The sequence below is a fragment of the Dromiciops gliroides genome, chromosome 3 (genome assembly GCF_019393635.1).
Source record: "Dromiciops gliroides isolate mDroGli1 chromosome 3, mDroGli1.pri, whole genome shotgun sequence".
NCBI classification, from domain to species: Eukaryota; Metazoa; Chordata; class Mammalia; order Microbiotheria; family Microbiotheriidae; genus Dromiciops; species Dromiciops gliroides.
This window is the reverse complement of record NC_057863.1, coordinates 513,111,187-513,255,365: the sequence shown is the minus strand read 5'-3', so window position 1 is coordinate 513,255,365 and position 144,179 is coordinate 513,111,187. Positions and strand designations below refer to the sequence as shown.

General features: G+C 39.3%; 1 protein-coding gene across 1 annotated transcript; it reads right to left on the bottom strand.

Annotated features, from left to right (window-relative positions):
- Window positions 1-57,221: 57,221 nt before the first annotated feature.
- On the bottom strand, window positions 57,222-94,852 carry ENDOD1 (endonuclease domain containing 1). The gene is made up of 2 exons (XM_043995391.1): window positions 93,801-94,852; window positions 57,222-62,721 (listed from the first exon to the last, which is right to left on the bottom strand). The coding sequence occupies exons 1-2, from the start codon at window positions 94,305-94,307 to the stop codon at window positions 61,534-61,536; spliced, it is 1,695 nt and encodes a 564-aa protein (XP_043851326.1). The 5' UTR covers window positions 94,308-94,852; the 3' UTR covers window positions 57,222-61,533.
- Between the last annotated feature and the right edge of the window lie 49,327 nt (window positions 94,853-144,179).

Genomic DNA, 144,179 nt, shown 5'->3' with positions numbered 1-144,179 from the left:
GCTTATAGGTACATAGAGTTAAAGCTGGAAAGGACCTTAGATAATTTATCAGAGAAGAGACTAAACTTCAGCAACATATCAAAGATTTAGAGCCAGGAGAGACTTCGTTTTTGTTTTTGTTTTTGTTTTTGCGGGATAACAAGGGTTAAGTGACTTGCCCAGGGTCACACAGCTAGTAAGTGTCAAGTATCCTGAGGCTGGATTTAAACTCAGGTACTCCTGAATCCAGGGCTGGTGCTTTATCCACAGAGACTTTCAGTGTGACCAAGCCCATAATCCTTTCTCTACTGTGGAGAAAACCAGGACTGAGAGCTTAAGGGACTTGCCCAAAGTCACACATGAAATAAAGGGCAAAGTCAGGATTTGAACTCAGTTCCTATGACTCCAAATCCAATGCTCTTTCTCCTGCAATGCACCACCTCCCATGTAATGTTAAGTGAAAATTATAGTGTAGGGGGCAGCTAGGTGGCACAGTGGATAAAGAACTGGCCTTGGATTCAGAAGGACCTGAGTTCAAATCCAGCCTCAGACACTTGACACTTACTAGCTGTGTGACCCTGGGCAAGCCACTTAACCCTCATTTCCCTGCAAAATAAAAGAAAGGAAGGAAGAAAAAAAGAAAGAAAGAGAGAGAAAGAAAGAAAAAGAAAAGAAAAGAAAAAAGAAAAGGAAAGGAAAGGAAAGGAAAGGAAAGGAAAGGAAAGGAAAGGAAAGGAAAGGAAAGGAAAGGAAAGGAAAGGAAAGGAAAGGAAAGGAAAGGAAAGGAAAGGAAAGGAAAGGAAAGGAAAGGAAAGGAAAGGAAAGGAAAGGAAAGGAAAGGAAAGGAAAGGAAAGGAAAGGAAAGGAAAGGAAAGGAAAGGAAAGGAAAGGAAAGGAAAGGAAAGGAAAGGAAAGGAAAGGAAAGGAAAGGAAAGGAAAGGAAAGGAAAGAAGAAAAAACCCAAAATATCAAGAAAAAGAACTAAAACCATATTTCCCAGGCAACATATCAGCCTCAGATGGGGAGAGCCGAGTGCCTCTCGGATCACAGCATTGTTTCTCACTGGAATGCCGCCCAACTGGAAAAAAGTCAAACCAAGAGAAGGGGTCAAACCAAGAGTGAAGACGAGGTCGAGCAGTGCCTTTTGAATGACCTCCAGTTCTGGCTCTAAAACCACAGCTAATCAAAGAAGCTGCTGTTCCCCATGTGGTTAGCAGACTGGATCCAGTTACAGAATGTCCTCACTGGCTTCACATCTCACCAAGGTACTTTCATCCCAAGTCATCACAACTCTCCTGGAAGCAGGCTCCCCATCCTCTTCCATGTGGGGAACTGCACTGGTGGGGCTTTGTATATGTAGGGATTGATCAGATTCATTGGCCAATTCCCCTTTGGGTTGGTCTTAGTCAAAAAGCTTTTTTGAGTGCCTACTATATACCAGGAACTGTGCTGGGCATTGAGGGTATGAAGACAAATTATATAGTCCCCCTCCTCAAGGAACTTATAGTCTATTAAGGGAATATAATATGTGTGTGTATATATATATATATACACACATATATATATGTATATATATATATAATGCTCTGTAAGAGTAGGAACTATATTTTTTAATCTCTTTTTTTAGACCCAACACTTAGCACAGTGCCTGGCACATAGTAGGCACTTAAATGTTTATTGAATTTATTGAATGTATGTATGCACACATATATGTATGTTTTCATGCATTTATTCATACATGGGTTTATATGATAATATGTCTATACACACATGCATATTATGGGTGCACGGTACAATATACATACCTTTACATTCATGTGTGCCTATTATATATACATACATATATACATAACCACACATATATGTAAATACAAGGTCATTTCAGGCATTAGCCACAAGCAGCTATAGAGTTTGAGTCTTAATTAGCTGTATGGCTTTTATCAAGGCACTCAACCTTTCTAGGTTTCTTCACATGTGAAAGGCTGATGATCATATTGGTGCTGCTCATCTCAGATGGTTGTTGTGAGCAAAGAACTTGATAAACATTAAAACATCATAAAAAGGAGTTATCATATGGGAATTTCTGCCCTTTCCTCTCTTCCTCAATCCTGTCTATCCTTCAAGGCAAGGATTCTGAACCTTCTTTGTGTCATAGACCCCTCTGACAGTCTGGTGAACCTTATGGACCAACTTCTTCTCAGAATAATGTTTTTACAAGCATAACATAAAATACAAAGAATTGAAAAGGAAATCGATTATATTGAACTATATCAAAACTTTTTTAAAAATTCACAAATTCCTTGAAATCAACTTGAGGTTAAGAATCCCTGCTTTAAGACTAGGTCATATGCTATATTCTCCATGTAGCCTTCCCAGATTATCCTAGCCTGAGGTGATTTGTCCCATTCTCATAGTACCTTGTCTGTATCTTTCCTTGGCACTTATCTTCTGTCTTGTATTTAGCTATTTATATACATGCCTTAGCACAGAAAAGCACATAGTAAGCATTTTTAAATAGTGTTTCTCTCTCTCTCTCTCTCTCTCTGCCCCCCCCCCCGCATTTATCCATCCATCTATCCATCTATCTCTCTGCCTGCCTGCCTATCTCTCTATCTCCCACTTGACTATCAATTCCTTAAGGCAGGATCTGTCTTTCTCATCTTTGTATTCCTAGGGACTAGCACAGTGACTTACAAATTTAAAAAAACAATAGCAGGACCTATGATTTTGCCTGCTCTACAACTTAGAGTCTGGGCATTGAGAGGCTGAAGTGAATTACCCAGGTCCACACCAGGAAGAACTTGAACCCAATCCTTCATGACTCATAGGCTGGACTTCTACCCATTCCACTACCTCTTCTCAAATGTCTTGCACAGAATAGATCATTGATGATGATGACAACAATGATTAAGAACGATGATGATGGTAGTTATTATTTATATAGTGCTTTAGGGTGTGAAAAGAATTTTATATATGTTATCTCGTTTGAACCTCACAACAACCCAGGGAGGTAGGTGCTATTATTACCCCCATTTTATAGATGAGGAAACTGAGGCTGAGCAGGGTCAAGTCTCTTGCCAAAGGTCACACAGTTAAACTGTGTCTAAGGTAGGAATCAAACTTGGGTCTTCTTGATTCCGAGTCCAGTGCCCTATCCACTGCTCCTCTTAGCTGCCTGATTAGTAATTGATTAATAACTTCTCTGTTGGGTTGAGTTGAATTGAATTGAAGGCCATGCTAGTGCTCGGCCTTGTCTTTAAAGCCCTGGGCTCCCTGTCCTGGCCCATTGGACAGGTTTGGATTCCAGCTCCCTGTATGCCCTGGCTTCCTCTCTCAGGCCTCTGTGGTCCTGGAGAATGCCTTGAAGCTTTCAATGCTGGGCCAACCAGGCCAAAGGCCAACAGCTTTGAAGTTTTATGGAAAACTTCGGTGGAAAGATTGCTTGTGGGGGTTTGCAGAGCAGACACTGAAGAGCCCTAGACTAAACTACATACATCGGGACTGGTTAGAAGCAGCCCTTGCTCTGCCAAGCATAGCAATTTTCCTGCCTCAGGCTTCATGGGGCTCTGCAGTCAACTTGGGACTTAGGCAGAAGTTTCAAAATCAGCTCATTGGAAAGGCAGTGGTTTGTGCCTGTGCCCCACCCTCTGATCAAGTCCTTTCCAGAACTGCCCTGATGACAAACAAGTTCCAAAAGATGTTTCCTTCCCCAGAGACCAGGCAGCTTGAGGCCATGTCGTAGATGAGCCCAAACATAAATGATTCCCATGAGGAAGGAAAGGGGAAGCACTGCAAGGGGATCAATACAGACTTATGAGGGGCTCAAATACCAACTTAGCCTTTTAAAAGATATGCCTGCCCAGAATATAGTTACCAGGTGCTTGATCTTGGCAAGTTACTGAATTCTTCTGTGCCTCAGGCAATTGCCTCGGAATCATCTTTGAAGTCAGACTTTTGGGTGAAGGGATCATTCTCACACTGTTGAAATCATAGATCACAGGATCATAGATCTAGAGAGAAAGACCCAGAGAGACCATCTAGTTCAATCCCATTAGTTTATAGATGAGAGAGCTGAGGGCCAGAGACATTGACTGGCTTAACTTTTTGTAGGTAGAGAGCAGGAAGGCTGGGATTTGAATTAAGGGTGAAATTCAAACTAATGTCTCTGACTTCAAAATCAAAGTCCTTTCTATTATGCTTTAAGTGGTATTACCACTTTATGGTTTACAAAGCACTTTGCATGTATTATCTCATTTCCTCCTGTGAGATATAAATTGGATATTAGATCATAAATCCACCCTACTTAACCTTTCCCTTAATTTAAGGTTAAGTAGGGTAGATTTATGATCTAATATCCAATTTATATCTCACAGTTTGGCGACCCCTGAAGGGATCTTAAGGACCCTCCCACCCTCCCTAGTTTGGCCATGAGCCACCTAATTTAGTGGACTTTCTCTTAAATACCCCCACTGACTTTGCCTCATTTGCCTAATCTCCCTTGCTTTAAGTCTCTAAAAGCCTTGCTTTAAACAGAAAAGCCAACCCAGTTTAAAGGGCAAGATGCTCGAATATTCTACTATCCCTTCGTGGTTGCCAAACTGTGAGATATAAATTGGATATTAGATCATAAATCTACCCTACTTAACCTTTCCCTTAATTTATCTCCCAGACTAGTAAATGGAAGAAGCTTCTGGTTTTCTAGATAGACCTTTTATTGTATGGTAGTCACAAGGTGATGTTGATTAGAAGGATAGGAAAGTAGAAATACAATACAAATCGTCTTAAGTCTAGGCTTAGTCTATATTCTGTATAAAACTCACCAAAACCCAAGGCCACCTTTGGGGAGAGAGACCGAGTCAAGCGTGTGCTGTTAACCGAGAGCCGGGACGAGTCAAACTCCAGTTCGCGTCTGTCTGTCTGTGCAGCGCAGCCAGGAGACCAGCGGAGCAGGAAAAAAGGCCCCACTTCCGTTCTCTCCTTGCCTTTTAAGCTCGCACCCCGGAAGTCGAGTGCTCAGCAGGCAATCTGGCGTGCATCGCAGGCGGACTGGTGTGCGTAGCTCATGCTGTTGGTCTCCTCCCCAAAAGGGTGGTCCTAAAAAAAACTGGCGTCTCTCCATTATCTAATCGACTGTTAAAACTTTTTACCACACTCCTCAAAAGCAAACAATGTAAGAACTACAGGTTTCATTATCCCCATATTAGAGATATGGAAACTATGACTGAAAGCAATAAGTCATGGGTGGCAGCTTGGTCTGGTGGAGAAAATAAAGGATTTGGAGTCAAAATATTATACCTGAGTTCAAACTCTTCCTTCCTCACCCATTGATGAATTCTTCCTACAGCTTCCATTTTGTGAAGGGACCCAAGCTAACTTTCATTCCCATCCTGCTCCTGCTCCTGACTTTGTCTTCCAAACCATGCCCCTGCCTCTGGCTCATCCTGGAGCTTTCCTCATAGTTTGAGTCCTCCTTGTCCTAAAACATCCAACCATACCTGTAGCCTTAATATCTCTCTGCAAGGCCTACCCCCTTCTCCCATTGTTCATGAGGCCTCCATTTTTGGAGGGGCCCAAGTCAGCCTTTATTCCTATTCCTGTCTTGTTCCCGAATTTGTCTTTTTTTTATAATAAATATTTTTATTTATAGTTTTGAGTTCCAAATTTTATCCCTCCTCCCCTTCCTCCTCCCTGAGGAGGTAAGCAATCAGATGTGGGTTATACATGAGCAATTATGTGAAAAAAATTACCATATTAGTCATTTTGTATAAAAAACTTGAAGAAAAGAAAAAAATGAAGAAAAGTGAAAATAACATACATACTTCATTCCGTATTCGATTACTATCAGTCCTTTCTTTGGAGGTGGATAGTATGCTTCATCATTAGTCCTTTGGGATTGTCTTGGATCACTGTATTGCTGAGAATAGTTAAGTCATTCACAATTCTTCATCAAACAATGTGACTTCAAGTCTGTAAAGCCATGTCCTTACCTGGGCACCTTAATCTCTAACCTCTCTCCCCTACCTGCTTTTCATATCCCTTTTGGGTACATTTCTCCCCATTATAATACAAGCTCCTTGAGGGCCAGCAACATATTTTTGGAGGATTTGTATTTGTCTTCCTAGCACTCAGCATAGTGCCTGGCACAGAGCTTAATAAAATCTTCCTCCCTCCCTCCCTTCCTTCTCTCCTTCCTCCCCCTTCCCTCCCTTTTTCCTTCCTTCCTCTCCCCCTTCCTTCCTTCCTTCTTTCCTCCCTCCTTTCCTTCTCTCATCCCTCCCTCCCTTCCTTCCCTCTTTCCTCCTTCCTTCCCTCCCTTTCTTAACTTCCTTTTCTCCTTTCCTTCCTCCCTCTCTCCCTTCCTTCCTCCCTCCCTCTCTTCCCTTCTTCCTCCCTCTTTCCCTCCTTCCCTCCCTTCCTGCCTTCTCTCCTACCATTCTTCCTTTCTTTTTTCCTTTCTATCCCTTACTAACACATGACTGATTGAGCAAATCGCTTAACTTCTTGAGGCCTCAGGTTCCTCTTCTGTAAAATATAGGAATTGGCCTAATTGACCTGTAAGATTTCTTCCATACCTAAAACTGTGTCTACAAGGTTATGTCACATAGGCATTGAAAGTCTTAGGAAGGATTCAGACTTAGGTCATACTGACTCCAATCCAGCATTCAAGGATGGAAGAAGACAAGAAACATATACAGAACAAATAGAGAACTATGCTAGACAATACAGAATGAGTTCTAAGTTGTCTGGCTCTGGGTTAGAGTGCTTGGTATAGAGCTTCTTCACTTTGTCAAAGAAAATCAGAAACAAACAGAAGTCATTTAACAGTTCTGAGAAGGGTCGAAATACAGAGGAACAACACTTTCGAGAAATGATTCTTTTGTGGGAGGTGGTTAAGGCCTGGTCTGCAATTGTGGCTAGAACTCTGGCCAAGGAAGAATCAGTGAGATTTGCTGAGGGGCCTGGATTTGGGGCCCAAAGGAAGAGAGGAGGTACAGAGGGCAAGGCCTAACGTTGGAGCTTGTGTCTCTGGGAAGATTGTGGTGCAGCTGGCAGTCATGGAAAAGGTGGAAACAGAGGGGTGAGGTCTGAATTGGATGCTTAATTGTAAGTTGTGGTAGACCATCCAAGTGAATGTTCCACAGAGATTGAAAAGTATGAGGCTGAGAAAAGACAAGGGAACCAAAGAAAATCTGGAAATCATCTAATTCCAGGTGGAAACTTAATCCACAAGTGGCCAAACTACCCCCTGAAGCAAGTGTTCAGGGAGGGAGTTAACAGCTTATATGTGTGTATCTATCTATCTATCTATCTATCTATCTATCTATCTATCTTTCTATCTATATATCATCTATATCTGCATATCTATAGCTACATATCTATCTATCTATCTATCTATCTATCTATCAGTGGTCCAGACCAAGTGATTCTACAAGTATAAATATTGTTTAGGAACCACACCCCCTCCTCCACCAATAGACAATGTTCTTTAACTTACAGAGAGTAGTCTGAGATCCTGAACAGTTAAGTAATTTGTCCAGGGTCCCACAGCCAGTGTGTATCAGAGGCCTAACTTGAACCCAGGTCTTTTTGTCCCTCTCTCCATTATACTACGCTGTCTTTTATAACACCTTAAAATTCACAATCACTTTTCTCACAAAGATTTTGAAATAGGGGGAACATGACTTACCTACTGTCTTCATTTTACACCAAAGGAAACTAAGACTTAGTTTAAGTGATTTGTTAGAGTCTTGAAAGCTAATTAAGTAAATTAGAGCTCTGCCTTGTCTGTCTTCAACTTATCACCCTACTCCAAAATCAGGTCACTATGTGCTCCATTATGACACCCATATGATAGTGGTCACCCTAAAGGAATCATTTGGAGGAGAGGGGGAGAAAAGAGAGAATACAGTATCCTGAAAAATGAATTTTTATAGAGAGTGATTGGTGGAGCCCCCAAAAGCAGGGAGGCTGAACAGGTAAGACCTGAGTCAGAACTCTTTAAGGAGTAAAGGTAAAAATAAAAGCCTGGTCATAGTTCATGGATAAGAACTAGAGGCAGTAGGCACAGGAACCATGCTCCATTCTATTTAAGACTTAGTCCCTGCCTTTGTGGAGCTCACATGGGGAATATGATACTTAGATAAACTGTAATACAAAACTGGAACCTGAGAGAGCATAGGAGAGTTCACATTTCTTTTCTCCTTTTTTTTCGGGGGGTGGGGGGTGGGAGGCAATTGGGGTTAAGTGACTTGCCCAAGGTCATGAAGCTAGTAAGTGTCTGAGACCAGATTTGAACTCAAGTCCTCCTGACTCTAGGGCAGATAATCCTTCCAATATACCACCTAGCTGCTCCAATAGTTGACATTTCTAAAGCACCTTTTAGTTAGTTGTCAAAGCATGGTGCTGTGATAAAATAATGGAATTTGGCAGATGCCCAGGGGTCCCACCTGATTGATTTAGTATTGTTTGAGAAATCGACTAAGTACCTACTTGGGATGATTAGCTATAAGCCACACCTGGCCTGCCCTGAGTGACTGACATATACTGCTGAAGTCAGCAGGGGGACCTGTCTCTTTTCTACCTTTTCTCTCCCTGAAAAGGGAGGTCCTTCAAGCTGGATGGCAAGCTGGATGGATACTAAATCAATCAGGTGGGACCCCTGGGCATCTGCAAAATTCCATTATTTTATCACAGTGCTCACAACAACCCTGTGAACTAGATACTATGAATGTTGCTATGACCAGGTCCAAGATGATAATACTGAGTCAAAGTAATTTAGTTGACTTTGATAGGGTCAAATGCCCAGGAAGTAGAAGAGAAAGGATTTGAACTGAAGTCTCCTAATACGAGTACCAGTACTCATTGCATACTTCCTCATTACACATAAACGATGGCAGGCAAAGTCTGATGAAAGGAAGGTGGAGGCAATTGAGATAGGTTTTGAAGAATGGAGTAGATTTCAACAAATGGAGGGAGATGTTAGAAAGAAAGTAAGAAAGGCAATATAGGAAAAAGGAACTCTGTGAAGAAAAGGCACAGTGTTGGGAATAACATGGAAAGTGTTTGTTGTCCATCATAGCTGAAGCATAAAAGTTTATGGAGAACAGTGTGTCATTAATTTGCAAATGTAGGAAATTTCTAGATTGTGGAAGAACTTGAAAGTCAGCCTAAGGAGTTTGGATGTTAGAATTAAAGCATTTTAGAATTGAAAGGAATATTGGTGATTATCTAGTCCATACCTCCCCACTCTACCCCACCCCCGCCTCCCAATCCCATTTTATAGATGAAGTCAAGGCCAGAAGACATGAAGTGAGTCGATTAATGATGATAACTATTCGGTGTCAGAACCAAACTGACCTTCTCCCCAGTCTGATTATGTGGGTTCTGTGGTGATTGGCAGGACAAAGTAAGTAGCACACTTATGTAACTTAAAGGGCACCCCTAAAAATGAAAATATCTTCCCCAAAATGCCTGAAATCCTGCCACTAAGAGTTAATTCCCATGGAATATTCTTTTTCTTCTCCTGAGTTCCTCTTTTAAAAATACAAGTATTCCTGAAAGACTAACATTCTATGATCTAAGTGTCAATTAATTTATTATCCAAGAGCTCACTGGGAGGATGATGGGGATGGAGATGAACTGGTCACTAAACGGGAGGCAACACAGCAAAGAAAGGGGAGATAGGGAAAACTGTTTCCACTGGAGGCAGTGCAAAAGGGTGGAGAGCACACTGTGAAATCAGAGTGCAGCATTCAGATGCTCCAACATTTATTAACCTGTTTGACTTTGGGCAGGTCACTGAGACTCAAGTTTTCTCAACTAGATGGGATAGGATTAGAAGTCCTCTAAGGTCCATTGTAGCTCTAGATTTATGCTCCTGTGATTAAATTGATTATTATCAGCAGCAGCAATAAGCATTTGTTAAGTTCCTACTCTGTGCTAAGCACTGTGCTAGAGGTACAAAGAAAGGCAAAAACACCACCCCTGACCTCAAGTTTACATTCTAAGGGAGGCAATATGCAAACAACTATGTACATGCCATGGCCGCTAGGTGGCGCCATAGCACATAGAGTTGAGGGCCTGATGTCCCTCCAGAAGACTCATCTTCGGGAGTTCAATTCTGACCTCAGATACTCACTAGCTGTGTGGCCCTGGGCAAGTCCCTGTTTGCCTCAGTTTCCTTATCTGTAAAATGAACTGGAGAAGGAAATGGCAGGCCACTCCAGTATTTTTGCCAAGAAAACCCCCAAAATGAGGTAACAGAGAATCAGACATAGCTGAACAACAAAAAAATATACCCACGAGAGATATATAGTGTAAAGGAGAGGTTAAGTTCAAAGGGAAAGCACTAACAGAAGGTACGGTTTGAACTGAGTGTTGAAGGAAAAAAAGGAGGCAAAAGTAAGGAGGGAGATGATTTGATGCTTAAGAGCAGGCAGTGAAAGGTGATGAAGGAGAGTAAGGAAGAGTCACAGGTGAGAAACATCAAGGAGGCCAGTGTCACTGGACTGCAGAGGGAAGTAAAGTGTTAGCAGAGTGGGAAGGTAGGAAGGGGACGGTTTGTGAAGGGCCTTAAAAGCCAAACAGAAGACTCTATTTGGTTCTGAGGTACTAGGGAGCCACTGGAATTTAATGAATAGGGGAATGGAGTATAATGATGAGGGGTCAGGGTCAGGGAGGGTGAGGGAGGGGACCCTGTACTTTAGGAGGATCACTGACAGCTAAGTGAACAGACAAAAGTGGGGCCAGGAGACCTATCAAAATGTCACTGCAATAGTCTAGGCATAAGATGATAAAGACTTGGGGCAGCTAGGTGGCGCAGTGGATAAAGCACCGGCCCTGGATTCAGTAGGACCTGAGTTCAAATCTGACCTCAGACACTTGACACTTACTAGATGTGTGATCTTGGGCAAGTCACTTAACTCCCATTGCCTCCCCCCCAAAAAAAAAATAAGAAAAAAAAAAAAGATAAGGAGGACTTGCACCAGGAAGACTGCTATGTGAATGGAGAGATTTGGACATATACGATAATAACAATACCTGGTATTTATAAAAATGCTTTAAGGTTTACATTCCGAGGCTAGATTTTAATATAGATCTTCCACACTGCAGGATCTCCTAGTTGATCAATAGGATGGTAAGTGAAGTTGTAGGGCTATAGATTTTCATTCCCTTTGTAGCAGCAATGTTAATACTGATTTGATTATCTGAGCAGGAAGTGGAAAGTGTGTATGTGTGTGTGTGGGGGGGAGTAGTTGGCAAAATGTCTCCTCTGGCTAGACCCCAGAGTGATATCGGATGATTGGATGAGATGAAGCATGATCTAGGCTTTAGAAGAGACATCTGATTGATCAGAAGGGTTAGATCTAGATCTACTGCCCCACCCAGCAGTCTCTTGACATTAACATAGAAGTTTGGAAAAGGAGTGGGAGGGGGAGGGAAGATAATAAGTTCAGTTTGGGGCACACTGAGTTCGAGATATCTCCAGTTTGAGATGTCCAATAGGTAGCCAGTGATGCCAGGCTAGAAGTCAGGAATTTGTAGTTTCACCACAGAGTAGATAAGAATTCTAGAGATTTTAGGACTCAGAACAAGACAATGGACACGGGGATAGAGGCAGAGCCTGAAATGACTATGGTGTTATTGAACAGTGAGATAGAAAGCATGACCTACTGAAAAAGATGTGAGGCCTAGAGACAGAAGACTGGGGCTTTGAATCCTAATGCTTCAGCTGACTAGTTGTGTATTCTTGGGTAAGTCTCTTTTCCTGCGTAGGTCTCAGTTTGTTCATCTGTCAAATGAGGGAGGTGGACAAAAGGACTTCTAAGGTTTCTTCTGCCTCTGACATTCAGTGCTGTGAAAAACACTTCATTGTTGCAGAGAGAACTTTTGGAATTTAGCCCTCACAGGCTGCCAATCCTGAAGCCAGGGAGTTTGGCCAGAGCACAATTTCTGCTAACTTGGTTGTTTTCACGAAAAGTTTGACCATTTTTTCTGGCTGGGGACAACCAATCTGTAACCATCCCAGCAAAAACTGGCTGGGAACGGCAGGAGAAAACTTTGATGTCCAAGAATGTTTTGAAATAAGACTATTGGTTCCCTTGGGGCAGACCATATTAACTCAAGGGGGAAGTGAAAGGACCATAGACTGGTGTGAGGAAACTTGGGCTCTAGGTCTGAGGCCACTCACTGGCTGTGTGACTTTGGATAAGTTATTCTACCCTGGATGTGCCTCAGTTTTATAATCTATAAAATGGGACTGGGGCAGCCAGTTGGTGTGATGTATAGAGTGCTGGGCTTGGAGTCAAGAAGACCTTAGTTTAAATCTGGTCTCAGATACTTACTAGCATTGTGACCCTGTGAAAGTCACCTAACCCTGTTTGCTTCTGTTTCCTCATCTGTAAAATGATCTGGAGAAGGAAATTGCAAACCACTTCAGTATCTTTGCCAAAAATAACCCCAGAAACCCAAATGGGGTCACAAAGAGTCCAACACAATTGAACAACAAGAGGAGTAGGGAAAATTGAACAGCACTCGATGTCTACACTCAGCCCCTTACTCTTTCTCCCCTCACCCCTATCCCAGGCACTGCTACATACTCTGAACAAAATATAAGTGGACAAAGATTAACTTACCATATTCTTTTTGTTTGTTTGTTTTTGTTTTTGCAGGGCAATGAGGATTAAGTGACTTGCCCAGGGTCACACAGCTAGTTAAGTGTCAAGTGTCTGAGGCTGGATTTGAACTCAGGTCCTCCTGAATCCAAGGCCAGTGCTTTATCCACTGCACCACCCAGCTGCCCCCCAGCTTACCATATTCTTTACTTAACCAGTTCCCTCATCCTACCTCACGAGACCAAAATGTCTAGGTTTAAACTTCAGGAATCATCAAGGCTACCTACCCAGGGCAGTATTCTGGACTATGGACCTCTTTCCTCATCCTATCAGAACTTGTTCACCTGTCTGACCCTCTATCCCTTTCCCAGGGGGCAGCTAGGTGGTACAGTGGATATAGCACTGGCCCTGGAGGTAGCAGGACTCTGAGTTCAAATCTCACCTCAAACACTTACTAGCTGTGTAACCCTGGGCAAGTCACTTAACCCCAGTTGCTTTAAATATCCGTGGCCATCTTCAGTCATCCTAATAATATATATTGCCACTGGACCCAGATGGCTCTGTAGGAGAAAGTGAGGCTAGTAAACTTGCACAGCCCTCCCTCACTTAAAAAAAAATCCAATTCAGTACAAGTCTTGATATCACCCTGATGTCATGATACTCTTCGAGAATGAAGGACAAACAACAATCTCTTTCCCATGCAGTCCTGTTCTCAAGAGGCTGTCATGTTGAAAAAGATCTGGGATGGTGGAGGAAAGGCAGTGAGCTCCCGAACTCATGACACTATCACTCCAAAAAACATCCAAATAACGCCATAGGACAATGTCTGGAGCAGCAAAACTCACAAAAGAATTTGCTGAAATCATCTTCTAACCAAGAACGGCTTGGAAGGTCGGAAGGAGGGAGCTGCTGTGCTGATACAGGAGTTGAGCCCAACCCCACAGTCACCCTGACACAGATCCAGTCCCAGGAAGGCCTCACCAGAGAAGCAGACCCGCAGAGCCTCTGAATCAGCTGAAGCACCAGTGTCGTCTGGAACTAAGCTCACAGTCTGGTGAGTGGGCTGAGCCCTGGGCAGGGGAGAGACTACAGGGGTCTATGCTGGTGCTGAGGCAGAACTTGGGTTTTTCACCCCTCCTGAGAACCAGGAGGTAGGCTCGAGTAGCAGTGGCCCAGGTCGGGGAGGGGCACAGGCTCATCGGAGCTAACAACCACAACACACAAAGCTGGTTGATTAGCAAGTTGGTCTGGGGTCATCTAGGACCAGGAAACAGGCTGGGCAAGGGAAGAACCTGATTCTCCTTAAATCATACCACCTGGGACTTCTTAAGCTTGGGATACTGCAGCCTGGAAACAGTGCCCCACTTTAAGGAGCTAAAAGTCTAGTAAAAGAAAGGCAAGATGAGCCGACAGAGAAAGGTGAGGACCATAGAAAGTTTCTTCAGTAATAAGGAAAACCAAGGGGCACCCTCAAAGGAAGATGTCAACATCAGGGCCCCTATATCTAAAGCTTCTAAGAAAAATATGAATTGGTCTCAGGCCATAGAGATGCTCAAAAAGGACTTTGAAGATAAAGTTAGAGAGGTAGAGGAAAAAATAGAAAGAGAAATGAGGGTGATGCAGGAAAGACATGAGAAAAAAGTCAACAGCTTGAAAAGTCAAATGGAAAAGGAGGTATAAAAGATCTCTAATGAAAATAATTGCCTAAAAATTAGGATTGAACAAATGGAAGCCAGTGACTTTATGAGAAACCAAGACACAATAAAGTAAATCCAAATGAATAAAAAAATAGAGGGCAATGTGAAATATCTTCTGGGAAAAACTGCTGACCTGGAAAATAGGTCCAGGAGAGATAATTTGAAAATTATTGCTCTACCTGAAAACCATGATCAAGAAAAGAGCTTAGACACCATCTTCCAAGATACTCTCAGGGAAAATTGCCCTGAAATTCTAGAAGAAGTTAAAATAGAAATTGAAAGAATCCACTGATCACCTCCAGAAAGAGATCCCAAAAGGAAAACTCCTAGGAATATTATAGCCAAATTCCAGAGCTCTCAGGTCAAGGAGAAAATGTTGCAAACTACCAAAAAGAAAGAATTCAAATACTGTGGAGCCCCACTCAGGATAGCACAAGATCTAGCAGCTTCTACATTAAAGGACTGGAGGACATGGAATATGATATTCCAAAGGGCAAAGGAAATGGGATTACAACCAAGAATCACCTACCCAACAAAACTCAGCATTATCTTTCAGCAGAAAAAATGGGACTTGAATGAAAAAGAAGAGTTTCAGATATTTGTGATGAAAAGACCTGAACAGAATGGCAAATTTGACTTACAAATACAAGACCCTAGAGAACCATAAAAAATTGGAGCTGGGGGACATACCTGGGGTCATACAGTTGGTGACTGTCTTGTGTCTGAGGCCAGGTTTTGGCTGGGATCCCCCTGGGTTCAGGGGTGCTGATTTGTCCACTGTGTCACTTAGCTAGATGATAACATCTTTAGGGTTAAATTGAGGGGTGAAAGGAATTCATTGGGGGAGGGGGAAGGGCAGAAGTGAAATCCTACATGAAAGTAACAGGAAAAGACTTATGGAGTGGGGGAAGAGATGGGAGAGGATCAGGGCAGTAAATGAATTTTACACTCATCAGAGCTGCCTCAAGAAGAGACTAACAGACACACCCAACTGGGTGGAGTAATCTATTTAATCTGGGCAGTAAAAGAGCCTAACACTCATCAAAATTGGCTCAGAGACCTCAATCTCATTAGAATTGGCTCTAGGAGGGAATAATGTACAAACTAAATTGGGTAGAGTAATCTCTCTAACCCCGCAGGAAAATAGGAGGGGAAGGGGATAAAGAGAGAGGGGCAAAAGAAGGAAGGGCAGAGTGGGGGAGGGGACAGCCAGAAGCAAATCCCTTTTGAAGAGTGATAGGATGAAAGAAGATGGATAATAGAATAAATACCATGGGGAAGGGAATAGGATGGATGAGAAACAGTTAACAACAGTAATCATGAAAAAGAGAAAAGGGGGAAAAATTGTACAAAAAATTTTTTATAGCAACTCTTGGTGGAGGCTAAGAATTGAGAATCAAGGGAATGTCCTTCAGTTGAGGAATGATGGAAAAAGCTGTGTTATGTGATTGTAGTGGAATGGTCTTGTGCTACAGGAAATGACTAACAGGATGATCCCTGAAAAACCTTGAAAGACCAATGAACATCGATGTATAGTGAAGTGAGCAGAGCTGAGAGGACACTGTGCATAGTGACAGCAGTATTGTTCAATGAGTAATTGTGAATGACTTAACTACTCTCAGCAGTGCAATGATCCAGGACAATCCCAAGGAACTAATGAGGACGCATACTATGCACCCCTATAGAAAGAACTGATAAAAAGAACACTTGGGGATTGTACATATATAACCTGATTGCGATCTTGTGGAGGGGGGAGGAAAGGGAGGGAGGGAGGGAGAAAAATTTAGAACTCTAAATCTTATGAAAATGAATAACTGGAAAATAAAATAAATGTTGCTGAAAAAAAAAAGAAAAAGAAAAAGATCTGGGTTGGAGTCCTGGTTCCATTCCTTACTAAGCTCTGAATTATTGGGCAAATTATGGAATGTATCTAGGCATCAATTGAAAATCTTTGAACTAGATAAACTTGAAGGTTCCTGCTTGCTGGCTCACTATTTGCTTCCCATTAAGGTATTAATGATTGATATAACACATTCATGTGTTACTCTAGTCCAGAGGCATTTTCATTTTAACAGGAAGTTACCTGCAGGCTAGGCTAGGGAGCTGGGGCCCAACCTTCCTGAACATCCCTCCAATCACATCCCAACATGGTATATTAGAATTGTCACTGGTCTTGAAGCCTGAGTTCACATCTTTTTTCCGTCAGTTACTGTAGTGTCAGGCAAAGCACTTAATTTTTCTAAGTCTCAGTTTCCTCATTTGTAAAGGGGGTAATTATTGTAAGGCTAGAACATAATGTCTGTAAATGTCACAAAGTGCTATATAATTAGTTGCCGGCTGCTATTCTTATCACCCAGGCAATAGGTGATAAGAATAGTAGAGATTCTACAGGTTGGCACCATTTCCCAAGGCAGCCCATCTTTTGACCCCATCTAAATATACGATGTCATATAAAATAAATATAATATAAAATGATTTTTTAGCAAAGCCTGAAGACTCATCTGTGTTCCAGAAGCAGACATCAGATGTAGTTTAACTGTTTTTAAGCTGCTGGTGAGTCAGGCTTCTTTAAATATCATGAAAGACAAGGTGGGAAAAGATGTCAGGATTATTCAAAAGTTAACTTCTTGCACAAAGGTGAGTTCAAACCTCAAGGTGCCTTTACATCTCAGACCCTCACTAATGGACTTTGCTTATTGCCTCTTTTCTTCCAACCATTATAATGGACTCTCCCTTCCTTCTTCCCTTTCCATTCCTTCCTCTGAGGAAGCATGCCACAGAGGATACAGTTTTGATCACAAGTCAGGAAGACTTAGGTTCACCTGCCCCATTTGTTCTCTACCTCCTGGATCCTAGGCAAAGTCATTTAACCCCTATAAGCGTCATCTATAAAATGGGGATGATAAGTCTTCACAGGCTTGTTACAAGGATCATATGAGAAAATATATGTAAATCACTTTGCAAATCTCAAAGAGCCAAATAAATGAGTTGCTGTTGTTATTACTATTCTCACCATTAGATAACCTCATTCCTAAGAAATACTTGGCCACCATACTCTACCTTCTCTGATCAGGAGCCCCTTGTCCTGTGGACCACAACTTAGAGGCTAGCATTTGTCTCCTCAGGGCACAGCCATGCTTACAACCCTGCTTACAACCCTCTGCTTCCCCTGACCAGGCCTCTGAGTGCCCATATTGTCTCCATATCAGTTCATCCCTCTTCCCATTTAACCTCTTGGGGCCATGGTTGCCTTGGAAAATGTCATGTCTTGGAATGATGCCCTCCTGCAGAAAAGTGTTAAGAAAGGTAGATGGGGGCCTTCCGCAAGTATATGGGGCTCACCTTATTTCCGGTCACTCTCCTTGTAATTATGGGAGACATCTCAGATATCATAGATGGCCACACTGAATAGCGATAGGTACATTGTTGCCTGACAATGACTGGGAGTAAAGAGATCACTCAATTTATATGGTATTGTGCAGTCATCGAATGCTCAGGTCATAGATTTAGAGCTGACCTCAGACATCATCTGGTCCAATCCTCCATTTTGCAGAAACTTAAACTAAGGCTGAAATGAAGGGTGTTGCCTGTGGTCACATAGAGAATATATATATATATATATATATATATATATATATATATATATATATATATATACACATATATATATATACACACACACACACATAGAGAATATATATATATATATATATATATATATACACACACACACACACATAGAGAATATATATATATATCAAGAGCCAGGACTGACCCCAAGTCTCCTGATTCTGATTCCGGAGCTCATTTAGTGACCTCCCCAGGAAATTACTAATGCACTGCACTGAGGAAGACATTGTGGTATAGTAGAAAGGTTCTGGACTCTAGAGTTAGGAGGTTTAGATTCACGTTCTAGCTCTTCCTTTTACTAGCTCCATGACCATGGGGGTCATTGGTAAAATGACCCCTACTGTCATTTTACCAACCAGAGCCTCAGTTTTCTTACCTGGAAATTGGGAGATCTTAATAATTACATTAATTCACTGTTTCATAGGACTATTGTGAGGAAAGTACTTTCTAAATCCTGAAATGCTATATCATTATTAAAATGCATGAACATTTATAAACCCATCTTCTCCCACCCCACAATATCTCCTCACCTACCCTATTCTCTCAGACTATCTGACTTATATTGTAGGAAATAGAGACTGGACTAGGGATTCAACTGGTCCAGGGAAGTCCTGGATGAAGAAACTCTATCAGAAGATGCACATTCTCTACAATTTCTAGTCACAGAATTTGGCCTGAGGGACAGAAAGATTAAGCATCTTGCCCAGGGTCACACAGCCATGTATCCCAGTGACAGGATTTCAACCCAAATCTTCCTAACTCTGAGGCCAGTTTTCTATCTATGAAACCACTCTGCCTCTCATGTTATACTACAGAAAAAAAAGTTAGGGCCATCTTCTTCTGTTAGGCCTAGCTCAGCTTGTACAGTCTTGGACACTGAAACCTTTGTGAGACTGACAAATAAATAAATGGCTTCTTCCAGTAAATTCTTCTTCAGAAAAGGTAGGCAGTTTCTTCCCAAAGAGAAGCATCCAGAGCCTAATAATAAACAGTGACTTGTGTTTTTAATGGCAACTGGTCTCTGAATATCAGGAAGGAATAGCCACCTTCTATAAAGAGAATGGGAATAACAGAACCTAGAGCAATGAATGGAGTAGACTAGAGTAGTCTCTCGCTGATCAGGTCGCTCCCTGTCAGCAGCTGCCATGTCAGAGGAAATCTCTAAGGAGGGACCTTTTTCAAGGTACTGCTACATGCAACAACTTCCTGAAGGGAGCCCCCAGCCAAGATGCTGCTCTTCTCTCAGAAGAGCTTTGCCAGAATGTAATCTGGATGTGCCAGAAACTGCAGGCACACCCAGCCCCAAATGTTCAGGCGCTGGCAAAACCCAAAGGATATTTCATTCAACCTCTTTTCCAAACTTTCTGCACTTGAAGAGAAGCGTAATGGGTGTGTTTCTGAATTCTTGGCTTTTGCTCATTAAAGGGGGGGTGGGGGTGGGGGGGGGGAGGGAGATGGGCAGAGACAGATTTAAAACCAAGCAGGTCTTGGACCCTAGTTATGAAAGCACATTAAGTCTCTTTTTCTTAGAAGTGGAAGGTGGGGCTGCCAAGATTGGAAGGAAAAAAAAGTTACCCTTCAAAGGTTGGCATGCGAATTTGTAATACTCAGCAGAAGGCTGGGGGAGGTGCTGGGGCAGGTTCATAGAGCAAACCTGCTTGGTAGGATGAAGGCCAGAGGATGGTCCAGGACCATGTAAAAGCCAATTCCATTCATTGGGCCCAATAACATTCTGTCCCTAAAACTTCCAGGCCAAAGCTTATACCTGGGCCAGAACATCAGATCTGAAATACATGTGGGGAGAAATCTGGGAACTGATTATAGGGGGTTCATGGGAGAGGGGGAATGTGAAAGCTTCTTCCCTCTGCCTCCAGTTCAGATTTACTAAATTCATAAATGTGTTTTCCCTTCTTCAACCTATGTCAGTCAGCAAGTATCTGGTAAGTCTCTGCTAAATGCTCCACTTGCTAGATTTGAAGACGCTTGAAGAGACAATCTTATAGGAGTAGTAAGTACATGTAAAGGTGACCACCAGTCCAAAGGGTCTTCCCTCGACCCTGTCTATTCAATGTTTTTAATCCCTGGAAGGCATAGACAGCATGTTTAAGAAAAATATGTGGAGAACACAAATCTGGAGATTTGTGTGGAGAACAAATATTTTGGATGATAGAATTGGATGGACTAAAATGAAAGACAGAAAAAATGGAACAAATCTAATAAGATGAAACTTAATAAGATGATTCTACATTGTGGCATGGTAACCAAAAGAGTCAGTGTCAGTTTAGGTCACATTGAAAGAAATAGACTATATATAACAAAGGAAGCTATAATTCCATTGTATGATGCCCTGGGATATTCTGTTTAGTCCTCGGAACCACATTTTACGAAAGAGGTTGACAAATTAGAACAATTCAGGAGGATGGCATACAGAATAATTGAAAAGTTGGAAACTTATATAAGGATAGGTTTCAGGAACCAAGTATGCTTATAAAAAGAGAAGAATCACTGTCTTTAAATATTCGAAGGATTATAAGGGGTAAAAGGGATTAGTCTGGCTCCACTTAGCCCCTAAGGGCAGAACTAGAGCAAGGGTGGGAAGTGAAAGGTAGATTTGGTTTTGATATAATGAAAAGCTTTTTAACAACCAGAGCTCTCTAGCAGTAGAGTGGGCTGCCTCAGGAAGTAGCTCTCTATTGCAGGAGATCTTTAAGGAGAAATCAGATAACCACAGGCTTAGTATGTTATAAAGGAGAACAGAGACAGATCAAGAAACTCAATAAAGTCTTTTTCAATTCTGAGATTCTGTGCTTCATGAAGAAGATGACAACAGAGCATATTTTTAAAAAATGAGTCAGATTTGGCAAGGTGGAAAAGCATCCAAGACAGGCAAGATATCATGAAAAATGGAAGGAAAACAGAAAGTGCAGGGTAGGTACAGGGAACATTGAGTTGATTGATGCAGAAGGTTCATAAAGAGAAGGAGAAGATAATGTTGGAAAAATAGATTCAGTGGATGACCTAAAATACTAACTAAGGAGCTTAGATTTTATGCTGTAAGTAATGAAAAGCCATTGGAAGTTCTTGAACAAGAGGTTTAAGATTATGAAAGTGTTCATTTGGGCAGATCAATGTAATAATGATATGAGTGTTAAACTGGAAGTCAAAGAGAGTGAGAGCAAGGAGACCAAACAGGAAACTATTTCAAAAGGCTAGGTTTAATAAGATAAAGTCTAAAATTATACTGGTGGCAATGGGAATGAAGGTAAGAGATATTTTGAAATAAGAATCAATAGGACTTGAAAACAGATTGAATATTGTCTAAGAGGTAAGGAAGCACAAGAAGGCAAAATAGAAGGAAGAACTCCAAGATCTTAAAAATGTATGACTAGGAGATATGCAACAGGCAATTATATGTAATGGCTCTACTAACACCCCCATGTGCTGACATCAGCTTTACTTGTCTGTCTGGTATCCAGAGATGTACAGATGAAAGTAAATGTCAAACACCAGACCCTAATTTTAGATATTCATTCAATGTTTTGCTTTCAATTTTATTCATCTCTTCCTTGATTTTCAGAATTTCTATTTTGGTGTTTATGTGGAGTTTTAAAATCTATTGGATTCCTCCTCTCCTCTCCTGTCTTATCTTTTCTCTCTTCTTCTCTCCTCTCTTCCCCTCTTTTCTTCTCTCTCTTTCTCTCCCCCCTCCTCTCATTCTTTTTTTTTTTTGATGAGGCAACTGGGGTTAAGTGACTTACCCAGGATCACAGTTAGTAAGTTGTCAAGTGTCTGAGGCCAGATTTGAACTCAGGTCCTCCTGACTCCAGGGCCAGTGCTCTATCCACTGCGCCACCTAGCTACACCCCCCCCCCCACCTCTCATTCTTGCTCTCTTTCCTGCTGCTGCTGCTGCTGCATGCCCAAATCGTTGATCAGTTGTTTGTCTCTTTTGCCGATAAAAGAGTTTAGAGATATGTTTTCTCTTAAGTACTGCTTTGGCTACATATCAAACATTTGGCTATGTTGTTTCATTGTTTTCATTGTCTTTAGTGAAATTATAAATTGTTTCAATGAATTTTAACCCACTGTTCTTTAGGATTAAGTTGTTTAGTCTCCAATGAATTTGGAATCCTTTCTTCAGTGATCCTCCACTGGATTTTATTTGTATTACATTGTGGTCAGTAAAATATATTTTAAAATTTCTGCTTTTATACATTTGTTTATTAGGTTTTTATGTTCTAATATATGTTCAATATTTCTAAAGGTGTAATGCACAGCTGAAAAAAATTATGTAGCCTCCTTTCTGTTCTAATTCAACAATCACCAGAGATCTATTATATCATTTTTTTTTCTGAAACACAACAGGTTCTTAATTTCTTTCTTGTTTACTTTTTAAATTAGATCTTCCTAGATCTGAAAGGGGCTTATTGAGGTCCTCCACTAAAATAGTTCTACTGTCTATTTCTCCCTATAACTCATTTAGCTTTTCCTTTATATATTTGGATGATATGTCATTTAGTATACATGTGGTAGGTACTGAATTTCATTTTATGTTACTCAGCAAAAAAAGTAGTTTCCCTTTTAATCTCTATTAACCAAGTCTATTGGGGTTTTTTTTGCCTTGTCTGAGATAATAACTGTTATCTCTGCTTTTCTAAGTTCAGCTAAACCATTATAGAATTTCCTTCAACTTCTTATATTAACTCTGTGATTCTTTATATTTAAGTACACTTTTTGTAAGCAACACATTTTTCTATTCTGCCTTCAAATCCATTCTGCTACCCTCTTCCATTTTATGGGTGAATTAATTTATATTCAAAGTTATGATCATTAATTGTGTATTTTCCTCCATCCTATTCTCTTATATTTTTCTCTCTCTTTTCTCCTTGTTTCCTCTTTACAAAGAAGAATAGGGTTATGGGAAGGAAGTATGCTCAGATCAGTGCTCTATGCTTTCAGTGAGTTTCTACTTCCTCATCCCTCTTTTCTTTTCCTTACCCAAACACCAATAACAAGTTCTTACCCTTTCTTTCTTTATAAAAGTCAATTCACAATTACCACCCATCTCTCCTTAAGCTTAGTTTGTTTTGCTCAAGACCAAGCCCTCCTTGAATTTACTGTCCCTTTTATTTACCCTTCTTGTTCCCTCCTGTTTCCTACTAAATTGAATGTATTTCTAAACAAAATTCTATATATGGATGTCTTTTCTACCCTCCTTGTCCAGTTCAGATGAAAATGAAGTCCAAATGACACCCACTTTCTCTATCCTTTTTTTTGTTTGCATAGACTTCTATTTATGGAACCCAATTATGTGAGATAATAAGTTCTTCTATTCTTTGTCCTTATTTTTTTCCTACTCTATCTCTTCCCTCTTCTCTTTCTTCTTTTAAGATCACCAAAACATAACAAAACCACTCCTAGGCCTTTTATTTTATTTGACTTCCTTTATGACACTTGATAACATTAAGGTTTTAAGGGGACACCAACTATTCCATGACAACTATTTGTAATATATCTTTATCACTATCTTTTTGTTGTTCAGTTGTTTTCAGTTATGTTCAACTTTTTGTGACCCCATTTGGGGTTTTCTTCACAAAGATACTGGAGTGGTTTGCCATTTCCTTCTCCAGCTCATTTTACAGGTGAAGAACTGAGGTAAACAGGTTTAATCAATTTGCCCAAGGTTACAAAGATAGTAGATGCATGAGGCTGGATTTGAACTCAGGTCTTCCTGACTTCAGGCCTGGCATTCTATCCACTGTGCCACCTAGAAGTTTTATATCTGTGTGTGTATATATACACTAAAATTTTAATGGTTAGTGCCCTTTGGGGTACTAACAAAACTACTCTCAGGCCTTCTGTCTAATTAAACCCCATCTATGACCCCTGATGGTGATAAATTCAAAGGGGATAAATATATTGTCTCACCATATTAGAATTAACCAATTTTTCCTTGTATTATCCTTTATCATTATTCATTCATGTTTACATTTTTATGTTGCTCAACTCCTGTAATTGTACTTCAGAGTGTCTATGCAGCTCTGGTATTTTAATGAGGGATGCTTGGAGGTCTTCTATTTAATTAAAAATACATTTCCCCCCTATAGGATTATACTCAGTTTTGCTGGGTAAGCTATTCTTGGTTGTAAACCTACATTCTTTGTCTTCTGGAATATCACTTTCCAGGCTCTCCATTCTTCTATAGTGGTGGCTACTAAATCATGTGTGAACCTGACTTTGGTGCCTTGGTTTTTTAGTTATTTCTTTCTAGTTGCTTGTAGTATTTTTCTTTGCTCTAGAATTTCTAAACTTTCCTGGAAATTTTCATTTGGGGGCTTCTTTTTGCCTTCTGTTTCCAATAGATTGGGGCAATTTTCTTTTAATATATATATTTTTTGAAATATGAAAAACAATATTTTTAGTCAAGTCTTTCAGGTGTTTTAATGATTTTTAAATTTTTTATCCTCAATCTGTTTTCCAGGTCAGTTGTTTTACCAAGAGGTAACCTACATTTTCTTCTTTTGGGGGCGGTGGGGTCTTTTGACTTTGACTTTTAATATTTTTTGTTGTTTCATGAAGACTTTGACTTCTATTTGGCTCATTCTAATTTTTAGAGAGTTTATTGCTTGGGAAAGGTTTTGTACCTCTTGTAGCAAGCTATTTTCCCTTTCCAATTCTTTGATCCATTGTTCTCATTTCTTTTCCTCTTTTTCCCTCTAGCACTCTCACTTCATTTATTAAATCATTTTTTACTCTTAAAAAATTATTTGCTTCATGTTTTCTTGAATTTGTGCCTAAGTGGTGTTTTTCTTTGAGGCTTTGCTTCTAGATGTTTTGGAATCATTCTCTTCTTCTAGATTTGGGCCTTGAGTGTCCTTGTCATTATAATAGTTTATGATGGGATTTTTTTTTTTTGCTCATTCTTCAAGCCCTAATTTCTGATTTTGAACTTCATGTTAGGTTCAGTATCTGTGTACTTCTGGAAGGAAAGTCTGGGGTGGTTCTGGTGCTACTTTGTTGGGAGTATTGAGTGATTGCTGTGTTTTTCCAGGCTTTCAAAGACAGAATAGGCTGGGGATCTGAAAGTTTTTCATGCTTCCCAAGTGATCTAATGCAAGGCAAAAGTCTGATTACTCCCCCCAAGTTTATTATTAGTGATTTGGATTAATTTTTCATATAGCTATAGAAAGACTGGTTTTCTTCATTTTGAAAATTGTTTTTTATATTTAGAGCCTTTAAAAATTGGGACATGAGTCATACACTTATAAACCTGAAAGATTTCCTTATGTTTCTTGGAAAGGAGAGCTATTACAGAAAAACTTGCTACAATTATTTTCTCTAGTTAATAGTTTTACTTTTAATCTTAGCTTTATTATATTTCTTCATGCTTTAAAAATATGTAATCGAAATTACCCATTTTATCCTGTAAGATCCTATTTAATCCCTTGTTTGATCATAAACTTTTTGTTAGTCCATAGATCTGATAGGTAGTTTTTCCTATATTTTTCTTATTTGTTTATGATATGATCTTTTATATCTAGGTTACCCATACATTTGAATCTTATCTTGACATAAGGTGTGAGGCATTGGTCTAAATCTAATTTCTTCTATGCTGCTGTCCAGTTCTCCCAGCAGTTTCTATCAATCAGTAAATTCTTAACCCTAGGTTACTAGGTTTGTTTACTTCTGAATGTTGTGTACCTAATCTATTCCATTTATAGATCTATTTTATTAGATTTCTTGTTGTCTTGGGGAGTGGGAAAAAAATTTGGTGGAACTCAAAATCTTACACAAATGAATGTTGAAAACTATCTTTACATGTAATTGGAAAAAATAAAATATTTATTAAAAATTTATAATTAAAAAAATAGTATCAAATTACTGTGAGAATTACTTCTTTGTAGTGTATAGCTAAAACTCTGGTCCTGCTAGATGCCCTTTATGGCCACTTCTTTTCATTATTTCCCTTGAGATTCTTAACCTTTTTTGTCTCCATGTGAATTTTATAATTTTTTCTAGTTCTATAAGATAATCCTTTTGAAGTTTGATTAGTATGGCATTTAGCAAGTAAATTAATTTAGGTAGAAGTAACTCATTTTTATTATATTGACTCATCCTATTCATGAGTAATTAATATTTTCTAATTATTCATATTTTCATAATTTGTTTACCCATTACCCTCAATTGATAGGCATCCCCTTAGATTTCAATTCTTTTGCCACCACAAAAAGAGCTACTAAAATGTTTTTTGTACAAATAGGACCTTTTTCTCTTCCATCTCTTTTGGACATGGGTCTGGAAGTGGCAGAGCTGGGTTAAAGGTCATGTCTGTCTTTATTTCTGTAAACAGTGACTTGTAGTTATATTTATATAGTTCTTTGCAAGAATCTTGTATCTTGGTAGGTAGGCTCCCAAGTATTTTAAAATTCAATTTCTCTTTCATTCTCTTCCTGCTGGGTCATATAAAAATACAAAAATTCTGATGATTTATATGGATTTAATTTATACCCTGCAAGTTCACAGAAATTATTGTTTCAGTTAATTTTTAGTTGACTCTCTTGAGTTTTTCAGTTACACCAACATATCATTTTCAGAAAGTGATAATCTTGTTTCTTCATTATCTACCCACATTTCCTCAGCTTCTTTTTATTGACTATTTACTAAAGCCAGCATTTCCAATATTATTATCAAATTGAAAGGGTGACAACAGACATTCTTGTTTTGTGCCCAATTTTATGGGAAAGGATTCTAGTTTATTATCCCTGTTATATATAATGCTGGCTCTTGATTTTAGATATATCTTATTTTTTCCATAAAAGTATTTTATTATTTTCCAGTTACATGTAGAGATAGTTTTCAACATTTGTTTTTATAAGATTTTTAGTTTCAACATTTTCTCCCCAACCCTCAAGACAGCAAGTAATCTGATATAGGTTACATATGTACAATCACATTAAAAATATTTCTGCAATAGTCATGCTGTGAAAGTAGAATCAGAGCAAAAAGGAAAAACCTCAAAAAAGAAAAACAACAACAAAAGCAATAGAAATAGTATGGTTCAATCTGCATCTAGATTCCACAGTTCTTTTTTTTCTGGATTTGGAGAACATTTTCCATCATGAGTCCTTTGGAACTATTTTGGACCATGGTATTGCTGAGAAGAATCAATTCTATCACAGTTGATCAACATATAATGTTGTTCATACTGTGCACAATGTTCTCCTGGTTCTGCTCATCTCACTCACCATCAGTTCATACAAATCCTTCCAGGTCTCTCTGAAATGCACCTGCTCATCATTTCTTATAGCAAAATAGTATTCCATTACATTCATATACCACAATTTGTTCAGCCATTCCCCAACTGATGGGCAACCCCTCAATTTCCAATTCCTTGCCACCACAAAAAGAGCAGCTATAAATATTTTTGTACATGTGGGTCCTTTTCCCTTTTTTATGATCTCTTTGGGAAAAAGACCTAATAGTGGTATTGCTGGGTCAAAGCATATGCACAGCTTGATAGCCCTTTGGGCATAATTCCAAATTGCTCTCCAGAATGGTTGGATCAGTACACAGCTCCACAAACAATGCATTAGTGTTCCAATTTTTCCACAGCTTCTCCAACATTTATTATTTTCCTTTTTTGCATATTAGCCAATCTGATAGGTTCTGGTGGCACCTCAGAGTTGTTTTAATTTGCATTTCTCTAATCAATAGTGATTTAGAGCATTTTTTCATATGGCAATAGATAGCTTTGATTTCTTCATCAGAAAACTGTCTGTTCATATCCTTTGACCATTTCTCAATTGGGGATTGACTTGGTTTATTATAAAGTTGATTTAGTTGCCAATATATTTTAGAAATGAGGCCTTTATCAGAAATATTGGCTATAAAAATTGTTTCCCAGCTTCCTGCCTCCCTTCTAATTTTGGATGCATTGCTTCTATTTGTACAAAACCTTTTTAATTTAATGTAATCAAAATCATCCATTTTGCATTTCATAATATTCTCTGTCTCTTGTTTGGTCATAAACTGTCTATTCCTTCCTCTCCTAATTTACCTATGGTATCACCTTTTATTTCTAAATCATGTATCCATTTTGACCTTATTTTAGTATAAGGTGTAAGATGTTGGTCTATGCCTAGTTTCTGCCATACTATCTTCCAGTTTTCCCAGCAGTTTTTGTCAAATACTGAGTTCCTATCCCAGAAGCTTTATCAAACTTCTTTGGCTTTATCAAACAGTACATTACTAAAGTCATTTACTACTGTGTCTCCTGTGCCTAACATATTCCATTGATCTACCACTCTATTTCTTAGCCAGTACCAAATAGTTTTGATTACTGCCGCTTTATAGCAAAGCTTCAGATTTGGTACAACTAGCTTTTTCTATTAGTTCCCTAGATATTCTTGACCTTTTGTTTTTTGGATGAATTTTGTTATTAGCTTTTCTAGCTCTATGAGATAATTTTTAAGTAGTCTGATTGGTATGGTACTGAATAAGTAAAATAATTTAGGTAGAACTGTCATTTTTATTATATTAGCTTAGCCTATCCATGAGCTATTGATACTTTTCTAATTATTTAGATCTGATTTGATTTGTGTGAAAAGTGTTTTGTAATTGTGTTCATAGGGTTCCTGGGTTTGTCTTGGCAAATAGACACCCAAGTATTTTATATTGTCTACTGTTACTTTAAATGGAATTTCTCTATTTCTTGCTGTTGGACTTTGTTGGTCATGTATAGAAATGTTGATTTATGTGGATATATTTTATATCATGCAACTTTGCTAAAGTTGTTAATTGCTTCAAGTAATTTTTGAGTTGATTCTCTAAGTATACCATCATATCATCTGCAAAAAGTGATAGTTTTGTTTTCTCTTTGCCTATTCTAATTCCTTTAATTCTTTTTTCTTCTCTTATTGCTAAAGCTAACATTTCTAGTACAATATTAAATAATGGAGGTGATAATAATTCACCCCTGATCTTATTGGGAAGGCCTCTAACTTATCTCCATTACATATAATGCTTGCTGATGGTTTTAGGTAGATACTGATTATTATTTTAAGGAAAGCTCCACCTATATTCCTAAGCCCTCTAGTGTTTTTATTAGGAATGGGTGTTGTATTTTGTCAAAAGCTTTCTCTGCATCTATTGAGATAATCATATTTTGGTTAATTTTCTTATTGATGTAATTGATTATGTTGATAGTTTTCCTAACGTTAAACCAGTCCTGAATTTCTGTTATAAATCCCACCTGGTCATAGTGTATTATCCTGGTGATCACTTGCTGTGATCTCCTTGCTAATAGATTATTTAAGATTTTTGCATCAATATTCATTAGGGAAACTGGTATATAATTTTCTTTCTCTATTTTGTCTCTGCCTGGTTTTGATATTAACACCATATTTATGTCATAGAAGGAATTTGGTAGAACTCCACCTATTTTTCCAAATAATTTGTATAATATTGGAATTAATTGTTCTTTAAATATGTGGTAGAATTCATTTGCAAACCCATCTGGCCCTGGAGATTTTTTCTTAGGGAGTTCAGTAATGGCTTGTTCAATTTCTTTTTCTAACATGGGCTTATTTAAAGATTTTATTTCCTCTTCAGTTAACCTGGACAATTTGTATTTTTGTAAATATTTATCCATTTCATTTAGATTGTCAAATTGATTGGCATACAGTTAGGCAAAATAGTTCCTAATTATTACTTTAATTTCCATTTCTTTGGTAGTGAAATCACCCCTTTAATTTTTGATATTGGTAATTTGGTTTTCTTCTTTCTTTTTTTAAAAATTAAATTAACCAATGGCTTATCTATTTTATTGCTTTTTTCATAAAACCAGCTCTTAGTTTTATTGATTAATTCTATAGTTTAGATATATCTTATTTATCACGTTAAGGAAAGTTACATTAAGTCTATGTTTTCTAGTTGATTTTTTAAAAATAGATGTAGGTTTTATACATTGTTAAAAGCTTTTTTCTATAGTATTGATATAATCATCATGTTTTGTTTTTTGTTATTAATATAGTTAATTAAGCTTATAGTTTTTCTAACATGAAACCAACTCTGAATTGCTGGTATAAATCCAACCTAATCAGAGCATATAATCTTTGTGATATATTGTTTTAGCTTAATAGTTTAATTATAATTTTTGCAATAATGTTCATGGGGGATATGGGTTATGGCTTTCATTCTACATTTTGATTCTGTTTGCTTTATGTATCAAGACAACATTTCTGAGATAAGAGGAATTTGGTAGGATGTCCTCTTACCATTTTTGCAAACAGTTTATGTAATATTGGAATTGTTTTTTGAATGCTTAATAGAATTCACTTATAAATTCATCTGGTGCTTTTAAAAAAAACAGGAATCCATTTATGGCTTATTTAATTTCTTCCTTTGAGACTACATTGTTTAAATTTTCTATTTTGTTCATTTTTGTATTTAATATTTTTAAACTATTTATTATTTCACTTAATTTGTTGATTTCACTGGCAAATAGTTAGGAAAAATAGTTTCTAATATACTTAAATTCTTCTTTATTTGCTGTGAATTCTTTTAAATTTTTGGTACTGGTTTTTCACCTTCTTTTTAATCAAATTCACTAATGGTTTGTTTATTTTATTTCAAAAACAGCTCCTGACTTTATTTACTAATTTAATATGGGGTTTTTGTTGTTGTTGATTTTGCTTTTAATTTTGTTAATCCCTTCCTTGACTTTTTAGGATTTCTATTTTTGTTTTGTTTTGGGGTTTTTTTGTGGGGCAATGAGGGCTAAGTGACTTGCCCAGGGTCACACAGCTAGTAAGTATCAAGTGTCTGAGGCTGGATTTGAACTCAAGTACTCCTGAATCCAGGGCCAATACTTTATCCACTGTGCCACCTAGCTGCCCCCAGGATTACTATTTTAGTATTTAATTAGAGTATTAATTTGTTGGTTTTCTAATTTTTTTTATCTGCACACCCAATTCATTTATGTGTTCCTTCTCTCTTTTTATAAATAAAAGTATTTAGAGACATACATTTTCCCTGAATGGTTATTATGGCTTTCTCCAAAATTCTATATGTCATCCCATTTCTAGCTCTTTAGCATCAGGCTATTTCATCTCTACTTAATTTTTAAACGCTTTTTTCAGTGACTAGTTAATATCATTTTTTTACATTGTGGTCAGTTAAGAATGCATTAATATTTCTGTTTTACCACATTTGTTTGCAACATTTTTATGCTCGAATAAATAATCAATTTTGGTAAAGGTGCTATGCCCAGCTGACAAAAATATGCATACTCTCTTCTGTTCTGATTTGATAATCACCAGAGATCTATCATTTTCAACTTTTCTGATATTTTATTCAGGTCCTTAACTCCATTCTGGTTTATTTTTAGTTAGATTTATCAGGGGCTGGTAAGGGTATATTGAGGTCCTCCACTATTATAGTTTTATGGTCTATTTCTTCCTATAATTATTTTACTTTTATTCAAATTAAATTAATTTTACTTTTACTCTAAATGCTATGAGATATACATATATATGTCTCTATATATGTATCTATGTATATACATATATATATATTTACAGTGCTGGAATTAATTCATTGTCTATGGTACTTATTAGCAAAATGTCGTTCATTGTTCTTTCTTTGACACAGATATGGTCTTGATTCGTAAATCAGGGTAAAGTCAATATAGAAAAAGAAAATCTTAGACCATATGCCAAATGAACACTGAACCTGACACTATTCTTGTAGAACCTGGCCACTTTTTTGTAATCAATCCCAGTTGTATGTCCTTGTTTTAATAATCTTTTAAAATTGGAGTTTAGTATAGGACTATCCCATGAAGTTATATACTTTTCTTTAGACATCTCTTTTTTCTCATCAAGAGCATCATTCATTGTAGGATCATCAGAATTTCTTTTTAATAAGTCTCCCATTCCTCTTAAACTAACTTTCCTTTTAGAAACTCAGATCATAGAGCCACACCTTCCTCTTACATCATTTTTAAAAAAAATGTAATCCCTTAAAGTCTCTGGCTCGGGCAAGACTACTCAAAGAGTTTCTTTTCTTTTCTTTCTTTCTTTTTTTTTTATCAGAGGCTAAGATAACATAGTTGCCTCCTTCCATTGTTTCCACTTAAGCAACAAGATCCTCCTTGTCAGTCAGAACCAGGATCAGACTAACAATTTCCAAAGAATAAAATGATGTATAGGCAAGAGGAGAAACAAGATTGTAATCCTACATCATCATCATCATCATCATAACAACATTAAACAGCTCACTTTAACATTTCTGAGGAAAAGGTCATTGCTTCAGGTGACTAGAAGGTCACAAATAACCTTTTGAAGTGCTCTCTGCATAGTGGTGGGGACTGGAGCTCAATTGCAGGGTATTGTGGGGAGACTGAGTAATGTCAAAATAGAGCTAGTGGGGGATCCTCACAGTGGAAGGAAATAGAAACAAAGCAGGAGCTGCAGAGGAAGCCTCGGGATTCAATGAAGCTTTTTCAAACTATTTCCTGAATAAGGTCCAATCAAATGAGAGCTCTCTGTCCCCTAAACACAGCCTGTACTTTTCCTAGGGTCTGCTCTGATAGTATTCTCTATTTCTAGACGGCCTCCTTGGCATGTTGAATTCTCACCCATTCTTTTTAACCCTTTATAAATGAGAAATAATTATATAAATTATTGTATAATTTATGGAAATTATAGAAATAAATTATATAATCATTCGTATTATAGATATAATCATACAAGTTATTTAGGTAATTATATAAATTATAAATAATCCTTAATGAATTATAAGTAATTTATAAATGTTATCTCTTCCAGGAAGCCTTTTCTAATCCCTGGCCCTTCATCTCTTGATAATGGCCTGTTCCCCTCAGGCCTTCCACAGTACTCTGTTCTGTATCTCTCTGAGGTAGTTATCATGTATTTTGGATTATACTTTTCTGTATAATATTTTCTTGCTGGACCTTAAGCTCCATGAGGCCAGGGGAGATTCATTTAAATTTTTTATTAGCCCTGGTATCTAGCACAGTAGTCTGCAGACAGCACATACTTATGTGAGAATTGGAATGACACCACCTGCTGTGAGGGATATTGTGAGCTCTGGCCTGAAAAGAAACCATGTGACTTTAGCATCCAGAAGTAACCTTTCTGGGGTTTCAAAGGTCAGATCAACTTCAGGAAGAGATGTGTGCTGCCCATGAGTCCTGTCAATCAGAGATACCAACCAATTAGATTGGAGCTGTGTGTGTGTGGATGGCTGTTTCCTGTTTCACAGGAGGCTTCTGGGAGGAGCGAGGCCTTTCGTTTTGGGGGACCTCAGCTTGGCGGGAGGAGAGATGCTGGGCTCTCTTAGATAGTTCGATGAAGTTTGCTTTTTACCTCTCTTTCTTCACTAACTTCTGATGTATTTTAATAAATACTTAAAAGTCTAAACTCTTGCTAAAGCTTGTAATTTAAGGCAACCACTTATTAGATTTTAGACATCACAGGTAGAATTTTAGTCCCTTACAGATTAGAAAAAATTATTTTCTAAATTAATATCACAATTGTCTTATCAATTTATCCTCCATGTGGGGGAGTGAAGTAATATTAAGTTTTAGAGGAGTCTAGCAATATTAAGTTTTAGAGAATGTTTCAATTTTGTTTTTATTACATGTTTCATGTGTAACAACTAAGATTCTGAATTTCCTTAGACATGTTTTTTTGAGAACTCTCATTGTTTGATTTGATTATTAACAGTTATTTAAAATTGTGTTAAGCTCAATTTTGTAGGAAATTTTCCTGGCTGATTACTAGCATCTGAAACACCTGAAAGACTTCCATTCCATGATTACACCCAGAGGACATCCCAAGAATCATCTGAGAAAAGACTTCCAAAGACTTAAATGGATGTTTTCCTGTTTTCCTTTTCCACGTTGTATACACTGTTTATAATGTCCACTTACTAAAGGGGAGTGCCCCCTTAGTTTTTCTGTTTTTAATGTCCACTTGCTAAGAGGGGAGTGCCCCCTTTAGCCTTTGTCAATGCATCACTCAATTTCTTTTTCTCTCTTTTCATTCCCTTTACTTTTTTAGTAATAGGCATCTATAGCATTATTGCTTCATGTGAGGAAATGATGTTTCTTCACATAAAGCACAGCGGGGACTGTGAGAAGTGGAATGACACCCCCTGCTGGGAGGGACATTGTGAGCTCTGGTCTAAAAAGAAACCATGTGACTTAGCATCTGGAAGTGACCTTTCTGGAGTTTTGAAGGTCAGATCAGCATCAGAAAGTGATGTTTGCCACCTGTGGATCCTGTCAATCAGAGCTACCAACCAATTAGCTTGGATCTCTGTGTGTGTGTGTGTGTGTGTGTGTGTGTGTGTGTGTGTGTACGGCCCTATTTCCTGTTTCACAGGAGGCTTCTAGGAGGAGCGAAGCCTTTCATTTTTGGGATTTCGGCTTGGCGGGAGGAGAGATGCTGGGCTCTCTTAGATAGTTAGATGAAGTTTATTTGTTACCTCTCTTTCTCTCTTCATTAACTTCTGATGTACTTTAATAAATACTTAAAAGTCTAAACTCTTTCTAAAGCTTCTAATTTAAGGTGACCACTCATTGGATTTTAGACATCACAGCTAGAATTTTAGTCCCTTGCACTTAATAAATATGGTTGAATTGAATAAAGGGAACAAATTGATGAAGAAAGAAGAAAGTTAAGAAGCATGAGATAGATAAAATATGTGAAAGGCTTTGCACTTTATGTCCTAGTGTCTTTGCATGGATTTTCCTGTTCTTTCCTCTTTTGCACCAGCCTTGAATGAATTTCCTTCTCACCTCCATCTCTTGGCATTCCTAGTTACCTTTAGAGAGTAGCTGCAATGCCACCACCTACATGAGGCCTTTCCTCCCTGATCATGCAACTGCTAGTGCTCTCTCCCCAAATCACCTTGAATCTATTTTGTGTACATTTCTATACAGACTTCTTATCTCACCCAGCTAGATTATCCATCCCTAGAGGGACCGGTTCATTTTTATTTATTATATTCCAGCACTTATCATAATGCCTGTTATGGCCCTTAATAGATGTTTATTGATTGCTATAGCAAATCAACCAATAATCATTTATTAAACACCTATGTGCTAGTTGCCATGTTAAGCATTGAGATACAAAAAGAGGCAAAAGATAATCCCTAACCTCAAGGAGCTTACAATCTAATAAAGAAGACAACATGAATGTGTATGTGTGAAGTGGTATACAAGATAAATAGGAAATAGCAGAGAAAAGGCACAAGGTTAGGAAAGGCTTCCTGTTAAGGGTGGGATTTTAGTTGGGACTTAAAGGATGCTAGGGGAGTCAGTAGTTGGAGTGGAGGAGGGAGAGCATTCTAGGTATAGGAGACAACTTGAGAAAAAGCCCAGAGTCATAGAGCACCAACCCTGGATTCAGGAGGACCTGAGTTCAAATCTAGCCTCAGACACTTGACACTTACTAGCTGTGTGACCCTGGGCAAGTCACTTAACCCCAATTGCCTCACCAAAAAAAAAAAAAGAAAAGAAAAAGAAAAAGCCCAGAGTCAAGAGGAGGAGCATCTTGTTTATGGAATAGTTAGGAGGTCAGTGTCATTAAGGATTAAGGGCTTTGAATGCCAAACAGAACATTTTGTATTTGATCCTGGAGGCAATAGGCAGCTACTGGAGTTTATTGAGTAGGGAAGTGACACAATTGGATTTTCACTTTAGCAAAATCATTTTGGTGGCTAAATGAAAGGTGGCTTGCTGTGGGGAAAGATTTGATGCAGGTAGGCCCATCAGCAGGCTATTGCAATAGTCCAGGCTCACCCTGGACAGGCAGCAGTGTCAGTAGAGAGAAAGGGACATATCTGAGAGATACAACAGTGACATTGACAGACCATAGCAATAGATTGGATATTGGGGGCAAGGTGGTTGAAAAATAGAATGTCAGTTCTAATTAAATGTCAATATTATTGTTACCATCGAAAAGTTCTTTCTAATACCAAGTCAAATCTGCATCCTTATAACTTCCCCATAATGGTCTTGGTTCTGCTGTTTGTAGACAAGCAGAATAAATTTGGTCCCTTTTCCCTCAGACTGGAGATCTGTAGTTCTTGAATATACTGCAGTTCCATCTGAGCACAGTTTAGGGACTGCTAGATCTCTTTATTTTAAGAGCTCTCTTTTCTATGAGGGAATTGCATAGCTGGAGCTCAGATTAGGTGAATTTCTAAATCCATGTTTTGCATAGAAAAGGGTGAACACACTCAAAGCTCTCTCTCTCTCTCTCTCTCTCTCACACACACACACACACACACACACACACACACACACACACACACACACACACACACACACACTCCTCCCCTCCTCTCATTATGCCACTTTCTTCTGGTCCTCTATGAGATCATAAGCTAAAAGTATCTCCTGTAGTTATGTGGTATCACTCCTCAGTCTCTGCTACCACCTACAGGATAAATTCAAGAGACTTTACAGAAGAGATGAATACAAAAGACAACACAAACCTACTTGGATAGTGTGAGGCGCACTACAGCTCAGAATAAACTGAGCTTTCTGAGGAACATTAAGGACAACAAAAAGGGTGGCCCGGGCAGCTAGGTGGCGCAGTGGATAAACCACCGGCCCTGGATTCAGGAGTACCTGAGTTCAAATCCGGACCGAGACACTTGACACTTACTAGCTGTGTGACCCTGGGCAAGTCACTTAACCCCCATTGCCCCGCAAAAAAACCAAATAAACAAAAAACCAAAAAGGGTGGCTGCTGTTTTGCTTACCCATTTCAGGGAAAAGAGAATGATCAAAAAAGGGATATGACTACTGTAGGGGTAAGTGGGACAAGACTTATTATTATTAGAAAACTAACTCTTATATAAGCACTTACTATGTGTCAGGCACTGCACTAAATACTTTACAATTATTATGTTGCTTGATCCTCACAACATCCCTGGGAGGTAGTGAAATGACTTATACAGGGTAACAAAGCTAGTAAGTATCTGAGGCTGGATTTGTATTCAGATCTTCCTGACTCCAAACCTGGCACTCTATCCACTGTGCCACCTACCTGCTTCATGATGGATGAAGGAGAGAAAACAGAACTATTCTACTTTTATTTTACTTTTGATTTTTTGCCAAGGAGAAGAGAACACTCTTTAGATCAGAAAGGACAAAACAAAAATGGCTTATGCCAAATCAATACCCAAAATATGTAGGGAAATAGAAAGTGTCCAGGTGTGCTTGACAAGTTTAGGTCACCAGCCCCAGATAAACTACACTGAAAATACCAAAGAAAAGTAGGATGTTATTGTTAAACAACTGTGTGTGATTTTTGAAAGATCATGACAAATTGAAGCAGTAACATTGGACTGGAAAAGAATTAACATCATCCCATGGTTTTAGTCCACAGACCATAAGCCACTGAACTTCACTTGGACCCTTGGCAAAATTCTAGAAGGTATTGTGAAAGGGACAGTTATTGAGCATCTAGAAAAGAAAGTTGATCGCAACAAGTCAGTATGGCATTTTTGAAAACATGCACGCCTGATTAACCTCTTCTCATTTTTGAGAGGATTATTAGATTGATAGATAAGGTAAATGGTGTAATGTAGTTTGCCTAGATTTTAGCTAAGTATTCACTATTCTGGAGGGAAATAATGGAGAGGTGTGGACTAGATGACATATTGGAGTCTTCTATAAAGAGGTGGTAACTTAAATAATGAAAACAAATGACATCAAAAAGCTAGAGAATATAAAAAGAAAAGAAGACCATGGATAGACCCTTGAGGAACACTGACATTAGGGAATTGTGAGGAGTATGAGGAGCTAACAATAAAGAGTAATTAGAAGAACAAGGAAAATTATTCTGTCCACAGAGCCAGACACCATTCTCAGCTCTTTAATCAGTATCAAAGAAATCATTTAGTGGGGGATAAGCCAGGGATGATGATTTGGAGGCTAGAAGTGATGGAAGCTTGGGGCCCAAGAGATTCTAAAGTGCTAGCTAGTGAGATATTAAAGTGGAAAGTCATGAAGTTATGGCTGGGAGCTTGTCTCAGTAGAATATAAAATCCTTGAGGGCAGGAACTACCTTGTTTTTGTCTTTTTATGACTAGCAGAGTGTCTGGCATTAATAAATTTTTGTTGAATGAATCAATAAATCAATCACTTCAAATAAGGAGACCAGACAAATTCCAACCAGGGGTATGCTGGTAAATGTTTAACATTCAGCTCTCTATTTTAAAAAATGTACGGGCATACCTTTAAGTTTAATCTTCATGACAAATATTTTCTCCATTCTTTAAGTCTAGACATTCAACAAAACAATAATCAAGTACTGATTGTGGTGCTTGTGGATTTTCAAGGTGTAAATATTCATACTAAAAATTTAATATCATCAGTCTTCTGGAATTGTGGTTGTTAGGTTCAGAATTTTTTTTTTTAATTGAAAAAGGAAACATTGAGCTTGGAGTCAGAAGACCTATTTAAGCTTGGATAATCATTTAACATCTGCAAACCTCAGTTTATTCATCTGTAAAATGGGGGCAATAATAGCTCACATTTCTATAATCCTTTACAAGGTATTTTCCTCAAAACAATCTCCATGAGGAAGGTGGTGTAGGTAGTCTCTTACAGAGGAGAAAATAGACTTGACATCAGGTAGACCTGGGTTTGAATCTGACATTTCTGACATTGAGTCTGACATCTTCAGACATTTACTAGCTGTACAATCCTGTGCACATTATCTCTCAGCTTCAATTTCCTCACAGAGGTCAAAGCACCTGTCTTACAGGGTTGTGAGGATTAGATGAGACAAGATGCATAAAGCACTTAGCAAACTGTGAGTGGTTCTGGAAATGTTAGCTGCTATTGTAAGGTGCTGGCCTCAAAGTCAGGATTCAGGTCCTTTCTCTAACACCTACTAGTTGATCCTAGATAAGTCATTGAATACCTCTCAATCTCAGTGAGCTCATGGATACAACACAAATGACAATACCTGTGTTACCTATGACTTTAAAGGATTATCTTGAGATTCGAAAGAAATTATCTGTAGAAGACCTCTGGAAACTAAGGCACTAAATAATTGTTCATCATTATGATCACTGTAACCCCTTTCATATTTGGAGGCTCTATACAAATGCCAGTGATTATCACTATCTATATTAAGTGACTTTGCCCTAGGTCACATAGCCAGTAAATGCCTAATTCTGGATTTGAACTCAGATCTTTCTGACTCCAGGCCTAGCACTCTATCTACTGAGCCATCTAGCTGCCTGTTCTGTGTTGTGTCTTATACAAAGCAAGGATTCTGTAAATATTTGGTTAGTTTAATGGAATAATGTAAATTTTAGCTCAGGCCCGTATGCCTGAGGCAAAGATACTTCTGGTTGAAATGTCCCTCAGGGCAGGCATCTGCAGAATAATCTTTGGGAGGAGAGTAGGTTGGAGGATTTAGGATGTACCTGTGTATGTGTATAAATGTATATATGTGTATATGTATATGTGTGTATATATGCATATATACATAGATAGATAGATACATATGCTTATGTATCTCCCTCTCTGTGAGCTGTAAAGGCGGAGGCAGAATAGGCTGGTGCTCTGATGCAAACAACAGCTTACATCATTGCGAAAAAGAGAAATGAGATGACCTAGATTCAGAGGCTGCATCTCAGCACAGCCCATCACTAACCTTGGTGACAGTGCCACCTAGTGGATTTCTGGTAGCAGCCACTGAGAAGAGGGATGAAAACAAGAGAAGCCTCAGAAAGAGAGGATGAATAATAAATATGGATAATATTGGATGGATAAGATGGATAATATTGGATGGATAATAAATAATTCTAGAGCTGGAAGGGAACTCAGAGCTCATAAACTGAGGTGAGAAATCTGAGACCCAGAGATATAAAGTCACTTGCTCAAGATCACACAGTAGGGACAAAAATAGGATTTGAACTCAGATCTCCTGAATCCGAGTCTAGTGCTCTTTCAGCTATGCTAAACAACCAAAAAAAATTATTAAGAGCCTGCTCTGTACAAGGTATGGTACAATCAATGAACAAGCATTTATTAAGTGACTATAGACGTGATATAAAAATATCTGTGATATCATGTTTTCAAGAACCTTACAATCGAATGGGGTAGGAAAGATGAGTGAGTACATGAACAACTATGATACAAAATAAAATATGATAATGGTCAAGGCAATCAATGTGCTATGAGAGAGAAGAAACAGAGACAGAGAGATAGATATGCAGACAGAGAGAGATACAGAGAGACACAGAGAGGGAGGGAGATCACTTTCAGGTAGAAGGCAATCAGGGAAGGCTTCAGGAAGGAAGTAGAATTAAAAAAAAAAATCTCAAAAAGACAGAAATGAAGGGAGCCTCAGAGTTACTAGGATGAAAATGAGCTAACCAACTACTGGTCCAGAGGCAGCCAGATGGCTCAGTGGATGGAGTGCTGGGCCTGGAGTCCAAAAAGATCTGAGTTCAAATCCAGCCTTAGACACTTACTAGCTGTGTGACCCTGGGCAAGTAACTTAACTTCTGTTTGCCTAGGAGGCAACAAGGTGACTCAGTGGATAGAGTGCTGGGCGTGGAGAGAGGAAGACCTGAGTTCAGATTTGGCCTAAGATACTTACTAGCTGTGTGACCCTGGGCAAGTCACTTAACCTCTGTTTGCCTTAATCCACCGGAGAAGGAAATGGCAAACCACTCCAGTATCTTTATCAAGAAAATCCCATGGACAATATTGACTTGCTATGGTCCACAGGGTGATGAAGAGTCAAGTATGACTGAACAACAACTATTACCTATCTATCAGCCTAGAACCTAGAATCTTAGTAAAGGCAGCAGGAAGGTCCAAGGCAGGGTATCAGGAGTCAGTGTAATATGGTGGGGAAAGCACTGAATTTAGAATTCAGTGTTCAAATCTCAGGTGGGCTGCTTACCATCTGTGCAACCTTGAGCAATCACTTAAGTTATTAGGGCCTCAGTTTCTGGTCTGTAAAATGAACAATTATCTTCTAGCCTCTTGACATCAAGGAATTGACCCATGCTTAGGGTGTGGCCAGTGTAGACACAGCTATAGACTGTCCATGATGGAGAAGGGAGAAGAGAGAAGGGGAAGGGTTACATCACGTGCACAGATTTGCTCTCAGATTCAACAATGTGTTTAATTAAAGGTAGGGAGCTAAGACCTAGGAATGAGAACAAGGTATCAGAAGGCTTTAGTAATCACATCAAGTCAGATAATTTGAGTGGTGACTCTGTGACTAGACACATATATAGATACATAGTTACATGTATACACAGTTATATAAAAATCTATAACTACATATACATATGCATGTCTATAAGGCATTACTCAGGATGCTCTGACACCACTGAAGGAGACAAACTGAAGTGTGGCATCTTCTCCTCATGCTGGGTTTTAAAAACTTGTTTTTCCACAGGTTGGAGAGGAGGAGGCAGCACATGCTGCTCTGCCTCCTTGCAGGGAGCACACCTGCCCACACACGCCGCTGACTCAGCAGCCTGCCTAGCAAAGCCTTCTCTGGGAGAAGAATGGCTCTTTGTGACTTTCTCCTGGGGAGCCTGATCTCCCCACCCTGCCCACTCCCTCCTCCCACTAGAGCATTCCAAAGATAGACACAGACCTTTCAACTCCTTTGAGGTTTCAGAGGACAAAAGCAAAGCCACCTTCTTCATAACTGTGACCTGATTGGCCGGTCATGTTTCCACATCATCCCTTCTCTCCCTAGAGAAGCTTTTCAGAATAATCACACTTCTTTTTATTGCTTGTAATTGCTCCTTAAAGCATCTTCTGGGATCATAGATTTAGAACTGGAAGGGACCTCGAAGACCATAGAATTCAGTCCCCTCATCTAACAGATGTAGAAACCTACACCTACAGAAGTTAAGTAACTAGCCAACGGTAGAAATATTGGGATCAGAATTTGAACCCGGGCCCTCTGATGCCTGAGTCAATGTCCTTTTCTCAGCCCCCTTACTTCTTTAGGTACTTAGCCTTTAAGATCCTATTTGGCTATGGTTACATAAGATCCGTGGTCATTGTATGTATAAGCAGTCTCTCACGAGCATCCACAAAACCTTTGTGTAACCATTTGGCGATGTGCAGAACTCACGTGGATGTCCTCCCTGTTCACCTAATTACCTTTGGGTTGAAGGAGATGTTAAGTGGTCAGTGGCTTCAATAGTAACCCCTGTTGAACTTTAGTTTTCCAAGCAAGGAAAGAGCAATTGGCATCTATGTATTACTGCCAAGGACCTTCTTTCTTATTTAATAAGCATAACAATCTTGTGTCCAGTTTCATTGGCTGGTTGTATTGAATATCATCAAAGATAGAATAATCATTCACGGTAGGTTGGCTGACCTGATTGACAGCTCAGCCAGTGAAATATATGGGTGGAAAAGGGGAGAGGGTACAATATCATTCCTTGAATAAATTTGAATGGATATATATGTATACATACACACATATACACACATGTATATGTATATGTGTATATGTCATTATAGATTTATATTTAACTATATATATGTAACTATATATGTATATATTGTGTATACACACATATGTACTGTTTTTTAGGCCACATTATCTCAGATGTATAAGATCTGGGGAGGGGGGAATGTGGAAATCTACAACTAAAGAAGAGAAAGGTTCTGAAAATAATAGCTGATATTTATTCAATACTTTGAGGTTCACAAACTACCATTCAAGTGTCATCTCACTTTATCCTCACAACAACCCTGGGAGATAGGAGCTATTGTTATCCCCACTTTACCGATGAGGAAACTGAGACAGACAAAGGTTAGGTGACTTGCCCAGAGTCACACAGATAGTAAGTGCTGAAGCTGCATTTAAATACAAACAGGAGGGCAGCTAGGTGGCGCAGTGGATAAAAGATGGGCCTTGGATTCAGGAGGATCTGAGTTCAAATGGGGCCTCAGACACTTGACACTTACTTGCACTGTGACCCTGGGCAAGTCACTTAACCCTCATCGCCCTGCAAAATAAATTAAAAAAATGAAAGAACAAATGAATGAATGAATAAATGAATGAATGAATGAATGAATGAATGAATGAATGAATGAATGAATGAATGAAAGAAATAAAATAAACACAAACAGGTCTTCCTGATTTCAGGTCTACCATTACTATCCCTAATTCCTTTGTAAAATGAGGGAGTTGGACCAGAAGATTTCTAATTCACTTCCAATCTTGATAGCCTATGTCTCTGGGATTCTTGTTGTAAAATCAAGAACCACATGCAGTTTTCTCACCCTTGTGCACCCAAAATGAAGCCAGGACCAGTCATCCTTTGGGATCATCTCCACAAGAGCATCTTATCAGAGACAAAATCAGAAATGAGTGTTTAGGATAACATTCAAGAGTCAATTGAACTGACTATCAATGATCTCTTAATTCCCAAGCCCTGGGGCTTCTCTCAGTCTTCATCCTTTTGGACTTTTCTGCAGTGTTTCACACTGCTGACCACCTCTCCTCCCGGACACTCATTCCTTTCCAAGTTTTCTTGCTGATATTCTCACTTAGTTATGCTCCTGTCTGGTTACTCCTTCTCAGTCTCCTTTGCTGGACCATGGTCCCACCCCATAACTGTGGGTCCCCTTCTCTCTCTTAGTGTTCTCATCAGCTCCTATGCTTCAATGATCATCTCTATGAAGAAGACTCCAAGTCTGTCTTCTCAGTTCTGGTCTCATATCCCAAAATGCCAATTGGACTTTCCCCACCGAGTGTCTCCTAAGCACCTCAAACTCAAAGTATGCAAAACAGAACTCATTATCTTCTCCCCAAAAACTCATTCCTCAAACACATCACTTCCTTATTTCTGTTGAGGGCACCATCATCCTCCCTTCCTGTCAGTCAGATTCATAACCTCTGAGTCATTCTTAATATCTGAATTTCCCTTACCTCTGATATCCATCCAATCAATTGTCAAGTTTCATAAACTCTACTTCTACAACAATCTATCACCTTCATTCCAGTCTCTCAACATACATGGTCACCTCCTCAGTTCAGACCCTCATTACCTCTTGTCTTGGAATATTACAATATCTTCCTAAGAGGTTTCACTGCCTCAAATCTTCTCACCTTTTCCAATCCACCCACCACACAAGTGTCACTATGTCATACTGCTGTTCTAGAAACTTCAGTGTTGTTCAGTCGTTTCAGTTGGGTCTGACTCTTTGTGACCCTGTTTTGGAATTTTCTTGGCAGAGATACTGGGTGGTTTGCCATTTCCTTCTCCAGCTCATTTAACTGATGAGGAACTGAGGCAAACAGAGTTAAGTTACTTGCCCAGTGTCACACAGCTAGTAAGTATCTGAGGCCAGATTAGAACTCAGGAAGAAGAATCTTTCTGACTCCAGGCCTGGTGTCCTATCCAATGTGCCACCTAGCTGCCTGAAAAACTTCAGTAACTACCTACAAATGCTTACTGGCTCTTAGCACATTTCCTGTCTTTTGGCAGGAATCACTGAATCTGACATTCTATTACTAATTTAATATGGATATGTGTTTTATTTCTTAATAATATTCCTGAGAGAAGATTCTTTTGCAACCTATTCAAAATGTAGAAAAGGTCTAGATCTTTTCTATACTAAGGGATTGGAGTAGAATGAGGAATGTTGGGGAATGAATAGTGTTAGAGGTAAGAGTTTCCTCATCCTCTTCTGTCATTCTGACAGTAGTACCTCAGCTTGAAGGAAATTGTATATTATCACCACCCCCAACCCCATCCCATGTTTTAGTTGGCTCCAGTTAAATCTTCTCCCTTTCTTCCATTTCTCTCCTCCTCTAATTTTCTTTTCTTCTAATCCCCTAGCCTCATATAATTCTCTCTTCTGTTTCCCCCTTTCCCCTTCTGCACATGTCACCCAAAGTGTCAGAGATGTTGGGGGTGGGTAAAGGCCCCAGTTAGGAGTAGGAGGGAGGGATAGAGCCATGATGAGAAATTTTTGCACCCAGAGAAAATAGCATTTAAAAGGGGGAGGGAAAGTTGACACTGCATGGAAGGAAAACGGACACCCTAGGACACTTGCATCATGGGAGTGAGAGAGTAGGGTAGAGTTGGGTGGAAAAGAAGCTCTCTATAAGTCTACCATCTTGTGCCTTCCTATTTTAAGTAATTATTCTTACTAACTAGAAACAAAGCTCTTGTTTATAGCTGCTGAAAGACATCAAAAGATGTTAGTTGCCCTGAAATCCAGTGCCCTGGGGGAAATTCCCAGTTGTCCAGCCCTAGTTAAGTCTCTGGCAAAGAATGTGGGCAGGAAATTCCATTTCCTTTATTTATTTGCCCCACTTTAAATTCTCCCCCAGAAGATTTCTATCACTGGTGTAATTTACTTTCACTGTGTGGTTAGCTGGCACTTATCAGCTAAGAAAAGTAGCCTCAATTCTCTGAGAGAGGGACTAACTGAATTATTTATATTTTAAGAACTGCTCATGAGGTATTGTGGTAACAATTTGGAATCCTAGAATGAATAAAGTCAATACTGTAAATTGACTCAGTTTAGTGTGGTATCCATACTGGGCTCTATTACAGATGGGGGTTGGAGATGTGGGGGGGGGGGGCCGGGTAGGGGAGGGACAAAGGACTCCTCACAGGCTTTCCTGAAAGGTAGCATATCCTTTCTATCTTACAGCTCAGAAACCCAAACTGGATCTTTTTCAGATAAGAACAACCACTGCCACCAAAGAAAAGGCTAGCATCTTTTTGTTTTCATTGTTAAGTAATGATATTTTTGACTGTTGTGTTGCTTTAGGAGGAAATCCATCTCGTCTTATGAACCACCGGGTGACCTTTCTCCACTGTTACATTTTCTGCCCTTGGTGTTTGAATCTTCATTTATTCATCCAGGGAATATGCTTTGCATGCCTCTGGTGTACCGAATGCTACAGGGGTCATGGACTCCTTCAGTAAACATTTTTAAGTGCTTGCTTCATGAATAAAAGGTATTGCATTAGGCACTGTAGGGGGAATCAGATAAATAAGACACAGAGAAGTTAATAATCTCATCAGGGAGCTATGACACAGATCTAATCAATTCTAAGATGCAATGTAGTGAATGCCAAATGAGGGAGACAAGGTGCTATGAGAATTCAGAGAAGGAAGGGCTGTCTTCTTCTCAGAGGAGGGAGAAAGCCCTCCCTACTGGAGGTATCAGTGAAGACTTCATGAAAGAGCTGGGAAGTGAAGACAGGGCCCGAGGACCTAGCAAACTGTGCAAAAGAAATGAAAAAGTATGGAATCGAACGAACTGGCCTCATTTTCCTTTTTAATTCTAAACCAACAGTCCTATTTAGCAAGCATTTATCATTCAGCATCTTCCCTGCGAGGCAGAGACATGAACCAAAGAGGTCCTGGCTTTAAGGAGATTGCATTCTGTTTTGCCCCTCTCTTCCTCCCCTAATCCCTGACTCGTGTGCCCAGCATATTGATTGGTATCAAGGAATGAGAGGTCAAGTGGAGACAAGCACACTTTCGGGTTTGGTTTGGTTTGGTTTTTTGTTTTTTGTGTTTTTGTTTTTGTTTTGCAGGGCAATGGGGGTTAAGTGACTTGCCCAGGGTCACACAGCTAGTAAGTGTCAAGTGTCTGAGGCTGGATTTGAACTCAGGTACTCCTGAATCCAGGGCTGGTTCTTTATCCACTGCGCCACCTAGCTGCCCCCAAGCACACTTTCGAATCAGGAGCCTCCTTGATAAATCATCAGCTAGTCTCTGTTTAAATGATTCCAGTGAAGAAGAGCATATCACTTAGTCAGGAAGCACATTCAACTGTTGGGCAATTCAGTTCAACTTACATTTGTATATGCCAGTGATTCAATTTTTTTTTTTTTTTTTTTTGGTTTTTGCTGGGCAATGGGGGTTAAGTGACTTGCCCAGGGTCACACAGCTAGTAAGTGTCAAGTGCCTGAGGCCGGATTTGAACTCAGGTCCTCCTGAATCCAGGGCCGGTGCTTTATCCACTGTGCCACCTAGCTGCCCCCGAGTGATTCAATTTTAAAAACCAAAACCAAACGAAACAAAACTACACCTGCCTTCAAGGAACTTATGCTCCATTGGAGTTGGAGCAGACAGGATATGACAGAAAGAGAGCACAATACAAGAAGGTAGGGCATGATGAAGCCAAACAGGAGATAGAGGTGTGTTTTAGGAAATTTGAGGAGGGGAAGTACTTTTAGGCAGGTATGGGGAAAGATTGGGGAAGACTTTACATACAAAGAGACATCCGAGGTGAACCTTAAAGGAAGAGAAGGATTTGAAAGGTGGAAATGGCATGTGATTCCAGGCATGGGACATAGCCTTCCTGTATGCACAGAGTGAGGTGATGGCATGTAGTTTGAGAAATAGCTAATGGTCCAGTTCAGCTGAAACATAGAAGGTATGAAGGGTAACGATATAAAATAATTCTGTAAATGAAGGATGAAGTCAGATTGTTGAGGGCCTTACTTGCCAGACTGATGTTTTTAATTTATGCTAGATGACACAGTGGATAGAACACCGGGTCTGGCATCAGGAAGACCAGAGTTCAAATCCGGCCTCAGACACTTACTAGCTGTATGACCCTGGGCAAGTCACTTAACCTTGTTTGCTTTAGTTTTCTCACCTGTAAAATGAGTTGAAGAAAATGACAAACCACTTTAGAATCTCTGCCAAAAAAACCCCGTGGATGATATGGTCCAGAGGGTCACAAAGAGTTGGATACAACTGAACAACAACAATGACAGAGGCTATAAGGAGCCACTGATGGATTCAAAGCAGTCTGGATCGTAACCACCCGAGTTGTTTCATTTTATTGAGCAAAACAAGCCACCTTGTGCTACTAGTGCCTTCATATTCATCTACTTGGATTTTTTGTTTGTTTTTTGCGGGGCAATGAGGGTTAAGTGACTTGCCCAGGGTCACACAGCTAGTAAGTGTCACGTGTCTGAGGTCGAACTTGAACTCAGGTCCACCTGAATCCAGGGCCGGTGCTCTATCCACCGCACCACCTAGCTGCCCCCTCATCTACTTGGATTTTGAATAATTGGTCTTTGCCTCTCAGGTATTGCACTTGATACATGCAATTCTGTTCTTTGTAAAGCAAAATCTGGTATCACTCTTATTGACAAATTACCAGTAAAGATGGAGTGCATTCTCTTTTCCTTATGTGCTTTCTCCTGTCAGAAACTTGGAGGGCAGTATGGATGGGAGTATGTTTTGGGGATAGGAAGAGATCTTGTTTTTCCTGTGAAAAATCTCATCATACATTTACTGCAACTCTGTCTCTCTCTGTCTCTGCCTTTCTCTGTCTCTGTCTCTCTGTCTCTGCCTTTCTGTCTCTCTGTCTCTGTCTGTCTCTCTGTCTCTGTCTGTCTCTGTCTCTCTCTGTGTCTCTCTCTCTCTCTCACACACACACACACACACACACACATATCTCCAATCACATTTCCAGCAAGCTCCAGATTCTCAGTCAACTACCACCTGCTGTAATAATGAACAGCCTGGCTCCCTGCCATCACATCCCTGCAGGTGGGCCACTCAGCCCCCACCTAGCCTTAGCCCACCCCCAGATCTGGAATCAGTCCAGCCCCGTGGCAGGAGCCACAGCAGGCTCTCTTGTTTAGGCAGCTCCCCATAACATCATTCTTGCTGCCAGTTATTGCCCTAGGTTCTTACCTTGTTTGCTGGTGCCAGGACCCTCTCGAGGATGGTCATTCGGATTTTCTTCACTGCTCAGAGTTCTTTCTCCCCTTGCCCAGCCCCTTCTCCCTCTTCTTTATGGAGATAACAGAGAGGTAAGAAATTTGTCATTCAGATAAAGGCTATGACTGGGCTTCTTCATCACCGACCACTGATTCTAGTGATGCCGCCTAATAATGGACAACAGGGCTCAGAATACAGCACAGCCATCTGTGGAAGGCTTATACGAAAATATACTTATACTTATACGAAATCCCTACTCAATTCACTATCCCGCTCACCTCAGGACTCTTCCAAACCTTCTATTCCATCCTCACATAGTTCCATTCCTTCCCACACTCTCAGCTCAGAAGCTTGCCTCATATTTTACTGGGGAAAAAAATTGAGGCCGTTTACTGAAATTTCCCTTCTCTCAAACTCTTCATCTCACATGACTCAGCTGTCTTCTATTACTATCTCTCCTTCACCCCTATTTCCTATGAAGAGGTGGCTCTTTTCCTTATCAAGGCAAACCCCTCTACCTGAACAAGTGTTCCTATTCCATCTTCTCCAGCAGACGGCTTCCTCTATCATCCATTATTTCTCACTAATTTATAGTCTCTCCTTATCTACTTGCTAGCTGCTTCCCTACTGTCTGTCTACATATCCATGTCTCCCCCATCCTCAAAACCCCCTTATTTGACCTAATCATCCCCTCTAGCTATCATTCTAGATTTCTCCTCCCTTTCTAGGCTCCTGTGAGATATATCAAAGGTAACCTGTTCCATGTTCTCGACTATTTGGCATAGTTAAAAAAAAAAACAACTTTAAATCCCATGTAGTTATTCCCTTGTCTGTATTTCCTTTCCATTCCATAGGCTCCTCCCTAAGCTCTGACCATTGATGTCACTGCCTTCTCTTTAGGTTCAATCAGTTTCCACAGTATTGAGCTAAGCTCTCTCATTCTCCTAGTCCTCTAGGGAAGCGAAGTATTTTTTCTGGACCTTTTTTTTTGTATAGATATATAGATATAGATGTAATAAACATTTTTATTTACAGTTTTGGATTCCAATTTTTATCCTTCCCTCTCTTCCCCCCTCCCTGAGACAGCCAACAATCAGATATGGGTTATACAACCAAAATATTTTTTTCAGGTCCACCCTTTTCAGCCTCAGGTCAAAACATCTCCCTTCATGGTCCCCTGACCTGTTACCTTAGCCCCTCTCACCCTGGATTTCACTTGGCAAACCTCTGATTAGCCTTTTCTTGGACTTGGACATTCAGCTTCCTATTCAGTTTCCCTGAGCTAAGTCACATTTGTCCATCAGCTCCTCCTGGGTTCTCATAAGCCCTTCTCTCAACTCACAGTTTCACAGAAAAGCTTCTTTGGTTTCCAAGTCCTGTGACCTCAAAAACAGGCAGACAGAAGAGAAAAGTCTCAGAAGCTGTTCCCAAGGATAAAGCTGTTGTTGACCCTATAACACAGGTCACCATCACCCAGCACTTTGCCATATTCTGTTCCTCAGTCTGCCATATATCCTGAAGCATAAGACTTTCCTAAAGCCACAGAGGAACACAGACATTTAGGGAAAACCCTCCAGATAACAAATCTTCCTAGGGCTTCCATGGCTACAAGAATGCCCCTTTTGCTTCTTGTATTCTCTTTCCTCACAATACTCTTAGCTGTATAGCCACAGTGCAGGACCAATTTAAAGATCTCAGCCCAGAGGCCTGGGTTATTTCTGTTTTTATATAGTGTTGACTGGAAGTCTCAGAAAGAAGCTGCTGATACCCTGACCTGGAGCAATTGCAAAAAACGTCTGCTGCCTTTCTGCCCTATAGGGACTGATTCTTTAACCAAAAGGAAGAATTATTAAATGAAAATTTCAGGTTTCAGAGATTGATAGAAGGGGACAATTTGGAGATCGGTACTTATTATTGTTTCTCAAGATGTTCCAGGAGCTTGGGGTAAAAGTGGATTCCTAACCATTTCCCAGGAGAAACAACTTAACACAACTAGGCAGGATTCTCTCCAATCCAAATGAAACTGAAGAAGAACTTATTAAGAAGACATGGAGTTCTAGTGATAGGAAGTTAGAAGTGGAAGAAATCTGGAAGATGATCCAGTCACAGAATTTCAGAGATGAAAGGAACCTCAGAGGCCCTTTATGTCTGTAGGTGAATCCGCAACAAGTGATCCTCCAGCCTTCATTAGCAGATTTCTAACAAGGGAGAATTTTCTGCTTTCTCAAGCCAGCCCATTCCAAGGGCCTTCCATTATTTGCACTTTCTCTTTTCCCCAACATGCCTTAAAAAAGCCCCTTTCTGTTGTCTTTATTACATATTCTTAGTTTCTGCTAACTCTGAGATTTTTACTGCTTTGTTATTGTAAGCCCATGACCCCCTTTTTTTCTTCTGTTCATCTTCCTGAACCTACCCTTGTTTCCATCTATACATATGTTAAAAATCTAAGTTGGTCATTATACATCAACATTATTCTCTTTAGACAGTTCCCCCCTTACTTCTCCAATGGAACCATTTCTTTTTTTCCTTCTTTTTTCTTTTTTTTGCAGGGCAATGAGGGTTAAGTGACTTGCCCAGGATCACACAGCTAATGTCAAGTGACTGAGGCTGGATTTGAATTCAGGTCCTCCTGAATCCAGGGTCTGTGCTTTATCCATTGGGCCACCTAGCTGCCCCCCGTTTCATTTTTTCAGATTTCATTCCTGAGAGCTATTCATCCCTCTTAGACTGACTTCCCCCAGAGAATTTTAGTCTATGGAATCCTCTCTATCCTTTCTCCTTCTTCACAATCTAGAATGTACATAAGATTGCCCACCTTTGTGTCCCTTCCCTCCTATCTGGCTGTTCTTTCTCAGTACTCATTGCTAGATCATCATCTTTTGGCCATTAATTGAAGCTATACTCCCATAATAATAATAATTATTATTATTATAAGTATAATTTATAGAGAGCTTTAAGGTTCACTTTTAAGCTTAGATTCATTCATGACCTGAATTTAGCTATCCCTTTAAGACTAGTAAGAGATTACTGGAGAAGGAAATGACAAATCATTCCTGTATCTTTGCCAAGGAAATTGTACAGCCTATGGGGTCATTAAGAATTACACACTGGGGCAGCTAGGTGGCGCAGTGGATAGAACACCGGCCTGAGTTCAAATCCAAACTCAGACACTTACTAGCTGTGTGACCTGGGCAAGTCACTTAACCCTCATTGCCACCCCCCCCAAATTACACGCAACTGAATGACTAAACAACAAATGTACTCTGCAGTCCAGTCAATTTGGCCATCTTGATTTTCTTAATATACAATATTCACCCCATCTCTATGACTTCATACAGGCTGTCCCCTGTCTGGAATTTACTGTCTACTAACTTCTACTCCTTAGAATCTTGACTTTTCCTCAAATCTCAACTCTGGTGCCTCTCTCAACAAAATTGCCTCATACTTACTGTCTATGGAACCTGAGAGGCAACCTGGTGTAGTAGAGAGAGCACTCACTGGCTCTATGGTTAGGAAGATCTAGGTTCAAATCCTGACTCAAACACTTAATAGCTGTGTGTCTCTGGGCAAATCACAAGTCTGTGGGCCTTAGTTTCTTCATCTGTATAATAAGGCGATTGGGTTTAGAGACCTTTAAGATACAGCTACATTCCTAAAACATAAGCCAAGTCACATCCTTTCTTGAAGCCTACTTTTCCTCACTTGTAAAATGGGGGTGGGGGGGGCAGGACTACTAATTGATGTCTAAGGTCCTTTCCAACTCTAAATCTAGTGATTCTATTTGTTTGGAAGGGTTGAGTTTGTTGTTGTTGTTGTTGTTGTTGTTGTTATTGTTGAGGGGTCCTGGGTTTTGTTTGTTTTGTTTTGTTTGTTTTTATGAAAGGCCCAGATAGATCCCAAGTAGAATACAAAGTTGGGGAATTAATATATAAGTACAGTTTATGGGAGAGTACTTCTGTAGTTAATGTCTCCTATTCACTGAAAGAAGAGCCTTGTGGCAGGTTCACATCTCTAAGATGCTGGGGCAGATAAGCATTTCATTTGCATGGGTTCAGAGGCGTTCATGGGACTTTCTATTTGCTGGCACTAAATTCTCACTTAACTGGTTATTCACATGTGTCACATATGTTTTCTCTCTCTCTCTCTTTAATGCCTAGACATTCCAGTAACTCAGCCAAGCAGTTAATCCATTTGGGAGGAATATTAATGCACATGAGGTGGGTGTGGAAATAGGCTTCTTAGCACCACATCTTGGTTTCTCTGTTTTTCCTCAAGATTCAGTTCAAATCCCACCTTCTTCAGAAACTGTTGGTTCCTTCCTTTCTGAGATGATCTTCTAATGTATATGGGCAGCTTGATGGTGCAGTGGATAGGACACCAAGCCTGGAGTCAGGAACACTTATCTTCCTGAGTTTAAATCCCACCTCAGATACTTATTAGCTGTGTGACCTTGGGCAAGTCCCTTAACCCTGTTAGCCTCAGTTTCCTCATCTATAAAATGAGCTGGAGAAGGAAATGGCAAACCCCTCCAGTATCCTTACCGAGAACACCCCAAATGAGATCACAGAGACTAAAACAACTCAAGGACAGCAACAAATCTGTATGTGCCCTTGACTTCCTCATTAGAATGTGAGCTCCTTGATGGCAAGGACTATTCTTTTTTGTCTTTCTTTTTAAAATCAACAGCACTTTGCACAACATTTATGATCCTTTAATAAAATGTTTGTTGACTTACTGACTATAGTGTTAAGAAAATAAGGATAGTGGGGCAGCTAGGTGGAGCAGTAGATAAAGCACTGGCCCTGGATTGAGGAGGACCTGAGTTCAAATCCAGCCTTAGACACTTGACACTTACTAGCTGTGTGACCCTGAGCAAATCACTTAACCCTCATTGCCTCACCAAAAAAAAAAAAAAAAAAAAGAAAGAAAGAAAGAAAGAAAGAAAATAGGGATAGCCTTATAGCAAAAGGAGAGGAAAGACTGTAAGGCAATTCAGGGCATGGCTATACTACCTCCCAGAATCCCCCCACTTCCATCATTATCCCTGCCCCCCCCAAACAAGTACCAGGTTTTTCTGACAAATCTACTTTGGGGTTAAGCTCTCTCCCCTAATAAGATAGCATGCTTAACTTCTATTTGCAGCCAGGTGGTATGGTGGCTTATAGTGCTAGGCCTGTACTTGGAAAGACCTGAGTTCAAATCCAGCCTTAAACACTTGTTAGCTGGGTGACCCCGGGCAAGTCACTTATTCTCTGCCCTCCTCAGTTTCCTCATCTGTAAAATGAGGATAATAACAGCACCTACCTCCAATAATATTTGTAGAATGCATAGTGTCTGGCACACAGTAGGCGCCTAAGAAAAGCTTTTCCTCCCTCTCCTCCCTCCTCCAAGAGTGGCATAGTGGAACAAGCATCACAATGGAAGTCAGGAGGGGCAGCTAGGTGGCACAGTGGATAGAGCACCGGCCCTGAAGTCAGGAGTACCTGAGTTCAAATCCGGCCTCAGACACTTAACACTTACTAGCTGTGTGACCCTGAGCAAGTCACTTAACCCCAATTGCCTCACTAAAAAAAAAAAAAACAAAAACAAAAACAAAAAAACAAAAAAAACAATGGAAGTCAGGAGATCTGGATTTTAGTCCTGGGTTAAATGTTCTTTAAGGGACCCTCAGGCTTTAACATTTTATTCTTCTATGAAATAAAGGGATGAGGACTAGACATTGATTTCTTTTAAGTAAGGAAGTCCCAGATGAGGAAACTCCCTCTACCAGTGCAGATCAGCACCTTCTCTGTAACTTAGAGTGTTAGAGGGTCGGCTAGAGCACTGAGAAGAAAGGAGACTTGCCCAGGGCCACACAGCCAGGATGTGTCAGAGTTGGAACTTTAACCCAGTTCTTCTTGGCTCTAAGGCCTTTTTTCTATCTACTATGCTACCTTGAAGCCTCAAAGAAATTATATCATGGGCCAATATCTTCAAGTACAGGTGTTGTTATTGTTGAGTTATTTTTTACTTATGTCCTACTCTTTGTGACCCCATTTGGGGTCTCCTTGGCAAAGATACTGGAGTGGTTTGCCATTTCCTTCTCCAGCTCATTTTACAGATGAGGAAACTGAGGCAAACAGGACTTACCCAGGGTTGCACAGCTAGTAAGAGTTTGAGGCTGTATTTGAACTCAGAAAAATGAGACTTCCTGACTTCAGGTGTGGTGTTCTATCTACTGTGCCACTTACCTTCATACTACCATGTTCTTATATGCCATGGAGTTGATAATGGTGACGATGGTGACGATGATTGATGATGATAGCAGTAATAGCAGGTTGGTCTTGGAGTCTGCTCAAAGTTGTTGCTATAAATATTTGTAGAACCTCAGTTCAAGTCTTGGATTGTTATTAGCTTTGTGGCTTAGGGCAAATGACAACCTTTCCTAGCCTCAGTTTTCTTATCTGGAAAACGGAGATGATAATATTTGCATTCCTGACCTCATAGCACTATGAGGATATAATGAAATAATGCATACAACGAGTTTGCAGAATGAATGGATGAATGGAAATGTTTTATTAAGCACTTACTATGTGCTGAACAACACACTAAAACACTGATGGTACAAATACAAAAGCAAATATAGTCTCTGCCCTCAAGGAGCTTACATTCTAATAAGAGGAGACAAAAGAGAGATACACAATGGAAGCAATTGTTCTTATTATAACCTTGGTCCCATGGTATGAGATGCTCAGAAAATCATCACATCAAGCTTCAAAAATAATTTTAAAATGAGCTCAGTCCTGGTCACCCAAACCCCTGGATGTACCTCCTTTGCTCCAGGGAAATGAACAAAACAAAAAAAAAATCCTCCCATTTATCCTGAAAAGTGATCCACACTTGTGAGTAGGCCCAGTTGAGATCACTGAATCCATGCAGGCACTTCATTACACCACAGTGAATAACAACAATAATAGTAATAATGATGATGATAATCCATATGAGTCTTTCTTCATAATAACCCAGAAGTATAAATGGTATATCATAGATGTAATATCATCTTATTTTTGTAGATAAAGACACTGGGACTCGAAGGGTTTAAGTGATTTGCTGACATAATGTTATATCACTAGTGGTTCCAGAGTCAGCAAATGGTCTTGGCTACCATATTCAAGCACAAATAAGGAGAATAGAAAAATTTACACCAGATCTGCTGATTCAAAGTCCAGGGCTCTTTCTACCACATCATAAGCTGAAACAGGCCAAGATAATCTATAAGCCCACCCTAGGTTGGCCTTGTATGTGCTTGGTTTTTTTCCACCTTGATTTTTGAACGGATTCACTGATTTCTATCATATTTGTTATATGACAGCCTAGGACAGTGGAAAAGACACTAGACTCGGGGTCCTGGGTTCAACTGGCAGCTCTGTTCCTTTCCACCTATGTGACTTGGGCTGGTTATTTCAAATCCCTTCTTGTTTCCTCCTCCTTAAACGATGGAGTTGGGTTAATGACAATAGCAGCATTTATACACTGCATTACATATCCTATCTCATGTTATCCTCCCAGCAACCCTATAAAGCAAGGGCTATTATTATCCTCATTTTACAATTGTAGAAACTGGGGTTCAGAAAAGGGATCACATAGCTAGTTAAATGCCTGAGGCTAGATTTGAGCAGCTGGATGATATAGTGGATAGATCACCAGACCTGCAGTCAGGAAGACCTGAGTTCAAATCCAGCCTGACATTCACTACTTATATGACTCCGGGCCAGTCACTTCATTGTGTTTGCCTCAGTTTCTTTACCTATAAAATGAGATGGAGAAGGAAATGGCAAACCACTTTAGTATCTTTGCCAAGAATACCCCAAATGGGGTCATAAAGAATCTGACAACTGAAATTACTAAACAACGACAAGATTTGAACTCAGGTCTTCCTGACTCTAAGTTCTTTGCTCAATCCATTAATACTACCTAGCTGTACTGGAAGGAAATTAAGAAATCATCTAGGCCAGCCCTCTCATTTACCAGTGGTAAACTGAGGCCCAAAGGTCACTACGGTTACATAGGTGTTAAATAGCAGAACTGGGAGATGAAAGTAAGTCCTTTGATCCCCCAATTCAGCATTCTTTGTACTGCTATGGTCCATTCTAACTCTAACAATCTTTGGTTCTTCAACCTTTCTATTGCATAACACCAGATTAAGACTTGGCAAACTTTTCAAACAGAGTAAGGAATCGAGTAAGAATGGCCACAAGGTTTTAGTTCAATTCAGATTTTATTGTCAGTGCTGCCCTTTGGTCTAGATAATTAACAAAAGGGAATCCGAGAGCAGCTAGGTGGCGCAGTGCATAAAGCACCAGCCCTAGATTCAGGAGAACCTGAGTTCAATTTGACCTCAGACACTTGACACTTACTAGCTGTGTGACCTGGTCAAGTCACTTAACCCTCATTGCCCCACAAAAAAAGGGGGGGGGGCAGCTAGGTGGCACAGTGGATAAAGCACTGGCCCTGGATTCAGGAGGACCTGAGTTCAAATCTGGCCTCAGACACTTGATACTTACTAGCTGTGTGACCCTGGGCAAGTCACTTAACCCTCATTGCCCCACCCCAAAAAAAAAAAAGGGAATCCACAGTCTCGTTTTTTAAAAATATTATTATTTAATAATTATTATTTACTATTCAGTTGTGAACAATAAAGTCAAGCTTATACCATATTCAAGCACAAATAAGGAGAATAGAGAAAACTCAAGTTTGCCATGAGTGCTTTGCAAGTTTGTTTCAGGCTTTCTCTTTGATAAAAAGTGTTTGGGGAGGTTTTTAACATTGGAATATACATGTTTAGATGTTGTTTTTGTTGTTGTTAATTTCGATGGGCTTGCTACGGTCTTAATTAGCAGTCAAAACACCATGTGAAGTGCCTGGAGGGGGACTGAAAAACTTGGGAATGTGTTTGGTAGATGGGGACCCACATTGTAATGGGTATTCTGAAACTGGCACCAGCAAGTTGTTGTTGCTTTGTAGCGTTTATTGTATCCTGAGCAGCTGCCAAACACAGAACAAGACACAATGAGACACCCGTCCCAGCTGGCACTGGGGAGGCAGCCAAGATTTCCTGCCCTTACCTCTGTCATTTGCAAAGAAGAAAGTCTGAGATGCAGAGCCCCAGAGAAATCCAATTTCTTTTAGAGACTGTGCCTTCTCCCTTCAGACAATGAGGGTTTTAGTAATAAATAAGGATGGATATAAGCTTTGTTGTCAATGCAGGGCAGAGTCTATGTAGGAAAGAGCCTTTAGAGTCTTACTCACATAAACATATCACAAATACTGTATTATTTCTGAAATGACTGAGCTAAAGATGGTTTCCCAGAGAAATGGTCTTGAAAAGCGATTCTAATACTTGCCCTATGGGTTAGAGCCACTCTCTTTTCTTCACAAGTGCTCTCAAATTTCGAAGCAAAATAATTGGAAGGTATGTTTGAAAATCAGTGCTTTTGTTTGAGTTAATATAGAACGAGGAGAACAGGGATGGATGAAATGGACATGTAATTCCCAAACCTAATTTGAACCTGAGGTTTCCTTCCCCAGTCAACCTGTCATCCAATTTGCTAACAGCTGCAGTCATTCAGCCAAAAAGCATTTGCTTACTGAGTTCCCACGGGGTATTCTGTACTGCACCTTCATTCTTGAGCTGTAAACTAAAACAGGTGAAATTGTGGCTTGTTAAGGACTGTGTCTCTGCTTTCCTCTGACTTTTCTTCAGTTTCCTGGTCCCTCACCAGTTGGAAATGCCACACAGCAAATGAACTAACCAAAAGTTAGGTAGGACCAGGGAAAAGGAAAGGAAAAAAGGGTCTGGATAATGTCCAGACTGGACATAATGCTTTTTTATTAGGACTCTGAGAGGCAGCCTGACAGAGTAGACAGAAGGCGCCAAGAACACCTGGCTTCAGATCTTACCTCCGACATTTACAACATTCAATGTTGATTTGTGATTTGGGTTGTCATATAAATTCTCTAAGTCTATTTGTGTTACAGGTGTCCATCTGCATAGGTGTAGGAAGTTTCCACAGAAGAGATTCCATACACTGAAGGAATCACAAATCTGGACTCTCCCCTCTCCCCAAAAAAGAAATAAAATAAAATAAAACCACATATAGACAATCCTTCCACAAAGCTATGATGAACATGAAAGAGCAACAACAAAATCCTCACAATATAAATGAGGTTCACAATTCCAAGTTCCCTCTTTAATCAAATCCCAAACAAAATGTCTCTGCTCATGCTATTCCCTAATCTGATCCCTTGGCGGGCTTCATGACAACAACTAATCTTAGCAAACAGAGAAGATCATCAATTACAGTAGACATGCTCAGTGCAAGTATGGCTGCCCCCATTCTCTAACTATAGAAGGCATTTTGCTTCCTTACCCTTTCCCAGTTTCCTAGGAAGATCAAGTAATTACCTAGTTACTAGACATGTTTGGAAAGGGGCCAGGCCCAAACACCAGAATTGGGTGCTGCCAGTAGATGGGATCAGTTGCCTGTTCTTCTTGGACTAAAAAGGCCAGGAGTAAGGACTGGAATAAGTCTGATGGAGGGGACAGAAGACAAGATACTCAGGTTCTTATCCAGACTCTATTACTAACTGGCTGTGTAATCTTAAACATGCCATTTATCTTCTGTGGGCCTCAGTTTCCTCATCTGTAAAATGAGTGTCCCTTTCACCTCTAAAATTCAGTGATTATATTGCTTCCTCTCTCTATGATTCTATGAATCAGCTTCATCGATACAAAATATCACCATTTCCTGCTTCCTAATAATTCCCATAGTTCATAGGATCATAGACCCATACCAGATAGCACCGCAGAAGCCAACTAGACCAACCCCTTCATTTTATAGGGGAGGAAATGGAGGGCCAGGGAGACTAAGTAACTTTCTCAGGATTTGAACCCAGGGCCTCTGATTTCAGAGCCAATACTCCTTCCATTGTACCATATTGCCAATGGAAAGTTGTGTCTGGACACATATACTTTCATGAATGGAAGCAAGTGGTTGAGCTAAATTAATCAAAAATCTAAATATAGACAATATTTTCCAATTTCAAGCCTTCCCAGGACTTGTGTTCTAAGTCTCACATCATGGATGAGTTCTCTTTAAATGCAATGCAATGATCTTTCTTTCAGTCCCTCTACTTTCATTACACTAACATTTTCCAACCACCATCCCAGTACAAATGACTAGTCTCTATATCCACAGTAAAATGTTTTTCTTCCTGCCTCTTAATTTATGAATCTGACTTTCTGATGATAGAATTCAAAGGGGAGATGCCCCGGTGTCAGGGTTTCATACCCAGCTTCCTCCTGATTCACAGCTCTTCCTCTGATCCCTTGGTTTTTTTAGAATTATTGCCATAGGCAATGATCCAGTGTCAGAAGCAAAGTAAATGCAGAAGAGGGTGGTTTTAAGCTAAAGAATGTGTCATTAAGAGGTAGGAAAATGGAGATGTTTACTTGTATGACCTATGACTGTGAGAAAACCTTAATTTCCTAGTAGATTGTGACTTGAAGAATGAGTCTTAAACACATTAACCTATTGCCCACAAAAAAGTATTTACCTATGGGACATTTCTTAATTAAGAATCTAGTTTCCTGAGAAGCTTTTTAGCAGCTTTCCCTCTATTATGCTAACTCTGAAAATACATGAACTTGAATTCTTCTGAGCATAAGCTTTTTTTTTCCTAATCAATATTATTCTTTAGGGACCTATTTAGAGTGCTTTGGTTTTATTGTTTACCTTGATGCATAGGGGAGTGTGTTCATTAAATTGACTTGTACAGAAGCCCAGGTCAATTTGGTCATTATCATATTAGCTGATGATGGGGAGCTCTCAGCATGAGATTTTCAGGTGACCCTTAAGTTGGTGTCAGTTTCTTGGCTTAGTGAAAGATTCCAAAAGATCACTAACACTACACATGAGAAAACAAAGCTTTAACCCTGAGTTCTCATCCTTCCTGGGCATTTGCCTGAGAGAGGAATATGATACCTCCTAGGTGTCAAGAGAATTCTGAACTCACTTTTCCACCTCATTAGGTCATGTTTTGCAAAAAACATCCATTATCTGTGGGGACTATGTAGTGATGTTCTACTGAGAAAAATTAAAAACCACAACTGGATCTTGGGGATTTTTGAAAGTCCAAAGAAGCCTCTTGGGCTATGGCAATCCTCTCACCCAAGGTAAAGAAGCGTTCAGTCCACCCAGGCTGGTAGCTTTTACTTTGCTCCAAGGTCATGATGTTGGAAGAAGATTCCAGAATCAGCCAAAAACATCTACGGAGGGCTTTGTTATCAGATCTTATTGGGTTCAATTAGATTAGATGAGAAGGACCAAATATAAGAGAGAGGAACAAATTTCCTTTTCCCAGTTTTCAGAAAACACTTTGGATGGACATTTTACTCTCTCTAACCCTCAGTTATCACCAGCAAACACATATCTCCTAGGGTGTGGGCCACTTTTTGAGGAAATGGCCACTGCCATTTCCCTACTTTATTAATAATGAAGAACTGAAAGTGTTTATGGCTTAAAAAAAAGCTGAACACCTGACCAAACTAGACTGTAGAGCCAGAAGATATTAGTTAATCCTCATCTTTCAGCCCTCAACACTTTGCTAGCAGGAAATTTTAAATCATACTGTCATTTCTTTGCAATCACAGGCAGTTTCCCCTTGACCTCTAAGTGAATTTTCAATATTATCAGTGTCCAAAATGTCATGTGAATTAAGAGCAAGAAGCCACATGTTGAAAAGAGGAATCGCTCTGACTCTCCCTTACAAAAAGTCAAAATTCCAGTGGATGGATTCTCCTGGTCCACTTTTCTTCTACAACTCCCCAGAGTTGTAAAAGCCAATCCGTTTAAAGACACGAAAAAACACATTAAACAGGCTGCCAATAGTGCCAAAGGCAGTGTCCAGGAGGAGATAGAAAATGCCCCCCAGGCCCATGGCAATGTCTTTAAGGACAGTTGGGATGGCACAAACTGTGTACATGGGGAAGCTGACAATGTCCACAAGGACTCTGATAGGGATGCTCAGAACTCGGCAAATGGTTTTCAGTAGGCAGCAGAGGATGCGTAGAAGGGCCCTGATGATTTTGACAATAACTTGGACCACTTTCCAGGGAATGCTCACTAGTTCTTCCCCAATGGCCATGAAGTATGACACTGTTGCTAAACACATCCTTTCGACTCCATCTTCCAGAATACCCATAAATTGCTTGGTAGTGTACCACAAGCAATAGAGAGCATTTTTCAGGATTCCAACCACGAGGTAGTATATTAATTGGATAAGCTTGATAAAGGGGGTCGCCACAATGCTGCTGATCGTTCTGAGCAAGCTGCTCTCATTGGCTTCCTCTGGCAATGATGGGGCAGACCGTTTGTTCCTAGTACTGGATAATTGGCTAGAACTTGACTTAGCCTGGACCATTCTCTCTTCATCCTGTACACGGTTAACCATTTCTAATATTTTTTTCATTTTCTCGGTGTCTTGCTCTGCTTCCCCACAGTTGTTTTGGAACAGCTGAGTACCAGATGGAAGCAGTTTTTCAAGATCCTTCACCATCACATCTTCTATGATATCCCCATCCCTCATACGCTTGATGAATCCCATAGCCCACCCTCCAGGAGCAGCACAGCAAGCAGCCAACCAAACAAAGTCAGGGACAGAGACTTTGTCCTTGACTCTTTGGTCTGAAGGCACCGCTCCTGCAATGACATACAGATTGTCCCTATTCCCACAGTAAGGGGCCAAGGCAAGATCCATCAGGCTTTTCACATTCATGTACCACCTCTCCCTGAACGATTGGGTCATAGGTGCGGCATTTGTGAGGGTGTACGTTGCTACCTGGAAATCATCACTGTTAAGTGAGCTGAGGTACAGTTGTCCTTCTTGGTAATCAGAATCCAGGTAGTCAGTACTTAGGGCTTGTTTGCTTCCAAGATTGTTTACAGAGTTGACTGCATCTGCTTCATTCATCATTTCTCCAAAGTTGCTATTGGGATCATCTATCTGAAAGACAAGAGAGAATACTATATTTAGTTAAATCAAAAACCTATAAAACATGTCCCTGGCAAAAAGGAAGCACATTCTTTCAAAGGATACTAAGTACCTACCATGTGCTGATCACTGGTACTGAACAAAAGAGGAAGTAGAAAGTTGGGGGGGAGTACAGTTGGAGGTGTCCATCAATTGAAAAAGAGCTTAATAAGTTATGGTATATGAATGTAATGGAATAATATTGTGGTATAGGAAATGATGGAGACAGTTTCTTTTTATGTGTGTGCAATCAAGTAAAACATATTTCCATATTAGTCATGTTGTGAAAGAAGAAACTGACTGCTCCCCTCCAAAAAAAAAAAAACTTGGAAAAAAAGTGGAAAATTGTATGTTTTGATGACATGCATTCAGACTCCATCAGTTCTTTCTCTGGATATGGATAGCATTTCCCAGCATGTCTTTTGGAATTGTCTTGGATCATTGTATTGTTGAGAAGAGTTAAGTCATTCATAGTTGATCACCGTATTGCTGTTACTGTGTACAATGTCTTTGAGACATTTCAGAGGACAGTTTCAGAGAAACATGGAAAAACTCATATGAATTGATTCAGAGTGAAGAGGGCAGAAACAAGAGGATACATTATACTCTGGTGGCAGCACTATAAAAATAAATTTTGAAAGACAAGAACTCTGATCAATTCAATGCTCAACCATGATTCCAGAGTGGGGATGATGAAGAATATTACCTACCTCCTGACAGAGAGAATAGAGACTATACAGAATGGCATACATTTTGGGATGAGGCCAATATGGAAATTTGTTTTTCCTAACAATGAATATTTGATACAAGGATTTGGCTTTCTTTTTTTTTTCTTGGAGTGTCGGCAGTAAAAATTCCCAAGAGAAAAAAAATACTTAAATCACAGTGTCCTTGCTTACATGTAGCTTCCAGCTTAGTAAAGGCATAATCCATAAACACAGATAACTTAAAATACATAATATGATATGACATTCAGTAACAGTGATTATAACATTGAGCAAAAGTTAGTTCATCCCATTTATATATCCAATCTAGCCTGGTATTTTAGAATTAAGATGTATGATACCAGTGCTATTGATTATAAACCTAAAGGATCCAGTCAGAGAGAGGCCGCTAGACAGAGTGTACACAGAGCTGGCCTCAGAATCAGGATGACCTGTGTTTGAGTTCCACCTCTGACATACCCTGCCTATAGGAAATCACTTAAGATGCCAATCCCCTTCCCCAACCCACCTCCAACTCTAAGACTATAAGTTGCAGAATGGTTGCTAATATGCATTGGTGGAAGGAGTTTCTTCAGCAGGGAATTTTTCACATGGGTGAAATCAAGGTCCAAACAAAACAAAACAAATCCAATTAGAAAGGTGAAAGTTACAATAAAGTCTGTCCTGTATTTAGTACAACTGCGTGTGAGTGGTAATGTGGAGAGTTATTGAAATCAGCGCAAGATAAATGTCATGTAAGTGTTTTTGCTTTCCTGAGTCAACATCAGAGCATCCATGAAAATGATGGAATCCAGACTGTACCATAGGATACACTTCCCATCATTACAGTCTGCAGGCTGGCATGGTTATGTAATAATTTTGCATATATGATGTCACCTGCCCTACAACAGCAATGGTAATAATATAGAAATATTACCTTTGGGAGGATTTTCTGAGGGATTTCCTAGAAACTAAGGCCAAAGTCATAGACGCCCATTGACCAGCTCTACTTCATCAGGAGTCAGCTATTTCCAACTAACTGGTAACTATTTCCAATCCAATTCAACATGCATTTGTTAAGCACCCACTATGAGCAAAGTTCTATGTTAGGTGCTGGAGACCAAAAAATAGCCAGAGGCAGAAGATGGCATTTTGTATATGGAGATCGCCAAGTAGACCAGTTTAATTGAAGATCAGTGGGCATGAGAAAGGTGAGAGATATGAAATAAGCCATGAAAGATAGGTTTGAGCCAGACAATGAAGGGTTTTAAATGGCAAACTGAGGAGTTTATAAGGGTGCATGTGTGTATGTGCTTGAAAATATGCATGTAGGTATGAGTCAGAGTAGATATTTCTTTAGGATTCACAAAATCTTTGCAAACTAGAATTCCATTTCTGTTACTATTTGTCCTAACCCTTCCCACGCCTTCATTGAGTCAGAATCTGACACATAGGAGGTCCTCAAGGGATGAAATATCACCTTACCTGCTTAGAGGTAAAGGCTTGCAAAGGCTTACTTCTCTCTTTAGCTACATCCCCAAATCAGTCTAAACAGCCCATAGTCCTGTCAACCAAGAAACTTTGCAAAAAAAAAAAAAAAAGTTCTCTCCATAGCCTTGGGCTTGTTTTTAATCTTCTATGGTTCTATATATTTCATGGCTCCTTTGGGGCAAATTTTTCAGTAAGACTGAAATAACTAAACATTCGAATGAAAACAAGAAATATTGATCTCAACACACTCATAAAAATTAGAACTGCAATTCAAGCAATCAACAGCAACCCTCCAATGGCTGGCTACAATTCAAGGCACACATTTGTAGTAAAATTTTATGTGCTGTGGTGTAGATAAACACATGTATAGCTCTAATCAGGGCATTTAAATCAAACTGGGGAGAAGGCATTGAATTTAGTGCTGATTCTTAGGCACTTAAGCACATTTAAAATAGCCAAACCAGGGCAAAATTGAACTTTAACTGTATTCTGTTTGGACTTAATTTCTCAATGACATTTGGTGTTTTTTTTAATGACTGGTATTTATAGTCCAAAATATTAATAGCTGTGTTTTAAGTGGCAGCAAAAAACAGGAAAGTAGGTGCCCATTAATTAAGAAATGGCTAAAAAATTTGGGTTATAGAAGTAATGGAATATTACCGTACCATAAGAAATAATGAATATGAAAATATACGAGAAGCATGGGAATAAATATTCTTGATGAAGTAGGCAGAAGCAGGAAAATATACACAGTAACTACAACAATGTAAATAAAAAAAAACAAAAAACTGAAACTGAACAGCATACAAATATGAAAAACAAGTCTTGCAATAGAGAAGTTGGCAAAATACATTTCCCTCCTGTATATGCATAGGTTGGGGACTAAAGGTTTAGAATATACCATATACTGTTTAACATGGTTGAAATGTTTCTGGTTTTCCTGAATTATTTTTTACATCTTGGTTGCAAAGGAGGGCTAAGTGGATAGGGAGGAATATATTAGGAAATGAAAGTGACACAAAAACAAAAGGCCTTAATAATTTTTTAATGAATGGAGTTGGAAGGGCTTGTTCTCAAGCTGTCAACTTAGGATGGGGACAGAGGGCACTGGGAGATTTTGTTCTACTTCCTTTTCTCTGCTTTGAACACTGTTCTCTGTGCCCCTACCCTTGCTTTCGGTGGTTTCATCAGGACAGGGTATTAGTAGTTAACTTTTTACATATATGTAAGCATCTTCTCTACCCAACTGGACTATAAGCAAGAGGAAAACAAGAACTATACTTATTCATGTTCACATACAGCAACAGTGCAGGAGTGGGGGTGGGAGAATAAGGGAAAGGATATACAATGCCGTGAACACAGGTGATCAATAGATTCATAAAGCTCATTAAATTCTTATCCAAACACCCAAGGGTAGCCTACAAAATGGGACCAGCCCTTGCAGAGGCAATAAGTATGTATCTCTCCCACTCCATACCAGGAGTTTTCTTAAAGGTAGAGTGGATTAAGGGAGCAGGGAAGGAAAAATTAAATGAAACAACAAAGTTGATTGAAAATGTACTGCAGAGGGAGCCATAAAGTGATATTTCTATAGTAGCTTCATCCTTTCTCTAAGTCTTCAGCCAAGCGCTGGCTTTAGAAGTTCTCTAGCCCCATACTTTGCAATGGCTGTCATAGAGGAGAGCTAAAAGTTCCATTCCTTTTGTAGAATATTTTGTAGAATATTGTCTCATCTGCAAAATTATAAAAAATAAGCACAGCTTGAAAGAAGAGATTTGGAGAGACATTCCCACTACTCTCCTTTGCTGAGGTGGGAGGTCCGCAAATACACATCACACATATTTTTAGACTTTTTAATGTATTAGTTATGTTGGATTTTCCTATTTTTCTTCATTTTTAAAAATATTAGTTGTTAAATGGTATGGCTTTCTAGGAAGGAAGGAGTGATACTGGGAGGAAACATGGTGGTATAAAAAAACTCAATAAAAGAATATTGCCTCAGCATCTAGATAGTTAGGTGATAAGCACCATGGAAGTACAAACTTGAATTGTGTAATCATAATAATAGCCATGTGATCAGGACATTGAGCAAGAATCTAGGGTCAACAGAGCCTAAAGCCTCAAGACCAACTCTTTAAGTTGCAAACTATGGTTCTTAACATAATGCCTGGCATATAGTGGGCACAAAATAATTGCTTATTGACTGACTAAATGACTAATGAGCACAAGGCACAGAAAGAGGCATGTGTTTTTGGATATGACTACTGTGTGAATTTGTTTTACTTGACTAAGTTTTGAAAGTAATGTCTAAAATTTATTAGATACTTTGAAAAAAGCAAGTGGTAGGAAATGGAGAAGCACTGTTTCATATAAAATTCTCTGGGGACTCTCTTGTGTATTTGGAAATGTTTTTTTTGGTTTGGGTTTTTGGTTTAATGGTGTTTCAAGTTCAGAATAAACAAAAATAATTTTTTAAAAAAATCTAATTTGACTTTTGTCATTAAAGTAATGCATGTTATTTTGACCCTCAGCATCTTTTACTTGTTTCCAAAGGAACTTTTGGATTAGTTGAAATAAAGCACTCTCTTATTTAGTAGAAAAGCTGAGAAGCACAATATGGTAATGAAATAAGCAACTCTGTCACCCTAAATATCCCTAGCAAGAGGCAGCATGGTGAAAGAGCATTAGACTTCTAGCAGGAAACCTGGATTTGGATCCCAGCTCTAAACCTTACTAGCTGTGTGACACATCATTATGTGACCATTAAGCAACAATATAACATAGCATAACATAATATATTATGATTATGATCATAATTATGATCATAGCAATTATAAGCACTTTAAGGCTTATTTTATCCTCACAACTCTGGGAGGTAGGTGCTATTGTTATCTCTATTTTACAAATGAGGAAACTGAGACACACAGAGGTTAAATGACTGGCCCAGGGTCCCACAGCTAGTAATGGTGTGAGTCTGAATCTGAACTCAGGTCTTCTTGACTCCAGATCTTGACTCTATCCATTGCACCACCTAGCTGCTTAGCTTAATCTCTCTGGGCTGCTATTTCATCATATATATATGTGTGTGTGTGTGTGTGTGTGTGTGTGTGTGTGTGTGTGTGTGTGTGTGTGTGTATGTGTATGTATGTATAGACAACAGAATCCCAGCTAGTGTGAACCTTACCATAGAGTGAATGATGAAACAGCAGCCCAGAGAAATTATATATATATATATACATATATATATGTATGTATATATATGTGTGTGTGTATGTATATATATATACATACACACATATAAAATTCCTCCAATAACTAGACATATTTTGATTTTTTGAGATAAAAATCTGCTGATCACAGGGGGAGGATCATGAAATAAGTTCTTAATAAATGCTTGCTGAAGAAATAAATAAAGTTCTAAAAGCCGACTCTCATTTCCACAAAACATCCAAGTAGTTTATGTGCTATTTTATATGATGTGATTATCATTAGGAATGTTTGATTACAACACTCAGATTTTTTCCCCCTTTATGCTTTGAAATATGAAGTATAGATGTATTTTTCCAGCTTCTCAATAGGGACTGCTTAATGATCTAATTATTGTTTTTATTGTCATCTACTGACAACACAGCTCCCCAGAGGAAGAGGCGTGGCTAAAAGGTAAGAGATGATTTCATATTCCCATGGGTCTCTGGGCTACACCTGCATTTTTTCATATGAAACCAGGCCACTGTTTGGTCTCCAAGAGCTCTGTGCTTTGGTGATATACACAAACTCCCCTCTGACCCAGCCTCTATGGGACTACCCAAGTAATTTGATATCATTTCTTACTATTCTTTCTCCTTCTCATTCATGCTCCTCCTGGCCCTTTATTGTAAGTATTCTTCAGGAGTCTGAGCTTGACTGAAGGTCTTCTCTTCACACTCTTTCCCTTGGAAATCTAACTCACCCCAATGATTTAAACTACCATCTTTGTGCAAATAACACCAAATCAATGCCTCTGGTCTAATTCTCTCCTGAGCTCCAGGACCTCAAAACTCCCACAAGGGCATTATCTGACTATCTGGTCAGAGCCTCAAATGCTTCACAACCCGAACAGAGCTCATTTTCTTTTTTTCCCTAAACTTTTTCTACCTTCCGACTTCACCATTTCTGTCTCAGGCACCACTGTTCACCATTCCACTCATGTTTGTAAACATGCTGGGATTTAAATCCAGTTTAAATCTAATTCACTTGCAAGACACCAACCTCCTGATGTCATTAGTCCTCTTTGAGAATGACAGAGAAATAACAACAAGCTTAAAAAGGCCAAGGTCTCCCACTGAATCCAGAACCATTGCCAGTCATCCTGACCTTTGTCTTGCCACTGGACTCCGATGACTGGAGAAGAGAGAGAGGCTGATGACTTTGCACAGCTCTGCCTCCCTTAAATTCAATGCACTTGTAAATGAAGCTATCAACCTCCCGATGTCATTGGTCCTCTTTGAGAACAAGGACGAACAGCAAACAACAACATCTGTAACTTTATACTTACCTTTTACCATTTCCTCTCCTTCTGCATATCTCTCATGTATCCCCTCTTCTCTATTCCCATTGCTCCTCTCCCATTAGCTTCATTATCATCCACCTAAACTATTGCAATTTTTAATGAGTCTTTCCATCTCTGCTCTCTGCCCCACCCTCTCCCCTCCCTTTCACACACATGCAAATAAATCATCATTCATGTCAGTCCCAAAGTAATCCTTCTTATATTTCATTCTCTGGATTTTGCAACAACACTTCAGTTGCCTTCTCCCTTGGCTCCAGTGGCCTTCTCTCATTGGTGAGTCTGTTCCAGAACTTACATTTAGAAAAAGGTCCCAGACTGCCATGCTTCATTCTCTATACTTTGTCAACATACTTAAGCTGCTTTCTCCTTCAGCCCCTGTAGCCTCTTCTCTCACTGTTGAATTCCTCCTAAAACTTCCATTTTGAGGAAGAGTCCAGACTAGCCATCCTTCAATCTTTAGACTTTGCCCCAAGTCAGTTTTTTCTCCCCATACCCAACTTTTAATGTATTATCTTCACCCATTAGAATGTAAGCTCCTTGAGGGAAATAATTTTTTTTGCTTGTATTTCTACTCTCCAAGCCTCCTCCCTCCCCCATACTTAACATGGTGCCAGGCACATAATAAGTGCTTGATAACTGCTTGTTGACTTGACTTGCATCTAGCTATATCCAGTAGTATGCTGGTAAATATTTAACAATAAGCTCTCCAGGGAAAAAATGTATTAGGGTCATACTTTTAGGTTTAATCTATATTATTAACATTTTCTCTATCACTTTCCTGGGGTACTTAGGTGGTGCAGTGGAGTCAGTACTGGGCCTGAAGTCAGAATGACATTTTCCTGAGTTCAAATCCAGACACTAGCTGTGTGAACATGGGCAAGTCATTTAACCCTGTTTGCCTCACTTTTGTCATCTGTAAAACAAGCTGAAGAAGGAAATGGCAAACCATTCCTGTATCTTTGCCAAGAAAACCCCAACTGGAATCATAAAAAGTTAGACATGATTGAAACAACTCAACAACAACAAAAAAGAACTTTCATTTTCTTAATTCTAGACAATCAGCCAAATAGTAAATCAAGTCCTAATATAGTGTTTGTCTATTTCCAAGATGTAAATACTCACAGGGAAAATTTAACAATCAGCTCTCTCCAGTGGTTTGAAGTAGCTCCCAAATACTCCTGATTATATCATTACTCTGATAAAAAGTCTTTGATGGCTCCACATTGGCTCACAAATAAAAATAAGATTTCATTGTCTGATGTTCAAAAACCTCCACATTCTGGGACCAGTCATTCTAACTTTCCACCTTTATTTCTTGTTACTCTTATCATTCTTTTCCAACCCCTCCATTAACCCTACTCTATACTCCAACTAAACTTCACTCTTCTCTTCCTCTTGACCATGCCCTGTATTCTCCCTCCTCCACACCTTTGCTTACAGTTAGCTGTGCCTGGAAAACCCTCCTTTCTCCTCTTTACTTATTACTTTCCAAACTATCCTTTAAACATCAACTCAGATACCACCTTCTCCAATGCCCTGTCAAAAGTAATATTAGCCCAAGATTTCTTATAATACTTTGTTTTGTGACTTTCTAGTGAACTTATCATATAGTATACATTAAATATAGATGTCCATATTTGTGTAGTAGACTATAGACTCTGTTGAGTGCAGACATCATGTCTTATTTAAACTTTGCATCTCGTCCAATGTCTAGCTTGATGCTTTATACAGAGTAAGCACTTAATAAGAGCTTGTTCAATGAAATGAAAGATTAAATTATAATGAGAGTTTGGAAAAAAGTAAATGGGTGAATGGTTTGTTCTTGGAGCTATGTCTGAATAATAGGAGTGAGCTAAGCAAAAGGTTTAAAGATAGGGTGAAGATACACAATAGTGGAAGAGAATCAGAAGTATAGGGTAGAATTGGTACCACTGCTAGGTCTGTATCCCAAAGAGATCATAGAAGAGGGAAAAGGACCCACATGTACAAAAGTATTTATAGCAGCTCTCTTTGTGGTGGCAAAGAATTGGAAATCAAGGGAATGCCCATCAATTGGGAAATGGCTGAACAAGTTGTGGTATTTGAATGTAATGGAATACTATTGTGCTATAAGAAACAATGAGCAGGAGGAGTTCAGAGAAACCTGGAAGGACTTACATGAACTGATGATGACTGAGAGGAACAGAACGAGGAGAACACTGTACACAGTAACAACCTTGTGTGATAAACAATGGTGATAGACTTGGCTCTTCTCAGCAGTGCAACAATTCAAAACAATTTCAAAGAACTCACAATAGAAAATGTTCTCAACATCCAGAAAAAAGAACTGTGGATTATGAATGCAGACTGAACCATACTGTTTCTACTTTTGAGCTGGTTGTTTTCCTTCTTTTTTGAGGTTTTTCCCTTGTGCTCTGATTCTTCTTTCACAAGATGATTAATGCAGAAATATGTTTGATGTGATTGTACATACATAACCTATATCAGATTGCTTTCCATCTTGGGGAGGAGGGAGGGAAGGGAGGATGGGAGAAAAATTTGGAACTAAAAATCCTATGAAAACAAATGTTGAAAACTATCCTTATATGTAACTGAAAAATAATAAAATACTTTTATTTATTTTAAAAAAAGAAATATAGGGTAGGCAGGCTATTGTTAGCCACAGGGAAAACAAAATTAGATACATACAGAAAAAGACCTAGGCAATAAAGCTCAAGCTTCTGTTTCACTAAAAATCATAAGATTATACATTTGACAGATAAAGAAACTGAGGCATAAGAAAGTTGTTATTTGCCCAAAGTCATATGTTAAGGGCTAAAATTCTAGCTAAACTGTCTAAAATATCTAATGAGTGGTCGCCAATCAATTACAAGCTTTAGCAAGAGTTAGACTTTTAAGCATTTATTAAGGAGAATAAGAATTTGGTAAAGAGAGAGAGAAAGGCCTAGATTCCTATCTATTAAAGGGAGAGCACATTTCTAGCTCCCTTCTCCGCCAGCGTCCTCAGGAAAGAGCCCCAGAGTCAGTGCCAGTCTCTTCCTTCCTCCTCCCACTAGTCCGCGTCACTTCCTCCCGCCAAAGAAAAGACTCCTGGTCTTGCCCTCAAAGACCTTCGCTTCATGGGCAGAACTCTTCTACAGTAAGTATCCAGCAGGTGGCGTCATTCCAATCGTTACACATACAAGTAAAAAGTGGCAGAGGATTTGAACCCACAACCCCAGCATATCCTACCTCCCTTAAGCATGTGTTAAATCTTTGTTCTCAAGAAGGAATTTGCAAGTATGGCATTCTGTCTGACAAAGTCTTTTAAGAAGACAAAACCAGCAGCAATAACAGAAAGGGGACAGATCCATGCTACCAGGATGATTTTTTCTAGGCCCTGAAAGTACTTTGTTTTTGCTTAAAACATGAGAGGCAGATTGCCCTAAAACAGGGATTTAAAGAGATGAGAAAATGACATCCAAGAAATGTTCAGAGTCTGTGAGTAGTCAGCCAAAGGAAGGGAATAGTAAGGTCATGTCACAAATAGCACACTCACTCATAAAGCCTGTCTGTGGCTGCCTCTCTTAAGCAATTGGTCTGGACCAGTGGACTAATGTAGCTCTCTAAAGACTCAGGGAACTGTCTGCAGCACCAAGGGTTATCTCGCAGCACCCCAGTTCATCTATTTTAGATTATTTTGAGCAGAAGGATCTCTGCAGAAAGACTAAAGAATTGAGATAACATAGTCTGGAGGAGAAAAGTTGTAGGGGAGTGGGAAGTGTTTAATTATAGTCTTAAAATGTATAAGTGAGTCTACCAAGATGGTGAGCAACTGTGGATTTAAAGTCCAGCATAAGAGAATTATCTCCAAAGAAAGCCTTCTTGGCAGAGCTATTCAACACTGAAGGGAAGCTATGGAATCTCTTTCCGTGGATATTTTTAAGCCAAAGATAAAGAAGCATCTGCCAGGGTGGTTCAGTCCACATACTTATGGACAAGATGGTATAAATTAGATGTCCTCTCCAGCTCCCTCTTGATCCTATGGTTCAGTTACCTATGTAATGTTTGGAGCTTTTTCTATTTCAGTGGAAGAGCTACTGGAAGAAGAATGGAATAGAGAGAAGGATAAATTAAATATTTTTGTTCCTACTGCATAAAGTCAGGGACTCTAAAAAAATAGTTATTTATTCATAGAACTAAAAAGAATTACTTTGCTATTGGGTAGCCACTTGGACCCACGCCGCTCTCTTTGTGGAATCCTATCAGATCTTAAGAACCAAAAGATCATACATGCATGTAGTGTTGGGGAGGTCCCAGAAGCTCCTGTAAAATGCATTTCTGAGAAAGCACCAGAGATCAGAGGGCTTTTTATAAGTGATCTCAGAACAGACCATGGAAAGAATGAGTATATATTAAGATTCCAGGAAGGAACTGCCTTTTCCCCTCTAGGAGTCTGGGTATTAGTAGAACTGAAGAAATGGGAGGAGGCAGATGAAGGGGTGGGTGGAGGACAGAGAGATCAAGCTTGGGGAGGGACTTGATCTATTGTGTACCCAAATCTTCATCTCTCAAAAAAAAAAAAAGGAATAAAAGTCTAAACTGACCTACTTGGTGGGGTGGAAGAGGGGAATAACAATGACAAAGTTACCTCTTTTGGGCTTCTAAACCATCTACCCTTTCCCTTGGAAGGAAAATTTCTTTAGTGGAACTAAAACATCTTAGTTTTAAAAGGAAAGAAAAAAAAAAAAGAAAAACCAAGGAGATTTCCCCTCCACCCCAACCCTCCCCCCTTCTCTTGCCTCTTACCTTCCAAAGCTTGCTTATAGGAGAAAGACAATTGACCAAAGAGGAAAACAGAAAAGAAGCAAATCTTCTCTCTAAATCAGAAGCACAGTGAAAAAGAGATAATGGAATGATCCCCAGCGCTCACGTCTTTTCCCCCCACCCTGGTAAATGAAAGAATGAGAAAGCTAACCATTTGTAACTTCCTCAAACATAACATTAAGAGATCATTCTTCCTGTTTGGAGCCCAAAGGCAAAGATTGCATAAGGATTGAAATAGACAGTGGATTTGCTATTAGGGAGATGTAAACTGAAGGACCAACACCTTCCCTTACTGGTTTGGTAGCCCTAGGCAAGTTGCTTAAACTCTCTGAGTCTCAGTTTTCCAGAAGTCAAGGGACCCAGGTTTTAATCCTAGTTCTACCAGTTAGTCATTAACACTTTTTCAATGTTGCTTAACTTTTCTGGGCCTCAGCATGTGCATTTGTAAAATTAGGGAGTCAGATTAATATCCTGTTCAGTTCTTACATCCTATAACATTTGTACTACCAACCTCACAAGGCTCTTGTGAAGATCATGATCAGATTCATTAAAAATAGCTAGCATTTATATAGTGTTTATTACGTCCAGGTGCTGTGCTAAGAGCTTTACAAATATTACCTCATCTCATCCTCACAAGAACCCTGTGAGGTAGTACAGATGAGGAAAACGAGGAATACACAGGTTGTTTTTTAAGTGACTTTCTCAGTGTCACACAGCAAGTAACTGAGGCTGGATTTGAATATATATATAAGCATAATGTATTCATATTATACATGTACATATTTATACATATAATTTAGGATATGTATAAATAAATCAAATAATACTGTATATGAATATATGCACGTAAATGCATATAATCAATATACAAAATATATGTATACAAAATGTAAATATATAGTGCATATAGTTAGGTCATTATGAAAAGCTTTTGAAAGTCTGGCACAATGTAAATTTGGGATGTTGCTATTAACTAAGTAAACTGACCTGTATCAAAAAGTAGATATGAAGGGGCAGCTAGGTGGCTCAGTGGATAAAGCACCGGCCCTGGATTCAGGAGTACCTGAGTTCAAATCCAGACTCAGACACTTGACACTTACTAGCTGTGTGACTCTGGGCAAGTCACTTAACCCCCATTGCCCTGCAAAAAAAATTTTTAAATAAAATTAAAAAAAAAAAAAGTAGATATGGGACTTTTTTTTTTCAGGTAACTAACTTACTTTTTAAAACTCCAGGACTTGAGCTTTCTTCATAAATCCTAGGAAAAGAGCTAATTCTTTTCAAAAATATATAGGGCTTCAGTAGCATCTCAGCTTACATCCTTTCTACTCCTTTCTTATTATTCATAGCAGGTTAGTTTCCACACTGGGTATTGTTTTCATTTCCAGAGGATTGAAAATTCTTGACATTTCCTTTTATTCATTGAAATGATCTCTCCATTCTCCCATAGTGCTTTGTACCTCTCCTCTGTTTCAATAAAATAAACATTTCTGAAACATACACTATGTGCAAGGTATTATACAATGTGCTAGGGAAAGCCATTGCACTGGTGATACAAACCAAGAGTGTCTGCCCTCAAGTTTACATTTTACTGGGGGAAACACTGAGTAAGCAGCTAAGGATGATGCATGTGGTTATTTAAGGAAGGAGAGAGCAGTATCAACTGGGGGGGGGAGTGAAGGTAAGGAAGACGTTGCCACTTGGGGGAGCACCTCAAAGGAAGGCAGGGAACTCCAAGATGTAGAAGTAAGGAGATCATACTTTTCAGGTAAGGGGGATATTCTTGTGGGGTATGGGGACACAGAATGTTAAATCCTAATTCCCAAGTTGGAAGAGAACTCTCCTTCCTCTGAATTTTCATTGTTCTCTGTACTTCCATCATCTCTATTTTGGATCTTAGTAATTTTGTCTTTTTCTTCTTTCCCTCACTAGCCTGGGACTCCTGGGCTAAGAATCTTTTTTCTTTTTCTTTTTTTTTCTTTTCTTTTTTTTTTGTGGGGCAATGAGGGTTAAGTGACTTGCCCAGGGTCACACAGCTAGTAAGTGTCAAGTGTCTGAGGCCAAATTTGAACTCAGGTCCTTCTGAATCCAGGGCTGGTGCTTTATCCACTGTACCACCTAGCTGCCTCCACTACCCAGCTGCCCCCAGGGCTTTTTCTTTATCTTCCTCAGCCTAGTACACAAAAGCATCCATCACTGGAGTCACACATCTCTGACAAAAAGCAAGTGAGTGACTTAAGGCCTATTTCACCATTAGAGAAAGTATGGTACCAAAATGTTGGCCAAATTGGACTATATGCCAAGGAACATTTTAATTCCTTAGACAGTTTACAGTCTTACAACTACTACTGATGAGCAAGTAAGGGCAAGAGCTCCATGAATACCAGCCTTCCTCCACCACTCCCCATCCTTCAACCTGCTTTCAGCCCAGCTCCAACAGCCTTCAAACCTAAGAAGCAATCCCTATACACAGGACCTAAAAACTGCTGCCAAAGCTCCTGCCTCCATAGCAACCACAGCTGCCAAAGACCCAGAAAAGAAAATCCTCATCACCAAAGTCCATGGAACCATAAAATAATTCAAAGGTAGAAACAGACATGATTTTTCAGTGCATATGACATTAAATAAGATGTGTTGCCAGGGGTGTGCCTGAAACAAGCAGTTTATTAAATTTTCGTTGTGAACATTTACATCTCAGCAAATGCTACGAATTGGTGCTTTATTATTTTGTTAATTGTCTTAGAGTGCCAGAGATTGGTTAGCTGCAGCCCAAGTCCTGGGAGCCCAAGCAAACCAGTTCCGTGGCCCCGATCTGTTTTTGTACACCTACAGCTAAGAATAGTTTTTTATATTTATAAATAAAGTTTTATTGTACTTAAAAATGTAAAAACCAGTCTTAGGGAGAGAGTGGTTGGGACAGTTAGTGTACCCTTGGTAGACTTAAGATGGAGTCTGGAGGAGTAATGAGGAAAATAATAATATAGATTAAACTTAAAAGTGTGTCTTGCCTCTGCTTGTTAAACATTCAACAGCACCCCCTGTTACCATCTGCTTTGTCACTTCACCTTAAGGATCATGAGATCTTCCATTCCACTTGCAGCTAAAACTCTCTCCATATGTTGTCTCTCCCATCAGAACATGAGCTTCGGAGCAAGGACTGCCTCTGATTTTCCATTTGTATACCATGCTCTTAACACAGTGTTTTGCACACTGTAGGTACTTAATACATGCTTTGAAATGCTTTTCTATTAACTCATTCAGACTGAAAAGGACTTGGAATGGCCATGCAGTCTACACAAGGGCAATTCAACATTTGCTCTTCAAAGCCCTTGGAGATATGATCTTTCGTGCCTACACTCAAAGTTTATTACATCTATCTACCGTGTACAGGACCCCGTGCTTCATGATAAGGCACGTGTAAATTTTAGATGTCACAATTCCTTGTCATAGATTTAGAGCTAGAAGTAATCAAGTCCAACTCCCTCATTTTCCAGAGAAGGAAACCTGGGCATGGAATGATTAGATGACTTGCCCAAAATTGAGGTCTTCCTGGCTGCCATCTCAGCTCTCTACTCAGTAGACCATCTAGTTTCCTTTGATTTTATACTCGAGTAAAGACATAAAATGAAAGCACACATAACCATAACATAATAGAGTGCATTTTTTCTTGCTTTTCAGTCAAGTCCGACTGTTCATGACCCCATTGTGGGTGTTCTTGGCAAAGATACTAGTGTGGTTTGCTATTTCCTTCTCCTGGAGCTCATTTTACAGATGAGGAACTGAGGCAAACAGGGGTAAGTAACTTGCCCAGGGTCACAGCTAGTAAGGATCTGGGGCCATATTTGAACCCAGGAAGATGAGTCTTCCCGACTCCAGGTCTATCACTCTATCTACTACACCACCTCTCCGCTCTTAAATAGTGCATTAGAGAGGGAAGGTTTCTTTAAGGAGGTGGTATTTAAGTACAGCTTTAAAGGGTGAATGAGAATATTGAAGGAGGAAAGGTAGAGAGAGGTCATTTCAGGCAGAAAAACAATTTGAGCAGGAATACAAAGGCAGAATAGCAGAGGCCAAGTTGGGGGACTGAGAATCCAGTTGGACTGGACCATACAGCAAAAGGGAGTGCTGTGAGACAGGGGCAGGAAGGGAGATTGCTGCTGAACCAGGCAGAACCTGTCAAACTCCTGACAGAATTCTATCCTCCTTGTACAAATCTTGGGAGACAATAACATTATCTCTGAGACACTATTCAAGGTTCTATAAAATTTTGCTATGATAAAAATATTATATTTTAAAATATTATTTTAACTACTTTTATCAATATTTACAGGGCAGAGAACCCTGAGAACTCTGGGCCCTTGAAATAAGCATCAAGGTTTCCACCTACAGCTATCTTAAATAAAGGGCAGATACCCAAGCTTTCATTCACATGGCCTTCAATGCCAGTGTACAAGGTATCCTTTAAGTTTAAGCCTATTTACTCTTATCATCTGTTCAAAATGGATAAAGAACATCTGTTTCTCATCTCTGTATATTATCTTTTTTTTTTTGATGAGGCAATTGGGGTTAAGTGACTTGCCCAGGGTCACACAACTAGTAAGTGTGTAAAGTGTCTGAGGCTGGATTTGAACTCAGGTCCTCCTGAATCCAGGGCCTGTGCTCTATCCACTGCACCACCTAGCTGCCCCTGATACTATCTTTTGAAACCTATAGGGATTCTCCTTTGGCTTTTCCTCCCAGGCTAAATAATGCCAGTTCCTTTGGCTTCTTCCTCCTGGGCATTAGCCTTTCATTCTGAAAGCTGTCACGGCTCTCAACCTGAAACATTTGCCAAGATAGGTGAAGATTGCCTGGTTAGATTGCAGTGAAATATAGGTGGCAGTGAATATTGTACTTTTGAGCTGCCCAAGTTTTTTCCCCCACACACCCACACCCACCTCAATTGTTTAGGCAAATAAGTGTTTTTACTTTTTTTTTTTTCCACACTTTTCCCCTTGCTGTTATAAATATTTTTATATTGAGGAGGGAGTCCTGCTTTTGCCAGTTGACCATTTCAGCCATGTGACCTTGTGGAAGACACTTAATCTCTTTGAGCCTCATGTGTAAAATGGTTTGTTTTAAGCACTTTTTATAGGGAGGAAGAAAAATAAGCTACAGAATCAAAGATGAGGTCCAAGTCTTGTCTTTCTGACTTACTAGCTGTGCAACCCTGTGTAAGTCATCTAGCCTTTTTTGAGGTTTCATTTTCTCTTAAATAAAATAGCGTTAATAATATCTACCTTGTCTGTTGAGATCATTAAAAAAATATAATGTCTAAGAAAGCATTTTGTAAAATTACAGAAGCTTTGAAAGAAAAGGTGTTAGTATGGTGTTTAATGGACCAACAGGGGCCTTGTTCCCTTTCCTTATGACAACTGTAGTCATTTAAGGTGTATAACTAGCAGGTACCCAGGCCATTGTTCCATAGAGTGCAGAGGAATACCGCAGGGAGACTGACTACAGTCAATGAGAGATGGGAACCCACGACTGGCCTGCCCTGTGCTGCCTTGCAGCTTTACTAACAGGATTTCGTAGCTTTACAGTTGAGTTGAAGCTTTTCGATCTGTATTTACTGAACATCCATAGGCAAGGTACATTTAGCATAAAAAGAGACTTTATCAAATACATTGCTAAAAACTAGCAATAGCTAGCTACAGAATAGCCTTGATCTACCAATTCAGTAACCCTGCCCCCTCCCCCAAAAAAATGGAAATGAAGTTATTCAGGTGTGACCTGTTCTTGAGAAGCTATCTTGGCCCTTTGTAATCATCAGCTTCCTTTTCTGGGTTTTTGTAAGCCATCCTTTACTAATATATCTAAGGTTTTTTAGCAAGAATAAGTCTATTGTATACAGAATATTCTCATACATTTTTTTGAAAATTGGGCCAATTGCCCTTCTTTAAATGACAGGGAGGGTGGGGTGGGGCTGGAGTGAATAGAAAGCTGGCTTTTGAACAAGGAAAGCTGGAGTTTGGAAGTAGATGTCTTGCCTTTGATGTATACTGGATGTGTGAACTTGGTAAGGTCTTTAAACTCTCAGTATCCTTCATAACTGACTCTCTAGGACTATGAGTTGGAGAGAAAGTCCTGACTTGAAAATGCTAAAGGGACATTCCTCATTTACGGGTTTCTTATATCAGTGAAGTCCCTCTCCCCTCTAATCATATCTCTTACATATACAAAATCCATCTCTTATAACAAAGAAAAAAAAAAGAAAGAGGAAAGGAAAATAGCTAAGAAGTTACATAGTACAGGGGATAGAGCCTTGGTCCTGGAGCCAAAAAGACCTGAGATCAAATACAGCCTCAAACATTAACTATGTGACTTTTGAGTATGCCATTTAGCCTCGTTTTCCTTAGTTTCCTCAACTGTATGAGGATTATCATATATAATAGCACCTATCTGTAAAGTGCTTAGCACAGTGCCTGATATATTGTTCAGTCATTTCAGTCATGTCCAACTCATAGGATTTTCTTGGCAAGGATATTGGAGTGGTTTGCCATTTCCTTGTGCCCAAGGTCACACCTAGGAAGTTTCTGAGGCTGGATTTGAACTCAGATCTCCTGAGTCCAAGATCAGTACTCTATCCACTGTGACACCTAACTGCCACCCCTGATACATAGTAGGTGTTTAATAAATGATTATCCCCTTCCCCCTTAACTGCCATCTCAACTAAGTCCAACATTACATGCAATGCTCTATATTCTAAGTTTCTGTCCCCCTGCCAAAAAGAAAAAGAAAAAGCGAGGGAGTTGCATTTTCATACATCTTTTTTGAGATCATTATGACATTAGCATATTTTAAGCCTCAGATTTGTTCAGTGGACAGATTAGTTTGAGAAACCATGGACCAAGGAAATGAAATGGCCATCATCTGAACAGCAGCATCTTAAAAATGTATCAACACATTCTTTAAATAAAAGTCAATCAAACCAGTATGTGAAGTGATTCTAATGCTTCATTGGCTCCATTAATTATGATGTTTGCTCCATCTTCAGACTAAAGAACAAAATAAACTTTCCTCTTTCCCAAATGTTAGTGCTATGTGATACAATTATATCTCTTCCTTTATTTTAGCCCTGTCAACAGCTGGCTACTATGATAACTGCATGACCCAATTACATCAGTCAACACACCTGTCGACTCAGCAAAACAACCTGGTTTGGAGTAATCTTTTCCCTGAATCAAATGTTACTGGGTTGAACAGAATGGTCAATTCAGTAGTCCTTTGTTGACGTGTTAACTCTAATGTAGGGGACTAAATGACTTTCAGGGTAGATGTGTTGTTAGAGTAGATTATATGAGCTAACAACCAAGCAATGAGGACACTGAAGGTATCATTCTTTCCACACTAGAGTTAGTCAAGTATCACAATAGACCAAATGGAGACCAAGTCACTTTCACACCTAGGATGTAAACCTAAATAAGAGGAAAATAACATAAGTATACACTGGGTCAGAATTTCTAGATGGCAACTATATTTTTAAAAAATACTACTAATGTATTTTAAGGAATAAACCTGTTATTTTTGTAAATAAATAAATGTTTCTGCAACACATAAAAATCCCAAAAGTCCCATATTAATGTAAAAGGAACCCAGAAAAGTGGGAGATTTAAAGAAAATTGGACTTTTTGTGGTTGAGAAATATAACACAGATAGGTCACTATCTCTTCCCTCCCCCTGTTTTTTTTTTTTTAAATACTTCACTCCAACCACAACCCCTCCCCCCATTCATTTGGAAAGCCTGAAGCTCAGCTACACTGAGGGCTCCATCCACTCTATAACTCTCTCCTGTCTATTTTTCTTCTCCATTCTAAACTATAAAGAGACTCCTCTTTGGCTTTTGGTGGTGGTCAGAGTTAGCAACCAATCAACAAACATTTATTAAACACTTTACTATGTATAAAAGACACTATATTAGTCACATGGAATAAAAAGACAAAGTGGAACAGTCCCTGCCCCTAAAGAGTTTAATTTTGATTGGAAAAGATAGCATGCACCTATATTAGGTATTCACAAAACACATCAAAGCAGACATAAAGTAAGCTTGGGAGCAAAGACTATCAGCCTGGGAACCGGGAAAGGTTTTCTGCAGAGATGGCATTTGAGCTGAATTTGAGCATGCAAGTAAGGAGGGGCAGCCAGTATAATGGAATAGAGTCTGGACATAAACTGTCATATGTGAAGAAAAACAAATACGTCATATAGCTGGTCCAAAGAGTGTGTGGAGCGGTGTAGTGTATAATAAGGCAAGAATAGCTGGAAGACTGAGGCCAGGTAGTGAAGAGCTTTAAATTCTAAATAAAAGAGTTTGTTTTATTTAAGGGATAATAGGGAATTTGTTGAGTTGGTGAATGGCACAGTCAGACCTGAATTTTAAGAATATTGCTGTGGCACCATTTGCAAGTTGAACTGGAGAAGTGAGAGATCTGAGGGAGGGAGACCAATTAGGAGGCTATTCCCATAGTCCAGGTAAGAAATAATGAGGAGGGGCAGCTAGATAGCACAGTGGATAGAGCACCGGCCCTGGAGTCAGGAGTACCTGAGTTCAAATCCGGCCTCAGACACTTAACACTCGCTAGCTGTGTGACCCTGGGCAAGTCACTTAACCCCAATTGCCTCACTAAAAAAAAAAAAAAAGAAGTAATGAGGGCCTGTACTAGAGTGGTGGCTATGGGAGTGGAGAGAAGAGCAGGTATGGAAAAACTGCTGTGGAGATAGAAATGACAATATTATATCTTATAAGGAGGAAACACTAAACACTGGAACAAAATGCAAATTCTTTGGGATGGGGGAAACTCCACAAGATTTCTTTCCATGATTGAGTGTTTTCTTCAGTTGTGGAAAAGTGGTAGAAGAACATGGAATTGATGGAATGTTAAGTGAGATCCCTGTAAGACTCAAAGGGACTTAGAACAGGGTGATAGGAAGTCTCTCATATTGTACAAGCAGGATGGTGCACAGGTGCTCTCTATGTATGTATGTACATATGTATGTATGTGTGTGTGTGTGTGTGTGTATACACTGGTATATTATTTATGTTTCTGATGTTGCTGGAGAAAATAGAAATGCTTAAATTTTGACTATGGAATAAGGACATCATTATACCCTGTGGTAGGAGGGAGGGCAGACCTGTTTTTACATTAATAGTGTTAAGGCTAAAATTCTAGCTAGTCTGTCTAAAATATCTAATGAGTGGTCACCAATAAATTATAAGCTTTAGCAAGAGTTAGGCTTTTAAGCATTTATTAAGGAGAATAAGAATTTGGTAAAGAGAGAAGAAAAAGGCCTAGATTCCTATCTATTAAAGGGAGAGCACATTTCTAGCTCTGCTCTCCACCAGAGTCCAAAGGAAAGAGACCCTATCAGAGCACCAGGTTCCTCCTTCTTCCTCCCACTAGCCAACGTCACTTCCTGATGCCAAAGAAAAGATGCATGTTCTTGCCCTCAAAGACCTTCCTTTCATGGCGGAACTTTTCGACAGTAAGTCTCCAGCAGGTGGCATCATTCCAATCATTACAATGGAGGAAACTCCCAGTAGGGAAACTCTCCCAATCAGATTGGCACCTGCTCTGCAACTTATAGTTAGACACTGTGAGGGTTTGAAGTTTGCCCAGGAAACCAGTGTGTGTAAGAGATGGGACCTGAAATTTAGGTAATTATAGTAAATTACATGAAAATCTTTGTACCGGGGGTTCAATGTATATGGTTTGAGGTTTTTATATTATTGATTATTTAATCCTTAGGAGCCATCAGCTGGCTCAGTAGGCTTTAATTCCTTGGGGAGGCATGTTAAGTACACACAGGGCATGCTAGAAATGTTTGAGGAAGGAAGGAAGGAAGGAAGGTAGAGGAAGGAAGGAAGGAAGGAAGGAAGGAAGGAAGGAAGGAAGGAAGGAAGGAAGGAAGGAAGGAAGGAAGGAAGGAAGGAAGGAAGGAAGGAAGGAAGGAAGGAAGGAAGGAAGGAAGGAAGGAAGGAAGGAAGGAATGTAGAGGAAGGAAGGGAGGGAGGAAGGAAATCTGAGATTGTTCCCCTGCCTTTCACTCTGCCAGCATGAAAATCCATCTGAAGCTGTGGCTCAGGCAGGATCCTAACTGAACCTCACTATTTGGCAGCCCTGTCTGGAAGGCTCTCACCCCATCTTGCCTTCTACCTCAGCACCAAATCTTACAGCTCCACCTCTCAACCAATCACATAAGCAAATTTTCACACTGCTGACAAATTCCCATTAGTTTCCAAATGAGGCAGAGAGACAGTGTGGCGTATATAGTGGATAGAGCACAGGACTTGTGTGTAATTCACCTGAGTTTGAATCCTTCCTCAAACACTTACTAGTTGTGTGACTCTGGGCAAGTTAATTAATCTTTTCTCAACCTTAATTTCCCCATCTGTAAAATGAAGATAATAACAGCATTTACCTTACAGGGTTGTTGTTTGGATCAGGTGAGATAATTGATGTAAAAAGCCTTTACAAACCATAACATGTTATATAAATGAAAGATAATAACAAAAAATGATGGTGATGATGATAATCACTGTCTATCCAGACAGTGAAAAGTCATTTCTGGGGTGGTTTTATTCTGGTGATGACCTTTATAGTGGTGACCTATAAAGATTAGATTGGAAAGAGAATAAGCATTTATGAAGAGGCTACTACATACCAGGTACCATGCTAATTCCTTTTTACAAATATTATCTCATCTGGTCCTCACAATAACCCTGTGATGTAGGTGCTATTATCCTCATTTATAGTTAGGGAAACTTAGGCAAATAGAAGTTAAGTTACCCAGAGTCACACAGCTAGTAAATGTCTAAGGCTGGATTTGAACTCAAAATCTTCCTGACTCCAGGATCAGCACAGGCCCATTGCACCAATAGTTGCCTCTAAAAAGGTTCTTGTACTATGATAGCAAGCAATATGGGCTTCAATTTCTTCTTTCATATATATATATATATATATATATATAGAGAGAGAGAGAGAGAGAGAGAGAGAGAGAGAGAGAGAGAGAGAGAGAGAGAGAATGAATGAATGAATGAATGAATGAATGAATGAATGTTGGACTAGGCGATCTCTAAAGTTTATTCCAGTTCTAACAATGTATGATCATGTGAGTCTATGAATCTATGTTCTCTAAAAATAGGTAGCCTATTGAGGATTTTTACCAATCTCTCAAAATATTCATCAATTCTTCCCATATTTACAATGATGTACCTGAAGAAGGCATTGATAACCTGGAACTAACAGATAGACAGTTTTAATGCTGGCAGCTGCTCTGATGTGCTCTAATGTTGGTGACCATATAGATTTTTTTTTTCTTTTGCAGGGCAATGAGGGTTAAGTGACTTGCCCAGGGCCACACAGCTAGTAAGTGTCAAGTGTCTGAGGCTAGATTCGAACTCAGGTACTCCTGAATCCAAAGCCAGTGCTTTATCCACCTAGCTGCCCCCATACAGATATATTTTGCTCTTAAAAGAGAAAAGAGGGGGCAGCTAGGTGGCGCAGTAGATAAAGCACCAGCCTTGGATTCAGGAGGACCCGGGTTCAAATCTGGCCTCAGACACTTGACACTTACTAGCTGTGTGACCCTGGGCAAGTCACTTAACCCCCGATGCCCCGCAAAAAAAAAAAAAAAAGAGAGAGAAAAGAAACATTGAAAAATGAAAAATCTGAATTTACAGGTTGAATAGTACTAGGAGAGTAATTATCTGTATTCACATAGGATTCCTTTAAATAAGAGCTCTCCTCATCCCTTAATTTGGTTATAGATTATTAAATACTTGGCAAAAAGTCTGGGGAACTTGGCAGGGAGGGGCGTGTGGTTAAACTATCTGGAGTCACTACTAATCGAAAAACACAAATTGTAAACTTTTTGTGCCTGATTTCATTTTTATAGACTCGATGTTCTGCTTGAATTGAAATACAAACATCTCTAAAATCTTATAACAATAAAAAAAATTATCTGATTTATTTTAACAACCCCCCAAAACTGATGCCTTTGACATATCAACACATTTATGATGTAAAGCAAGGTATACTTGCATTTGAATAAATGTTTTCCTTACCTTCCGTGTGACTTATTTCAGACAATGAACACTAGAGTTTGTACTAGAATGCATATGTAGAATGAGATAATGGAGGCCTTTTCTAATTCTGGGTTTACCTAATAATCCCCTGGAGTCAATTTCTCTATTCTTCTCCTTTTTCTCAACTGCCAAATGGATCTACTCAGCAGGAGATAAATTATTACTGAGAGACCTGTCATATTTTATGGTCCTAGAGGCTCCAGAGTAAAGCTTATAGAGAAATGTTATAAAGAAAAAATAGAACATATAAATGTTGTACTATATCTAGTTTGGTCAACAGTAATTCTAAGAGCTGGATTACAAAGCATGAACTTCTAAAGAGCATATAAACTTCTGGCAATTGAGATTAGGGAGGGTTTTTTCTTTATCTTTTTTCTTTTTAGAATTAATATTTCCCAAAAAATGAATCTAAACAATCAAAATAACATTCATTATTTTTCTTGACTATATTTATCTGTCCATGCAGCTAGAATTAAACCAGGATAAATGATATATTGGGTTAATGCAGGCCTCAAGCTGAGGGGTTTTAAAATTTTTATTTTTTACCACATCTACAAAATACTAAACCATACAGTCAATACAGTGAGCTTGGAAGATGCTTCTTTCAGTCCATGTGAAAGTAGCATAAACCAAAGACAAGATGTCTTTGTTCTGATTATCTGAAGTTGGTGCTTAATGTGTTAAATGGTTTGTTCTAATTTAGATGGAACCTGGAAGAGGTTTCATCATCACACTGGCTTAGGCAACATTAGGAAAAATGACTTTCTAGTATTTTGCAAGGACCTTAAACTGTTCTCGAAGTTTAGATTTAAATCACCCTGAAACAATAAGATGCAAATGAAAAATAATCATTAAATGAAGCTCAGAAAAGGAATTTGTGTCCCAACTGTATGTATCACAGTAGGGAAGAAGACCTGAAGGATTTACTTTGGACAAAACCCCACTTAGCTTTCCACTTTTACCCAGGACACAACACAATGGATTGGAATGTCATTGCTCACCATGTTTGTAGAGTGGAATTATTCCCTTTTCAGTAGCTGGTTTCTTGATTGTTCAGTAGAGAGAGATAGGGCAGATAAAGCTCATATTTTCCATCAACTAACTCATGCATTCATTCCTTAACTATTTACTGTGTACCTCTTCTGTTCAGGGTTCTGTGCTGGATATGATCATGGGACCAGTATGAATCCTTCATTTTATAGATGAGGAAACTACAGGCCTGTGGCAGTTAAATGGCCTGCTTAAGATACTAATATAGTATCTTTGTAATGCCTGGCTGGTTGATAAAAAGTCTTTTTTGGTGACACACTCTTCAACCCTGCTGAAAATCTTGTCCTCATTCATAACAGCTAGCTGATCTTTGTATCTTTAACTTTTGGTTTAGGAAGGCCTTTACATTCTCTCACTTGATTTGCTCAATATAATAGGGTAAATTATCATCTAGTTGGGATATTGTTCATTGGAGTCTCTTGCCTCATTTCTTTCTTTTTGTTTCGTTTTTATTTTTTGGTGAGGCAATTGGGGTTAAGTGACTTGCCCAGGATCACACAGCTAGTAAGTGTCAAGTGTCTGAGGCCGGATTTGAACTCAGGTCCTCCTGACTCCAGGGCAGGTGCTCTATCCACTGTACCACCTAGCTGCCCCACCATTAGAGTCTCAACAAAAGCAACACTATCCTTGTGCTTTTGAGCATTCCATAACCATCACCCATCTTCCTCTCCACCCCTGCCCACAGTGGCTATTCCAAGTAGAAGTGGGGGAAGTTGTTGAGAGTCTTCTGTTCCACTTCAAGTGATCCAGAGACTGAAAACAAGTTTCAAATCCTAGCAACGACAAAATGAGGTCAGTATACTAGATCCCAGTTCCCTCTACTTCAAATCCTTCATAGCAGACCATCTTCATGCACTCATCTTCTCCATCATTCTAGTCAGTCATGTATTTTGCACCCCTCACTCTCAGTTCTCATGGTGAAAGTTATAGAACGAAAGATCTAGAACTGGAAGGTATATCAAAGGCCATCTAGTACAACCCTCTTAATTTATAGAAGAGGAGACTGAGGCATCAGGAGGTTAAATGACCTTCCCAAGGCCACATGTTGTGTTAGGAGCAATCAAGTCCCTGGTCAAGCCAAGGATTGTGTTTGCTCCATCAAATAACAATGCCTTCCTCTCGGCAAATTTTCTATTTTTCTCTGCCTCCAGAAGGTCCCCCCCTTGATTGTTCTTTCAGTCAATGCAATTGAAAAGAACTAGCTCATTCAAAGATACATTCCCAGGGTTCCCTCACTGGGAAGCTGGGATCCACAGCTCTGTCACTGACTCATTCCATAACCTGAGGCAAGGGCTAAGCTTCCCTTTTGTCTTTGCTTCTTCCCCTGGCTGATGCTAGCCTAAGAATAATGCTGACCTCATAAAAGTGTGTCCTAGGTCTGGGTGAAGTGATTCACAGTCATGAAGTGCTGTGTGCCAAACAAAATGAACCTCAGAGCTAAGGATCTCTCCGTAATGGGACTTGATGCTAAAGTCCTAGCTAAAATATCATCATCTACAAGAAGCCCTTCAGAATCCCCGTTAATGCTAGTCTTCCTTCTGTGAGTATATTGTTTGTCCTGTATACAGCTTGTTTGTACATAATTGTTTTCATACTATCTCCCCCATTAGAATGTGAGCACCTTAAGGGAAGGGATAGTTTTTTACCTTTCTTTTTACCCTCATAGCTTAGCATAGTGCCTGACACCTAGTAGGTACCGAATAAATGCATATTGACTGACTGACCTTAATGGGCACAAGACATAGGGAGCTGGCTGGTCAATAGGGAGTCATTTTTTGGTTATATGCTCTTCAACCCTGCTGAAAATCATGTTGCTTTTGTCCTCCATCACAGCTAGCTGATATTTGTATCTTACTTGATGATTTATTAGGCCTTTTATGGATATTATCTATTTGATTTGCTCAACAACCTAATGAGGCAGGTGGTTAAGGGGTTATCTCTTTTTTCAGGTAAATAAACTGAGGCACAGAGCAATTTAAATGAATTGTTAAAGGTCAGACAACTGGCCAATGGTGAAACCCAGATTCAAACCAAGGTGTTCTGATTTCAAACCCAATGCTTTTTCCCTACCATACTACAGTTGTTTCTCAGAACTCATAAATGGCTTCCTATTGTCTCTAGGATAAAATACCAACTCTGTTGGACATTTAAAGCCATTCATGATTTGGCTCCAGTAGACCTTGCCAGACTGATTGATTACCCTGTACTCCCCCTCCCATACCTTATCTTCCAGGGCAATTTTCCCTGACAATTTCTTGGAAGATGATGTCTAAGCTCTTTTTTTGATCATGGCTTTCAGGTAGTCCAATAATTTTTACATTATCTCTCCTGGATCTATTTTCCAGGTCAGTTGTTGCCCATACCATATCTTCCAACCAAACTGGCCCATTTGATATTTTTATACCCTGCATTCCATCTCCTGATGCACTTTTGCTCATGCTGTTTCTCATGCTTGGAATGTTGGCCCTCCTCGGCTCTGCTTCTTACAGCAGAATCCCTAGCTCCTTTCAAAGCTCAAATGACAGTTGCTATCTCCTACAATCAACTAATCAATTATTTTTTTTAATCATTAAATGTTTCCTATGTATGCTAAGCACTTAGGATTCAAAGAAAGGCAAAAACAATTCCTGCCATCAAGCAGCATCAAAGGGAGAAGAAACATTGCAAACAGCTAGGTACATAGAAAAGATATAGAAAGCAGATAGGCAATAATCTCAGAGAGGAAGGCACTAGCATTTGGGGGGGGGGGGACTGGGAAAGGCTTCCTGTAGAAAGTAGAATTTGATCTGAGATTTGAAGGAAATTAAGAAGTAAAGGTGAGGACAGATACCATTTTAGTTATATGGAGTCATCAATTGCAAAGGCAAAGAGACAGAAAAAGTCATGTGAGAGGAACAATAGGAACCTCCCTTCCCCCACAAATTATGTTTTATTTAATTTGCATGTATTTCGTTTTTATTCTTGCTGTTTATGTAACATTCCCTCCTTCCCCTGGTAGACTATAGACTCCTAGTGGGCAGGCCATGTCTCTGTTTTTTGGCTTTTATATCCCTAGCTCCTATGACAGTGCTTGGCACACATTAAGCCCTTTAACACATGCTTATTGACAAATGAATGAATGAAAGAATGGCTAGATTCAGAACTCTGGTTCTTGGTTGAGCTGTCCAGAGAAATGGCACTTGGTATAGCATCTCAGCCAGCACAGGTATAAGGCACCATATAAGGCAAAAGTGTCCTAACCTATTTAGGCACTCGGATGGAACATCAGCATCTACAAAGCACAATACTGACCCAGGCAGGACTTGGGTATCTCTGCTCAATTAGCTGAACCCTCCTCACCCTCTATGGTGCTCCAGTAAGTAAATCATAAAAGGTTAACTTCTAATTTCTGGAAACCATAGAACGAAATTGAGGGCTAAAGGGGACCGAAGATATCTAGTTCTTTAAAGTAAAGGTGACTTCAACTATTTGAAGGGCTCTTTACTTCTAGCACAGTACCTGAAACACAGTAGGTGCTTAAAAAGACTAGTTTAGTCAGTGTCAATAAACATTTATTAAGCACCTACTATGTGCAGGGTACTGAGGTAAAAGACAGTCCCTGATTTCAAGAAGTTGCCAGTCTAAAGCAGGAAACAACATGTAAATAAGTCCTGACTGTTAAGTGAAGGGGAATTAGACTTATCTGCTTGCTCTCCAAAGGAAGATCAAGGATCTAGTGGAAGAAATTGTGGGGAGACAGATTTTGGCTCAGTATGACAATTAACCATCTAACAATTGGAGCTGTCCAAAAATGGAATGGACTATCGCAGGTAGCAGCCAAGTTCCTCTCAATAGAGATGCTCAAGCAGAGGCTGGATATCCACTTGTCAGATATTATAGGAGAAATCCATGCTTCAGGTAAGAGTTAAACTTTATGGCATCTAAATTTCATCCCAAATTTGAAAAGTCTTTGATTCTATGAAATGGAGGCTCAGAAATGTTAACCAATTTGTTTAAGGTTACACGTGGCACACAGGCAAGGACACAGGCACATAAGCAGGACATTAAATCACGTCTCCCAACTCCCAGGCCAGTGTACTTTCCAATCCACCCCACTGCCATGCACTTCCTTATCAAACCTTTTGGGAATTCTCAACCTGGCCTTTGAGTTCCTTTATCAATTTCCTGCACCTCTCAACTATCTCATCAACCTTTTTTCCCTCATTATTCTCTATTACAGACTGCCTATTCGAACTAGACTGATCAGCTTGTATGTAATTTGCTTGTTCCTGATCTTACCCCTTGGCAGACATCCTTCCCTTCACCTGGAACCTCCTTCTTCCTTTGCCAGCTGATGCCCCTTACACTCCATTCTTTCTCAAAACCCACCTCCTCTAGGAAGTTTTAGAGGGCCCATCCCACTCTGATTACTTTTTTTCTCAGTGTGTTTATGGACACATAAAAATTCCTTAGTATACCTCTTATGTGTGTGTTGTTTCCTCAATCAGATTATAAACTCAAGGAGAAAAAGCTGTGTATTCTTATTCCTTTATATTCTCCTAGTATGGGGTGGAAGAGTAGAGGTGGCTTCTATGGTGATGTATTTATACAATGAGTACTTAACAGATATTGCAGACAACAGCTTTATTTCAGGGCATCCAAATAGGCTCATTCTAAGAATGGAAAACCCAGGTGCTTGTCTTGGTATTCATCTGGGTGGGGCTCAGGGGGCAGGCTGTGGAGATCAGGAACAGGTTGGATTAGGGTGTGTTTATTACAGCAGGAGGCTTTGGGAAGGACTTGGCAGCAAGGTGGACAAGGCTGAGAAGGTTGGGCAAGTGGAGAGTGATGGGCAACCTTCTCCTTACGTGAGGGGTTATTGACTTCTGCAGGCATGTGTATGTGTGTGTGTATGTACACATGCACGTGCATGTACACACTCATGCCCATGCCACAGTGCCTTAGAGGTAGAATAATAGGTTGAGCCATAGGTGTGGAACAGAAGGCTTAGTGTTGAGGGCCATTTTAATTCCCCTGACTGGCTGACATTGAACACTGCAGCACACTGCAGGGGGTAACTTGACAGATGAGGGCTTGATTTCTGAATCCTTGGGGTTGATACTGAAGAAATAATGAATTTGGGGCAATTATTTTGTCCTTACTACCAAGCCAATATGCAGCAGACATTCCTCAACCCTCTGTTATTCCCTTAAAAAATCCAAAACTTCCTTTTTTTTTCTTAATTTGACATGAATTTTCATGTGACAATTTCTGGTCTTTTCCCAAATGTAGAATGGAAGATAAAATACAATGAATAACAGAATAACTCTTCCAAATTCCTAAATTTCTTAATTGTGGAAAATTTAATCAAATACTTCATAGTGTCTCTAAGCTAAAATCATTGTGCATGTTTTTGTTTCTAAGTCTTATGACCATACGTTCTTTTTTTTCTCCTGTAAATAGCTTTTAATTTTTTCCAATTATACATTTAATCTTACTTTTATTCTTTTTACATAGTAGAGCAGAGAAAGAACTGAACTTAAGGTAAAAACCATGCTCTAAAAGCTGCATGACCTCAGACAAGTCATTAACCTTTCTGAGCCTCAGTCTCCTTGTCTGTAAAATGGGGGAAATATAACACATTACCTGCTTCACAGGAAAACAGCTTGTAAATTGTAAAGCAAGGTATACATATAAATTAGTATCACATGAGACCCATAACTACTTGGGTGCCTTATAAAAGCAACTGTTCAGGTTGTACATGCACCATCATCCATTTAAAAAAAATTCTGTGTAAAGCAGTGGATCTCAAGCCTGCCTCTCTCTCTCTCTCTCTCTCTCTCTCTCTCTCTCTATCCCCCTGTGTGTGTGTGTGTGTGTGTGTGTGTGCGCGCGCGCGTGTGATTGGACCCTTTTGTCAGTCTGGTGAAGCCTATTGACCTCTTCTCAGAATAATGTTTTTAAATCTAAAAACATAAGATTTAATACATAAGATTGCAAAGGAAGCCAATTACTTTGAAATGCAGTTATTTTTTAAATTAAACAAATTCATAGACCTTGGATCAAGAAGAGTCATTTCTTAGTGCCGTTGGGACTTGGATGAAAATGTAATAAAGTCTAGGAGCTGAAATTCCAGTTTCCTTAAACAGATTATAAAGGAATGGGGGTGGGCGGGGAGAATTTGAATTCAGGTTGGAGGAAGGCAGTTTCTGGCCCAGCGTTTCATCAGCCAGTGCTCATCACTCCTCCTGTTATTCAAGCCCCCTCCCGCCTATTCCGAGGCTGAAGGAATTACGTCTTCCCTTGTTTGGATCCCACTGCAGAATATCTACAAAGGTGTTTGACTCACCTGGGGTTCGATCATCCACCCCTGCTCCCTGCTCTCTCCAGAGACACCATAGCGAAAAGCCGAGTAAACAGGTATCTTTTCTCGGATGCTGTATAGGGTGGCAAAGCGCTCCTTGCCGTTGTATTTTTGACAGATTTTCACGTGGAAAGGCTCAGCCAGTCCTTCAGGCGGGGTCTCTTCATAAAAGAACTTGTTACATTCAGCAAAATTGGCTTCATCATCCCTGACAATTCTGCCCTCCACAAGCAAGGAGAAAACAAAGATGCTGCCAAGGGGAAGGAGAAATGTTGATTTCATGTTGAACTTCCTGATATTGACCGTGCCCTCCCTCAGCTCCCTGTGCTGGGGGCTTGATTCGAGGTTTGAGGCTGGAAAACGGCAGAGAAGCCCTGCAAGTGGATTGGAATCTGGGAATGGTTTTACAAGGGAAATGAAATCCGAAACCCAGCCCTTCCCTTCTGGGAGTGGACTCTTTCTCCAGGCTGGGCGGGCACTGCCAAACTGCATGGAAGCAGTAGGGTGTCACGGGCTGCGGAGACAAATCAGCAACTGGAGGCTGCACCTTTGGTTTTCCCCTCTGGAGATGGCTGAAAAGACTTGGGCTGTGACTATCAGACTGTGTCAAGAAAGTCGTGAAGGAAGCTTGGGTCCTGGAAGATAAAGGGCTTTTTTGGTGCAGCTGATCCCAATGCTCAGGATATAAATGTCTGAATGTATATTTAGAATATTCAGAGTTTGGGAAGGAAAACCTAGGTTTGGTTGCATAACAGATCTGTCTCCTGAGAAAGTGCCGGCCCTAGCACACTGAAAGGGCTAATACGGATCTCTAACTTAGCATTAAATATAGACTGCACGTATAAAGAAATCATGTAGTCGTTCTCCAATGGGACTTATCAGAGAAAAAAAAAACATGAAATGTGATTATAAGGGAATGAAACTGATTTTTATTTTACATGGCATTTATCTTATTATTTTACAATTAACTCGTGTATGTACACATACCCACACACAAACGCAGCCAGGTACCTGAAATTGCCTGTAGAATGGAAGAACAGTTAGCAATTTCCTGACTCTTATACTTCTAGTATAAAAGATAATTATGTTCATTTTAGCCTCTTATTCTGCCTCCTAGGTGTCAGTACATGAAAATCCTGGACTTGTGTAAAGGTCACATGCTCTAACTCCCTAGTCAAAGCATACCCGCCCCCGCCCCCCCCCCAATAATAGCTTCAAGAAATGGTTCTCTGGCTTGTTTGAAAACTTGTTTTAGAAAACTAGCTACTTTCTGAGTAACACATTAATTTTTGAGACAGCTCTAATTACTTGGAAGTTTCTCTTTTACTAAACTATAGCTTCCATCCATTGGTCACAGCGTTGAATAAATTTTGTGTCCTTTCTGTGAAATGCAAGCAATAAAATTCAAGCATATTTATGGAAATTCAAACACATTATAATTTATCCCAGTGTTTTTCCAAAGCTGTATAAAACTTCCCCTTGCAATCACATGTGCATACAAGGGTCTCTCCAATCACTCTTAGCAAGCTACAAATCCTCCAAGCAAAGAATTAGTACTGCCATGAGCAAAAAGTTTGAGAAATTGAGTTATTCTGATAGTCTTAAAGAGATCAAAAGGGTTAACCTTAAACCAATTATTATTTGAATGCTTTGGTTACAATGAGCCATATTCAACACTTAACCTTCTTCCCTCTGGAGTGGTGTTTGTGTTCCCTTCTTTATGAAAGTCCATATACCTCTTCCACCTTCATTACACTGCTTAAAATTCACTTCCTATATAAAAGACATCCATTTGGCTCTAGCAATGTCTCTATATTATGGTGGTAATTGGAAAAACAAGCAACCAACTCTTCAAAGACAAATTGATTTCAATGCCACATCACTACTCTGATTTTTTTCCATCATGGATAAGCATGTATATAAGCATGTGACTAGTATGTGTGTTTGTGTGTGTATATATGTGTGTGTGTGTGTGTATACTGATGAATGGAAATGAAATAAGCAATTGTAACAAAACCAGATTTAATAATGATATTACTGAATAAAGATTAATTTATTAAGCTCATTCATTTTGCTATTTCTGAAATATCGTACTTGGCTTGACTTTCTGTAGAATACTGGTAAACAAATAAGCATTTGCCAAAAAACACCACTCTAAGCAACAGATTTAAACCATTTGAGATTAATAAGGGAGCTGAGGTAGAAATTATATTATAACACTGACTTTATTTTTTTTTTTAGGAAAAACCAAGCCCAAGAAAACCAGACTTAACTGACTAGTGGAAAGGAGGAAATGGTGTGCTGAAGTAAGAGGATTAAGTTCCTGCCAGACCTTGAGCCCTAAAAAAAAAAAAAGAGAATGAGTCATACTCAACTGAAACGTGGGTAGAGTTATCCTTTTTCCAGACAAACTGAACCAGAGATGGTGGTGATGTTTAAAAGGTATTCTTGGAGAATTAATTTCTAATGAGCTAACAGGCAGGAAGACACATTCATTCATTCTCTCTCTCTCTCTCTCTCTCTCTCTCTCTCCCCCCCTGTTTAACCTGCATTCTAAGAATATATCAGATCTGAGAAACTTTCAGAAACTGTAGCACATAGACTGATTATTCACAATTCATTACGGAATTATATCCTAAAAATGTCTTATAACCTTGAGCAAATCATCTTACCTCTCTGGGCCTCAGTTTCCTCATTTATAAAAAAGAAGGAATGGGACTAAGTGACCTCTAAGTCCCCTTTTGCTCTAACATTATAAGCTTCTATGAGTCTAAAAGTTTTTGTTAGTGCTTATTTTAATACATTTGTACCATTTACTTATTCTTAGACAAGAATAATTTTGGCCAGTTCAGATATCAAGAAGTATTCTTCCCTCCCCTCTATCTATATCATCCTCCACTTCAGGCATACACCTATCTATCCAAGCAGATGTCAAATCATCTCCATTCCCACTACCAAAATACCCCTGAAATCTATACCTCATTTCTACCTCCTCCCCTCACCACTATAACTAGCCTAGTTCAGACCTTTACTATGTTCTGTAATTGTAATAGGCTTCAAATGGATCTTCTCTCTACTGGTTTCTTCCATCTCCAATCCACCTTGCACATTTGCTGAATATTTTTTTAAAACAACTCTCAGATCACATCACCTTCTCTCCTCAAAAACTTTCAATGACTCCCCATTTGCCTATATAAAAAAGTACAAGCTCTTTAGTCTGATGTTCTAAGGCAATCTCATTCTGGCTCCAAATTGCTTTTTCAGCTACTTTCCCTTATGTGTGTTATATTACAGAAAAACAAACTAATGATACACCCCCATTCTCATCCTGTTCTTCCCTGTCCTCTTGCCTTTCCACATGCTATTCCCTTGTAGGTGGCAGAATAGATAAAAACTGGATTTGGAGGCAGGAAGACCTGAATTCAAATCCTCCTTCAGACATTTGCTTAGCTGGGTGACTCTCCCAGCCTCAGTTTCCACATCTGTAAGATGAAGGGGTTGGATGTGATGTTTTCATTTTAATTTTTTTTTTTTTGGTGAGGCAATTGGGGTTAAGTGACTTGCCCAGGGTCACACAGCCAGTAAGTGTTAAGTGTCTGAGGCCAGATTTGAACTCAGGTACTCCTGACTCCAGGGCTGGTGCTCTATCCACTGCACCACCTAGCTGCCCCATTTTTTTTAACATTTTAATTTTTTTTTTTTTGGAAACGTCATTTTTTTTTTTAGTGAGGCAATTGGGGTTAAGTGACTTGCCCAGGGTCACACAGCTAGTGTTAAGTGTCTGAGGCCGGGTTTGAACTCAGGTACTCCTGACTCCAGGGCCGGTGCTCTATCCACTGCGCCATCTAGCTGCCCCGGATGTGATGTTTTCTAAGGTCCTTTCCAGCTCTAAATCTCTGATCCTATAAATGCCCTGCCCCCCCCCCCAATCACTGTCTTTTTAAATTCTCCTCTTTCCTTTGAGGTTCAACTCAGGTGTCATCTTCCTCATGAGAACATCTCTCCTAACCTGGAAGTGACCTGAAATTTCTTAAATTTCTCATAGCATTTTGTATTGAGAAAGGGCTGGCTGTGTTTTTAAAATCTTATCTGTAAGATAGGTATTTTTGTACATGACTTATCTTTTTTACTAGATTATAAAATCCTTCAGAATGGGACTGTGTCTTATTTCATTTTTGTATAAACAGCACCTAGAAAAATATATCTTATTGTATAATATAAAAATTTTATATTAAAAATGCATTGTATTAAATTGAGCATCTTTTCTAAACCTATCTTTCTTTACTTTTCATATGAACATTTCATATTTTTTTCCAACAATTCCCCAATAGGTGCCAATAGGTCTATGGTATTTTGAAGGTAAAAAGGGTTTTACATATATTTTCTGGTTTAAGCCTCACAACAGCTGAGTTATCATCCATCATTTGACAGATGAGGAAACTAAGTGTCAGGGATGCAAATTGACTCACCCAAGTCAAACAGCTAGTAAATGGCAAAGGTGAGAATGACTCAAAATCCTGTACTATTTCCAGTATAATATTATGCTGTTTTATCAGTCATGTTGTCTTCTTGTTCATGGGTAAAGCAGTTTATTACATGGGTGTGAATGGTATTGAAGATTGATTATGTGACATGACTGGGTGCTCTCTGGGCTTCATTTCCATTTCCATAGTCCAGGGACCTTCAAAGATGACATCTTTCAGGGGGTGCTGACAACAGGATTGGGAATAGCTATTCACAGTATAACTACAGTGATCTTCCCAGCCACCTCTGATGCTTCCTGCCTATGAGACTTTGGGAACATAATTTAATCTCCATGGGCCTCAGTTTCCTCAATTGTAAAAAGAAAGGGCTAGACTAGATGGCTTCTGAGGTTGCTTCCAACTCCAAGTCCATCATTCAGTGTTCTAATATAACAGGGTTACTGCTTCCTGGCAATCAACTCATTGGTGAAGGTTTATTAAGTGTTATTGTACTAAGCATTGGGAATACAACAAAAGGCACAAATAATTGCTTCCCTAAAGGAGCTCACATTCCAGTAGGGGAGAAAATACTATAAAAATTATATGCATGCAGAGTATATGAAATAGAACCTGATAGAGAAAGACACTAGTAGCTAGGGATGAGAAAGGCCTTCTTTAGAAGGTCGTGTTTGAGCTAGGTCTTGAAAGGAAGTCAGGGATTCTAAGAGACGATGAGAAAGTGAAGCATTTCACACATGGGATACAGCAAGCACAAAGCCTTGGAGTCCAGAAATGGAAAGTCAGTGAAGAATAGCAAGTAAGAACATAATTGGATCACAGTATATGTGGAGGGGGAGTAAATCATGAGATGACCAAAAAGGTAGAAAGGAGACAGGTTGTAAAGAGCTTTAAATGACAAAGGATTTTATATTTAATACTGGAAGTAAGAGGGAGACACTGAAGTTTATTGAGCAGGAGGTGACATGGTCACACTTTTGCTTTTAAAAAATCACTTTGGCAATGGTGTGAAGGATGGTTTGGAGTGGGAAAAGACTTGAATTAAGGAGACCAGTTAGAAGACTATTGCAATAGTCTGTTCAGTCAGGTCAGTGTCCTTGAGTGAAGTTTGAGAGGGTAGTTCAAAGACAGTTTCTTTTCTTTTTTTTTTTCTTGGTGGGGCAATAAGGGTTAAGTGATTTGCCCAGGGTCACACAGCTAGTAAGTGTCAAGTGTCTGAGGTCAGATTTGAACTCAGGTTCTCCTGAATCCAGGGCTGGTGCTTTATCTACTGCACCACCTAGCTGCCCCCTCAAAGACAGTTTCTTAAACTAGATTTCTTATGTAAAGGCAAAGAAGGAGAGGAGAATACAAATGTCTCAAGCAATGATCCTAGAATTAAGACTTTTAGCCAGAGAAGGGAGACATTCTAGGAAGCAAGGCATGGAGAGATTTCCCATGGAAGCTCATGCCAGAAGCAGATATGTGTGCAAGACTCCAAGGCCCAAGTTTAAGTATTCCCAAATTTGAGAATCTCAAGTTTGGAAGTTTCTAAGAGAGAGAGATTTCCTTATCCGAAGCTCTTTTTGGAAAAAGAGGACCATCTAGGCTAGTTCTTATGCAGTGTTTCTCTTGAAGAGCAAAAACTAGTGTATGTTCAATGGAAAGGGTATTGTTTATTCAGCAACCTCCAAGGAATGTTTATCCTCTGAGGTCGGTTTAAACCATAGGGTTGGTGATGCAGTAGATAGAGCACTGGCCATTGAGTCAGGAGAACCTGAGTTCAAATCCAGAGTCAGACACTTGATATTACTAGCTGTGTGACCCTGGGCAAGTCGCTTAACCCCATTGCCTCCAATATCTGGAGCCATCTCCAGTTGTCCTGCTATGTATCTTGCCACTGGACCCAGATGGCTCTGGAGGAGACAGTAAGGTTGGTGACTTCGCACAGCCCTGCCTCACTTAAATGCAATTCACTGCAAGTCATGACATCACCGCCTGATATCATTGCCCTCTTCAAGAACAAAGGACAAACAAGAAACCATAAGGAAAGACCTTTCCCCCTTCCCTTCTTTGCCTCATTTTTTACCTAGCCTTATTCACTGAATAGGAGTTGCCTTAGACAAACTGAAGCCTGTGAAAGACCTTAGCTTAAAAAGGCCAAGGTCCCCCACTGCATTGGGGCCATCTCCTGATCTATATCATCTTGATCTATATCTTGCCACTGGACCCAGATGGTTCTAGAGGATACAGTCAGGCTGGTGACTTTGCACAGTCCTCCCTCACTTAAATCTAATTCACTGCAAGTCTTGACATCACCTCCCAATACCATGGTGCTCTTTGAGAATGAAGGACAAACAACAATAACAACAACAAACCATAGGATAGAGCTAAAAGTTTTGGGGATAAAGGATATATAGGAAAGGGACCCATTGGTATATCAAAGGTCTATTTCAATAGTAACCCCAACTTCTGCTACCTTATGAGAGGAGCTAATGGGCTATGGGAGTGTTTTCTGTGGTTCTATACGTTTATTGGCTCTTGAAAACTCTCTTGCTGGTTGTTTCTTGTGGCTCCTGCTTGGTTCTGACACTTTTCCACTTGATCCAGAACCATAGCATTGTTTAGGAGCTCTTCCTCTGGGTTGAAAAGTCCTGGTTCAGGAGCTCTTCTGCCTGTCTGGGAAATCCCCTATCACACACACCATCACTACAGCTCGGCTGTTACCAGGTCACATTCTTGCAGCCCCCTTCATGGACCAGTGTCTCCTGCTCCACTACTGTCTCCATTCACTGCCATCTCTGGAGCCATGAAGCTCCCCTTTCTTCTGGGGCCTTGTGATTTGATGAGTCACATGGCTCTCTGAAGACTCAGCAGACTGGGCTTTTATCCAAGAAACTGAAGTGTAGTCTCACTCTATCTAGCTCAGCCATAGTTCAATTCTCCAACTATGTTTGGTGGCCAGCCATCCTTTAAAAGACAAAGTCCAAGGCTAGCTCAGGCCAACCTTCATACATGTATCACCCAATTATCTTGAAGGAATCTGTGGTATTAAAGTACCAGTATTCAGTGCATACTCAGAGCAAGGTGAGTTCACAGATCATCAAGGAAACATTATCAATGCCAAACAAAGGAGTCATGGGGTTAACCTTGTTAAAAAGGAGTTAACCTTGTCAGGAGAATCTCTCTATACATGCCTATGCAATTATTCCAGTAAATAGAGCTGAAATTTCATGAGCCAAGTAATTCAGGATTGACAAAATTTGGAGAAGCCCTCCTTACACCTTCTTTTTCTTTTCTTTTTAAAAAATTTCCTGATGTGTTTTGTTTTCACATAACAAACATTTACGGATTACTCCCATTTCATGAGCGGTCTTTTGAAACAAAATAAAACAGTTAAATAAGACTGATAATTTCAGTGATCTTATTTGAAAGGACAAGCAACATTTCACAATGCAGCACATTCTCCCCATCCCATCCATTCCTCCATATTTTTAAAATGAACAGAATTCTATTTTCTCTTTTTACCTTTCACCCCACTGGAAAAAAAGAAAAGACAAACAAAATTCTCCTAAAAACATGCATAGCAGGGGCAGCTAGGTGGCACAGTGGATAGAGCACCAGCCCTGGAGTCAGGAGTACCTGAGTTCAAATCCGCCCTCAGACACTTGACACTTAACTAGCTGTGTGACCCTGGGCAAGTCACTTAACTCCAATTGCCTCACTAAAAAAAAAAACAAAATAAAACAAAATAAAAACATGCATAGCCAAGCAAAACTAATTCCCTCAGTGGCTGTGTATGAAAATATATTTGTCTCATTCTTCCCCTTAAACCTATGACCTCTGTTACAGATAGCATAAGTCATCGCTGGTACTCTGGAATCATGAGTGGTAATTGCATTGATTTAGCTTTTATAGCTTTCAAAGTTATTTGTCTTTGTGATGCTGCTGTTATATTAATTGTTTCTCTTGGTTCTGCTCATTTCATTCTTCAGTTTATAATATAGCATACATTTTTTCTTCTAGTTTTGCTTATTTAATTCTATTGTAGTTTATACTAGTCTTTCCATGATTTTTGAAATCATCTCTTCCCTTAATCCTTACAAGGCATTCCTTCACATTCATATACCACAATCAATTCAGCCTTTCCCAGTTGATGGGTATCCCCTTAGTTTCCACCACAAAAAGAGCTGCTATAAATATTTTTTGCACATAAAGGCAAAAGGTCTTCCTTTTCACCAGATCCCTAAAGATAACAGCAGGATAAAGTCATTCTTCCTATGCATACAGAATTAAAAATGGAAAATGGACTTCCTTTGGTCATTCATCATATTGCCTAAGGGCAAAAATTGATAACTATAAAATTTTGTCACTGAGAAAGAAACAATCATTTATTAAGCACTTAGTTTGTTCCAAACACTGTGATAAATACTTTAAAAATATTATCCTCGCAACAATTCTGGGAGGTAGGTACTGTTACTATCATTCTCATTTTACAGTTAAGAAAACTGAAGCCCACAAAGGTTGTGATTTATCCCACAGCTAAGAAGTATAGAAGATTGGATTTGACCTCAGACTTTCCTGACTCCAGGTGCAATGTTCTATCCACTGAGCCACCATAGCTGCCTAAGGAAAGGAAAAACCCCCATCACCACTACCAAAAATTCATTACATAAACATACGTGTAGACAATATTAGGCTAAATATAAGTTGTAATCTCACCTCTCGCCAAAAAAAGAATTTTTTGTTCAGTCATTTTTCAGTCTTATCCAATTCTTTGTGATCCCATTTGGGGATTTCTTGACAAAGATACCAGAGTGGTTTGCCATTTCCTTCTCCAGTTCATTTTAGAGATGAGGAAACTGAGGCAAACAGGGTTAAGTGACTTGCCCAGGGTCATACTTGCCCAGTGTCTGAGGTCATATGTGAATTCAGATCTTCCTGACTCCAGGCCTGGAGCTCTATATACTGCATCACATAGCTGTACCACGCCACCCCCACCCCCCACCCCCACCCAATTAGTTTGTAAAAAATCTGGTATAGGGGGCAGCTAGGTTGCGCAGTGGATAAAGCACCAGCCCTGGACTCAGGAGGACCTGAGTTCAAATCCAACCTCAGACACTTGACACTTACTAGCTGTGTGACCCTGAGCAAGTCACTTAACCCCAATTACCTCACCAAAAAAAAAAAAAGTTTTTCATCCCCTCCCCTCACTCCACCCCCCACCAAAGTCCCCAATAAAATAATTCTGATTTGACAAGAATAGGCTGGAGGAGGACTGAATAATGTGATAACTGATTGGTTCTTAGCTATGTGAGACAAAAGGCCTGTAGTCCTACAAAGGAAACAACAATACTAGTATTAGAAGAATTTAGGTGACTCCTGATCTCTGAAGTTAGGAAAATGACTGAATCATGAAAATGAGATCCGATAGTTACTTCAGGTGGAACGACCACAAAAGTTCAAATCCTTACTGCAATTTAATAAGTTCTTTGAGGCAATACTGATTAGCTTTTATCCGAAGAACACACAGAGATGAAAAATTCAGAAGCCATGAGGGCTTGTCAGAGACAAGCTCTCTCTCTCTTCCTGATCTCCCTCCCTCTTCCTTATTTCTTCCCCCTCCCCTCTCCTCTCATTTCTCTTTCTAATTCTCTCCCCCCTCTCCCCGCCTCCACCCTTTCTCTCTCCTCTTTGCCCATCCCTTTCTTCCTTCTGTGGCATAACTGTAACAAAGGCAGGTTGAGACACAGTTTTCTCCAGGGCTAGATAACAATTTATTAACAGCGATAAGTTGTCAGTAAAGTAGGTCACACTGGCCATCACAGCTAAAAAGCCAGAGACCTGAGTGTGATCAATTTATTAATTAGGATAGCAATAACCAATAAATTGTGTCAGTGGCCTTTTTCAATGACCAAAGACCCCCAATAAGGGCCAACAGGGTTTTCTTAAACCTAGGTGTGTGTCCCTTCTAATTTGTCTGGTAGTACATCATTGGGACCTCTTCTGGCAAAGGTAAGATAATTCCAATTGGTAGACATTTTAATAAGAAGGTGAGATGAGTTACATCAGCTCTTCCCTATTACTTCCTCTTAGGAGAGGAGTAATTTTCAGGTGATAAGATTAGTCTGCAGCTGGAATATGAGATTGATAAATAGATGATAGATAGATAGATAGATGATAGATAGATAGACAGATAAATAGATAAAGATGATATTGCTATTGTTCAGTTATTTCAGTCATGTCTAACTCTTTGTGACCCTATTTGTGGTTTTCTTAGCAAAGATACTGGAGTGGTCTGCCATTCTCACTCATTTTAAAGATGAGGAATTGAGGCAAACAGGATTAAGTGACTTGCCCAGGGTCACACTGATAGTAAGTATCTGAGGTCAGATTTGAACTCAGTTATTCCTGAAGCCTGGTGCTCTATCCAATGTGCTAACTGTTGCCCTATAATAGGAACATAAATTTTGAAGAAGTGGCAGATACGCATGAAGCTCATAATTGCCCATAAGAGTGAATTTATTTTCCAGAGTATAAGGGAGTGTCAGGATGCTTTTCCAATGCTATAATTGGTAGAGTAGGCTATACTTGTTGATTGATTAATGACTTAACTATTGGTTAATGACTATCAACAAACAGGAAAAAATGGCTGGTGATGTGAGAATTATTTCATAATCAGTTACTGGTACAAATCAAAGCAGCAGTTGGAGCAAAGGTTAAAATCACTAAAAAAATTCAGGGGAAAAGGAGCATATTTACATAATTACCCTCAAAAAAGTATAAGGGAGCTAAAATTCTAGCTATGATGTCTAAAATCTAATGAGTGGTTGCCCCAAATTAGAAGCTTTAGCAAGAGTTTAGACTTTTAAGAATTTATTAAAGAGCAATCAGAAGTAGGTGAGGAAAGAGAGAGAGGTAAAGATCTAACTATTTCTCAGAGACCCCAGCATGTGACCTGCCATACCAAGGTCAGGAACCCAAAAGACCCGAACACTTCCTTCCTCCTCCCAGAAGTCTCCTCTCCAACAGGAAACAGGGCCATCCACATACACACAGCTTCAAGCTAATTGGTTGGCAGCCCTGATTGACAGAACTAACAGGCGGTTCTACAGAAGCAAGTTCTAGACACTAGACTGACCTTCAAAACCCTGGAAAAGGTCAATTTTGGACACTAAAGTCACATGGCTTCTCCTCACATGTCCTCTCCTCATGGCAGAGCTTCCCTGCAAGGAGGGGTGCCATTCCAATTCTCACAAAAGGTATCAACTAAGAAAATGGGGAATAAGTCAAAGTAAAAACTCAAACTTTTTTCTTAGAAAATGTAACTGATAGAAAAGTTGACACAATGGAGAAACTTAAAAAACCCAGAAACCACTGCAACCAGTTAACTCTTCATCTTCTTGCCACATGGAAAGGGTTCTGATTCAGAACACAGCACTGGTTCAGAAATAAGCTAATTTGCCAAACACTATGGAGGAGCCTGATGGAGGATTACAAGCAGCATTGGAAAAAAAAATCTGTTATGGGAAAACAAGCCTGCAGGGATTGGTAGACCTTGATAAGCCAGATCCTCCTAGGTGCTCCTATGAAAGAAAACTGCAAGGAGGAAACCAATCATATAGATCCTGGAGTGGTTTTCTATTTCCCTCTCTAGCTCATTTCACAGTTGAAGAAACTGAGGTAAACAGAAGTTAAGGGATTTACCCAGGGTCATACAGCTAGTGAGCACCTGAGGCCGAATTTGAATTCAGGTCTTTTTTATTCCCAGTCCCTTACTCTATCCACTATGCCACCAATTACTTCCAGAGGAAAAGGAATATCCAATGTAAGAAGGCCAGGGTGATTAAAATGGAAAGAAATAAATAACAATAGTTTTCATTTATATGGTCTTTATATATATTATCTCATTTGATCCTCATGATACCACTGTGAGTTGCATACTATAGGTATATGTATTTTTGTTTTTGTTTTTGTTGGGGCAATGAGGGTTAAGTGACTTGCCCAGGTCACACATCTAATAAGTGTCAAATGTCTGAGGCCAGATTTTAACTCAGGCCCTGGATTCACAGGGCCAGTGCTTTATCCACTGTGCCACTTAGCTGTCCGGTATTTGTATTTTTTAAATCCAAAGCCAAAGCTTAGAGAGGTCACATGTACCACAAACCACAGATTTAGGACTAGAATTGACCTTAGAAATACGTCCCAGTCCATGTGCTGTTTTTGTATTACCCGTGAGCTAAGAATAGTTTTTTACATTTTAAAATACAAGAAAACTTTATTTGTACTAGATTCTCGTACAACCCTTTTATTCTACACACGAGGAAATGGAGGCACAAACAAACTGATTTGCCAGTGGTCACAAAGAAAGTTTCAGAGGTGGGAGCTGAGCCCAGGTCTCTCCTAACTCTGCATTGCAGTGATCCTTCTACTACTTAGTGATCCTGTTGCTACAATCTAACCTGTTAGATAGAAGCTAAGCATAGAATCAGGAGATCTGGGTTCAAATTCTACCTCAGACACGTTCTCTGTAACATCCTATTAAAGGGTCAGACTCTTCAGTTTTCTCACCTGCAATATAGAAGCAACAATACTTGTAATACCTACCTTACCTGCTTGCTAAGAGGAAAGTATGTTACAAACTTTAAAGATCTATTCTAAATGGGAGCTATCATTACCTGTTGGCATTCTAGTACCAATTTATTTCTTCCAGTGTCAAGAGAGAAATCAGCACATACAAGATCTACCACTTTAGTATACTATGTACCATGTGAAAATGGTGTGATGGCATTGGAGGTGCTATCATCTTTTTGGGGGAGGGCAGGGCAATGAGGGTCAAGTGACCCTGGGGTCACACAGCTAGTAAGTGTCAAGTGTCTGAGGTCATATTTGAACTCAGGTCCTCCTGAATCCAAGGCTGGTGCTTTATCCACTGCGCCACCTAGCTGCCCCGAGAGGTGCTATCATCTTAAAGGAGTTTAGTATTCCATTTATGCAATATGCTAAAAAGGGGAAGATTTCAAATGTCAAAAAATCACAGGTGCATTATTATTTTTAAAAGGTGACCTAGAAGACATCAATAATTACTAACACATATGCTTAATGGAAAGGGCTGTCCTGGAACACCTTGTCCAAGAGAACCATTTATTAAGTTTTCAGTGTAAGCATTCACACTTCTAGGTTTGGCAGACACTACAAATATGGACTTCATTTGTTTGTTTCATTGAATGCCTAGACTTAGGAAAGTGATGGAGAAAATATGAATGATGCAAATTAAGCTTAAAAGTGTGTCATGGATATTTTTTTTTTCAGAGAGTCATTTGTTAACCAGAATATCCTTGTTTAGTAGGATAATAAATGAAGAGTTGGAATGTGCTTTAAGGGGTCATAGTCCAACCCTCTTATTTCTATTTCTATAAAATCCTTATGAGAATGCTCGTGTGTGAATGGGAGGGGGGGGGCTGTCAAGTGGTACAGTGGATAGAATGCTGGCCTGTGTGACTCTGGGCAAGTTACTTCACCCTGTTGGCCTCAGTTTCCTAATCTGTAAAATGAACTGGTGGAGGAAATGGCAAACACTCCAGTATCTCTGCCAAGAAAACCCCAAATGGCATTATGAAGAGTCAGACATGACTAAATGACTGAACATACTACATAAATCCTAACTATTAGCTAATAATAACTAGTATTTATTTATATAGAACTTTATGGTTTGCAAAGGCCTTTTATTTATTTACCTCTAGCATTTATATAGAGCTTTACAGTTGTAAAACTCTTTATAAATATTATCTAATTTGATCTTTACAACAACTCTGCAAGAATGTGCTATTATTATCCCCATTTTACAGATGATGAGAATGAGGTAGACAAAGCACTCACACAGCTAGCCACTGGCTGAGGCAGGATTTGAACTCAGGTTTTTACTGAATTCAAATCTACCATTCTATCCACTGGCACTGCCTAGCTTCTTCTTGTTCTCCTCCTCCTCTTCTTCTTCTTCCTCCTTTTTCTCTTCCGCTTTCTCTCTTTCCCCTCCTCCTCCTCATTATTTATTATTATTATGACTTTTGTTATTATGATTATTAGTTCAGTTTGAACTCAGGCTCTGATGCTAGATTCAATGTGTTTTCCGCTATGCCATGCTTCTTTGTATTTATTGGACACTCTAGGACTTACTCCACGAGATCCACTATCACTTAAAAGAGAAGAGTTTAGCCCTCTATATGGAAAACAAAGTAGATGAAAAACAGTCTTCAGATTGGTTTCATTATCATCTTTATGCTAATGAGTCACAGACCTACATTTCCAGCCCTAGTCTCTTTCCTGAGTAATACCTCCACATCACAAATTCCCAACTAGACAACACTAGATATTTTGCATCAGATGTCCCATAGGCTTCTCAAACTCAATGTGTTAAAAACTGAACTCATCATCTTTTTCCCCAAAACATACCCCTCTTTTGAACTTCCCTATTATTGTCATTGGCACCACCATTCTCTCACATACTGTGTAATTTAAATTTCTAAATGTAGGTTCTAATCTGTCCCCCCAGTTTTGGGGGGAAACTGACCAAAATCACTGATAAACAAGTTTAAGTTTTTTAAGGATTTATTGAAAGATAGTAAAAGAAAGAGAAAGAGAAAGATTGAGAACAGAATTCCTACAACCTGGCAATCCTATCTTTCCTCAACTGCTCTGTGTAGTCCCCTGCCTCCACCATGATGTCAGGAACCAAAAGAGACAGAGCTCCCTGAGCAGGCTCTCCTTCCTCCTTCCTGTCCCCTCCCAGAAATGGGAGGTTCTTTAAGCTGGTTGGTTTACTGGGCTGGAAGTTCAAAGTTTTTTTAGATTCTGAGAACCATGCTTTCTTAAGTACTCTCAAGTACCAGCCAGATGTGCTTAGAATCTAGTTAACTACCAATCCAGTCAAATCAGCCAGTAATCCACTCAGGTGGGCTCCTGAGTATCTGCCAAATCTCATCTATCACATTCCATTATCTTGATAATACTTTGGTTCACAACCTTTGTGTCACCCTTAACTCCTCACTCTCCTTACATATTCAATTGGTTGCCAAACCTTGTTATTTCTAACACCACATCTTTCTCATTTGTTCCCTTATTTCTACTCGCTGAGCGATGATTCTGGATCAGGCCTTCAATTCTTATTTCCTGGACTGCAGTAATAGCTTCCTAATGGATCTCCCCTTCTCTAATCCATCCTTCACAAATTGCAAAGGTGATTTTCCCAATGCACAAATATGCAACACGCACCACCATTCAGTAAATTTCAGCGGCTCTCTGTTACCTCCAGTATCAATGTAAACATCTCTTCTTAGCATATAAAGTCTTTCACAATATGAACTCAACCTATCTTTTCATCCTTATTGCCTATTACCCTTGACTATGTGGGATGAAAATGATGAATAAAGAATGATCCTTTATAAACTGGGAGATGAAGTGAATTGTAGTCAAATCGGAAAATGTAAAAAGTGCTTAGCCCAGTGCCTGGCACATTGCTGCCACCATATAAATACTTACTCTCTTCCTCCTTCCCCTGCCTTGGTGTCTTGGCATTTGTTGTGGCCTATACCTAGAATAGGAGTCCCTTCCTTACTGCCACCTCTTAAAACTTAAAACCTCTTAAAACTCAGATGCCATCTTCTACATAAGGCCTTTCTTGATCCCTCCACTCTCCAATATTTAGCGGCTATTACCACTTCCCCTTCACTTTATATCTATTTTGCATATAATCTGTATACTTCTATAGGTACATTTTATCTCTCCAAACTAAACAATTAGGAGCTCTTTGAAGGCAGGAACAATTTCACTTTTGTCTTTGTATCTTCAGAACCTGGAGCAGTTCCTGGGACATAATTGGCCCTTAATACATTCTGGCCCTTAATACAATTCTTGCTTTTTAATTGAGTTGGTCCATCAGTGCCTTGCTACAGCTAGCTAGGTAAATATTATAGGTGAACTGGGGGCTCTGGATTAAAGAGGAGGAGGAGGCTTTGATCACATTTGGGAAACTACACAATCTTTTCAATGATCTCTAACTACTCAATGCTACAAAAGCTTACTTTGTAACTTAAGCAACCCTTTGGTGATTCTATATTCTTGCATATCCTTGAAGCATAAAAATTGTGTGGTGTAATCAGTACAAATAGATTTTGTCACATTCCCCACAAGGACCTGTATATGAGAAATAAACTTTCTTAAAACATCAAAAACTTATATGACCAGAAAGGAGGTACATCAACCATACAGTGAATGGCAGATAGATAGGACAGCCTGAGTGTTCCAATGAGAACTATGAAATATTTTTTTAAATTAAAGAAAGGGGGGCAGCTAGGTGGCACAGTGGATAGAGCACTGGCCCTGGATTCAGGAGAACCTGAGTTCAAATATGACCTCAGACACTTGACACTTACTAACTATGTGACCCTGGGCAAGTCACTTAACCCTAATTGCCTCATCAAAAAAAAAAATTAAAGAAAGGACTCCATCCTATTGGAAAAATCCATGGAGGATTTGTAGAAAAATCAAGAGAAGAATTACATATGCTATAGATAGGATCATAAAAGCTATAAGGGACATTAGCAGTCATCTGGTCTAGTCATCTCATTTTATAGATGAGGAAACTAAGGTCCAAACTATGAGCCTTGTCTCTAACACAAACACACCACCCATTATCCCCCCATCCATCCCACTTCCCAGAACCCCATGGCAATTCATGTTCCAAGTTGCCAACTTCTCAGGGCAGTTATGACCTAACTGATCTTGCACCCAAACCAGCAGTTGCTCAGATAAAATCCCCCATGTCCTGGCATACCCATACCTTGTCCCTCAAGTTAACAAGTAGCCATGACAGGTACTGCTCAGAGTAGCCCATTCTGTTCTCCAGGGTAAGCACCAGGGAATATGCCATTGGGATATAGTGAATCACACAGCATGTTCATGCTGTCCAGGCTTAGATGGGTTGTGATCAGATTTCATTACATTTTCTTTTCTTACCACTAACCTTCTATTCACTCATGTTCAAAGACTTGGCATCATCTTTGATACCTCACTCTCACCCCACCTATTGAATCAGATTCAATCCATCTCTATAACATTTCTCATATATCCCTTTCTTCCCCCCTCACACAGCTGACTGCATCTGGGGCCATCTCTAGTCATCCTGATTTATGTTTTGCCACTGGACACAGATGGCTCTGGAGGAGAGAGGGAGGCTGGTAACTTTCCACAGCCCTCCCTCACTTATATCCAATTCACTTGCAAGTGAATGTCATTGGTCCTCTTGGAGAATGATGGACAAATAACAAACTCACACAGCTCATTCAGGCCCTCATCACTTCTTATAGAGACTATTCCAATAGCTTCCTAACAGTACTCTCTGCCTCAAATTTCTCTCCTCTCCAATCTCTACATAGCTACCAAAGTGATTTTTCTGGACTGTATCCATGTCACTCCCCTACTTAATAAACTCTAGTGGCTTCCTGTTAAGTGCAGGATCACATATTATTTCATCTTTATCTCATCCTTTTTAAATGTCTATTTTGTGTAAGTTGTACAACATCCATAATTATTAGTACAATTGTATGTAATGAGAGAGTCCCACATGTGGTAAACTTTGGGATAGGGATACACACACACACACACACACACACACACACACACACACACACACACACACACACACTATGTGTGTCTGTGTGTAGTGGGTAGGGGCTCAATTTTTTTTAACCAATTGGTGTATTTGATCAAAAAATTTGAAGACCACTACTTGAGAACACTCTGAGTGTCTGTCACTCTCAGTGTTAGATGGTAAAGAGATCACTAGAGTCCATTCCTGACTTTGCCACTTACTGTTTTACTTTAGTCAAGTCTGTGAACCTCTCTGACCTTCAGGTTCTTCATCTGCAAAATGAAGATATAAAAAATCCAAAGTACACAATGTTGTGATGCTCTAATAAAATTATACAAGCGTGAAAAACATATGCAAATCAAAGTATTACCATCATTTAAGTTTTTTAAAAGTTCTTGCTACTTTTCTCATGATGTCTATATTTAACCTCCCTGTTTCCAATTGCATTCAAGCTCAGATGCCTAATTTACTGTGTCATAGCACAATCCGTCTCCCCTCACCCCTTCCCTAGAGTTTTCTCAATATAGTCATTGAGAGTCCATTTTGGAATTTCTTCTTATGAGTTATTTCTCTGCTATGCACACGGTCAGAGACGCTTTCATAATGCATCTATTATAAAACCTAATATTAGCAACACAATACCAGCCACATCATCTTGTAGTACAAGAATAATGGCATTTAGACACTGCCCTGAGTAGTTACTTGGAAACAGTGTCTATAATGATGAGCCCTGTCCAATGTCAGGATTTACTTTTGGGGTGTGTATATATATACTGGGGACAGGAAGGAAAAGTATAATAAATTTGTCACCCTTTTTGCTGGTTCTACTGCTACTCAAAGAATTCTGTAGGCTATACTTCCATTATCTTTTAGGATAATTGTCAACTGCCAGGTCAGTTGACAAAGAGATTTCCTCAAAGATAGGTTAAGGACTTGGTTAAAAAGCACAAAAACTTTAAGAAAATAACTATGCAGAGTCATACCTAGGACAGGACAAACAGGACTTTACCTTGGTATAAAATTTGCCTCAGGAACAAGGTGGTTATAATGAGGTTGAGGAACAGTTCAAATGTCTCAGAGGTTCTCACCTGGGAAACTGGCTAACATCCAAGGAGAGAATCCCTAATAATCATCACCTACATAGGATTTGGGAAATTCTAGTCAATTAAGGCTTCTCTTGGCAGCCTTATATATAATACTCTGGTTGTACCCCAATTGATGAATGATCAAAGGAGATGAACAGGAAGTTTTTCAATGAAATAAAGATTAGATATAATTATATGAGAAAATGCTCTAAATAATTATTGATTAGAGAAATGCAAATTTTAAACAACTTTGAGTTATCATCTCACATCTATCAGATTGGCTAAAATGATTTAATTGGGAAATAGCCAAACAAGTTGTGGTATCTGATCGTGATGAAAATGATGAGCTGGTTGATGTAGAAAAACAAGGAAAGACTTGGACCTATGAAGGTAAATGCTATCCATAACCAAAGAAAGAACTGAAAAATAAAAATATGCATAATATAGTGTTACATATATGTGTGTATTTCTAGACGTGTATGTATGTGTGTATATGTTTATATACATATACACACATACATACATATATATATATGTATATAATTGTAGGCTTTCGGGGGGAGGAATAAAATAAAAAGTGTACAGCAGAGAACAAAAAAAAACCTAGAAGGAAGCACAGAAAAGGTGGGTTGCTTTGAAAACAATATATAGGATTTATTATGTATGTTTTCATGAATGAAAATTTATTGTTTTGTATTGAATCCTTTCTTATGTTCTGCTATATACATGGAAATATTCTTTTTTCTTCTTTTTTTATCTTGTATTTAAGTTTACAATAAATAAATTTAAAAAAACATTTTGGGTTGGAAGGAGCCCCAGGGATTGGATTAGGAATGGTGAACAACCCCCAATCTTTAAAACTTTCTGCTGGGGCTTAACTGGTTATCTAGAGAAGGAAATGGGGAAAATATGATGTTGTCCTATCTCCTAAGGGCAGACTCCAGTCAAGCCAGGTCTGGCCAGGACTTTTTGGTGCAGTGGATGAGTGACAGAAAGTCACCAGGTAAGGACTAGAGATTAATGATAATTCAGTACCTGATTGGAGCAGAGTCCTCCCACCTTGTGGGTAGACCTTCTTTAAAAGCAGCAGAAGAAGATGATCTGTTCTTTGACTGATACTGAACATCAGAAGCTTCCCATGTTGCCTTCAATGATGCCATTATATGCCCCTTCACCCTGCCACATAGGTTGAGAGTGAAACTATACATCTACTGTACCCGGGTCAAGAGGTTAGTTAATATCTAGTTCCCACAATCTGAGGCCAGGTCTCAGAAACCATTATCTTAAAGAGGAAAAGATGGAAGTTCAGTACAAAACCTACATGTTGACATGAATGGTAGAGATGGAAAGGAGAGATGAATGGATAGAGAAGGGTATTAGACTTCTTCCCCTCTCTTATTCACATCCTGGGCAGGTCACATATGACCTAACTAACCCTTATTTAACAACAATCATTTAAAACGGGAAGGTATTGCTTGAATGGAGTCTGTCCTTGGGAGATAGGGCAACACCAGAATTTTCCCATATCATGTAGATGATAACTGTACTTTCATGAGCTGATGAGGTCATTGACAAAAAGAAAGAAGAGAAGGCCTAGGAACAACCCAGGGGTCTGGGAAGAACCAGGTTGAAGGGCCCGGCACAGATGAGAATTCAGCAAATGAGGCTGAGAAGTGTTTAAATAGAGAGAACTGCTAGAGAACAGTGCCAAAAAAGCTCAGAAAAGAAGGGAGCCGGGAGTCTAAGTTGATCAGTAGTGTTAAAAGTTTCAGAGAGGGTCAAGAATGAAGATTAAAGTCACCCAGTTCTTCAATTAACATGATAACATTGGAGAGAGCAGTTTGAGTTGTGAGATTTAAAATTGGATATTAGATCATAAATCTCCCCTACTTAACCTTTCCCTTAATTTATCTCCCAGACTAGTAAATGGAAGAAGCTTTTGGTTTTCTAGATAGACCTTTTATTGTTATGGTAGTCACAAGGTGATGTTGATTAGAAGGATAGGAAAGTAGAAACACAATACAAATCGTCTTAAGTCTAAGCTTAGTCTATATTCCTTATAAAAACTCGCCAAAACCTGAAGGCCACCTTTGGGGAGAGAGAGACTGTGTCAAGCGCGTGCTGCTGCTAACCGTTAGCCGGGCCCAGTCGAACTCTTATCAGCATCAGCCTGTGCAGCGCAGTCAGGAGACCAGCAGAGCAGGAAAAAAGCCCCACTTCCGTTCTCTCCACCCCGGAAGTCGAGTGCGTAGCAGGCGGACTGTTGGTCTCCTCCCCAAAAGGGTGGTCCTTCAAAAACTGGCGTCTTTCAGTTATCCTAACCGACTGTTAAAAAACTTTCATATTTTTTTACCACAGAGTTGAGTGGTTAGATTAGTAGCCATCAGGTAAGGGGTTGAAAAATGAGTGGGAGATGAATTGGAACAACAATTATAGGAAACTTTGGGGGGGGGGGCGGAGTGGAAATGAAAAAGGAAGAGAGTCAAGTCTGACAGTGTAAATGTGCTGCTCAAGAACCTTTCATGGCCCCCATTGCTTCTAAGATAAAAAGCAAACTTGGCTTGGCATTCAAAGTGCTTTACAGTCTTCATCCAGCAGACCTTCTAGGCATTTCCTGACTCTCTTTAAAGCACTAGGTCTTAGCCAAATCACCCTATTTGCTGTTGCCCAAATTTAGCATTCATCTTCCCATTAGGTACCTTTGTACAGTTTGTCTCCCAAGTCTGGAACACATACCCTCCTCACCTCTCACTCTCTTCATCTCCACCTCTTTGCTTCCTTTAGGAGTGAACTAAAGTATCACCTTCTGGAACAAGTTTTTCCAGATGCCCCTTAATGTTAGTGTACTAATGGGAGATAACCTCCATTTCACCCTATCTATATCTTGAAAGTATATAGTTGTCTGCCTGTTGTCTCCCTTGTGAGAATGTGAGCTCCTTAAAGACAAGAACTGTGTTTGCCTTTCTTTGTATCCCCAGCATTTAGCATACAACACGTGCTTAATAAATGTTTATTGACTGAGTAACTACTTCTTGAAATAATCATCTTTCTTCTAGGTCCAACTCCTGGGCAACTTCCTATAGGACTGATCTTCCCATTTGTTAACACTCTTTCTTACCAAAATCATAGTTATTTTTTAATATGATAAACATTTTTATTTATAGCTTTGGGTTCTAATTTTTACCCCTCCTTCCCTCCCTCCCCTAGGCGGCAAGCAATCAGATATGGATTATTATATGTATGACAAAATCATAGATTTGTACCTATTTATATGTTGCATTCTTTAGTAAAAGGTAATCTCCTTGAGAGCAGGAACTGTTTTTCCTTTTATTTTTCTATATCCAACACCTAGTGCATTTCTGGACTTACACAGAATAGGCATTTAATAAATGTTTATAGACACTTGTTGGATTGGAGTAGAAGCTACTAAATGATCTTTAGGGTCCTTCTATGCCACATCTCTCTCTCATCCCAGTATATTGGACTTTCTATACCATGCACCTACCCACATACCACCTCAACTAAGGGTCCAATTCCTGTTGCCACCACGTGTAAGAATGTTTCATTATTGTAGGTGTTAAAATTAGCCTCAGGCTCCCCGAGCAGAGCTGCCCTTCACCCTCCCTTTCAGCTGCATGGGGCCTCTGAGCCAGGTTAAGCTTCATGGACGAAAAACTCCGGGCCCCAGGCGTGGCACAGCACAGCGGAGAAGCGCACGAAAAATCTCAGGGATGCCAGAGTTTGCTTCGCCTAATGCCCAGATCCTGGCACTCGCGGCGTGGGGCTCAGCTGGCCATGAGTCGGCCAGCTCGAGTTTCACATGAGAGAGGAGGTTAATAAAAAGAGACACAGGGAGACATAAAAGGGGGGGTCAACAAAGTGAAAGGGGCTTGGAGTTAGAAGAAAGGAGTGGAGCAGTGAAGCAGAGGGCTTTTGAGTTAAAAGAAGCATGGGACTGAGAAAGTTGGAGAGGACTGAAGGGGAACTGGTCTGAGCGAGGAGTGGCTGCAGGACACAGTGGCAGCGGCCAGCATACCCTTAGGCGAGAGAGATAAGCTGGCAGAAAGTGGAGAGTTGGTTTCCTGAGGTTTCAGGTTGTATATCTTGCTGTCCTGTATTCTTACTTCTGAATTGTTTCATATAAATAAACCCTGATTTGATTATTTTAATTAAAAGAGGCGTTTACTTATCAATTTGGGAGGAGTAGTGTGGGATTTTATAAATGACCCATACTGAATTAAAAGCAGTCAGATAGCCAGCCAAAAGTCCACAGATTGGGCCAGTCAGTTAAAAATATTTTGACATTTAAATGGTGACTGTGGCGGAACTTAGAGCCCACTTATAATTTTTCATGGAGATATAATTTTTCATATAGCCCACAGTTATAAAATTTACAGATTAGGATAAGATAATTTTTTTTTTTACATTATGGCTCTGTAGCTGCAATTCAAATCTGATAATTTAAAAACAAACTTTTAGTAGACTTTTGGCAAATCAAGCACCACAGAACAAGTTTGCTTGAACTCAAAAAACAGATTAAAAATAAATAAAATTTCCTCTTGCAATGTGACTTTAGAGGATAGGTCAAAGTAACTTAAATTCCTACTGGGAAAGGTGAAGCCCACTGAGACAAATAACTGGGCAAAGGCACAACTATAAGTTTCTAGACATTGTAAATGAGGCCCAATGGAAACAAAATCATTACCCAGGGAAGAAGCCGCTGAGTTTAGTCACATGACACTACATCCATGTTTTCTGGAATGAAGATGAGGAAATGAGAGAAAGAGGGGTGGGCAGGCCAAGTGAAGGAAGAATTTGTCCTCTCTGTGGCCCTTCATACTTTAGCTGGATGAAAAACAGGAAAAACAAACAAACCAGGACTCTCATTTTTGGTTTCTGATGCAATTAGTTCCCACCCTCCCCTTAGCCTCTCCCCTTAGTTATTTATAAAACAGAGATCAAACAACTGCATAATAACTCCCTGAGGACTAAATTCAACAGTTAAAGCATTTCAGAAATCCAGATCCTGATACTTTAAATCTGTTCTATTCCCTCCTATTCAAATTCCTCCTTTGGATGAAATGAAGCCATTATTTCCCTCCTATTGAGGGTGGCCAGAGCTTTGTGATGTGAGTTTTAGAGAGTGTGAGGAGGGGGAAAAGAGAGGAAGGTGGGACATGGGATCTGAAGATCACCTCACATCCTTTCTTTTCCATAACATGCCAAATGATTTTAATAGATGGGGATTATGTAGGAATAGGGATGCTTAAAGATATAGGGGACTAAGTGAACAAAGGCAAGGCAGAAGCTTGGCCAGGAGAACAGACTCCCCTCCTCCACAGGGATAGCGAGAATGATAATGAGGAAGTATGCTCCAGAGTTCTCCACTATATAGATGAGAGATCTTAAATTGGAAGTGTCCTCATGAAGAAACTGAGGCTCAGGAGTGTTAAATAATGTGTTCAGGGTAACATCGATAGGATTTAATTGCAGGTCCTTAGATTCAAGAGCTTTTATTGTTATTGGTGTGTCACTCCTTTCCCTACAGTAGAGAAGAGAATGGATCATTTTTAAAAGCCTGGCATTGGTGACAACAGAGGCCAAGTTTACATCTGACCAGTGATATTAGTAGAAAGGGAGGGGCAGCTAGGTAGCACAGTGGATAGAGCACCGGCCCTGGATTCAGGAGGACCTGAGTTCAAATTCGGCCTCAGACACTTGACACTTACTAGCTGTGTGACCCTGGGCAAGTCACTTAACCCCAATTGCCTCAACAAAACAAAACAAAACAAAACAAAAAAAAGAAAGTGAATGGAATTGCTTGGAGCAGATATGCTCCAAAAAATAAGGGGCGTGTGCCCGTTTGTTATGCATATCTGAAAAAGGGAGTGACTAGCTAGGCACCTCTTACCTCGGCAGACATGTATGTATCCATTTGCTGCTTTCTGCTCAGGCCTATAATTTTGTGTCCAACTACTGCAAATGAAAGATATTTATTCCTAAGGTATTTAAAATGAGAAACTCATATTTAATATGTAATGGGGAGAGGGAGGGAGAGACTGGCCAATGAGGAAGACGAATTCCTTGTCTCTAGGGGCATTTTCTACCATCTCAGGGAAAATGGCTTAAAGTTCAAGTGTATGCTACAAAATATTTGCCCCAACTAAGTTCACTTTCAAATACATAGTCAATAGATGGTGTCACTCCCTTGAATGAAGAATATAACATTTCACTGGTGGGTCAATCTACTCCTGTGCTGAGTCAAGCAGGCCACTCCTCAAGGATAGATCCTTTATACCTGGTGGTTTGGGGGACTTTCACAAAGCCCTGTATAAAAGGAAAGTAATCATAGACATGAAGTCGCCCAATTCTCAGATACAAATTACCTGGGAAGCTATGCATTCATGGCCCAGCCTGGTAGAGGAAGGGCACCTCCCTTATCTTCCCTCCAGAACTCAGTCATTCTTGTACCACATGGCAATCAAAAAGAAAAAAGGGCTACTTTCTCCAATGGGACATATTGCTTGTACTTTCAGATCTGGTTTAGCAGCCAATCAAAAGGTGTTTTCTTCACTATGAAGTAAGCTGATAAAAAAGTCACAGAACACCAGAAAATGTTCTAAAGTGGAGAGTGAGAGCTCTCCATTCCACATTGTCATACATTTCCAGGAGCAGATTCATCAAATGCACATGTTCTCAAGACTGGGTGCTCATTTGCCTGTCCTATTATATGGGCCCTATATAGATTGAACTATATTACTCCTTTCATTTGGGGTTACTCCCATTTATTATTATTATTATTATTATTATTATTATTATTATTTTTTTTTTTTTTTTAGTGAGGCAATTGGGGTTAAGTGACTTGCCCAGGGTCACACAGCTAGTGTGTTAAGTGTCTGAGGCCAGATTTGAACTCAGGTACTCCTGAATCCAGGGCCAGTGCTCTATCCACTGCGCCATCTAGCTGCCCTGCTCCCATTTATTATTAACTTTTTCTTTTCTCTTTCTTGATGATTTAAAAAATAATAATCCATTAACAGTGTTGATTAAATTCTGAGTACGCATAGGAGGCTAAGTAAGACTTAATCATTCATTTGCTTTTAAATTCTACCTCCAGAGTTCCCCCAAGTGTCTGAGGATTTTTGACTTTGAAGGAAATTATTTTTGCCGAGACACCATGCAACCAGGACAAGGAGAAGCCACATGGAGAAGCAGCAGAGAAAAAGGTGTTGCTGTTGCTCCAGCTACAAGCTTCACTTATTCCCCCAGATTTCTCCTGTAAGGCTGGTAGGTAGTTAGGAAATTGGATCTCTGTGATGAAAAGTGAAAGAAGCAAATGGAGCTAAGACTTTGTGGCATGCAGAGAGCTCATGGAGGTAGGAAGAGAGAAAAGGAGAACAGGTGCAATTGTAAGATTACTTAAATGATAAGTCCACAGTACCTGTCTAATGAAATTATTATTGAAAAGCACAGCTATTTATAATGATTTTTATCAAAGACTGTAAATTAAAGATTTGAGACGTAGAGAGGGTCAGATAATCTAAAAAAGAGGGAGGGGATTTTCTTCAGTTCAATGGGTTAGGGGGGTTGGGAGGAAAGGTAATTGCCAAGAAAATTTTTGCAATGTTAATAATCTCTGAGATATTTGTGCCCATTAGACTATTAGAATTAGATTCAATAGCAGGTAAAAATAGAAATTGTTATTTGCTTAGGTTACCACTCTACACAAAGCACCCAGCCAGTGCTCCATCTGCCTACACCTTTTATTCAATAATTTGAACAATGAAACTTAACTGCATGGTGCCCCAGAAATATTCATAAAGATATAAAAATATAGGGAAAGGGGATTTCTCCCTGTTCCTCTTTAAAATGCACCATTGTCACAAGCTGGTAATGCTATCTATTGATCAGCATCATGACAGCCAGCAATAATTCGAATTCATGTTTCACTTCATTTCTATTTCATTCTATTTCTATTTCGCTCCTGGTGATCCTGTTGCTGACTGACAACTCAGTCAATTCAGTAACTAAGGTATAAGATCCCTGGAAGCCCCGTATGTAGGGGTATGCTGGAAAATGTTTAACAACTAGCTCACAAGGAGAAAAATGTGCTTCATGACATATTTTTGAGTTTAATCTGAATTATTTATGTTTCCTCTCTCACTTTCTTAAGTCCAGGAAATCAACAAAACAATAAATCAAGCCTTGATTTGTAGTGTTTACCATTTTCTGAGATGTTAATGCTCACACTGAAAATTTGACAATGGACTCTCTCATGAGCTGGCTCCAGCATAACTCTGCCTGTATGCCAGGCATATCCCCTATACTAGTGAACTTAAAGCTTTTAGATTTCTGGAAACGTAAGCATTTTATCTGAGTCAAATTCTATATCTAGGAAGAAGTAAAATACTAGATAAATACATTGCCATCCAGGAGAGAGCAGAGCCTTTGGGAATGGGACAGTTGTTCAGTTGTTCCAGTCCTATACAAGTCTTTGTGACCCCATTTGGAGTTTTCTTAGCTAGAGAGGTTTGCCATTTTCTTCCCCCAGCTCATTTTACAGATGAGGAAACTGAGACAAACAGGATTAAGTGACTCACCCAGGGTCATACAGTTAGTAAGTATCTGAAGCCAAATATGAACTAGGGTCTTCCTGATTTTAGGCTCAGTAGTCTATCCACTGCAACATCTAGCTGCCCTAGAAACGGGACAGAGGGCACGCAATTTTTAATGGGACATTGGGAAGAAGTGGAAAAATAATGCAGGGTACTATCTGAGGAGGGTGGGAACCAATGTAGCACCACATTGAGGAGATCTGGGCCATCATAAGGCCATCTGAGGACATAGGACCTTCTGCAGAAGAGATGATGCAAGGAAAAATGAAAAATTTCAATACCTCACAATTTTGCTAAGGGCCAGTTCAAGGTTGTACACCAATGACCTGACATTTCCTCGATATTTTTAGTGCCTTCACTGCTCTGACTATTGGCCTCAGATTGCATGTATGTATTGTCATAAGTACATAGGCTACTTGCCCTAGAGAGTAGTTTCACAAGACTTTCTCCTCGGCAGGAAATTTGTGCCTATGGTAGGGAAAGATGTAGAGTGTCTCTTTCAGTATGTGATTCTGATGAAAGATGAGACTGCTGATTACTGCCACTCTGTTACTCTTTGGTTAGCTTCCCAAGGCCACAGTTTTTGCTTTTTTTGTCATCAATTCCCAGCAACTGTTTGTGGCAGTCTTTAAACTGATGACTACATAAAAGCTTAAAAAAAAGCTTTTAATCATTAATGGACACAACCCTCCAGTAATAGTGTCTTGGTTGGTGTAATGATTGGAGTGACGCCACCTGCTGGAAAGTTACTGTAGGAAAGCTCCATCATGAGGAGAAAGCAACTGAGGGCAAGCCATGTGGTCAGTTCCTTGGCATCAGGAAGTGCCGTTTGCTCATGGGTACTGTCTATCAAAGCTACCAGCCAATTAGCTTGGAGCTATGTGTGTATGTGGGATGGGGGATGTTCCCAGTTTCACAGGAGGCTTCTGGAAGGAAGGAGGAAGTGTTGGATCCTTTTGGTTGCTGACCTTGCCATGGCAGGTCAGGTGATGGGGTCTCTTAGAAATAGTTAGATTTTTACCTTTCTCTCTTATTAAATACTAATGCTCTTTAATAAATACTTAAATACTCTTGCTAAAGTTTCTAATTTATTGGCGACCACTCATTAGATATTTTAGACAGTATAGCTAGAATTTTAGCCCCTTACATTGGGATATTTAAGATCTCAAAAAATTAACTCTTTTAACAACCAACAAATTAGGAGAAAATTCCTTTTAGGAATAACTCTATGTAATTAGCTAATAAGATCAAATTAATGGTTGAATTCCTCACAAATAGATAGTCTCTGAGCTAGGAGAAGTCTCAAGGATTAACCTCCTGTCACCTACAGTCTAGGATCCTTGTCAAGTCCTGTAAGAATTTTTTTTTTGTTTTGTTTTTTGTTTTTGTTTTTTTCTGTAAGAATTTTAATATGTTTTACTTTAATTATAAACTTAATAAACATGAATATTTCAGTATACAAAAGGGGAAGGAGGAAGGGAAGACACATTTATTATTTTTTATTAAGTGCCTACTCTGTGCTAAGTGCTTTACAAAGATTCTCTCATTTGACACAAAGAACAGGAAGTGAGGTGGAGCATCTCCTCTAGGACCCCTGCCCCCAATGGTCACTCAGAATTATTGGTTAAGGTACTAAGAAGGTGCAGATGGTTACTTCTCTGGGTTTCTATTGGGTAATGCTGAGGATCTGGGTTTTTAGCACTTTAGCTCCTGAGCTCCCACTGCTGGTGATTATATCAACACCTGAAATGCATTAATTTTCAGAAAAGAAATGTATTGACAATGTAGAATAACAAGAGTCAGTATAAAATATTTTCCCAAAATCAGGGGCACACTCTCCCACACATAAGGTCCTGGGGCAGAGTGAGATCATACTTAAAGTACAATGGTAGTGAGACATACATGTAGAGAACAGATGTGGCAAAGTTTTTGTCCAGTCTTTTCCAGTTATATCCCACTCTTCATGATCCCATTTGAAGTTTTCTTAGGGAAGATACTGGAATGGTTTGCCATTTCCTCTCCATCTCATTTTTACAGATGAGGAAACTGAGGCAAACAGGGCTAAATGACTTGGCCAGGTTCACGCAGCTAGTAAGTGTCAGAGACTGGATTTGAATTCAGGTTCTCCTGACTCCAGTACCAGCCCTCTATCCCCTGTGCCACCTAGCTTTCCCATGTGGCAAAGGGAGTACCTCCTAAGCCCTGGCCCTGGAAGTTCTTTTTTCTCTTCATAGAATCCTCATGAGGTTCCCTGTAGGTGTAACTCAGGTAGCTCTGACCATCGGTGCATTTCTAGGGCATGTAGTAAGCACATCTCTCTGCCACAAGGGTCTCACTTCCTGAAGCCACCATTATCAACCAGTCAGTCAACAAGCATTTTTAAGTGCTTACTATGTCCCAGGGACTGCACTACAAACTGAAGATACATCATTCTCAGGTAACTGACCTCCCACATCCATCTGCAGGCATTTCCTCGGTTTTGGCCTTTACTTTTCCAGTGGCCACTGCTACAACCTATAGTGGACTCTAATATGAGACTTGTTAGGATGGGATATATGATGTGAATAGGGCTATGAAAGGGAATGATTTATTGTTTTTGTTTTTGTTTTTTTAGTGAGGCAATTGGGGTTAAGTGACTTGCCCAAGGTCACACAGCTAGTAAGTGTTAAGTGTCTGAGGCTGGATTTGAACTCAGGTACTCCTGACTCCAAGGCCAGTGCTCTATCCACTGTGCCACCTAGCTGCCCTGGGAATGATTTATTCAAAAGGAATAGGTAGAATAGATAAAGGCTAGAGAAAGTGTAAAGTAACAGCATATTATGAAAATGCAATCATATGAGAAAATATAGGAAGTAAGGATGAAGGAAAAATGATAAAGAACATTTGGGTGAAGATCAAAGGAAGCAAAAACAGGTGATGAAATCAGAGACTCCTACTGACCATCTGAAAAAAAGAAGAGTTAGATAAGGTACTGAAAAAACAGATAATAAGTTTATCATAGAAACATAACAAAGAAGTGATTAGAAACTTCAGTTATGCAGATACCTGTTAGAGCTTTTTCTCTTCTGAAAGAACAGATAATAATTTCTTGGTTTGCCTTAATAATTTCATCTTTCAAAAGTTAGAGGAATCAATGAGGGGAACTACTATTCTCGATTGTTTCTTACCAACACAAACTACTTGTTGGGCTGGAAAAGAAGAGAACTTTGAAGGCAGGTGACAATTCCATCTTAGAATTTGTGATGGAGAAGACAAAGAAAAACCAAGTCATGTTCTGACATTTACCTTAGGAAAAAATTCAAAGGATTCTGAAAAAGGATAGTTAAGATCTTATGGCTTACAATTGTACAAGTAAGGTTGGACAAGAAGAAATGGGAAATGTTCAAAAATTAAATCGTGCAAACACAAAGAGAAATAATTCCAAAGAGGCAGATAAGAAGGAGTGCCTAAAGATACTGATACAGATGCACAGGGAATTCATTGGCCAACTTAGATTTTAATAATATATGCACAGAACATAGAAGTAAGGATAAATAACAAGATGGACATGAAGATTGGCAGGGTCCTGTAAGAATGGAGTAAGGGTCCAGCTTTATGCTTATGATAAGATGAGGTTGGCAAGAAATGCTAAGGACAACAAAAATAGACGTGACTTTTTAGTCATGTTGGGGAAAATAGGAAGATCAAATGGAAGCAATTCAGTCTGATGGCATTGTGCTGGTATACTGTCCAGTTTTCACAGGCATACAACAATGAGATCTACATAACAGCTCTGTAGACCTTCGGTTTGGTACTCAGCCTAACATCTCCTCTCTCATACTTTCTTTCAGAGCCTCCCAAATGCTGCCCTAGCTCTGCCAATGCACCCATAAACCCCATCATCTATGTGTACATCCCTGTATACTGCCAAGGTAAGTGAACTTATTCACAGCAATCAAAATTTCTCCATTAGCTGTAACTGATGGTTCCATGGATGGATGATGTGGTCCTGGCTGGTGGAGAACCTCTTCTTTCTTGGTGTTGTCAGGCCAAAATTAGCACAAATGACAGAGAATCGATCCATACTCTGTTGCATCTCAAGCTCAGAAGCTGCATTGAGTGCGCAATCATCTGCAAACAAAAAGTCATGCACCAACTCTCCTTCCACTTTAGTCTTGGCTTGTAGTCTTTCCAAATTAAATAATTTACTATCAATGTGGTAGGTGACCTTGATGCCATTTTTGTCTTCATTGAAGGCATCACATAACATAACTAAAAAGCATGGAAGCAAGCACACAGCCCTACTTTGTGATTCCATTGGTGATTGGGAAACTGTGGGAGCAATATTCATTATCCAGAACCCAACAAGCATACTGTTGTAGAACTGGTATACAATACTGATGAACTTCTCTGGACAGCCAAATTTTGCCATGATCTTCCAATAATACTAATTCACTACTGAGAACAGAGCTGCTCAGTTTTTATTTTCTATCTCTTTTCTCTGACAGGAACAGAACTATAGGATATCAGAGTTGGAATGGACCTTAGAGGTCATTTTGTCTAACCTGTACCTGAAAAGGGTTTCTCTCCACAATGAATAACAATCCAGGCTTTTCTTAAAGACCTCAAAGTGAAAAAAAAATGTGCTATAAAACTAGAAAAAGATGACTGTTGTCCTGATTTTTTTTTTAAAAAAAGGAAAAGAGTAAAGTCTTCAAACTAAAGACCAAATACCTTGAGGCTGACTTCTGGCAAAATTCTAGAATATATTATTAGAGAGATCATGGACTCCTAGTATCACTTCATCAATAATAGATTAATCTCTTTTTTTAGACAGGGTTACTAATTAGGGAACTGATATGACTATAATTTACTAGATTGTATAGCTGCTTAGTTTATACTTTAGCTTATTTTGCAGAGCATTTGACAAAGTTTCTCATCTTATGAACAAGATAGGATATGTGGGCTAAATGTTAAATTACACCAATTTACTAGGTGAATGGTCAGATCCAAAGTGTAGTCATTAGTATGTCAATATTAATTTGGAAGGAGACCTCTACTATAATTCCCTATGGGTATGTGGTTGGCCCTGTACTATCTGCCATTTTTATTTGTGGTTTTGATAAACACAGAGACAGCATATTCATCAAACTTGCTGATGATATAAAGCTTAAAAGGACTATCCAAAATGTTGTATGACAGAATCAGAAACCAAAAGATTTCAGTGGGCTAGAGTGCTGGGCCAAATTAAGTAAGATTAAACTTAATAAAGATTAATGTAGAGCCTTATACTTGAATTCAAAATAATCAACTTCATGTATATAGTATGGAGAAGTATTAGCTGTAAAGTAATTGGTATAAAAAAGGTCTTGGGATTTTAGTATACCCCTAGATCATATAGAGAGGAAAAAGTTCTATATGTACAAAAATATTTATAGCAGCTTTTTTGTGGTAATGAAAACCAAGAAAAAGAGTATGCCTATCAATTAAGAAATAGCTAGGCAAGTTATGGCATATAAATGTGAATAGCATACTATTGTGCTGTAAGAAATGATGAAGAGGATGGTTTCAGAAAACCTTGGAGGCCTTGTATGAACTGATGCAAAGTGAAATGAATAGAACCAGTGGAGCAATTTATACAGAAACAATAATATTGTAAAGATAATTGACTTAAAAATTTTAATAATTCTGATCAACACAATGACCAACCAAAATTCCAAAGGACTCATGATAAAACATAACATCCATCTCTATTTAGAATGCATGCATATTGAAGCATATTTTATCTTTTATTTTTCTTTCCTTCCTTTCCCCACCCATATACTAGGCATGTAGTAAACACTTGATAAATCCTTGTTTCTTTCCTTCCTCCCCCTTTCTTTCTTTCTTTCTTTTTTCTCTCCTTTCTCTTTCCTTCTTTTCCAATACTAGTACATATGTATAATATACAATAGAGATTCATGGTCTCATATGTAATCTTTTTTTCTATTCAGTTTTGTATATGGAAATATTAGTTTCATTTGGTGTTTAAATTCAGAATGAAAAACATCTTTATAAATTGATGCTGATGAATCTTTATCTTTCTATCTTGTACATTGCAAAAAATGCACATGTAACTTGTTTCATTTACAACAGGGGTAATAGGCACTACTCAAATAGGGCATAATGGACTGGGTTTCTTCATTTTTTTGACACCAATGATGAGACATGCAAAAACTTGATCACACTTATTGTTCTGAAGGAAATCTAACATTAGGAAATACTGCTAGATGGAAGAAATTGCTCTTGTCCAGCTTTCTAGAACATTGGGCCACATTTCTAGTTAAAGAAATGGAAGCTCTACCTGTATATTCCTATGTGAGTCACCTCCATGAAGGTGCCCCAGGGAGAGTGAGGATGACCAGTGTTCAGTAGCACTATGAGGTAGGAAGAAAAGAATTTAGATGCTAAGAACAGGTGGCAGGGAAGGACTTAGAATCCATACTGTCTAAAAGTGCTATAGAAGCTTATGTCAGGACAAAGGTGGAGAAAGGAATAAAGGTAACAGTGTATAAAGGGTGGAGCAGAGAAGTTTAAGTTATCATGAACCAGTTTCATGTATCTTTATATTCATGTACCTGAATATGAGTCAGACAACAGGAAGGAGTGATGAGTGATATGTGTCTCAGATACCAAATATCCTAATTAGTAGACTTTACCATGTTTTACATTACACTGCATTTACATGCAGTTATAATTTTTGTGTATACTTGCAAATATAGGACTTTTATCCTTAGAAAGTATATTTATTCCATAAGTTTTAAAAAATAAAAATTAAATCTTAATTTAAAAAAAGAAAAAAGTATTTGTCTGGAGACACGGTAGCATTATGGCAATAGGTAGCCAGCCTTGGGGTTAGGAAGACCTGCGTTCAAGTCAGATTCATGCTAGCTATGTGACAATGGAAAGTCAAAATTCCTCCATACCCACAGACAGCTCTTTTAGACTATAAACCAAGTTCTGGGATTTATGACCAGTGTGACTTTCTGCAAGTCATTTACCAGGCCTCAGTTTCTATGTTTATAAAATGAGGGGAGGGGACCAGATGACCCCACCCACCCATACCCCCAGTCAATTGTTTGATTCCATAAGCTACAAGAACAATGTCAATTTCTTTACAAGACTATCTGTGTCTGAACAGTTAAATTGATTATCACTTGAGATTTAATCTTCCCTATATAGAGGCTGTGGGATATGTAGTGGGAGAGCACAAGTCATAGAGGGAAGAGACCTATGTTTCATTCCTAACTGAGACTAACTAGCTTGTGTGATCTTGGGTAAGTTATTTCACCTCTCTAATTCTCAGTTTCTTCTTTCTGCAAAATGGAGTAATGCCAGGGTTATAGAGAGGAAGCACTTGGTGAACATTAAGTTGTTATATATGTGGGTTATTATTATTATTATTATTATTATTATTATTATTACAATGAGATGTTTTGCAAAAAGTAATCACTTTTGGGGCGGCTAGGTGGCACAGTGGATAAAGCACCGGCCCTGGATTCAGGAGTACCTGAGTTCAAATCCGGCCTCAGACACTTGACACTTACCAGCTGTGTGACCCTGGGCAAGTCACTTAACCCCCATTGCCCCACAAAAAAAAAAAAAAAGTAATCACTTTAAATAAAAATCAACTCACAGCAGTCATTGCATGTGAAGTGGGTTTGGATTTTTGAAAAAAGTTCTTACTGTTTACAGTATCATTTTGTAAAGTAACACATTGAATTTATTATATATATATTTTTTAAAAGGCAAGGTAAACATAATGAAAATTCATGAATTCACATTTCTACAAAAATACCTTCCAAATTATCTTCTTTTTTGTTTTTATTGCATTTTTCTTTTTCTTTTAATTTATAAAATAAAACAAAAATTTCCATAACGTGATATAATAAAAAAGATGATTGCATATGAAACTGCAAATCTAAATTGTATAACTTGCTATTCCTTCTAAATAGACAACAAAGTTAATCATGTAATTTTTTTTCTTTTTTTCTTCTTGTTCCTTATCATTTTTAAAACATTTTTTCAATTAACCAGCATTTTTTTCTGCCTTACACTTCTCTGCCCCAAAAAATGAAAAATAAAACTTTTGTAACAAATTTGTATGGTCATGTACAACAAATTCCTCTATTGGTCATGTCAAAGCATATATATCTCATTCCGTATAAAGTCCAGCTCCTCTTTGTCAGAAGGTATGTAACATTCTTCTTTATTAGTACTCTAGAATCATGATGGTTCCAAAGGTTTGTCATGCCGGGGTGGGAGTGGGGATAAGCTCCCACTCTCTATAAAATGTTCCAAAGCGTGTGTCTCAAATAGCCTCTGACAACCAAAGCCCAATTCCTGGCCTTCTTGTGGCAGAACTGTTTCCACTAACAGGAGAAGGGGCGAAGGAGAGACACTGGCGCCTTAAAACCAGTGGCTTCGGGCAGGTGGGGCTCATTAGCCTTGGTAGGCAACCCGCCTAGGGGAAGGAAACCCTGATTTTATAGCCTTCCGGCTTATACCCATGTATGGGAAAGGCTTCAGGAGTTAACCCCTGAGGAAAAATCAGGAGTCAAGTCCCTTAGGCAGTTGGATGTTGGACATCACATTCTTCTGGCAACTCCTGCAGTGGCATTGGTGCCAAACTGTACTGGCTCTGCCTCTCCTTCGGACCCACCAATGCCGCGGAGAGGGAAAACCTGCTGTATGGGCAACAGCTTGTTTTCCATATTAATCTGCCCAGGCCAACGCCCTGGAGAGGACACTCCAGCTACTCCTCATGGGGTAGATACAACACGGGATGCAGCAGTTACCGGTTATGTCACTCAGGAGCTGCGGCTCCCATATCGGACTGCACAGCTACACTGTGGCCTGTGGCTCTTCAAGGCACTGATCCATAGTCGTCCTTGACTGGTGGAGGCCTACTAGAATCATGACTAGCCATTATGTTGATCAGAGTTTATTAAGTCTTAAAGGGAAAAATACATAAATTATTATAACTATGACATGCCTTATTTATAGATATAGAGAAAAGCATGATTTCCTTTATTTAGCTCCTTTCTGCAATATGGAAAGAGGAGTAAAGGAGGCAGATGGTGGGTATAATCCAGGGTTCAGGTTCAGCAAGACATAATTATATAGGATGAGGTGGTAAGAGATCCATGAAGAGAGGATAGTATAGTGTCAAGTTGGTTCACCAAGAGGTAGAGATAGGGAAGGGAGGAGAGTGTGGCTAGTACAGGGGTGGTAGCCTGGGAAAGAACAGACAGGTGGTAGAAATAGAGGTTACCAATGAGGACAAAGAATAGGGACAGGGGTCATAAGGCATTGCTCTCTGTTCCTGGAATGCATGTTCCCTTTCTTCTCCACTATTTACTTAACAGTCTTCTAAATTGTATCTCTGAAAATTTTTCCTATCTTTTAAGGTTCAGATAATATACCATCAGGGCAGCTACCTGGCACAGTGGATAGAGCACCAGCCCTGGATTCAGAAAGACCTGAGTTCAAATCTAGCCTCAGACACTTACTAGCTGTGTGACCCTGGGCAAGTCACTTAACCCCCATTGCCCCGCAACAAAAACAAAACAAAAACAAAACACCAGATAATATACCATCTTCTCCATGAATCCTACTGTAATCACAATCTGGAAAGATAATTCTATCCCCTTTAAATTCTCAGTACTTTGTAATTTGCCTATAGTTTTATTATAGTCTACTCTGCATTGTTCTGTCTTTTATCTCTCTCCATATATTTTATTGATCTTACTGGTTAGAAATTTCCTCCACCTAGACACACTCTTTTTTACCTTCTCTGACTATTCCAATTGACTACGATCATTTTGTTAATGAGTTACCAGCACAATACTTTGCTAGGTCCATGTGGACACTGACAGAAATGCTATCTGTTGAAGATCATGAAATAACTGTGCTCCCGTTCTGATAATCAATCTCTAGAAGACATTCAATGAATGTTAAAAAATAAGTCTCTGTTTCTCAAATTCTCAGTGTACAAGTAGCAGGTAGTACATAGTGATATAGGAAGGATGAGTAAGGCATTTCTAACAAGGACTTTATCTTAACCTTTGGCACAAACTCTCAGCAGTGCTAATGGCCAAGAAAAAGATGCAGAGTCTAAGCTCATTCCTTCTGTGCAAGAGAAAAGGTTGCATCCAGTCAATTCAGATCTCAAGAGCTCTCATTATACTCATAATTCTGCTGACTGGCTTGATCCAGGTGCCAAATAAACAATCTCATAAAATGGAAAAACTCTCCTGCTCCAGCAAGGTAGCACGTCATATGGCCTTAAAAGATCAATTTCTAATTAATTACTTAAACATTGTTCTAGATCTGTGACAACCAGCCTTCTGATGAAGGAGGCCAGAGCAGCTAATGAGATCACTTTCTTCATACAGTCTAATATTCCATTTTTAACAGATGTTTAACGTATATAAAGCAGACATTACAATGAGAAAGTTGAAAGAACCCAGAAGCCACCTCAGTCAAAAAAAAAAAAATGTAAGCTCTCCATGCCAAAAAGAGAAACAGGACAGCCAGCAACAACACTGGTCTGAAATATAAACATATCTGTAAAACTTGATAAAGGATGGCAGAACATTATGAGGAAAATGCCTCATAAAAACAGAGAACAGCTAGGTGGCACAGTGGATAAAGCACCAGGCCTGGATTCAGGAGTACCTGGGTTCAAATACGGCTTCAGACACTTAACACTTACTAGCTGTGTGATCCTGGGTAAGTCACTTAACCCCAACTGCCTCACCAAAACCAAAAAAACCCCAAAAAACAAAAACAGAGAACAGCAGTAGAGGAGAGAACAGAGCTGCAAAAAGTTTGATGTGAAATCTAACCAGATCAAATTATCATCAAAACCAACACCACAGAGGTGCAACTAGGATTTTCCTAGAGTGTATAAATTTGGAGGCTTCCAATAGCACATTCTAGGCATACTTTCCAATTAAATAATATTTGTAAAGTTTGTGAATATTTGTAAATATTAATAAATATTTATAAATATTCAGTATAAACTCAGATATTCTTCTTCCTCTGGCTCTTGGATTTCCTCATGTGAGTAATATACGGTGTTGCCCCACCTTTTTTTTTTTTAAAATCAGGCTTCTTTTGAATAAGCAATCCCCATCCAGAGCCATAGTTAAGTCATAAATTTTGTCCCATCAAATCTCATTGATATCAATGAAGTTAAATTTACCTGCTTGCAGGAAACAAAACTATCACTCTTTGCAGATGATATGATATTATACTTAGAAAATCCTACAGAATCAACTAAAATGACTTGAAATTATTAACTAACAACTTTAACAAAGCTGTAGGATACAAAATATATCCACATATATCATCAGTGTTTCTCTACCTTCCCAACAAAATTCAGCAACAACAGAAAGAAAGAGAAATTCCATTTAAAGTAACTGTGGACAATATAAAATACTTGGGTGTTTACACCCCCAAGACAAACCCAGGAACTATATGACCGGAACTATAAAACACTTTTCATACAAATAAAGTAAGATCTAAACAATTGGAAAAATATTAATTGCTCATGAGTAGGCTGAGCCAATATAATAAAAATGACAATCTTGCCTAAGTTAATTAATTTATTTAGTGCTATACCAATCAAACTATCAAAAATATTTTATAGATCTAGAAAAAATCCTGACAAAATTCATCTGGAAGAACAAAAGAAAACTCAAAGATATCATGGGAATTAATGAAAAAAAATATGAAAGAAGGTAGTCTATCTGTACCAGATCTCAAACTGTATTATAAAGTGTTAATAATCAAAACAATCTGGTACTGACTAATAAATAGAGAGGTGGATCAGTGGAATATAATAGGTACAAATTACACTATAGCAAATGACTATAGTAATCTAGTATATGATAAATCCAAAGATCCAAGCTTGTGGAACAAAATCTGCTGGGAAAACTAGAAAACAGTATGTCAGAAACTAGTTATAGACCAACATCTCACACCATATACTAAAATAAGGTCAAAATGGGTGCATGATTTACATAATTTACATAAGCAAATTAAGAGAATATAGAATAGTTTAAATGTCAAATTTATGGACAAAAGAAAAATTTATGACCAAAGAAGATATAGAGAGCAATGTAAAATGTAAAATAGATAATTTTATAATCATATAATCATATAAAATTAAAAAGTTTTTGCACAAAGAAAACTAATTAACCAAGATTATAAGGGAAGCAAAAAACTGGGGAAGAATTTTTGAAACAAGTATCTCTGAAAAAGATCTCATTTCTCAAATATATAGAGAACTGAGTCAAATTTGTAAAAATACAAGTAATTTCCCAATTGATAAATGGTAAAGGATCTGAACAGGCAGTTTTCAGACAAAGAAATCAAAGCTATCTATAATCATATGGAAAAAATGTTCTAGATCGCTATTGATTAGAAGAATGCAAATTAGAACAACTCTGAGGTATCACCTTCCATTCATCAGAGTAGCAAATATAACAAAAAAGAAAAATATTGGATGTTGGAGGGGATGTTGAAAAACTGGACACTAATCCACTGTTGGTGGAGTTATGAAAAAATCCAATCATTCTGGAAAGAAATTTGGAACTATGCCCAAAGGTCTATAGAACTGTGCATACCCTTTGATCCAGCAATGGTCCTGTCCCTTTTGACCATTTTCTCCTAATATAGCCCAAAAAAAATACCCTAAAAGCAAACCAAAGCAAAAAAAGCTCTCTCAACAAACCACCTTTTTGTTATTCCTGGCTTCTCTTGCCAACCTCAACACATTCTGAACTTTAACTTTCTTGACATCGTTTTTGTATTACTGTGTCACATTCATATTCATCTTCTGTGACCTGGTCTGGCTTCTATCTTTTGTACATTTACTTTTACAATCTAAGTTGGTTTATGAGTTCCCTATACATTCACATCTCCTATTTTTCCTCAGCACTGGAGTTATTCCCTTTGTGTCTTTGGAATTTCATTCTTGAGCATCTCTCATCCTTTCCTGGGTTGATTTCCTCTGTAGCATTTTAGTCGTTGGATCCTACCTTTCTTCTGAACCTCTTGAAATCTGCTCTCCCCAAATGTAGGGTACATATCAGAATATGCTCAGATTTCAGAGTAGTTACCTCCTCCCCAAGGTTCCCACCCCAGCAATCAATTTCTCCCCGTCAGTGAGATTCAGGTCCAGAATGATATTTCTTTTGTGGTTTCTATACCTTTTGAAGGATGAAATTACCACTCAGGTATATCAGGAAGTTATCACATGGAGGGATGGACAAAGGAGGAAAGAGAGAGAGGGGGGAAAAGAGAGTCAGAGAGAGGGAAAGAGAGAGAGGGGAGAGAGAGACAGAGAGAGACGCAGAGAGAGAAAGAGACACAGAGAGAGACACAGAGGGGTAGAGAGAGAGAGAGAGAGAGAGAGAGAGAGAGAGAGAGAGAGAGAGAGAGAGAGAGAGAAACTCCAGTAGACACATATCTGGGTAACTGAAGTCTCCCCTCACTATTATATCATGTGTCTGTACTAGGCTTCTGAGCTATTTCCTCTTTCTGTTCAGATGATCTGCAGTAGAATCTGGTGACAATATCCTTTTTGATTCTCCCCCCATTGACCTTCACTCAGATACTTTGCCTACTCTGGCTCTTGAATTTCCTTCTCTTGCCTACTACGGCTCTTGGATTTCCTCATATGAGTAATAAACAGTATTGCCCCACCCCCTTTTAAAAAAGGTATACCCATCCAGAGCCAGGGTCAAGTCATAAATTTTGTCCCATCAAATCTCAATGATATCAATGAAGTCAAATTTACCTGCTTGCATTAAAACCCCTAATTCCTCTTCCTTGGACATTTACACACACACACACACACACACACACACACACACACACACAGAGCTATTGGCTCCTTTATTGGATCATTCCTCTTGTGAATTTATGAGTATTTCAGCTGCTATTCTTTTTCTTCTTTTGTAGCTACTCTCTTGGTATCCAACCTGGGTGCTGTACATAATAGTTATCACATATAGTCTTCTCATTCCTCCTTATCTCATATTTTTAGTTTAAAATCCTTTTGATTAGATTTGCAAGATACTTGGCATATATATTCTCACTAGCCTTTGTCAAGAATATTCCATTTCTGGCCAGGGATCCCTCATCTCAGATCGCTGCCCTTGTCATCCCCACTCTTTCACTTATTGGCTCATTTCCTACAGCCTACAAGCATATCCATGACTCCCCCATCCTGAAACAATTTTCACTTGATTCTTCCATTCCTATTGTTATCCTATATCTCTTCTGTCCTTTGTAGAGATAATCCTTGAAAAGGCCATCAACTATAGGTTCTTTCACTTTCTCTCCCCACAGTCTTCTAAACTTTACAATCTGACTTCCAGACTCATCCATCTTCTGAAAGTGCACTTTCCAAAGTTACTGATATCTTAGTTGCCAAATCCAATGGCCTTTTCTCAGTCCTCAATTTCCTTGACCTGTATTCTGTCTTTGACACTGAGGATTGCCCTCTCTTCCTTGATACTCTCTTCTCTCTAGGTTTTTGAGACACCATTCTCTCTTGGTTCTTCTACCTATCTGACTGATCCTTTTCCAGATCATGACTTCTTTTTTTTATTATTATTTTTTATTTTTTCCCGGGCTATGTGGGTTAAGTGACTTGCCCAGGATCACACAGCTAGTAAATGTCAAGTGTCTGAGGTCACATTTGAACTCAGGTACTCCTGAATCCAGGGCCGGTGCTTTATCCACTGCACCACCTAGCTGCCCCCTCGGATCATGACTTCTAAACATAGGTGTTCCTCAGTATTTTGTACTAGGCCCTCATCTCCCTCTTATACTACTTCACTTGATGAGCTAATCAGCTCCTATGGATTTAATTACCATCCCTGTCCTGATGATTTTCAAATGTACCTATCTTGCCCAAAACTTTCAGCTGACCTCATCTCACATTTTCAACTGCCTTTTAGATATCTCAAACTTGATGTCCAGAAGACATCTTAAACACAAAATGTGCAAAATGAACACATTATCTTTTCCCCTAAATCCTTCCCCCTCTCCTACTTTCCCTATTACTATAGAGGGCAATATCATACTTCCAGTCCCTCAGGCTTGCAACCTAGGAGTCTTCACCATACTGTATCCAAGCTGTTGCTAATGCCTGTTGATTTCACCTTTGCACCATCTCTCAAATATACCTCTTTCTCTTGATACTGCCACTATTCTAGCATACTCTCTTGCTTGGTGATCTCATCCATTCCCAATGGGTTCAATCATCATCTCCATGAAGAAGATTCAAGCCCTACATATCCAGCCCTAGACTCTCTCCTGAGTTCCAGTCCAACTGCTTTTTGGATACCTCAAATTGGTTGTCCTTATATGCATCACAAACTCAACACATTCAGAACAAAACAGACCACCCCTCAAATCCTCCCCTCCTCTCAATATTCTCATTACTGTCAAGGGCCCTAGTAGCCTTCATGACATCTCCTGTATTTGTGCCATTTGCTTCACTAACATACCACTCCCCCTTTCAGGCCCTCATCACCTCATGGCTGGACAATTGCAATAGACTTCTAATTGGTCTTCCTGCCTTAGGTCTCTTCCCACTACAATCTATTTTCCATTCAGTTGCCAAAGTGATTTTCCTAAAGAAAAGGTCTGGACATGAAAACCCTTATTCAAATATACTCTAATGGCTCCCTACTGGTCTCCTATATTAAATATAAAATGCTCTGTTTGCTTTTAAAGTCCTTTGCAACCTAGCTCCTCCCTACCTTTCCAGTCTCCAAATATTCTACAATTCAGCTAAACTAGCCTTATGGCTCTTCCCACATGATAATACATTTCCTAACTTTTTTTTTAACCTTTTCACTGTCTGTACCTCATACCTGGAATCTTTTTCCTGTCTCTTACCTTCACTTCCTGTTTTCCTTGAATGACTTTGCTCTAAGAATGTCATCCAATTACATAGTATGATAGATACATATATATTTATACAATATATTCTATATATGTTTATAGTGTATGTACCTAGCTATTTGCATGTTTTTTCTCCAACTGGAATGTGAGCTGCTTGAGGGCAGGGACCATATTTTTGTCTTTGTAACTTCAGTGCTCAGCAGAGTACCTGGAATATAGTAAGAACTGAACAAATACTTGCTGACTGACTAGAATTCCTTCTTAGATCCTTCATTAATTAATCAACAAGGGTGCCTAATATATAATTTGTTCACCAGGTGGTGCTCTCAGTCCAGTGGCTTTGTGTGGGTATTCTTTGAGCATGAATGGTGCTTTCACAAAGGCTGGGCATTATGCCCACCATTCACCAGAAGAAGCTCACTTATAAGCTCTTAGACTACTCCCCCTTCCCAGCATAGGAGCAGATTTAGTGACCCATATTAGATGGATTAACAATTTGATCTGGGGAAAAGAAATGGAATTTCACTCTGACTTACTGGACTTATGGGGAAAATCTCTGTTAGTTCTCTCAGTGGCTCTGCCTCAAGCCTATATTTGGGAAATCTGCTCTATTGACCAATCTCATTCATAAAACCTAGATGACTAATGAATGTCTTAGCTATTCTCAGCAATACAGTGATCCAAGACAATTCCAAAGGACTTATGATGAAAAATGCTATCCATCCCCAGAGAAAGAATAGAGTCCGAATGCAGATTGAAGCATACTTTTTAAAACTTGATTTTTCTTGTTTGTTTGGTCTGTGTTTTCTTTCACATCACTACTAATATGTTTTGCATGACTGAACTTGTATAGCATATCAAATCACCTGCCTTCTCAATGAGGGGAGAGGAAGAGGAGGGAATTTGAAACTCAAAATTTAAAACAATGAATGTTAAGAATTGTTTTTACATGTAATTGGGAAAAATAAAATATTCAGGGAAAAAAGAAAAAAACCTAGATGACTGACTTTTCAGCGGCCATATAGTTCATTAAAATCGAACAAAATTAAGAACTATAAAGGTCACACAGCAAAACTGTAAAAAGATTACTCTCCACTTTTCCCCAACAAGTACTTGAAAAGATTAAAGGAAGGGATTCTATATTTGGAAGTCATTGGTACTGGTTTTTCAAATAGAGGAAACGAGAAGAAGGAACAAGGATTGGGATTGTCTCTCCATGTGATCGCATCAGTGGCTGAGAATTCATAGCAGCTGCCAACCTGGCCTCTTCAACAATACAGAAACCTTCCCATGTGGGAAAGCTGGTCAGCCTCATCATTACAAAGCCTTGGCTCTATCTATGCTCCACGGGCTTAAGCTTTGCTAATGCAACTCTTTAGTATTTGTTCCAGACCATCTTTTGCTGCACCAGATTGGGCTGCAATGGAAGCAGTGCAGTAGCATGCTAGAAAACAGCAAGTAATAGCAATCAGCAAATGACTGCTCACAACTGTACACCCCACTGACAAAATGAAAAAATGGCCTGGAATAATGGAACAGTAGACTCTTCAAAGGCAAGAGAAGAAATTAAAAAACGTGGGGGTGTGTATGCCTGATGTCTTCATGATATGCCTCCCCCACCTCTTATGGAGGGGGAGGGACCTAATGGCAATTTTCATTTTGGGAATATCTATACAACCTGACTATTTGTAAGGACAGCATTTGGTAAACCATAAAGCAATATAAAAATGTGAGCTAATCATAATAATGATTAGCAAAATAGGAATAATAATTGTACTACCAACTTCACAAGACTATTATAAGGGAAGTGGCGCAGTGGATAGAATGCCAGGCCTGGAGTCAGGAAGATTCATCTTCCTGAGTTCAAATGTGACCTCAGAGACTTACTAGCTGTGGAAATCTAGGAAAGTACCTTAATCCTGTTTGCCTCAGTTTTCTCCTGTGTAAAACAAAAAGCTGAAGAGGGACATGGCAAACCACTCCAGGATCTTTGCCAAGAAAACCCCAAATGGGATCATAGCTGAAAAACAAATACATTGGTAAAGTTTAAAATGCTATACAAATGAGAGTTATTATTGTTGTCATGGACCTCATGTATTAGTATCACCCCTATCCCAAATGGAATACCTTCTATATACTTAGCACTGTGCTAGGCACTAGTTGGAGTACAATCTAAAGGAAGCAGGATAACGATACCTTAAATGTTCCTACCTTCAAAGAGTTTTTCATCAGGTTGTCTTAAAGTAATCATATACAAAATAACTTTTAATCCAGCAAGAAGCTTCAAAAACCAGTTATGTAGTGCCTACTAACAGTTGCTATGGTAGCAAAAGTAAGCTTTATCCTGAAAATAAGTGAAAAGTCATGGGTAATGTTTCCATATTCCTTAAACTTCAAACCATAAACAAGGAGAGTCAGACAGCCTAGTCAGGAAGCTAGACTTTGAGCTAAGAAAAATAGCTAAATTAAAGCTTTCAGTTGTTGTTTGTCCTTCATGCTCAAAGAGGACCAATGACATCATGATGTTGGGGCCAAGGTACAATGTGTTCAACTGTGGCTGATCAGTCCAATACGAGTTTGGCAGGCTCTCAGTAGGGAGCCTTTAAGCACCTAGAAATCAGGGGTTGGCCAGACAGAGTAGCAATCAAATTGAGAGATTTCCTTATTATAAGCTGTTTCTTGGCCCTAAATCCCCAAAGTAAGCACAACCTCTGACTCTAGGATATGAGCCAAAATAAGTTTGCAACTCAACAGTTAGTTCATATTAATAATCATTCATATTAGCCTGCAAAGTTCCATATAGAGCCTCAATGTTTGAAATTCTTTAAAATTTTACTTTATGTTGAATATATGATTACATTTATATATTTATCTTACTTATTTTAATAGGTGGTAATATGTCAAACTATCTTAGTAGAGTGTGTTTTATGCCAAGAAAATAGAGAAAAAATATTTAAAGTGTGGAAATGTGAGCATTATTATTATTATTTTTATTATTTTTTAGTGAGGCAATTGGGGTTAAGTGACTTGCCCAAGGTCACACAGCTAGTAAGTAAGTGTTAAGTGTCTGAGGCCAGATTTGAACTCAGGTACTCCTGACTCCAGGGCCGGTGCTCTATCCACTGCGCCACCTAGCTGCCCCAGTGAGCATTATTTTTCAAACAATAATTTACTCCTGGAATGAGCAACTAGGTGGCCCAGTGGATATGTGCTAGGTAGGTCTGGAGTCAGAAAGACTCATCTTCCTGAGTTCAAATCTGACCTCAGACATTTACTAGCTGTGTGACCTTGAGCAAGTCACTTAACCCTGTTTGCCTCAGTTTCCTCATCTGTAAAGGAAATGGCAAATCATTCCAGTATCTTTGCCAAGAAAACCCCAAATGGGGTCATGAAGAGTCAAACGCAGCTGAAAAACCACTGAAAACAATAACAACTGCTGGAATCATTCTATCCACTTATAGTAGTCTTTTTTTCACCATCAGGTGGTAGTTACCATAATTGGAGGCATAGAGTTTCAATAGGAGATAACCTGGAGATAGTTTGGTGTATTAAGGCATTTGGAGTCTGGGCTTTTCCAGTGCTAAATCTATGCTCCTGTGAATCTCCTCCAGGGACAATGCCCTGCAAATCCACCTATTTTGATGACAGCAAATGTCACAGTTGTTGGGTCATGTCTGACTCTTCATGACCTCATTGGGAGTTTTCTTGGCAAAGATACTACAGTGGTTTGCCATTTCCTTCTCCAGTTCATTTTACTCATAAGGAAGTGAAGCAAATAGGGTTAAATGACTTGCCCAGGGTCACACAACTAGTATCTGAGTCCACAATTGAACTCAACTACTTCTGATTCTGGGGACAGAGCTCTATCCACTGTGCCACCTAGCTGCCTAAATATAGCAGGGTCCTTGACAAAGCAAAGGATCAGCTCTCTAGTGGTCCTAAGAACCTTCTTTTAAAGGATGTGTGTGGCCTCAGTCCTGGGGAAAATGAAGCCCCAACCAGGGAGGAAATAAGAACTGCCTTGAATGTATGTTTTGCATTTTCTGTTTAGTAAAACAAAGCCTATGATATATTAGACAGTGTGTGGGACTTGGAGTCAGGAAGACATGAATGCAAATTCTACTTTATTTACTACTTCCTTTACCCTGGATAACTCATTAACATCTCTCACCCTGTTTCCTCATAAATGAAATGAGGGTTATGATAGTACCTGCCTCACAAGAGTTATTGGAAATATTAAATTATAGAGAGCTCTTGGCAAAGCCAATATAAATGCTAACTACAATGATATAATAGTGATGATGATTTGTTGTGTTGTTAGCTCAAGTGCTTTCATTGGAACCAAAGGCTTTCTCTACCTATAGGGTAGGAACTTAGATGACTGCTAAATTCTGATATTCTGAAAGGAAACTCTAAAAGGACGTACATATCAGAGAGGCCTTTTGTGGGGAGCCCCAATATTGAGCCCTGTCTGTGTAAATCCAGAATTTTGCTTATGGGTCACAAGTTAGGTTTACCTGTTGGCTTCAGATAAAACCTGCTTATTTCAATGCCTCAGTATCCTCTGTATTCTACCCACATTCTGTTTTGGATAAACTGTATTCTGCTTGGTTATCCTGGGCTCATACAATATAAATGAGCACATACTGGGCTTTCCTTATCAATCAGTTCTTTTATTTTTCAAAAGTTGAAAGATCCTTATGTCTATTAGCCCCCACCAGCATCACTGAAGTTCACACTAAATTAGTGATTTTTAAAAATAATCCATTCAACTCACACATGACCATGGAACACACTTGCACTTTTCTTCACCTTATAAAATCAACCAGCTTTAAATTCACACACCCTATCATATCAACATCCCAAGTAATTTGAGGGGAGGATGGTTTGGGTATAGGTACCTGGCATATAGAATGAATATGAATAGTGACTGGAATTAAGGAGGTCAGGCTGATGCAGTTATCCTGACATGAGAGGATAAGGGCCTAAATAAAATTGAGATACATTAGACTATATTCTCTGTGAGGGGAGGATTTTTCCTCAACTTTGTATTCACCATAGGAATTCATGGGAAGTATTTGATGAATAAATGTTATTGGCTACATGTTGAAGGACAAATATAAGAAAAGCTTTTATTAGCCTTTTTCTTAAAAAGCTCAAAAATCTAGTTTCTTGACCAGGCTCAGCTACCAAACTCTACTTGTGGTTCAAATAAAAAAGTTTTCTGATGAAGGGGAAAAGGAATCCTTGGGTATTCTGCATTCTGAGTCCCCGAAGCTGGATTAAAAAGTACACAGTTTTTCAAATTCAAATTTGTCTCTGGAACAAAGCTTCAGTTAAGAGCACAGCTTTGGGTCCAGCTAATGAAACAATGTCCTCTAGCAGTGAGATGTATATAATTTCCATCTTTGCTATTATGACATTCCTGATGAAACCAATGTAGTTTAAATAGTGCCCTCAACAGGAAATATTACTGCTAAGAGTTTAAGTTGCAGAGGAGGTGCCAATGTGCTTTGGAAGAGTTTCCTTATCCCATGAAATCACAAATCTGTTCCCATCCTATTATTGCTAAAAAGCATACTTAACAATGCTTATGGAGACTTTTTTTTTTTTAGTGAGGCAATTGGAGTTAAGTGACTTGCCCAGGGTCACACAGCTAGTGTTAAGTGTCTGAGGCCGGATTTGAACTCAGGTACTCCTGACTCCAGGGCCGGTGCTCTATCCACTGCGCCACCTAGCTGCCCCCTGGAGACATTTTTTAAAACAAAATTGTATAAATTTTATACTTGGAGGCTTTGTTCTATACTTTCACAGAGTTTTGTACGCACTACTAAATGTCTCTACTCCTCCCTTGTATTGCTATAACAACTTTATAGGTAGTTTCTCTACAAGCTCCTCCTCCAACAATCCATTCTAAAGACTGTTGCCTGATTAAGCTTTCTTTAAAAAATATTTTTATTATGTCACTCCACTGCTAAAAATCTTCAATACCTCCCCGTTGCTTGTAAGATAAAATACAAACTGTTTTCCCACCTTGCAAAAGCAAATTTAAATCCTCCTAATATCTACTGTGAAACTTCTATTTCAGACAGTGTGCCTTTCACTATCCACTCTCCCTATAATAATGTTCAAACCTGCCTATTTATCACTCATACTGTTCCCTCCACCTGAAATGCTCTCCCAAACCTTCTTCACTCATGCTAATCTTTCCTTGCATTTTTTAAGGCCCAGATCATAGCCTCTTTTAAACAGCTTCTAGTCATGCTGATTCAATCTAATTCAACAAATGAATTATATTTGAGAGAATATATAGTGCTTTTATGATCCGAAGCTTCTCCTTGAAACAAAAGCCCATCTTATTTTTAACATAAATATTCTTCAAGTGACTCTATGTGACTGTTGATTCATGGAATGCCACAGGCTCTGAATAAATTCTGGGGGTCACCCAAAGGACATTGGAGAGGGGCATGGTGATTGTGAGCTGCAGCAATGCCCGGGAGAAATTGTGCAGAAGTGGTGTAATCACTCTAGCTTCTAGTGCTGGGGATACAAAGAAAAAAAAACAAAATAGTTTCTGTCCTCCAGGAGTCTACGTTTCGGGGTAGGGG

Excerpts from the sequence above, each read along its gene's own strand:
- ENDOD1 (XM_043995391.1), bottom strand. The coding sequence starts at position 94,307 with ATGCAGTTTGGCAGTGCCCGCCCAGCCTGGAGAAAGAGTCCACTCCCA. Across the intron at positions 62,722-93,800 it reads GGTGGATGATCGAACCCCAG|ATAGATGATCCCAATAGCAA; the intron begins GTGAGTCAAACA and ends CTTGTCTTTCAG.